The sequence below is a fragment of the Sorex fumeus genome, unplaced genomic scaffold (genome assembly GCF_029834395.1).
Source record: "Sorex fumeus unplaced genomic scaffold, SorFum_2.1 ptg000072l, whole genome shotgun sequence".
Classification (NCBI taxonomy): Eukaryota; Metazoa; Chordata; class Mammalia; order Eulipotyphla; family Soricidae; genus Sorex; species Sorex fumeus.
The window spans coordinates 1,550,128-1,693,815 of NW_026606129.1; the positions used below are offsets into that span (position 1 = coordinate 1,550,128).

The window sequence follows — 143,688 nt, forward strand, 5'->3', positions numbered from 1 at the left end:
GAAGGAGGAAACACCCTTAGGAGTTTGTATGGAGGAGGAAATATTCTCAAGAGTTTGGGGAGAAGAAAACACCTTCATAGTGTGAAGGGATGAGGAAACACCCTCAGGATTGCTTGTGGAGGAGTAAACACCCTTAGGAGTGTGGGGAGAAGGAAACACCCTCTGGAGTGTTAGAGGAGTGAACATCCTCAGGAGTGTGAGGATCAGACACCCTCAGGAGTGTGTGTGGAGGAGAAAACACCCTTAGGAGTGTGAGTGGAGGAAACAGCCTCAGGAGTGTGGGAAGAAGGAAACAATCTCAAGAGTGTGAAAAAAAGTGTGTGAGGGGAGGTGGAAACACCCTCAGGAGTGTAACGGGGAAGGGAACACCCTCAGGATTTTGGGAAGGAGATAAAACCTCAGTAATTTGCAGGGAGTAGGAATCAATTTCAAGAGTTTGGGAAGAGGGAAACTCCCTTTGGATTGTCAAGGGAGGGGGAAACACCCTCAGGAGTGTGTGTGGAGGAGAAAACAACCTCAGGAGTGTGGGGATGAAGAAACACCCTCAGGAATGTGAGGAGGAGGAAACACTCTCAGGAGTGAGGGTAGGAGGAAACACCCTGAGGACTGTGGGTAGGAGGAAATACCCACTTGATTGTGAGGGGAAGAGTAACAGCCTCAGGAGTTTGAGGGGAGGAGAAAACACCCTCAGTTGTGTGAGGGGAATAGGATAAGCCCTCAGGAGTGTGTTTTGAGGAGGAAACTCGCTCAGGAGTCTGGGAAGGAGAAAACACCCTCAGCATTGTGTGGAAGAGGAAACACCCTCAGGAGTTTGCGGATGAGATAACACCATCAGGAGTGTGTGTAGTGGAGGAAACACCCTCATGCATGTGAGTGGAGCAGAAAACACGCTCAGAAGTGTAGGAAGAAGGGAATGCTCTCAGGAGTGTGAGGGGAGGAGGAATCAACCTCAGGAGTTTGGGAAGGAGATAAATCCCTCAGTAATGTCAGGGGAGTAGGAACCACCTTCAGGAGTGTGGAAGGAGGAAACAGCCTCAGGAGTGTGATGAAACATTGTCAGGAGTGTGGTAACGAGGAAACACCTTCAGGGATGTGACGGGAGGAGGAAACACCTTCATTCATGGATGAGTCAACATCCTCTGGAGTGTGGGGAGGAGGAAACATGCTCCGGAGTGTGAGGAAAGAGGAAACACCCTCAGGAGTGTGGGAAGGAGGAAACACCTGCTGGAATGTGAGGGGAGTGGAACCAACTTCAGCATTGTGGGAACGATGAAACACGCTCAGGAGAGTGAGGGGAGGAATAAACACACTCAGGACTGTGGGGGGGGGATAAAGAAATACCCTCAGGAGTGTGTCTGGAGGATGAAACAACATCAGGAGTGTTTGTGGAGGAGCAAACACACTCAGGAGTGTGAGGGGTGGAGGAAACACCCTGAGGAGTGTGTGTGGAGGAGGAAGCACCTTCAGGACTGTTTGAAGGAGGAAACACCCACAGCAGTGTGTGGTAAAGGTAAAGGTAAAGGCCCTCCCGTTGATCATCGATTTGCTCGAGCGGGCCCAGTAACGTCTCCATTGGAGACTTTGTTGTTACTGTGTCTGGCATATCGAATACTCTCGGTAGCTTGCCGGGCTCTCCGAGAGGGGCGGAGGAATCGAACTCGGGTCGGCCATGTTGGCTGCGTGCAAGGATAGCACAGCGGTAGGGCGTTTGCCTTGCACGCAGCCAACATGGCCGACCCGAGTTCGATTCCTCCGCCCCTCTCGGAGAGCCCGGCAAGCTACCGAGAGTATTCGATATGCCAGACACAGTAACAACAAAGTCTCCAATGGAGACGTTACTGGGCCCGCTCGAGCAGCAGTGTGTGGGTAGGAGGAAAGACCCTCAGGAGTGTGGAAGGAGGAAACACTCTCAGGAGTGTGAGGGGAGGAGGAAACACCCTAAAGAGTGTGTGGTGGAGGAAACACCCTCAGGAGTGTAGGAAGGAGGAAACACTTTCAGTAGTGTGAGGAGAGTAAAAATCACCCTCAGGAGTGTGGGAAGGAGAGAACACCCTCAGCAATGTGAGGGGAGTAGGAACCACCTTCAGGAATGTGGTAAAGAGAAAACACCCTCAGGAGTTTGAGTGGTGACGGACACTCCCTTAGGTGTTTGAGGGGAGTGAACCACCCTCAGAAGTGTTTGTGGAGGAGCAATCACCCTCATGAGTATGAGGGGAAGAAGAAACACCCTCAGATTGTGTGTGGAGGAGGAAACACCCTCAGGAGTGTGGGAAGGAGTTAACATCCTCACGAGTGTGTGTGTAAGAGGTAACACTCTCAGGAGTGTGGGAAGGAGGAAACACCCTAGGAGTGTGTGTGGAGGAAGAAACACCCTGAGGAGTGTGGGAAGGAGGAAACACCCCCAGGATTGTGAGGGGAGGAGGAAACACCCTCAGGGCTATGTGTGGAGGAGGAAACTTCCTTAAGAGTGTGGGGAGGAGGAAATACGATCAGGATTCTGAGGGGAGGAGGAAACACCCTCAGGAGAGTGTGTGGAAGAGCAAACAACCTCAGGAATGTGGGGAAGAAGAAACACCCTCAGGAATATGAGGAGAGAGAAAAACCCTCAGGAGTGTGGGAAGAAGGAAACTCCCCCAGGAAAGTGAGGAGGAGGAAAAACCCTCAGGAAAGTGGAAAGGAGGAAACATTCTCATGATTTTTGAGAGAGGAAATATCCTCAGGAGTTTGGAAAGGAGGAAACACCCTCAGGAGTGTGTGGTGGAGGAAACCTCTTAAGGAATTTGGGAAATAGAAAACACCCTCAAGATGTGAGGGGAGGACAAAACACGCTCAGGAGAGTGGGAAAGAGGAAATACTCCCAGGAGTGTGAGGATGAGGAAATACCCTCAGGAGTGTGAGGGAAGAAGCTAACACCCTCAGGAGTGTGTGGATGAGGAAACATCCTCAGGAGTGTGTGGTAAGAGGAAACACCCTCAGGAATGTGAGGGGAAGAGGAAACACTTTCAGGAGTATGGGAAGGAGATAATACCCACAGGAATGTGAGGGGAGTATGAACCACCTTCAGGAGTGTGGGAAGAAGGAAACACCCTCAGGAGAGTGAGGGGAGGAGGAAACACCTTCAGGAATGTGAGGTGAGGAAGAAACACCCTCAGGAGTATGTGTGGAGAAGGAAACACCCTCAGAAGTGTGAGGGGAGGAGGAAACACCCTCAGGAGTGTGAGGGTAGGAAGAAACACACTCAGGATTATTTTTGTAGGAGCAAACACTCTCAGGAGTGTGAGAAGAGGAGGAAAAATCTTCAGGAGTGTGTATGGAGGAGGAAGTACCCGCAGAACTGTGGGAAGGATGAAACACGCTCAGGAGTGTGTGTGGAGGAGGGAACACCCTCAGGAGTGTGGAAGGTGGAAACACCCTCAGCATTGTGTGGGGAGGAGGAAACACCCATGGAGTGTGGAAGAAGGAAACACCCTTAGGAGTGTGAGTAGAGGAGGAAACGCCATCAGGAGTGCTTGTGGAGGAGGAAACATCCTCAGGAGTGTGGGAAGAAGGTATCACTCTCAGGAGTGTAAGGGGAGAAGGAAACACTCTCACCAGTGTGGGGATGAGGAAACACAATCAGGAGTGTGAGAGCAGGAGGAAACACCCCAAGAGTGTGATGGGAGTAGGATACACCCTCAGGAATGTGTTTTGAGGTTGAAACTCCCTCAGGAGTCTGGGAAGGAGGAAATACCCCCAGGAGTGTGTGGATAGGAATTATCCTCAGGAGTGTGGGAAGGACAAAACACCCTCAGCAATGTGAGGGGAGTAGGAACCACCTTCAGGAGTTTGGGAAGGAGGAAACACCCTCAGGAAAGTGGGAAGAATGAAACACCCTCAGAAGTGTGAAGGGAGGAGGCAACACCCTCCAGATTGTGTGTGGTGGAGCAAGCACCCTCAGGCATATGGGAAGGAGGAAACACCCTCAGGAGTGCGAGAGGAGGAGGAAACACCCTCAGGAGTGTTTGTGGAGGAAAATCCTCAGGAGTGTGGGAAGGAGGGAACACCCTCAGGAGTTTGAGGGGATGAGGAAACACCTTCATGAGTGTGAAGCCAGCAGGAAACACTCCGAGGAGTGTGAGGGGAGGAGGAAACATCCTCATGAAAGTGTGTGCAAGTGGAAACACCCTTTGTTTTGTGGGCAGGAGGAAACACCCTCAGAAGTGTGAGGGGAGAAGGATCAGCCTCAGGAGTGTGTGGAGGAGGAAACACTCTCAGGAGTGAGGAGGAAACAATCATCAGAGTGAGGGTTGGAGGCAACACTCTCAGGAGTGTGAGGGGAGGGGGAAATACCCTCAGTAGTGTGAGGAAAGTAGGAGACACCCTCAGGAGTGTGTGTGAAGGAAACACCCTCAGCAGTGTGAGGGTAGAAGGAGACACCCTCAGAATGTGAGGGGGAGGAAACACCCTCAGGAGTGTGAGGAGATGGAAACACCTTCAGGATAGTGAGAAGGAGGAATCACCCTTAGGAGAGTGAGGGGAGGAGGAAACACCTTCAGGAGTGTGGGTAGAAGGAAACACCCTCAGGTGTGTGAGGGTGGAGTAAGGACCCTCAGGAGAGTTTGGGGAGAATAAGGAGATGCATGTTCTTTGTAGCATGTGTCCTTTGTCAGAATAGTGTGTTCAATTTTTATAACCTGTTGTTGAACCTGTCTACTTCTGTGATGTTCCTCCAAATTAAAAGCAGCATTGAATAAAATTATGAGGGTCCAAGTTCTTAATGTCATTTTTAAAGTAGTTTTTTTTTCTGAAATGCTGCTCTTATGCCCCACTCTGGACAAAGGTCATTGTCATACTATTTGTTGAGATGGTCTTTGTCTAATTTTCTTATTCCTAACCACACATTCTTTAGGAGAATGTAATTATATGGCAAACCTTTGACTAGTCCATTGTTGCTAACAGAATTGCTTTTCTAATAATAAACCTGAAATTTTCCCTGAAACAAACACAATCATCTGTCAAAGATGTTTATAATTCACAAAGAAGTAGAAAAAGTATTGCTGGGTTTTTCTCAAGAACAAAAGGGACACGGAAATGGCTTTGTTCTTCCTATCAGTCTTTTAATGATATTTTCTGTAATTTCCAACTCTGAGCATAGTTTGTGCTTATGTTCTTCTGGTGCTTTAATTTATAGGTGAATTCTTTGTGTGACAATTAGAAACATAATTAACTGCAATTTCAGAGGGTGACTGTGATTTCCAGACAAGACTCCTCACTCTGTGGTGTGCAGGGTGGGCAGAGAGAGAAGGGTAGGAGGCCCGGGGCATGTTCAGACAGAACCACCTCGGCCAGAGCCCCGCGGCCATCCAGACCCTCCTACTGTGGACGAGCACGTTTGCTGCTAGGTGTCACAGCCCACACGGGAAGTGAGCAGCCTGGGCTGGGAGGGCTTCTGGGGCTGGGTCCGAGGCCCGAAGGAAAGGCACACGTGAGCCGGGCTGCGTAGCCCTCATGCCCCCGCTCAGGGAGGAGCCCCCCTTCCCCCTAAAGAGAACCCCGAAGTGGGAGCTCTTTTCTACCACGAGGGGTGGGTGGCCTGGACTGCAGAAGGCATGCAGAAGGTCCTGCAGACCTGAACCACCAGCAGGACAGAGATGTGAGAGGGAAGAGACTCTGCAGCCCAGAACCCATGTGGGCTGAGCCGTCACCTCTCTGGAAATCTACCCTAAGCTGCTCTTGAAGGTCTCCACGTAGATTTGTAAGTGAGCTATGAGATCACCGGAATATGCCATGCACGGGCTCTGCCTGTTCCTGGCCCAGAGCTCCTGAAACTCTTCTTCTCTTGGACTTTCCTTTCTCTTTCTCCTCCTTTCCCATCTTCCTCCCTCCCTCCCTCCCTCCCTTCCTCCCTCCCTCCCTCCCTCCCTCCCTCCCTCCCTCCCTCCCTCCCTCCCTCCCTCCTTTCCTCCCTTCCTTCTTTCTCTCCTTTGCCTCCTTCCCTCCCTCCTCCCCCACCTCCCATATTGCCCCTTTCCCTGGCACCCTCAGCCTGCTGAAGTCTCCAGAGAAGGGCAGGTTTTCTCAGACCATTCAGAGAACGTGACTGGACACTGTGCTATGGTTCTGCTCTGGAGTGGACGGACCCAGTAGTAGCGTCTGCGGGGTATCCTGAGGTTCCTGGAAGAGCCTGAACCTGAGTCTGAAGCACCATGATTTGCTGCAACAGGCCTGGTGCTGACAGCAGAGTGGGTAAGCCTGAACATTCGAGTCAGTGGAACCTCAGAGGTCCCCAAAGGCAATATTACTCTCCGAGCCAAGGAAAAAACTCTATTTCTAGCATTTTATCCCATTGTTAAGGCCACCTGGTGGAAATGGGGCATTTACAATGTGGTCAGCATCATCGCAAGCCTCCATCAGCGCATGATTGGCTGGCATTCCCCACAACAAAGGGCAGCCCTACCGAGGACGGAAGAGGACCAGGCCAAAGTGGTTGGAGCATTCGAGTGTCCGGACCACGCAGCAGGCTAGGCTGCTTTGGGCTGCCCCGGGCCTGCACCCCCAACCACCATGGGCACCCACTTTTCAGTGGCCCCGGTGTTCCCTGCAGTGCCATAGGGGGTGGTCAGCTTAGGGTGAAGGCTGGGTGCTGGCTCTGTCCTGGGCCCAGATGCCTCTCGTACAGGAGAGGGGTGGGGGCAGGGCTGAGGCTTCCGGGGAGCAGCCTCGTGCTGGTGTCTGTCCGTGATGCAGCACAGGCGGCCCTGTGCCCAGCAGGATGGTCTGGGCCAGACTCCAACTGCCACATGTTCCCTGAAAGTCCCCGGGAAACAAGTTCCTGTGGTTCAGCTCCCATGCAGAGCCCATGACTCGTCTCTGAGCCTGTAGGCATCCGACAGCTGTAGACTGGAGTGGGGCTTCCTTTCCCAACTCCCCAGACAAGCCTGGGGCCCCCCAGTCTGAAGCAGCAGTCAGGGACACTTCGATCTGTCTGTCTCAGACCCTGCAAGGCCTCCAAGCTTGACCCCTTGCAGTGCACCTCACTTTCCTGCCCAACAGCTGCTTGGGGACCAATTGCCCAGAAGATTATCCCCACTTGCTTTCACAATTATTGAATACATAAGCCATTTTAGATGTCTGAGGATCTATTGAAGATAGAATCAAGTAACCTAATGAAAGCATCTTATTTGCCTGGAAATCGTCCTGCGCCGAGGAACCCAGAGGCTCAGAGCAAGGGCAGAGCCAGGACGCAAGGCTCGTGGTTTATCTAAGTGTCCAGATCGGGGAGGGCAGATAGGAGACTAGAGGTCCCCGTCTCAAGGCCGAGAACAGAGCAGCAACTCCAACAGCGTCTCTAGCTCTCTACATGGTTGAGGAGGGGAGACCCCCCTCTAGCTGGAGGACACGGTTAGTGCCAGGCTGGGTCCTGGCCGAGGCAGCTTCCTTGGTCTGTGATGGTTTGGGGTGAGATGCAACAGCCCCATACTACTGCTTGAGTGTTTGTGAGTGACGGTGGGTGCTGAGGGAGGTCCAACAGCAATTCTGACCCTCGTGGCTGAAGGCATTGCATCCCGAGAATCATGGGAGGAAGATGAGCTTGCAGACCTGACCCAGTTTTCCAATTCCTCTGCTAGGGTCAGAGTGTGGCCAGCCGAAAGTTCTTGGTGTTATTTTAAAGTCACTTACGAGCCACGTATCAAAGCCAATGCAGTGAGTTATGGAAGAAACTAAGATTCACCTGGCTCTTCTCTCAGACTACGTCGAAAAACAATCTTGTAAAGGCTGGAGCCATAGGGCAGTGGACACAGAGTTGGCCTTGCCTGGGGTTGACCCAGTTTGGTCCCCAGCACCTCTTAGGGTCCCTGAGACCCACCAGAAGTTATTCCTGAGTGCAGAGCCAGGAGTAAGGCCTGAGTACCACTGGGTGGGCCCCCCAAACATAAAGCAGAACAGAAATGACCTTGGGGTAGCACTGCCTCAGTAACCAGGAACTGACCTCATTGTCTTATCGACAGCAGCGGCTTGCAGCTGGGTGGCCAAGGAGAAGGTCCTAAGTACTGATTATCAATAAGCTCTCTGCATGCAGGTGTCAAAACTTCCATTTTTGCTACAGTGAAATAAAGGTTGCCACCTGCACAGAGCCCCGGGCCCAGCCGACACGGGCTGGACACCAAGAAGCACCACAGCTACAGCAGAACCACAGAACTGCTGGGCCCGGAAATCTGTGGGCGCCAGGCTGAGACTCCACAGCTCAGCAGCTGCCCTGACTCGGGCGCTCTGCTCTCTGTGGAGGGTCCAATGCCATCCCCACTGGGGCTGTCCGTGTGCTCACGCTGGGCTGGGGCGGGGGGGGGGGGCGTCTCCTGGTACTGCGCTATGTCCACTTCCTCTACCCCCACCCTCTGGATCATGGGCAGCACCACCAGCTCCTCTTCGTCCACACCACTGGACCACGGCATCACTGCCTCTTCTACCAGCCGTGGGTGTCATGGCACCACGGCCACTTCCTCTGTCATCACCAGTCAACCACAAGCATGTGACCACTCTCCCCGCTCCCACAGCTGGACCGCAGGTGTGGCAGAGAGTCACTGTCCCCTCAGACCGGGTTTTCTACTCTAGTCCGGGAACTAAGGCTTCTCTGGCCAGGACAGTCTTCCCGTCTCTGGTCACTCGTGCACCCTGTGAGGGGTGAGCAGAGTCCAGCTGGCTGAGGATGGAGCACCGCAGCCTAGACTGACCTGGGTGCTGGGCCCCGCCTGGAGGCCCAGGACTGGGAAGGGGGTCCAGGGAAGAGCCACACCTCGGGGGTCCCTTCCCGCTGCTTCCCAGGACTGCCCCTTCAGTCCCTCACTCCTCCTTACACACTTTTGCTCTCCTGATGTTCCAGCCCGTCAGGAAACGATAGAAATGCTTCCAGAAACGCTCCCCACGCAGCACCCCATGCTGCTTGAAGTGATGGGGGCTCGTGGTGCCTTGTGACAGGTGACCTGGGGTGTGGCCACCTCACCTCTCTCTTGGTCCTGTCTCTCTCGAGTCACAGCAGACACTGGCACTGTCTCCTGTCTCGGGGTAGGGGTGGGGCGGCCCCGTGGCCCAGGGCCCTGAGAGCCTTTTCCCCCCTCTGTGACTTGCTCTCTTCTGCAAACCGAGCTCATTGACTTAGAACCATCCTCTCAAAGCAGAGTAAACGGCACGACCTTTGACCAGCTGCGTTCTCCTCAGGACTGGGAAGATCCTCCCCTCGCCTCAGCCACCCCCGGCCCATCATGGAAGGTCCAGGACGTGGCAGAGGAGCGTGCCCACCCCTGAGCTACGGGACATGTGCGTGGACTGTGTTGGCAAAGAAATAGTTCCTATGGCAGGGCTACATTTTCCTTTGGGTGAACTTAATTCAATTGCCATTTACTGGAAAAAGAAGATGCCACTTTATTTGTCGTGTTGCAGATTAAGACTAAAAGGTCTTCTAAAACACCTACTACTGTCAAAGTTCAGAGCTGGGAGATTCGCCCAGACTAACAAATGACTTACCATTTCTATAAATAGATGAAATTGTTCAGAGGGAAAAGACTCATTTTTTTTTACTGTCTTTGTTCTACCAGGCAGTTGATTGGCTCCCATGAGAAGACAGCTGTTTCTCAACTTTTGTTTCTGTTTCTAGATAAATTTGTGACCAATGCAGTCTTCATTTGATGACCACCACTAAAAGATAAATTATCAATAGGGAATTGTTAATTTCAGCTCAATCAATACCTCTTTAATAAGTGAGGATTGCCCATATAGAACCAATAAATCAGTCTGGTAAACATTAGTAACTTAGATGAAACTCTGACAAACATAAAAACATACTGAGAATTTATTACTCATTCCTGGGAGTAAGTGTCCACTCACCTTAGCTTTGAGTTATATCTGCGAGCTCAAATCGATAGGATAATGAGAGCCATTTCAAGACCTTAGAGGCAGGTTTGATGCCAGAGAGGAGAGTAAATTTAATTGACATGCCCCGTGATTCCAGCTGGCCTCATCTGCACTGTCTTCACGTGAGTTTCCAATTCAATTTCAGCTCGAATGCGAGCTACCCCCAATGCTAACACCTTGTTGAAGCTGCAGAAAATGAATTATGTGGATAACAATATTTCATCAGCCTCGGAACTCAGCTGTGCGCTGTAAAAGCGTGTAAATAAATTGCTAAGTCACAGTGAAATTGATAGCTTGTGTCTTGTGTTTTAAAACCAGGACGACTAGTTACAAGAGCAAGAGAAGAAACGGCTTCTTTCACGGGCACTTGGCATTGCTATTTTCAACTTCATATAAAAATGGCGCAAACACCGAGCCTCGGGGTCTTAATTAACTTCTAATTAATATCCAGTTCTGGGGCTGAGGGTGCACATCTGGGCTTTTTCTTTCGTTAACTAAGATTTTGCTACTCGCTGGTTTTAAGAGCCACATCGCTGGGGCCCCGTCAAAGGACGCTCATCCCGTCCCATGCTCAGGGAGGGAGACAGAAACCAGCGCTGATGTTTCCGCATTCTGATGGTCGTCAGGCTGGGAAATCCTTCCTTTTTAATTCGAGTCATGCCACCACAGGCGAGCATCAGGGAAGTCCACAAAGACACCAGGTCCTGCCGCTTTTTAAATTTTAGCTTGAGCACTCGATGGCTCCTGAATGCTTCTCTGATGAGACGATTTCTGCTGTCTTAGTTCTCAAATCCCGACTCAGAAGGGAGATAAAACATCTCCCCAAGACTAGCATATCCAGACGTGCTTCTCACCTGAGGCTCGTGAGGGGTTTGGCCCTGAGATGCTTCTCCCCCTCTGGCGGGCCATCTCGGAGATCCCCACGCCCTGGTCCCTGGGTTGGCAGAGGCAGTGCTCCACCTCACTTTGAAAGAACACTTTCCTTTGGACTCTGAGACAAAGGAAACCAGCTCTCCTGGGGCCAGTCACCTCCTGAAATGCAGCACGTCCTCAGAGGAGCAGTCAGCCGGCTGGGCACTGGCCGCCTCGGGAATCTGACTCCTAAACCTGAGTCTGCAGCTTAGGGGAGGCGAGGGGCTTCCCCCCACTCTGGGCCTCGGAGAGCCTGTGACTGTGCTGTCACCGCCATGATAAATGCTTGCATAGCCGCAGCAGAAAAGGCTGCACACTCCCAACAAGGACAGAAGGAGACTAAGGCACTGCTGAGTCAGGCTGAAGTCCCCAGCCAGCCTCAGGCCCCGCTGGACATAGGCCAAGCCTGCAGAGCTGCACAGCCTCAGAGCTGCTTCACGTTCCTTAAGTGCCACTGCATAATGGAGGGAATGATGACATCAGAGACTGCATAATGGACGGAATGATGACGCCAGAGACTGCCTAATGGAGGTAATGATGACGTCAGCGACTGCATAATGGAGGTAATGATGACATCAGCGACTGCATAATGGATGGAATGATGACATCAGCATTCGGTCACACCTACTGGGTTCTGCATGTGTGCATGTGTGCACAGAGTGGCCACATTGATGTCCCTAATGGAAGTACGTAGAAGTGACGCTGCATCCCACACCCCTCATCCTGCACCCAGCCCCTGACTCTGCATGCCTCTAGTCTCACCCTGCATCCTCTAGTCTCTCACCATGCGCCCCAAAGCCCTCACTCTGAACCCCTCACCTGCAGACAATCTCCCCCTTGGGCCCCTCCAGCCAGGCCTCTCCCGGGGCCACGGGGGTAGCCTTCCTGGAGAGTGAGATGTGGAAATTGTGTTTGCTGTTGCTTCTCCAGCTGACTCCTCTAGTTCCGAGAACATTTCCTAGAATTCAATTTGCTTTACTATCTTAACCAATTTGGTTCCAGTAACTTGGTAAAGGAGAAGATGGAGAAAGTGAGCACAGTTTAATAAAATGCAAAGCCAATAACCCTTTGAGGCTCCTATTGGTGCTTTCGTCCTGTTAATATCATACTCTGCACCATGACTCTAGGTAGACTTCCAGAATTTAAGTTTGTTCAGGAAATAGCCAGTCACACACACACACACACACACATGCACGCACACACACATATATGCACATGCATACATATTGTTGGGGCTGAATTGAGCCGTCAAGATGAGCCCATGTAGACTGCACTGCACACGGGCAGGAACAAGGGACCCATGAAAACGGGAGAGATTTCTCCTGTGTCCTGACTGGTGTGGATGAAACTGAATAGCTTTTCCTTAAAACTGCCTTCAGTAAATAATTTCATAAGTTTCAGTTTATCAAAAGGGTCAGTTTTCCTTTTCTTACAGAGCCTGACTGGTCTTTGACATGCAGAATTCAGGTGCTAGCTCAGCCTGATCTTTGACAAGTAGATTTTAGATGCTTTCCCAGCTTGACTTTGGGATGCAAACCCAAATGTTTATAGCCCAAGAATTATTTGATATGTCAAAAACAGTATTATTGTAGGGACTGGAGCAATAGCACAGTGGCTAGGGCGTTTGCCTTGCACGCGGCTCACCTGGGTTTGATTCCTCCGCCCCTCTCAGAGAGCCCAGCAAGCTACCGAGAGTATCTCGCCTGCACGGCAAAGCCTGGCAAACTACCCATGATGTATCTGATATGCCAAAAACAGTAGTAACAAGTCTCACAATTTGTTGTGAGATGTCACTGGTGCCCTCTCGAGCATCAATAACAGTAACAAGTCTCACAATGAAGACATTACTGGTGCCCGCTCGAGCAAATCAATGAACAATGACGGGACAGTGCTATCTCTTTCTGGAGGCCCAAATCCACTGACCTGCATACCCAAGCAAATAATACATGCTTTGCTGCCTCAATGTTCTTCCTGTAACTTCTTTTGATGATGTCACTGTATTGCACCCTTTAGAGGTACGATGGTCAATAAAAGGAGACCTTGGGATGCTCTGCCTTTTGTCACAGGATCTGAGTGAGTCCAGTGGCCCTCCACGAAATATAGTAACTTCTCTCACGTTCCTTGTCTCAGCACCTCCTACTGAAAGAATATTCACACAACACATATGCATACAGACTCATGTAAATGCATACATATGCCTACACATATTTAGGCATACACATCATCACATGCACTCATGTGTGTGCACACACAGTCACACATGCTCACACATGTACATACACACTGTAACGGATTGCACCCAACCACGATCTCCCTTAGATTATCTCTATACAGAGACCCCATTAGTAGCCCCCGTGTATGTTCCAAAGATCAAGCTCTGTTCCCAAATGGGCATGAACATAGTAGGATGGGAACTGGCATGTGGGTGCAAGGGTGAGGCCCACGGCAGCCACCATTCAGGGCAGCATCGGATCACAGTCACTTCTTCCCCAAGGGCTTCAGAACGACACACTTAGGGGGACAGGATGACCATCTCCTCACAGTCAGCAAATGAGAGCCGAGCCTGCTAGTCTCAGCCTCTCCACAGCATCATCAGTCATGGTCGAAGGCACGTCTGATCTGAAGCTACTTCCTGCCAATGGCAAGGTGCAAGGCTGGGAGACAGCACAGGGGGGACGTTTGCCCTGCAAGTGGCTAGCCCGGCTCAACCCCTTGAACCGCACATGGTTTCTGAGCTCCTTGGACTCCCCAGGAGAGATCCCTGAGCTCAGAGCCAACAGTGAGCCCTGAGCACTGCTGGGTGTGGCCCCAAACCAAAACCAAACAAAAATTCCTAAACAACAGTGTCCTATTTACATAAAAATGTTAGAAGCATAAGGATATTTCCCTCTCTGTTTGGCCCCCATGAACTTCAGTTTGTTCCGGAAACCATGTTCAGGCTTAGTGTAGGAACTGGCTTTGGTGCATGTTCCTCGGGACCAAAGGGGCAGTGTGAGCCCCAAGTCACAGCTATTCCAGAAAACCGTCACACACCATAGTCTCGGGGCTGGGATGAGTCCCATCACATGACTGAGATCGATGGTCAGAGGTGAGAGGTCAGAGAACTGGGATTCTGGGAGTCAGGAGTCTGGCACAAGGCATGAGGTTGGAGGCCACAAACTGGAGGCCATGGAGTGAGGGTCAGGCCATGGGAAGGCCATGGGCACTGACATCCAGGGCCATGTCCTGCCTCATGGCTTCAAGACTCACTGCCTCCATTTCTTGGATCCAGCTGGGCCATCCAGAGTGCAACGGCTCACTTTGAGCCCCCAACCCAGCACTGGAGGGTCCCTGGTGTCACCAGGAGGGGGGCGCTCCATGTGGTGGTCGGATTCCACCCAAAGGCCACCCCTCTCAACAGCACCAGCCCTGGGTGGCAACACCCATGCAGGGGGCAGGTGAGGGTCCACATCTGCTTGGTGGGCCTCGCGCTGGTCTGTGCATAGGGGTCCTGTCACACAGGGGGGCCAGGGAAGTGGGGCGGCAGCCTCACCTGCCCTACACAGTCAAGGTGGGGATGGCACGTGGCACCCGGCTGGCATCCTCAGGGGAATTTCCTGGATCATGGGGCCATCAGGTGATGCCAGTGTGAGGCCCACAACTGGAGGGTGATGGGCTCCTCATGAGGAAACCAGCACCTCTCTCCTGGGCAGGGCCCCAAGGGCACAGCCGCGAGGAATATGGTGGGAGCAGGGAGATATTCCTTAGGGGGGGGTCACAGGGATACTGGGGCAGGGATGACCAAGCTGATACCTGGAACCTGCAGAGAGACACTCAGGCTTGGCCTACCCACGTGCGCCACACGCCAATGCTGATCTTGAGACAAAGGCCATGTGGTCACCAATAAATTTCTAATTTTTGAGTTTTGAGAGCACAAATGCTTCTTGCAAAATTCTATGGTGTGACCCCAAACCATCACACAATGGTGGTGGAGAAATGTCTGTTGAATGACAATAGCAGCTGGGTTATGGTATAAAATAGAACATTTTGAAGTCAGTCTAACTTTTCAGTATTATGGTTGAACACCTTCTAAATATTTTATTTGATTATTAATTGATTTTTGGGTCACACCCAGCAATGCTCAGGGGTTACTCCTGGCTCTGCACTCAGGAATTACTCCTGGTGAAGCCCATGGGGGACCATATGGGATGCTGGGGATTGAACCCAGGTCAGCTGTGTGCAAGGCAAATGCCCTGCTCGATGTTACTATCACTCCAGCCCTGGACCATTTTATTTTTTAACACAGTAACTTAGAACAACTTTCTCCACTATGATCTTTTGCCCACTGTGTATGAGATTATAGAAAGAATTATAATGCTATCTTATTGTCTTATTATAAAAATCATTTGGGACAGTACTTGCTATAATAATAATATTTCAGGCAAATATGTTCGTAGATTCCACGAGGCGAACTTTAAGCAGAGTACCTAGCTTAACTGTATGTTCAATACATGTTAACGACTCAACATAATTACAAAACACTTGAGTCTGCTATAATAGAGCTTTAGAAATCATTCTGATGAAAGTTGAAAAGATTTGTCAACACTGGTATTCTGTAACACTTGAAAAAGCATCGCCGCATCCATGAAGAGATTTTCTGATTTGTACCAAGAGCTCTGCTGAAAGTAGAGCCATTTCCCACGTTCTCTACAATCTCTCATTTCGATTCATTTTCATCTTGTGATGTGGAAGGAAAACAGTGAAAAATAACATTTCAACCCTCAGTGAATCTGTCTAACTATCTAATCTGAAGCCATCGTTCACCACTCTTAGAAATCAGAAGCATTTTGAGAAAACAATACTTGAAGAGTGATGCTCTCAGGCCTCAAGTAGGAAGGGTTTAAGGAGGCCCAACACTCAGCCTCCCTGCGTGCTCTGGAATTGGGCCCCTCCACTTGGCTCTCTTATGGTGAGACGTTGGTGTGTGGAACTCCATTTGAGCAACAAAGTGCTTCTAATTGTGTCATTTGCTTCCCTTGTGTACTGTAGGAGGCCCGAGTCAGAGCTGCTCTCCACTGAGAATGGAGAGATGTCTCTTATGCCGGGAGGCGTTGCCCTGATCATCCCTTCCTTGCTTACTGGGTGCTGCAAGTTCTCAGAGGCAGGAGGCCCCGGGCAGGTGGGCGGCAGGTCCTGTAAGACGGAGATCTCGGGAAGGTCACGTGTCCATCTACGTGTGCACATGTTTCAGAGGCTCATGGTAGAGGGTCAAGGCTCAGTCTGTGAGTTCAGATTCTGATGTTGAACGAGTCGTGCATTTCTGGCTGAGGCTGCTGTTGGTCCCCCGTTCCTGCTAACCTAGCAAACACCGTGTGTGCATTCAAGGACTGTGAAGAGTGGACGAATGCTCTTATTTTCAGTCTCCCCCTTGAGACAAGATGAAAGGGATGAGTGAAAGTAGCGTCCTGACATTCTGTCCACACGCAGGCACACAGGCGTCTCGCCACCGCCTGAGCCAGTCCCGCTCCGGGAGGGTGCATTTGCACATGCAACTCGGCGCTCCTCCCGCACGCGTTTGGAATGGAGCATAGTGCCAGACGATTTACCTTGTGAAGAGCAATTTTTATCTTTCTGATTAAGCCATCTGCCCATTTTGCCTCACACTTTAAGGGATCATAGGAAGAGTTTCTCCCTGTAAGGCAGGGGTAACCGGAGGGAGTGCTGAAGTGTCCTGTAGACAGGGAGGGGAGGGGACGCTCCAGCCACAGTCCTGGGTGCAAATGGTCACGCTGCCCTGGGTCCATCTGCAGGATGAGAGAGCTCACTGGGCAGGGCAGGGCAGGACGGGTAGGGCAGGGAGGGGCAGGGCAGGTGGAGGCCCCGCACTCCTGACTCCTAGCACTGTAGCCCAGCCAGGTGGTGCGGGCTGGAGACCAGCTCTTGGGCGCAGGGTGGGTCCCCACGCTTCCTGAGGGCACCAGCTGTTTTGACATGAAAGTCGTGATTCAAACCCAGACCCTTTCCTCGTGCTTTTAGGGGACTGTCCAGCAGGGCTTGGGGCTTCCCACTGCCCACTCTACTGACCGGCCGGGTGCATAGTTCCACACTGGCCACTGGGGTCGCCTCCTGGAAAGACATGCGAACACACCTGGCCCTGAGTGTGGGGAGGTGCCCCGGTGAGCAGCACCTGGACACGCTTGGCGCTGACGATGGTGTGTGGTCTTATGCTGAGAGGCTCCAGGCCCTGTCCCAAGACACGCGTGTGGGCCGCACGCTCCGGGCAGCTCGTCGGCACTTGCATTGCGACTGGCGATAGATTTAACTGGAAGGATGAGAACCAACGGATCTTCCAAAAGTTTATTTATTTTACTTTTATAGAAACCAGTCTCACTACAGCCCTTGGTGCTAAGGATCAAACTCAGGGCATCACGTATACCAGTGGGTCCCTCTCACTGACCCTGTCTGCATGCGTTAGTGTTGAGGCCGCCCAGCAGGCTCAGGGGCCACCCCTGTCTCTCTTCTCAGGAATTACTCCTCACAGTGCTCGGGGAACCCGATGGGATTCTGGAGAGGGAAATCAGGTTGGCTGCATGCAGGGCAAACCGCTACCTGCTGGACCGTTGATCCAAAACCCCCATCTGAATCTCAAAATAGATTTTGAAACTTTTTAAATGGCTGATTTTTTAAATAGTTTCTTTTAGTTTTGTTTCCAAGAAGGAAAATGCAGTGGCTTCAAGTTGTAAAGCACAAGTTCCAGCCACATTACGAGAAGTTCTATGTATGTCGTGGTTTCCAATATTTGCAGGAGGGATGCTCCATTCAGCAGCCCCATAGGTAAGAGCTAGAAACGCAGGGAAGGGCCCATCCTGCCAGGAGTGTTCAGACACATTCTGTCACGATTAGGGAAGTGACCACTAGGGACACTTTAAGGCTGAGGTTCTTGGGGGAACCAAGCAGTTATCTGTGGGTAGCTGGGAACGGGGGCTGGAGTGATAGCACAGTGGTAGGGCGTTTGCCTTGCACGCAGCCAAATGGCCGACCTGAGTTCGATTCCTCTGCCCCTCTCGGAGAGCGCGGCAAGCTACCGAGAGTATCTCGCCTGCACGGCAAAGCCTGGCAAGCTCCCTGTGACGTATTCGATATGTCAAACACATTAACAACAAGTCTCACGATGGAGACGTTACTGGGCCCGCTCGAGCAAATCGAGCTGGGAACGGATGGATCAGACACCGGCTTCCCCAGCTCAGGCACAGCCTTGGTCAAAGTGCAGGAAAATGGGGCTCAGCCTCTTCTCTGCAGAACTCACCCCCTCATGACAATGACTTGCTACTTCAGATCACGGGGACTCTGTCAAAGATCAGCTCTCCTAAGCGTCCTCTCCACTCCTGCAGGAGTGTCACAGGCTGGGCCAGAGACCAGCTGGCCACTCTGTGACCTGAATCCATGCTAGCTTGAGCCTAACTAGAGAAAATTAGGAATGGGTTATTTTCAGCGTGTTGGACCAGTGGTCCTGGATCCAATCAATATTTATCAGGGTGTTTTAAAAAATAGTCTGTCAAAACATGTTTCATTCATCCTATAGCTGTTGGCTTTTGAAGACAAAGCAATTTTAGAAAAAGAGAAAGAATGTTGACAGGTGGGTTTCAGCCAGAAGGTAGTCTGTCTAGAAGGTACAGCCACTGATTTTAACAAACTACTACTATAGTCAGTTGGTGCATTAAAAATGAAGTTCCAGGCACCAAGCCAATGTGCTAATCCCACATATTTCCTCATAAATAGGTGAATCAGACCCAGCTAGCCAGAGAAGTGTGACACTGAACACTTCGGCTCATTCATAAGTGACCTTTGAATCCATCACTCACGTGGCAGCTAAGCCTTTTGCTAGAACATTACCCAAGCAGATGCCATGAGCTTCCTGGTAAGAGAAAAGTAAATGGTGCAGATTTTGGCTGGAGTATTTTGTTTACTGACATGAATCCATTGCAACGGGAGATCTAGGAAGGCTGTTCAATTGTCTACTACCTTAAGATCTTCTGGGGGCTCTACTCAGGTAGACCTGTTAACCCTGTTAACCTGTTAAACCTGTTAACAGGTAGCTGCCCATTAACCTGGAGTTAACGACAGTGATCACTGTGGCACCGGACATTCCACTCAGCTCTGCCGACTCAGCCTCCGGGCACCAGATGTGTTAGTGCTGGTCCTGGAGCTCTAACCAGATTTAGCATCTAATTTCAGCACCTCGAGGTGTGGAAGAAGGAAGTGTCATGATTTATGACCACAATGTTTTCTAGCAAAACGGAATTAATGAGTAAGCAAATAAGAGTTTCAGGTGGCATTTTGACGAAATGAAACAAGGTTTAAAATGAGAATTTTAAACAACCTTAACTGATATTATGATCCAATGCTTGACTATGAATTTGCATACAAAGACTTGCCAACATTAAGTAGCAGAATGAATAATGGGCGAAACGTGGATAGAAGGATCTACTCAGAGCAGGCGGGGATAAACAGCATCTTCTGTCTTGTTAATGCTCAGACTTCATGGCTTCTAGAGAACTCTGCACCAACCAGACAAAACGGGCATGCAGGTGAGCCTTGGGGACCTTCACCCACAGGAGGGCAGGCCGAGGAACTGAGCCATCAAGAATTTATCACTGTCGTCACACGCTCCCCAAATTACATGGAACATAGGTCACGTGCGATTCTGAAACATAGTCCAACTGAATAATTCACTCACCTCATAATAAAAAAAAATAGCCAGAATACCCCTAGCTTCTTGGGAAACAAAACTATTTCAAATAAATGCGAGTCAAGAAACAAAGTACACAGAAACTCAGGATATCTTGGGAACCAGATGACAATACAGGCACAATACATCAAATCTGATATGCCAACAGGCACACTTGCTGCTTTAAAATGCACGTATTGCATAACTGAAACCCAAGCACAAAAATTTGTAAGTCTACAACTGTACCTCATGGTGTTTCACTAATAAAAATTTTTAAAAAATAAAATGCACGTATTGCACAGAGATGGAGAAAGAATACAGAGGTGGGTGCTTGCCTTGCATGTGGCCAGCTGGGGTTCAATCCCTGGCATCCCATATGGTCCCTTGAGCCCTCCCAGGAGTAATTCCTGAATACAGAGCCAGGAATAACCCTTAAGCTTCTCTGCATGTGGCCCCCAAACCAAAATAAATAAAATGCATACATTGCAAAGCAAACAGTGTTGTAATGGAATTTGCTTAACTAATCATACCAAAACAATCTTTATTTTATTGTTGCTTTTTGGGTCACACCCAGCGATGCTCAGGGGTTACTCCTGGCTTTTCACTCAGGAATTACTCCTGGCGGTGCTCAGGGGACCACATGGGATGCTGGGAATCGAACCCGGATTGGCCGCGTGCAAGGCAAATGCCCTACCTGCTGTGCTATCACTCCAGCCCTCCAAAACAATTTTTAGACAATAAAGCAAGAGATTTAATTATTTAATGTGAAGACAGACTGTAACTGGGCAATCGCAGGAAACTGCTGTCCTGAGCAGTGGCACGGAGTATTTTCTTTTTATTTGTTTGTTCGGGGGCCACACCCGGCTATGCTCTGGGGTTACTCCTGGCTCTGCACTCAGGAATCACTCCTGGCCGTGCTCGGGGACCATGTGGATGCCGAGGATTGAACCCTGGTGAGCAGTGTTCAAGGCAAGCCCCCTCCCTGCTGTGCTGTCTCTCTGACCCCAAAGGTACAGAGCACGTTAAACAGGAGATTCCTGACAATACAGCACCCTGTGCGGGAAGGGGAGAAGGGCAAAAAAAGCCTGAGCAGGACAGAAAGGGGAAATCTTGGCAAGGCAACACTGGTGAAACGACCAAGAGGCTGTGCTCCCACCTCAGGCTGGTCTGCACATGACGGAGAGTGAGGTCCAGGCACACTTGCCTGCAGGGGCCAGCACTGGGAGGGAGCAAATCTCCACGGAGCAACCACTGCAGGAGACCGAGTGAAGAGCAGACAAGGGCCCACCTAACCCAGGCTGCACCCAGGAGAAGGCCCTGTGGCCATGGGCAGAGACTCTGGGTCACTCGCGTTCTCCCAGCACCGCTGCTCTGCGATGCTACAGACCAGAGATACTCCCTGCGGACCAGACATCAGCTCCCAGCCCAGACCTGCCAGACAGCCCACTGTCACAGACACAGGGATGCACACGTCCTGTGGCTGGGGCAGAGGGCCCACGATGGATATTCATGTGCTGGACACTCACAGGCTGGACACACACATTGGGTACTCACAAGTCTGGTCACTCACATGCTGGACACACACACTGGACACAGGCTGGATGCTCATATGCTGGACGCTAATACACCTGGACATACATTGGACTCCCTCATGCCTGATCACTTACATGCTGGACACACTCACACCACTGGACACTTGTATGCTGGGCACTCGTGCTGGACACACACAGCTGGACACTCATGTGCTAGATGCCCATGTCCTGGTCTCACACATGCTCCAGACACTAGCTTGCCCTGGACATCACAAACCTAGTCCTGTGCAGGTCCTAGTTCCACACACACCTCATACCCTCACAATGCCCTATACACGCCTCACACATGCCCACATACACCCTGTACATGCCTTACACGTGCCCAAACACACCCTTACTGCCTCACAGTGCCCTATACATGTCCCACACATGCCCACACATGCCTCACAGTACCCCAAACATGTCTCACACATGCCTCACAGTACCCTATACATGCCCCACACATGCCCAAACACACCTTGTACATGCCTCACACATGCCTCACGGTGCCCCGTACACGTCCCACACATGCCCACATGTTCTGGGACCTCTCTGTCTGGTTGCTTTTCTCCTCATTAGTTCCCAATCAGCAGCTGTGTCTGGGGCAGCACCAGCCTCCCCCGGAGCCCTGGACAGCGAATTTCTCCCTGGGCAGCGGCTCTGACACGGGTCACCACAGCACACTTGGCAGGGAGCAGGAGGTGGGGGATGACCTCTGGAAATCCCCCTAATTAAATACCGCCAGACTTCCTGACGACACCCACCCTCGGTACGCTGTGTATGGCTTAATAATGCAAGGCGACGTGGATATTAATAACACCACAATCCACTGCTTTGCTGTTTTTTAATGCACATGAAATTTAGTACAAGTTTCCCTGGTTGGAGGCGTGCATGAATCATATAAATTAGCGGCTAACAAAAGAACATATCAGAATCTGTTCGCCTGGATGCACAAATTCTCCACGAACCATTTTAATATGTTCTACAACTTTCCTGCCCTCCAGTTAAAAAGCCTTTCAATTTTTCACCCAGCATCGTAATTGAACTGGTCCTATTTCCACCCACGGGTGACAATTTCCCACTGATGGAATCTTTATTAGAGTCTAAGGATCATAGTGACGGGGCTGGTTTCTGAAGCAAACAACTCCACCCAGAGGGATCATCTCATGAAATCAGATTGATGGTGGAGACTCTTTGAGGGGCTGATGCTCGTATGATTTCCAACAAGAGATGACGCCAACCTTTTACCTCAGGAAACATGCCTGAACGTTGAGGCTTCCCCGGGGTCCCCACCCAGCAGCCCAGACCCTGGCAACTGTCCTGCCAGCTGACATCTGGGTGATTCAGGAATGACCTTTCTTTTCCTTTTGCTTTTGCTTTTTTGGTCATACCCGGCGATGCACAGGGGTTACTCCTGGCTTATGCACTCAGGAATTACTCCTGGCGGTGCTCGGGGGACCCTATGGGATGCTGGGAATTGAACCAGGGTCGGCCGTGTGCAAAGCAAACGCCCTACCTGCTGTGTTATCACTCCAGCCCCACTGAATGACCTTTTAAGTTGGAATTTGGCACAAAATGTTAAAGGCACTGCTTTTCACAGGAGAGTGTTGGCCGTGTTGCGTCACTGCATTTGGGAAAACGAGATTTGAACCAACACAGGTTTTAGGCTGGTTCCACTTGATTCCCGATGTCTGAATGGCAGTTGACAGCAGCCTGAAGGGAAGCCTGCTGCTCCAGGCTGCACACAGGGTTTCTCAGACTGAGGGTTCTCTGCCTGACCTTGACCCCGAGGCCTGGAAGGGAGGGTGGCGGCACCACACCGCAACTGAGAAGAACTTCTTCCATGTGTCATTAGACCTTCCTGTGGGTTTAACTTCAGGAGTGAAAACTCCGAGGATGTAAAGGAAGAACCGAGGAGCAATGAGACTCAGGAGGAAACAGACCAGGTGCCTTCCATGGGAACGAACCACAGAGACGCTAATGAGATACACACATAAACACATATGCACAGGCGCGTGTGCGCACACAGACACAGGAGCATGTGACTTGACTTAGCACTGGCACAGGCATGCACACACACACACAAAGCCTGATAAGCACCTTTCACACACAGCACATAGAGAAGCACAGGCACACCAGGGCCAGGAAGGAGATTCTCACTCCCCGCACGACAGAATGCAGGGTCGCCTCTCGAGGAGTTGAACCCAGTCCTGACCGGGGGATTAGTTCCTCCTGCATGAAGCCTGTTTCCTCCTGGCCAACTCTCCGAGATTCCTCTCAATCTCTCTCATTCCCTCTTCTTGCTGCAGGGGACACATGACTCCACCCAAGCCCAAAGAAGCTCATGCGCTCACCTTGGCAATCCTTTGGGAACCCAGGGAACCAGCGGTCACTTGGCCTTGAGTTTCTCAGCTACCACAGAGGGAAACTCAGAGGGGGTAGCTCAGAGCCCTTCCAGCCTGTTCGCAGGGAAGACAAGCCCACGACTGCCCCACCCCCACCCCTCGCTGTGCAGAGTCTGGCCCGCTGAGTCAGCACCTTGGGGCAGCCTACGGACACCCACACAGGCCTCAGGCTCCGGGGAGTCACCTAACCGCGTGGGCTGGGACCCGCATAGATCTGCTAGGTGATGTCCATAGGGTGGGGGCACTGTTTCCAAACCCTTCGTATCATGGCTTCCCCGTCTGCTCAGACTCCAAGGGAAAACGCCTCTCTTGCTTCTTCATGCATGTTGGGTGTATGGTGAGACTGGTTGGGGTGGTTAACACGGGCGTCCCCAGGGCTGACCGTGTGCTGAGCTCTCCCCACAGGGGGTCAGTGCAGGCTCTGCCCTCAGGGACCGCAGGGGCACAGAGAATGCGTGGAGAGGTCGGGCAGGGAGACGCCCAAATGCACCCAGGGACACGGGGTAGAATCCTGCTGGTGAAAGAAGGGACTAGGCCGGGAGGAGGCAGTGGCCCCACGAGGGAAGGACAAACACTGCAGGGTCTCACCTCGCCACGTGGAACATGGGAGAGCCAAGGTCGGGGCCCAGTGGGCAGTGCAGGACGGGGGCAGGGTGTGGCCAGAGACCATCATGCAGTTAGCAGATGTGCAGGTTTGGGCCCCATGCACAGGGCCAGCGAAGACAGCCTGATACCAGGGGCTGGGAGGGGCTGACATGCTTCTGCCTGGGGGGTGACCGGGGCTGGGGGGTGTAGCCCTCCCGTCAGATCACCAGGAGCAGCGCCATGTTCTGGGCCAGTGAAGGCCCATCGCCCCAGGGAGCAGCGGGAATTCCTATGCTTACGGTCCACAGTCCCCCTTTCAGAAATAAACCAGTGAGCCCCCCCTGGAACCCTTTAAGTGCATAAACAGAGCAGAGCCTGATGCAGTGCTGGGGGCACACAAAGGGGCTAGTGGACACCCAGAGCACCCACACCTGCCAACAGCCACAGCACTCACACCTGCTGCTGCCCGAGGAGTCCACACCTGCTGATGCCTGAGGGGCCTGCGGCCATCAGTGCTGAGGGCCCCGGCTTGGTCAGCCTCTGGGCCGCGGTGGTCAGCTGTGGCCCATGAGGCTCAGTGCAGGGACCCCTAGAGTCCACTCTCGGGGGGAGATGAGACTGGCTCCCCAGAACCCCTTGCCGGCACATCACAACTCATGACTCAGGGTGATGGTCAGTGTCACAGGGGCTCTGTTCCGCCTTTCGGACAAAGATGCCCTCGTGCCTGGAGGCGAGTCCCACCCTGCCTGGGCCCACCCCTGGGTGTCTCTGGGTGCTCTCTGGCCTCTGCCCAGCAACAGGACCCCGGAAGCCACCCCCTGTACGAGTGGGCAGTGCTGACCTCTGCACGGATGAGCGAGGGGCAGAGAGCGTTTCCCAGCCCTGCCTACTCTGCTCCCCTGCTGACCTCTGGCCTTGCCCCCCCCCAGCTGCCCCCCTTGAAATGTCCTGGGGGCCCAGGGGGCCATACCCCAGGCAGAAAGAGTGGTCTGGAGGGAAAGTTTGCTTGCCTCAGCCCACTCGGAGACGCAGGCAGGAACCACCACCCTTAGATCAGAAAACAAAAAAACTTGTTTCTTTCCATCTGCCACTTCCGAGCTGCTGGGGGCCCCCGTCTGAGGATGCGTCTGTGCTTTCCTGGGGGCCTTCTCCTGGAACCTGGCGGGGGCAGGTTGGCCTCAATGATTCTAAGGAGAGGCCACGCCTGGCCAGGCGCGTCAGCGTGTGTCTGTGGCCTCGCGGGGAGCTGGCTAGTGGGACAGTCACCCGCTAGTTGGACAGCTGGACAGTCACCCCGCGCTGGGAGGCCCTCTGGGGCTTGCTGGGAAGGGGTGGGGCAGCAAACACGTGAGCTGCCCCCGATTCTCCTCTGTGCCGAGATCTCTCAGGGCCCAGCGGCTCCCTGCACCCCCGGTCACGTGCTCTTACTCTTCTCCTGCAACACCTACCATGTCTTCCTCTGGTGTGGCCCGATTTAAGTCTCCGTCGTCCCTGTATTTTTTTCAGTATTTTCTTTTTTGTCTATTCTCGTTATTTCAGATTCCAACTTTATGAGGGGGAAAGTTGCATCTTTGCCAATTTGCTCTGGGGGGAATTAAAGCCGACGAAGCAGAAACAGTCGCATTCCAGTGACAGGTGAACCTCTGGCGTGTGGACCCCGGGGCCCCCGGGAGCTGCTCTGGCCTCCTGGTGCAGGTGTCTTGCTGCCCAGAACAGGCGGCCTGTGTCCTGTGCTGCCCGGTGCCCCAGGGCTCTGGAGGGGCAGGGGGACCTGCCATCCCCCAGTGCTGGCCCGAGAGAAGCAGGAGGCGGCGGCAGCCCATCTCTGTCTGAGAGGGGCCTGCTCCCCCCAGGTCCAGGGAGCGTCGCAGGGGTGGTCAGGAGTGGTCTGAGGGGCAGGGCAGCAAACCCCGCCCCGGCGACCATGAGGACCGTGAGGAGGCAGAGGAAGTTAGCAAAGGCTAGAGAGGGAAGAGACAGGAGAATTGGGGGGAGCTTCCTCTTTCCTTCAAGTGGGGTGCAGAGGGGGCGGGGTGGTGCCACCTTACCCTGGGGGTGCTGGGCCTGTTCCCAGCTCCAAGCTCCTCAGTGGGATGTTCGCCCCTCCAGCACCTTGTCCCAAAAGTGACCCGAAGGTTGGTCACCCAGGAGGCCCAGGTCCCTCATGTCCGGGCAAGAGGAGTGGATGTGGGTCAAAGGGAGGACGCCTTGCAAGAACAGACTGGAGGTGTCGGGACAGGGGTGTGTGAGAGCAGGGCCTGGAGGTGGGACCAGCACCGAGACAAGACTGAGCCAGGAAGAAGCAGGACAGAGGCGAGGACCAGGCTGCCCCGACAGCAGGTGGCGGTGACCGAAGGCCTGTGTAGCCCAGGCTGCAGGGACTGAGCTGGTGTGGGCTCTCGTCCAGGCCGCCATCCCTCCTGCACAGATCCAGCTGGATCCTCATCAGCCCTCAAGGTTGCATGCCATCCCTTGACCGGGGTCACTGTGTCTGGTGTGAGTGCTGTCTCAACACCGTGGGTCTCTCTGGGCACACGCTGTGCCCTGCTGCCCAGTGTCCTCTGGGTCTCTGTGCAATTCCGCAGTGGCACCAGCAGTGACAGTAGCCGTGGTGCTGGTGGAAGCACACAGGACATGGCATCCTGCCTCATGGAGGGGCTGCTCTACCCACTCTCTCATGCACTGGGCACAAGGTGGGCTCGGCCACAGCCCGTCCTACTGAGAAACTCCTGCCCTGCTCAGTGGCATCCAGAGCCCGGGCATCACGTCCGACTACTCGCGCCAGCACTCGAACACGGCCCTGCAGGGACGGAACCCTGCCAGCTTTGCCCTGATGTTTGGGCCTGACCCAGGACCCCAACCCCTCTCAGACAGGCTCCCCGCCTTCACGTGGTCCCCACGGCCCTGGAGTTGTGTCAGAAACTGGGCCTTGGGTAGTGCGTCTTGAGCCGTGGGCACACCTGGCCCCATGCCAGTACCTTCCACCCATGGGCAGGACACCTGGCCCCGTGCCAGTACCCTCCCCCCATGGGCAGTGCTGCCCAGCATCTGAGGGCTATACATCTGTGGTCAGCCTGCAAAGAGCAGCTGGACAGTCCAGGCATGGGACCCACTGAGCAGGCGTGTGACCTCAGTTACTCCCAGGTGCCATGGGGTTCCCACACCCATCCTACCTGCCACCCAGCCCCCTCTGTACCAACAACGCCGCCCTTCGGGAAACCCAGTAAAAAGATGCTGCCACAGAGGCGGGACCGACCAGAAAATGTGAGTGAGGGGAGCAGCCATGAGGACATCACCCCCCCCCCCAGAAACCATCATGGCCACACCTCTGGGACCAGGCCCAGAGACAGCAGTGCTCTGCATTTTATTAGTATTGAAAATAATACAGACAGATAGCCATAGGGTACACACAGCAGCTTCAAGATACACTTGGTACTTTTCAATATGAAACATCGGACGGATCTCATGGAGATACATGGCTACAATCAGGAGCCAATGACCCTTGACGATGAGGACAGGAACCTCGGGTGGGAATCACTGAATCAAAGGTACCACTTGGTGCACGAGACGCCAACGGGTGCTGAGGACCCCGTGCGAGCGTGTTGGAGGCTCCAGGGCACGGGTCTCTCCAGGTATGTACAGTATTTACAGAGAAGCTTGCAGAAGAGGCGACTTTCTCTCGCGAGTGGAGTTTGTCTGACATGGAATCTCTAAATGTAAAGTGAAACTTGATGATGGGAGCTGAGTGCTTCTCTCTCTCCTCGTCCCTGCTATCCCCACTGTTTGGGCTTCTGGTGTCTGTGCGAAGCAGGACTTGCCAAGTCGGTGTGTGGGGAGGGGCCAGTCTCTCCGCCAGCTTCCCTGATGTCTTTACATATTGCTATGAGGGCATGCGAGCCACCGCCCTAGGACCAGGGCAGAGACAGGGTCCCTGAGATCAGAGCTGGGCAGGGCAGTGGGGAAAAGGGGCTCTGTGGGGGTGGAGTTTCAGGACGGGCAGGGAGACTCATGTGGGAAGCCGGTTGTGGGCCCTCAGCGGGGCCCGTGTGTCCCACCAGTGTGACCCCAGGCCTGGGAGGGAGGGTCCAGAGAGGCACGACCACAGGAGGGGGGTGTGCAAACTGGGTCCAGTGCGGTTTGAGGTCCAGGAGGCTCCTCCCTCGGTGCGTCACAGCTTGAGCAGCCCGGAAGGCTTTTCATCAGGTGAGGGAAAGCCCTTTCCACATTCAGGAATGTTCCAGAAGATGGACTCTTGCTGCGCTATCCGGGCTACAGCCCTGGGAGTGGCCCTCCATGTGGAGGGGACCCACATCTCACAGGATGGGTCCGAGGCAGGGAGGCAGGAGACCCAGCTGGTCCCGAGGCAGAGGAAACAGCCCCGTATCTGAGTTCACAGAGGAGAGAGCGGGGCGACCGCGACATTGACACCCAGAGGGTCCCAGCACAGGCCCACCGCAGTGCCAGAGCCTCAAGTCCACGGCTGCGCCCGGAACACAGGGCCACTTCCCAAACAGGCCCCGAGTCTGGGGACAGAGAGGCTTTCAGGGCACCTCTCATCCTTGGGCATCTCAAACGAGCGTCTCAAAGTAATGCTGATGGTAGCTTCCAATCAATGCTATTAGAGTGTGAAATAGCATTTGGGTGAACGAGTCCTTCTAAATTAAAAAACAAAACTTCAACAACGCATGTGGTGTATCTGTGTGCGTATGTGCTAGTCTGGGTGTACACGTGTGGCATGTGTTCCTGTATGTGTGCATTGCCTTCGTGCATGTTCATGGTATTCACGCGTGCTCTGTGTGCATATGTGTGTGCACGCATGTGCCTGTCGGGGAGCATGTAAATCTTCATCTCTTGGCAGTGCTTAAAATCATAGCCAAAGAATCTATGAAAAGTCTGAGTTTTGTCGTATGCAAATTCCTTTGGTTTATCAGGTAAATATTAAGGCATTTCAGATTCCCTACGAGGACCCCGTCCTCCCAGTCCTTTCACGTTACCTACACAGACAGTCACAAACACAGCTGGAAGCATGCACGTCGCCAGTCTCGGCCGGCTGCCTCGGCCGCTAGAGCAGGGCCAGCAGGAGGCAGAGCAGCGGCGGGGCGCGGCGGGCGGGTGCGGAGCCCCGCACAACAGGACCTGCGGGAGGACGGGCCATGAGTAGGCAGCACCGGCCCCTCATTCGGAGCCTGGGGATGCGCCCTCCAATCAGATCTCGAGAGGGAACACTCCCTCCAATCAGATCACGAGGGGGAACGCTCCCTCCAATCAGATCTACGATCCGAATGATTTTTAATGATTAAGTTGAAATTGGAAAAACATCTTAATCATTTTTGTAAACAATTACATTCTATTACAGAAAATTTTTGAATAATTCAGTGGTCTAAAGCAAGCTTCTTTGTCGGATGAGCTCGGAGATTGTGTCTTTCTATCTCTACATTTCTAGATAAATTATTATACATAATGTGAAGCCTCAGCTGTAGAAAGCCACCACCAGACTTCAATAACCAAACGTAAAAGATGCCTGTGTTGATGAGGGCGGGGCTGGGGTCGGGAAGCTGACGGGGAGGGCAGGGTTGGAGGGGAAACTGGGGGCACCGGTGGAGGGAAGATGACACTGGTGGTCGCTGATAGAGCACCAAAAATCCAACTATGAATAATTTTGTAATTCACCGTGTTTTAAATAAAATAGAAACGGGAAAAAGAAAAAGCTATCGCCAGGATTTGCTAGGGATGGCTTGTCTGCCGATGCAGCAGGAAGGCGAATGGCAAGGCTTCTGGTTCAGCCGACCAAATTGTGCCCCAGTGTCCGACCCCAAGAGCCCTTATGGGGCATCTGGCATGTTGAGGTCAGGGGGCAGCCAGCACTGATCTCAGGGCTGCAGAGAACCTGTATCAGCACCCCCTCCCCCATGCTAACAGCCTCCCTGAATTGGGGGCTGGTGGGCACCTTCAGCTGTCTGTGGTGTGGAGTGGTTTCTTTCAGCCGGGAGGCGCTTCCTACTGCTTACACAGTTCATGCAGACAAGGCCAGCTGGTCAGGTTCTTTGCAAGGACAAGGCTAGCTGGTCAGATCCTTTGCAAAGAAAAAGTGGTTTATATTTGAGGCCATGGGACCACAGATGTAAGTTATGATTTTAGAGGAAAGATGACATTTCTTCTGCCACTACCACCGATTAAATATGAATGCAAGCCTATTTCCCTGAACTTAGATGTGCTCTCTAGAGAAAGGAGAAATCAGTGTGAAGCTCCCCTGAAATCAGCAACTTCAAATTTGAGGGTGTCTTTTGGTTTGTAAAGTCTGATTTTGCCAATGTCATTTTTGCACTTTCTAAAGAACTGAAAATCTTCATTTATAATCTAGAGGAGGCAATTAAATATCTTTAAAGTTCTCGTAGGTTCAGCATTGCTCAAAAAACCTCTGAGAAAGTTCTCTTTGCCTATGCAAGATGTAGTCACATGCAGGCAACACTCTGGATGAGTGAAAATGCAAACCCAGGCCTAGAGCCTAGTACAGCAGTAGGGCATTTGCCTTGCACGTTTCCAACCCAGATTTAATCCCTGGCTTCCTGTATGTTCCCCGGAATCTGCCAGGAATGATCCCTGAGCACAGAGCATGGCCAGGTGTGGTAAAATGAAAATCCCCCCCAAATAAATGATAAAAACGGAAATCTGGAGTTTTGCTAACGAATGTTGATGGCTTTTCTGTTTCTGCTCTTTCCCCCAATCTCACCATTAGGAGCAAACACTCCAGCTCTCAAGGCCCTTGCCCACCCCTCCCCACATACAGAGAGCTGGGGGTGGGTAGAGAGGGGTTGGGCACCCCCAGAGGCCCTGCCCCAGGTGGGCAGAAAGGAAGCTGCCTCCCTGCCCCTACTTACGGCTGATTCCTGGGACCCTGATCTGCTCGCTGCTGGCACCGTCACCTCCGGCTGTCGTGGCCTTGACCTGGATGATGTAATCCCCCACGGTGGGCAGCTGCAGCTCCACTGAGGTCTGGTTGGTGCTGAGCACCTGTGCTGTGGTCTGGCCGCTCGCCCTGTAGAGCACCTGCAGGGGCCACAGCACAGGTGAGGCCCTGGCCAGCACCCACGAACACAGCTGAGGCCCTGGCCAGCACCCATGAACACAGCTGGGGCCCTGCCCAGCATACAGCACAGCTGGAGCCCTACCCAACACCCACAACTCAGGTGAGACCCTGGCCAGCACCCACGAACACATCTAGGGCCCTCTCTAGCACCCAAAGCAAGAGCGAAGGCCTGCCAGCACCCACAAACACATGTAAGCCCTGCCTGGTACCTACAGCACCTGGCCCCACCCCAGCCCCTGGGATCCTCCAACACCTGCTGCTGATCTCCCTGATCTGATCAACCCCTCTCCTCAATGGACCTGAGGAGCACCTGAGCTCTGCCTGGGACTCGGACTGAGGTCAGCACCTTTGGGGCCCGCGGTTTCCTGGGGTAGAGGGGAGGGAGGCAGGGGCCCATGGGTGAAACCTGACACCACGCCAGGTGACAGTTCCCACGGGCCACCAGGGCAAACCACTCAGGTGACAGCAGCAGACTCTGCCCCATGTCCCTCCATGGAGCCACTCCCCAAGCAGATGTCAGGAGTCGGGCACGTAGGAGAGCTGTGCTGCTCCTTGCCCAGATACCCAGGGGGCTCCCAGGGACTCCTGGGGCCTCCCCTCACCTGCGCCCCATAACTCACCTTGTAGCCTGTCACCTCCGACTCGTTCTCTGCCGCTCGCACACACTCCCAGCTCAGGAGGACGGAGGTGCCGGTGCTGTTCCAGACAACGTTTCCTGGGGGCTGGCTGGGAGCTGGAGGAGAGAGAGGAGAGCTGAGAGCCACTTCCTGCATAGGTGGAAGCACAAACCCTGTCCTGGGAGGGCGGGAAGAGACGTGTGGAAGGTTCCGGAATGGCCACTCAGCTCCCCTGCAAGCCTCAGGGTTCAGGTGGGGGGCGTGGGGCCCCTCTTACAGCTGCAGGAAAAGCTGCTGATGGGGACCCTCCTGCACCCCAGGAGTTCACGAGCTGGGCCCAGAGATGCAGGGCAACAGCAGTTGGCCCAGGGTCGGCAGACCGCCCCCTTGTGAGGAGGCTGGGGCTCAGGGCCTGAGGCCAGAGTCACAGCCAGCACCAGGGTCCAGGCTGTGACCAGGGCACATAGTTCTTGAGAACGATGAGGGAAACCAGCATCTAGGAGAGTCTCCTCAGGGCACGAAGACTTGGGTGCACGATACAGCTCCCCTTTGGGGGTGCTGGGCTGGTGGGGGGCCCAGGGTGGGAGCCCAGAAAGACGCCAAGAATCTGCCTCCTGTCACTCACGGACAACAGAGGGGCTTAGCATCTGGCACTGCTCCAAACATCGCCAAAGCCCAGAGGACCTCTGACGGCCATGCTGCCCACGTGTTTGCTGAGCTGTGACGGAGGGCCAGGAGCGTGTGGGCAGTGGACGAGGGGACGCGGAAGCAGAGGGAAGGATGGGTCGGAAGGGCAGGAGGCAAGTCTGCGGGGGCTAGAAGACAGGAAGACTCGCGGTTGAGAGGGACAGAATGAGAGTCCAGAGGCAAGGCCTCGGATGTGTGGGCAGCTCTTTGACAACAAAGGGACGAGGGTGGGCAGTGAGGCAGGAGGGCCCCCTTTAACAAAGGTGGTGGAGAAAACAGGTGACCACGTGCAAACAAGAGGGACTGAAAGTTCATCTCACTTGTACACAAAAGTTGATTCAAAATGGACGCAAGACTTTGATGTCAAACGTATTTCTAAAAAATACACCAAGGAAAGACAGGATCCCCCACGATCTCATCCTGGAGTCTCCAGTGATTCCCGCTCGTGGGCAAAGGAAACAAAAGCAGAAGAAAATAAATGGGAGTGCCCGAGAAAAAAGCTCTGCACTGTGAAAGAAATTAGGCCCCAAATGAAAAGACCTCTGACGGATGGGGAGAAAATATCCACACAATTATATGGCAAAGAGCTCAGATCCAAAAGACATAAGCTATTCCTGAACCTCAACAACAGAAACACAAGAAAAAAAATCCTCCATCCAAACTGTGACGCTTCCTCCAAGATGACACATGGACAGCCAACAGGCACGCGATGTTCCCCACCACTTATTACCAAGGGAGAGCAAATCCAAGCAATAAAGGTCCCTCCACGCTGCGAGAACATGTCAGAGAGCTGGAGACAGTAAGTGCCATGGGGAAGCGGTGGAGGGAACTCCTGCTCTTCCCCTCCCCTCCACTCCCCTCCCCTCCCACTCCCACGCCCTTCCCCCCTCACTGCTGCTTGCTCTGGTGCCTGTTCAGCCTCTTGGGAAAATGCCTGGAGATTCCTCAAGCCTATGGGTTGAACGTCCGTAGGACCAGGTGATTCCACTCCTGCGCCTCTACCCCCCAAACACAGAAGCCTTCACGGACAGGGCCCATGTACGGCTTATCCATGGGGATAATATTCACAATGGCTGAGACCTGCAAAGCACCCAGTGCCCAATAGCAAGACCAGTGGAAGAAGAACCCACAGTGTGTGTGCACAGCGGGAAGTCACTCAGCTGTGGGAAAAGGAGAGAACTGGCAACTGGCTGCAACCTGGGTGGAACTGGGCCATGTCATACTAAGCAAAGGAAAAAAGACAAACAACCAGTGACCTCACTCATGCAGAATACAAAGAACAAAGCCAGGGATTAGCAGTCCCAGTGGGAACCTTTGAGAAAGGGTGAGGAGTGGGAGCTCAGACCAGGGCGGGGCGGGGGAGGGGTCCCTGGGATCAAGAGGGCTCCGGGGTCTCAACCCTGCCGTTGGGGGGCTGTGGCCTCACTTCCCTGCCGTGTAAACCACCACGCCTCATTTTTAAAGAATCAATTGCAAAGACTTTAAAAGTTAGAAAGATCAAAGAAACGCCCATGGGAAGCATGAAGACCTCGACATCGACATTAAATGTTAAGTGGAAGTGGCAGTTCTCAGCTCAGGAATCTATTTCACGGGAACCACAATGACCCCCATCTGTGTTTCTGGCACAGTGTGGCCTGCAGGGGCCCGAGGAGGGGCTGAGAGACCCCTACTGTTAAGCAGGGGAGAGACTCAGCGCCCAGAGCCCAGCCAGGCCCCACCTGCTATCCTGTCATGTGACTGGCTCCGGGTTCCAGGGCCCAGCTGGGCACCCGTGAGCCCCTGCACTGGCTGCTCTGGAGCGATCCCCCTGCTGCCACCCACGGCCTCCAGCCCACCTGTGCGGCTGACCAGAGAGTAGGGCTGGATGCTGCCCGGAGCCCATCTCCGGGTGGTCCCTGGTAGGAAGGGCCCATGTGGCCAGCAGGGCGGGACCAAGGGCTGTGTGACCAGTGGCCTCATCCTGCCCCTGGGTTCTGTGCCCAGCAGCCACACCCTGACTGACCTCGGGCTGCATGGCCAGTGGCCTTGTCCTGCACCGTGGACCCCCGAAGGCCAACCAGGCTTTTCCCCGACTCAGCAGTCTACCCACCTCTGCTCCATCCATCCCTCCTGACTCTGCGAGGGTGTCTCAGCCCATCCCCACTTCCCAGTCCTTGCGCTGGGCTGGCCCAAACACACACATCCCAGACGGAGCCTTTGGTGGATGCTGCCAGCCACGGAGATGAGAGGAAGCAGTTGAGTCTAGGGATGCAGGGTATGACGAGGTGCAGATGCACCTGGGGAGGCCCAGGCTGGCCCTGGCCGGCCCACATCACCCCTGCCCCCGCCTGGGTCGGGCCCCTGGTAGCCCCAGCCCCCCAGGCTGTCAGTGGGACACTGGCTGTGTTTAGGGTGCCAGCACCCCCCCCCCCCTTAACAGGTCACCAGCTGTGTTCCCACACGTCCTCCTGGAACCACACAGACGCCCTCAAACCACACGACACTGCTGGCCGCTGAACTCACGGGTCTTCCTGGTGGTGGCGTTGGCTGCCGTGCTGAATGGCCCGGGCCCAGCACTGTTGTAGGCGCGGACGGCCACGTGGTGGGGCGCGTGGCTCTTCAGGCCACGCAGGGTGGCCGAGGTCTTGTTCCCAGCCACCAACACATGGCGGGCAGCGGCCTCATCCCCGGGGCTCCAGTACCGCACCTGGCCAGGTCACAGAGAGAGGCAGGTGACCGCATGCCCACGCTGGGCACTCAGAGAGCAGGCCTCCTCGGAGGGACCCAGCTCTGGGTTGTGCAGAGCCGAGGGGACTCACACCTACGTGAGCCCAGGCTGGCAGGACACATGCGGGAGAAGCGTGTCTGCCCTGCGCCCTGTCCTGACATCCACACTCCAGAGGAGGAGGGCAGAGTGCCTCCGAGCACAGTGGCACGAGTGCGACTCTGCGGGCCCCGCGGCCTGTTCAGGTCAGGCCTCCCGCTCCTGTGGGGCCCCGGGGTGGGTGCAGGCCCCACGCAGAGGAAAGCAGCTAACGGGAAAAGCGCCACATGCGGGGTTGGCCAAGTTAAAAGACAATATTCGGACAAAACAAGAAGTGCCTCGCTGCCCAGGGTCAGTCCAGTCCTCTGAGAAAAGCACCGAAGTTGCTATTGTCCTCAAGAAAACAAAGTCTGAGCCGAGCAGCTGAGCCTTAGAAATCCATTCTTTACAGAAATTGGAAGGGTCAGGGCCTAGTCCCGCAGGTATGACCTTCCCTGCACCCGCCGCTGCCCTTCACTCTGCCTCAGGCTCCCTCTCGCGGCTCTTGGAGGAGGAGGTGCAGCCGGAGAGTCCCCCCACCCCCCAAGTAAGCCCCCCGCCCCAGGGTGCCCCAGAGAGAGGAGGAGCAGAGATGAGATCTGCTCACATCACAGTCACTCAAGAAGCCACAACACCGGGGCTCCTGTCCAGAGTTCATGCTGTCCTGACAGAGCCTGCACCTCCCTGCTGAGTCAGGCAGGACACGCACCATGGACAGCAACCCAGTCACACCAGCACAGAGACCCTTGGGACTGGGTTCATGCAAGGAGCACCGGGGAGAGCCCAGAGGCGCATGCACACACACACACACACACACACACACACACACACGGGAGCAATGTGGAGGCATCACACTCAGAATCACACACACACACACACACACACACACTCGGAGAATCACACACTTGGCACTCGGAATAAAACACATATAACACACATACATACTCAGGGAATAAAACACACGTACTCGGGGAATCACACACACACACACACATACACATATACACTCAGGGAATCAAATTCATCTGGGAAATCACACGCTCGGGGAATCACACATATTTAAGGAATCATACCGACCCACACTGGGAATTGCACACACACTGGGGAGTCAAACACACACACACACACACACACACACACAGAATCCCACACAGAAAGTCACCCCTCCTCTAGGGAATCACACACACACACACAAGCACACACACACACACACCTAGGGAACCACACACAGGGACTCGCACACAGTCACTCGAGTCACCTCGTAGCCCAGGAGACGCCCGTTGCTCGCATTCCAGGGGGCTGCGCTCCAGGTCACCTGGATCTCCGAGGAGGACAGGCTGTGGGCGGACACTCGGCCCGGAGGTGCTGAGGGCTCTGCGGACAGGCGGGAGCCATCAGGGGCGAGCGAGGCAGACCAGCCGGTGCTTCTGGGGCCCTGGGGGCCGCGTCCCTGCAGCTCTGTCCTTGAGCGCTGCCTCCTCCCTCCCTGCCATCCCCACCCAATGACAAGAGCCCCTCGTCCCCCACTGCCCATGCTCGGCCCTTTCATGTTTCTGTCTCACCAAGCACAGATGCCCACGCCCAGGAGACCCCCCGACTCAGCCATGGGCCTCCCTTGCAGGACACGAGCAGCCACTCGGGTGGGGGAGGGGTGGGTGTGCACAGGCCCCTCGTGTGTGAGGGACACCCCAGCCACGCCATCACTCGCCCTCCCCTCTCCGGGCCTGGAGCCAAGGTGAGCCCAGGCTTCGGCCTGCAGCCCTGCTCCTGGCTTTCAGCCCCAGACCCATCAGCTGTGTGCGCTGAGGCCACACGGGGCTTGGAGGGAGGACTGGCCGGTGGCTGCGGCTCTGGGCCCTGAGGGTGCCAGGCTGTCGCCATCACTGTTTCCGGAGTCCCGTTCTGTGAGGAGTCCTGGGACTCTCAGTGTACCCTGGGCCTTGGGGACAGACGATGGTGTCTGGCTGGAACGAGAGGCTTTCCAGCTTGTGGGGCCACAGGGAGTACGTGGGGCACCACCAGCCTGTGGCTCATGGACTCCGGGTGGTGGGGTGGGCAGTTGGTAGTTGCCCCCAAGCTGTTGTCATGAACGTCTTGGGCAACCCCTGGATGTGGGGCAGCTTTGACCAGAGAAGCATCCCTGGGCCTCCAAGAAACCTGCTTCTCTTCCCGCAGAGCCTGACGGTGGGACTGTCCCAGCCAGGATGGGCACAGCCATCAGTGGCAGACACGTAGGTGAGCCAACCGCACCCCACGCAGCCTCCTGTCTCCTGCCAATCTCTGTGTGCCAGAGCCCTCCCTGTGCCGGGTGCCCGTGTGCCGGGTCCCCGTGTGCCGAATTCCCACCTGGCCTGGACCTCACACAATACCCGTGGGCCAGATCCCTCCATGTGCAGGATCTGTGTGCTGATCCCCCCGCGTGCTGATCCCTCCGTGTGCTGGGTCAACCAGGCATTTGATCCCTCCGTGTGTCAGATCCCTGTGTGTTGACTCTCTCTGCACAGTGGATCCCTCTTGTGGTGACTCTCCGTGTGCTGGATGACTCTCCATGGACCCCCACGATCCCTGTTTCTGGTCTGAGGATCTCAGAACTGATCCTTGCGTAGCATGTGCACAGACCCACTCAGTGCCCAGACGGGGTCAGCCCTGGCCCATACCTTCTTCTGCAGAGAACACGGTCACCACGGAGCTGAAAGGGCCTTCCCCTCTGTGATTGTAAACACCCACTTTCACCTCGTACAGCGAGAAGGGCAGGATGCTTTCGTTCCTGAAGACATAGCGTGGGGTGTCAGGGTTGGTGACCACAGTCTGGATCCAGGTGGAGACCCCCAGGGGGCGGAAAGCCACGACATAGCCAAAGCCTTCCCCGTTCTGCAACTCCTCGGGGATGGGCTGCAAAGGGAGGTCAGGGTCAGGCCAGGCCAGGCATGACATACGTGCTAGGCCCAGGGGAGTGGTCCACCGGGTGCCGGCCAAGGTGGGCTGCGGCTGTGTAGACCACCAGGGCCAGCCACAAATATGGAGACATCAACACGCCCAAGCTCTGAACCATGAGACTCTTCCTTCTGGGCCACCCTCACTCTCAAGTCAGACAATCTTATAATCCCTAATTACACAGTGTGGAAGGAGATTACACATCCACATGGCAATTTAGTAGAAACGAAGAAAATGACAAACGGGAAATAAAAGGTAAAATGATATGTTTGAGTCACGTAGAAATTTCCTGCCGACATTCCATTATGATGTGGTGACATTCTATTATTTCCATATCTTAGAAAACAACCTAGAAAACTCTACTGCCTTCTGCTTCGAAAGTGTTTGCTCAATTTGGTCCTAACTACAACATGTGACAGGGGCCAAGGGTTGGTCTGAAATCCCGCCTCTCTGCCAGTAAGCGGGCATTATCAGTGGGGCTTATGGTCAGGGGGCTCACGGACAGTCCCCTCCCACAGTCACACGGCAGCTGCACGGGGTGGGATAGCGGGGCCCTGGGGCTTCTGCAGACACTTACGTCCCAGGTTATCACCAGCTCTGACCGGCTCCCACCGCCTCCCTTGACTTCAGAAGGAGGCACTTCTGGAGCTGCGCGGGCCAGAGAGACAGAGAAAACCCCGTTTCCATTTGGCAAGGTTTCATGAAGGAAAGAGGCCTCCAGGTCCCTCTTTGAGCACTTGAGAGTCTGGCCTCTGGCACCTTAAACACACATACAGGTAGGTACAGAGGTATAGATCTACCTGTAGAGGCTATCAGACGTAGTCGCATGAACACATTTGAGAGCTAGATCTCCCAGTGAGAATATAATGTCTCCCACGGATTAATATAATGAGGTCAAGTGACTGGCCAGGGCTACAGGGAAGGGCTCTGACAAGAAACATCCAGCTTGCCTGTGTTGCTGGACAGCTGCCAGCCCCAGGGCAACAGCAAGCTCTCATGAGAAGGGCCCAGACTCGACTCCCAAACACCCCTAGGAAGGGTCCAAGTACCCCAAAAAGGACCAGACATTTTCCTTCACCCTTGCTTAAAGATCAGGAAGCCTCAGGACACAGTGAGAATCTAGGTTGCCAGAAAGTGGATCTGGTTGTCACCACACGTCAAAAAGGTCCAGAAAGTGCCACCCTTCACCCGTCACCACGCGACACAGCAGGTCAGGCACCCAAGCAGAACCCCCCATGCCCAGAGAGACACTCTGGGCTGCTCTGCGCAGTGAATGGGCACTGCCAGCCAGAGAGACCCCAACCCCAGGGCACCCACCCACCAGCCTCTGAGGTTCAACCCAGACACTGTTGCAGTCTCTTTACTCAAAATTACTCAACTCCAGATCCTGGATGGAAGCTTTACCCTCTCCATGCCTCGGGGATGGGACAGGAAGTGCACTTCTGCCTTTTGCCAAGGAAGTTTTGTAATTGTAAAAGAATCCTCTTGTGACTAATACCCACAGTGGCCCTACATGGACAGTCCTGGCAGTGATGCTCGTAACACAGGGCTGAGACTGACTTCTGCCTCCTGCCATTGCAGTTTCTTTCTGGGCCTGGCGGCAGCCTGTCACTTTCTGGCTGCATACTCCCTGTTGCCATCACTGAAGAGTTTGCTAGAGCTTGTGACAAACGGAAGCAGTTGTTCCCTGGGACAGGGGTACTGCCAGGGAGCGATTAAACCTTGAGTGACAGCTCCAGACCCACTCAACGCAGTGAGAAATGGGGACACTGCGCTGACCCCTAGAGGTGTTACAAAGCATGAGAAGCATCCACGGGCCTCGCCCGGGGCTGGTGCCCGCTCCTGCCATCAGCAAGTTGGGAAGTGAGGACATGGGTAGGGGCCAGCCCCAGGCATGGGAATGGACACCCCGGGAAACCTCCGAGCCCATTACTCAGAAAACACAACACTAACCTGCCTCTTCAGTCCTTACTTTTTCTGAGGGTGAACTGGGCTCTCCACCTCCGAGTTTGTTACTGGCTACCACCCGGAACTCGTATTCCACCCACGGGTTTAACTCCACCACAGTGGCTGTGTGTGTGTCCCCGTCGATGAGGCTGGGCACTACAAAGGCATGGAGCAGAGAGTGAGTGTCCAGCCTGAGCCACACCTTGACCCCAGCCCTGCCACCCGCCTTACCCGTGGTGGCGGCTTGCCAGCCCACAGAGAAGGGCGTGCGCGCCTGCACCGCGTACGACAGGACGGGGCTGTGGTTGTCTGCACCTTCCTTCCAAGAGAGCTGTGCCGTGGTGTCAGTGATCTCGTCGACAGTCACACCTTGTGGGGGCCCAGGGGAGCCTAGAAGGATGCAGACAGTGTGGGAAATCCATGAGGGGTGGTCTGTGGGTGCTGCAGTCCCTCCACTAACCCCCAGGATAAAGCCACTTGGAGGGAAGGCCACTTGCCAGGGAATCAAGTGGCCAGTCCCGTTTCCCCCCACATCTCAGTCCCTAGACCGTAAATCAGACGTAATGCAGCACTTCCAGCCTGGATTACTCCAGGACTGCGAGTGGCGCTTGGGGAGTCTCTGCTCATCAGGCTTTCTGCCCTGTCCAGCCCCAGACCCTCCGCCTGTAGGACGCTGCCTTTTCCTGTTGTGTGCTGTGAGCTCGGCAACCCTGCCTTATAGCTCGCCACTTCCTGCAGTCACAGCCTGGCAATTGGTCAGAACCATGGACAGCGCCAGGAGGCTGCCCCACGCCTGCAGCCGGCACTGCATCAGGACCACGGACAGCAGCCGGCCAGCCAGTGTCCTCTGGGCTTGCACACGCATCACTGCTGTGGGAGTGGTCACAGGCACACACTTGCACACGCATGCTCTTGTATGCACACGCCGTAACACATATTCACACACCTCTGTGAATGCACGCGCAAGTCTGCAAACACATGCACAGGCAAGCACACGCGGGTGCACAGCTCCGCACACAGGCAGACACATGCACTCCACGCATACACCGCCACTCATATGCCCACCGTCTCTGCATGACAAGCATAGACACCCCCCGAGTCAGCGATGGGGTGCAGTAAGTGAGGCGGAGGGCAGTGAGAGGGTTTCACTTCTGTTCTTCTTGCCAGACCCTCCTGGCACCCGGGGCACAGAAACCAGCATGACCATCTTCAGCCTGGTCAAGGCCCCCAGCTGGGAAGGAAGCTTCGGGTCCAACACGGGCTGAAGTGGGACCTGGGCTCACCTCTCACTATGAGGTCAGCAGTGGACGAGACACTGTCCACCTCCGTCTGTGCCACACATGTGTACTGGCCGCTGTGTCTCAGCTGAGTGTTCCTGATCAGCAGGTCGCCTGATGAGCTCTGGGGAAGACATGGGAGGGGACGTGAATCCCAGGGATGACCTGCCCGGACCCAGGCGGGGTGGGGGGTGGGGGGAGCCTGGGCCAGGAGGAAGCCCGCCTCGCAGGCTGGGTTCTGCCGCTCACTGAGCCCTGGGCTCCCCCTTGCGATTCTCCAGGGTGGACAGCCCCTGAGTAGAGTCACCTCCACTATGTTTTATTTCACCTCAAAATCTTATTAAAGCACAGTGAATTGCAAAATTATCCACAGTTAGGTTCTTGACATATAATGTCCCATCACCAATCCTGCCACCAGTGTCAATTCTGCCCCAAGTCCCTCTCCTGCCCTCACCCCAGTCCAGCCTGCCCTCTTGAGAGGTGCCTTTTAAATGTGAATATTCACATTTGTTTCTATATCCAGGCACTAGCTCAGTGGTCAGCCCCGGTGAAGTGCTGAGCAGTGGGCAGCCGGACTGGGGTGGGGGCTGAGATCTGAGACACTGCCCTCACCCCCCAATGCCTACAGCTGCTCAACTTCCTTGCTACAGAACTTAGAGACAGCGGTGTGAACCATGGCACGGGTACACATTAAAATATATTAGGTCAAATATAAATACCAGCTTCCTTAAAGACTTTCACTGGCACCTCCAGGGCCAATTAGCAGGGGGAATGTGCTTCTAAAAGCCCCACTTTAAATGCTGCTCATTTTAAAAGCTTGTGAGATTCCAATAAAAAATGACCAAGAACAGGTTAGGTTCATACATTAGGAAAAGTGTGGATTAAAATAAAACAATTCAGAAAGCAAAGTGCTTGGGATGTGATCACTTACTGATCTCAGAACTATACGGGGGGAGGCTCTGGGCTCACTCTGTCAGTGGAGGGTCTGCACCCTCTGTCCAGCTGCTTCTGCTGCTCCCTCAGGAGCTGGGGGAGGACGCCCCGGACAGCCAGCACAGCCAGTGGGGACTGTGGGCTCCAGGAGGGGCCAGATTGGGCACTGGCTTCACTGCTGCTTCTGTGAGCACATTCTGTGTTTGTGGAAGTATGTGTGCATCTGGGCCAGAGCAATTTTGTAGTGGTTTAGGTTTCATCTCCAGTACCACAGGTCACCTTCTGAGCCTGCCAGGAGTGAGCCCTGAGCACAGAGCCAGCAGTGACCCTGAGCACAGAGTCAGGAGTCAGCCCCAAGCACTCCTGGGTGCAGCTCCCAAACAAACAAATAAACAAGCAAACATATACGCGAATCATTCTGTAGGATGAGTCCCTGCGGACTCTCCAAACACAGAAATTATTAGGCACAACTGTAGGACCTTGGACTGAAGCAGTTTAATAATATGACTGATTGTAAACTCTCATTTCTTTTCCTAAATAAAGCATTTGGGGCATTCGAATTCAGAACTGCATCCTAACCTGGAATATGTGACTTCTTCATTTCACTCCCTCATGCCCTCCTCTCCTCTCTTCTTTCCTAAACAATTTACTTAACCAAAAAAAAAACATTCAACATTTATCATTGTAGCACTGTTCTCCCGTTGTTCATTGATTTGTTCAAGCGGGCCCAGTAACATCTCCATCGTGAGACTTGTTGTTACTGTGTTTGGCATATCAAATATGTCACGGGTAGCTTGCCAGGCTTTGCCATGCGGGTGAGAAACTCTCGGTAGCTTGCTGGGCTCTCCAAGAGGGGCGGAGGAATCGAACTCAGGTCGGCCGAGTGGGCCGTGTGCAAGGCAGACGCCCTAGCTGCTTTGCTAATTTAACTAAAAGTGCTGATAGTAAGAGCAGCCTATAATTTCTTTTCAAGATGAAATAGAATCTTCCAGATGTTTTACAAAAAGAGAACAGAAGGGATGGGGAGAAGGGCAGGGGTTATGGTGCTTACCTTGCAAGCAGCCAACCCTGATTCAATCCCCAGCAGCATATGTGGCCCCAAGTACCACAAGAAGAAATCTCTGTGCCAGAGTAAGCCTGAGCATCTCTGGGTGTGACCCAAGATGTGAAAAGAGAGAGAGAAGAAGAAGCAGTAGCAACCCCCCACTTCCTGTAGAGCTGTTCATAGCGCAAATCTATGGAAATAGTCTGAGAGGCCAAGAGCAGAGGAGTGGTCAGGAAGACGTGCTGTGTGTACGTGGGATTCATCCAGAAGGCAAGGTGGGTGAGAGCAAAGGCAGGCAGAAAGCTTGCCTTCTGCTGCAACTCGGGTGGAACTGGAGGGACCATGGGAAGCAACATAGGTCAAAGGGAGGACAAATACTGATGATCTCACCTCTACGTGGAATTAGGAAGCAGGAAAAGGACTCGGCTGGCCATAGTGCGGTGGCTGCCACAGGCAAGAATTAGGGAAGGAAAGTGTCCTGTGGATGCCAAAATTCAGGCACCCTGTGAAGTGTGTGATGGCCCTGTATCCCAGAAACAGAAATGTTTGCTTGTTTGAAAACCAATGCTACCTCAATAAATGAAGTCTTTTAAAGACTGGAAAAGGAAGAAGCTGAAGCAATGGTACATTGGGGAGGGATGTGTCTTGCACACGGACATCCTGGGGTTGATCCCCAGCACCCACGTGGTTCCCTGAGCCTCCAGGAGAAACTCCTGAGTGAAGAGCCAGGAGCGCACCCCCAGAACACCAGGGGATGTGCTCCCATATAAGAGATTGGAGAAGGAAGAGGAAATCCCCAAGGAAAGTGGCACTTTACAAATGACTCTCATCTCCATCAAATTTTTAGTTAGCAGTTAGAATAATTAATTGTGATAAAAGGAAAGGAGTGTGAGGATTATCCAATATAATTAAGTGAAATGTGGTAAAGTGACAGATTATTTCTCAACATATTTATGTAAAATTGCATCTAACATTTTGACATACTTAGAAACAAGTTTGTCATTATTTTTCTCAGTACAAAATAATTCAGATAAATCAGGGGAAGAGCCGTCTCTCCCAATGCCTCGGAAACCCTTATTCTCAGAATAATTTGTTTTTACAAAACAAGACAAAATGACTTTGGGTTCATGATTGTTCCTTGACAACAATACACCTTTTCATTGTTTTGTGTTTGCTATAGTGGCTTGCCCAATAATGTGCTGAAAACACACAAATCTGCCTTTACCCCTGGAGTGTGAGGCTGGCCTCCAAGCCATGGAGTAAACCTTATCTCGGTACTTATCTCGGTACCTCCAAGCCATGGAGTAAACCTTATCTCGGTTATTCTTGGGTGTTGGTCTCCTATTTTTTTACTTTATGTTGCCCAGATGAATGCAATCTTTCTATGTCTGTCCCTCTCTTTCTGACTCATTTTGCTTAGCACGATACTTTCCATGTAGTTCAGATAGAGAAGGGAGTTTCCATGTAGCTCAGATAGAGAAGGGAGCACCAAATAAAGGGTGTCGGGAAGATCCACCCAGGATGGGAGATGCATGCTGAAAGCATGCTGAAAGTAGAGTATAGACCGAACATGACTGCCACTCAATGCCTCTTCTGCAAACCACAGCACCCAAAAGGAGAGAGAGAACAAAAGGGAATGCCCTGCCACAGAGGCAGGGTGGCATGGGGGGTGGTGGGAGGGATACTGGGATCATTGGTGGTGGAGAATGGGCACTGGTGGAGGGATGGGTACTCTATCATTGTATAACTGAAACCCAAGCACAAAAATCTGTAAGTCTACAACTGTACCTCATGGTGTTTCTCTAATTAATAAATAAATAAAAATAAAACAAAATAAAAAAAAACACACAGAGATCCTGTTAGAAGCCCGCTGTTAGAACAGGCTCAGGGACCTACAGAACCCTGAGCCGCTCTCCCCTGAGTCTGCACGGGTGCTGCTTGGGGAACTTCTTGGGGGCGGGCAGGAGCCCTGCACTGCCTCCTCTGGCTGGGGGAGCCCTGCCTGGCTCGTCCTTCCACACTCGCCCTTGCTGGCTGAGAAGAGCCATCCTGGCTTCCCGTCCACCCACACAGTCATTGCAGCCTCAGCACAAGCTCAGCTGTACCTGCAGCCCACCACTACCCTCCCCCGAACAGGGGCCAAACCCAGGCATCCTGGTCTGGACGCATGCAGGGTGGGGCGTGCAAGAGAAGCCTGTCCCTGACAGCCCCAGGGCCCAGCCTGCTGGAGCATCACCTGCTCTCCAGGACCCCGTCGGCAGTGTCCATCCGGAACCTCAAAACTCAGGGAGAGAGAGAGACCACGCTTGAAGCGGTGTAAGCCTTTACTGGAACTTTCATCTGGCAAACAGCATGAGCTACATTTAAAGGTCAGTAAAAGAAAATTGGTTTTGAAAATGTGTTTACTATCATAAAAAAAACAGAATCTCTGAGTTTAGATTCTAATGTTAAATGGATCCAAATGAACCACTTATTTTTCATGTTCTTGCTCAAGTCCAGGCCAATTAAACAGTATAATTAAATATGATGTCTTACAAAGTAGAATGATGTTCTTTCTGAATTGGAACATAAAATCTAAGACAGCATGAACAACCACAATGCAGAAATAAAAAGATCAATCATCCAACAAAGCCTTATTCCACAGGCCTTTAGGACTGGTCAAATATCAGTGGGCTTTCATCCATACAACGGCTAAGAGGACACAGAAATTCAACTGTCAGGAAGTGTGGCAGCCAAGAGAAGCACCCCAAATTTGGAAAGAAAACGAGAAAAACCCAAGACAGCAGAAGCCTGAGCAGGATGGAACCGAAACAGAAAGGACCTCAGGCAGGAAGGACCCAGAATAGGAAGAAACTAGAACAGGAAGGATCCAGAACAGGAAGAGCCCAGAACAGGAAGGGTTCAGAACAGGAAGGATCTAGAACAGGAAGGGTTCAGAACAGGAAGGACCCAGAACAGAAAGGACCCAGTAGACAACTGGAAGGCAAACAACCCAGGTCGCAGAGAAAGTCAAACATAAAGGAGAAATATTGACCCCAGCCCAAGGGAGCCTCCCTCGCACCCCTACCTGCCCAAAACAGAGATGGGCGTCTGCTCCCACAGGGACTAGTGGGAGGGCATGGTGGAGCCTCCCCAACAGAGGGCGAGACCAGCTCCACTCTGTGCCCTGAGAAATGACCCCTCACAAGTGAGGGTCAGGGAACAAGACTCCCGCAATGTGAGGGGAAGTCCTGCTGGAAGACCTCCCGAGGGCACGTTTGGCCAGCCACCCAGAAAAGAAAGACGGAAGGGCGGGACAGAAAAGCTTCCACCACGCAAAGTGGAGGTAAACCAAACCTTATCGTTCTTATTCTTATTTATCCAACAGACAATAATATCAATTATTTTATTTTACACATATGTTATACATGTGCAGGAAGCATATTGAATGACTCAATGAGTGCCAACAAGAAATTAAGAAAATTCAGCTACTGCTTGGAATATGCCCTCTTTCAACAATGTACAGAGAACAAAGAACATGGACAAGAACTAGAAGGCAAAACTATCTTATCAACCACCTTTATCAACATTCACATTACATATCAATGGTCCAATTAAAAGACAAAGACTGTCATAGTGTCTACTTGAAAAAGCACAGGAATCTACTATATGCTATCTACAAGACCCCCTTAAGTATGAACCACAGACTAAAGCTTAATAGATGAGAAAAATATGCCATGGTAAGCCTAATCCAAAGGAAGTGTGATGTACTGGAATCAGACAGAAATAGAGAAGTCACAGGACAGAGGGGACGATGCCTCAGGCGTACACGAGTCTGACACCAAGTGGCAAAGGCATGAAGAAAGCTGAAAAAGATGTCAGGAGCAAGAGATGCATCTACTACCCCAGGCAGAAAACCTGGCGCCCTCTGTCAAAACACACAGCCCCACCAGGAAAGCACACTCAGCACAGCGGAGTAGACACTGCTACCAATTCTAGGCATGATCAGTTAGTCGGTTAGTTAAGACAAAGGTGCTGCCACAGACAGGTGTGAAGCCGGGGCCCTGGTGGAGGGAAGTGAGCACTAGAGAGAGGGTGGGTGTGGGAACATCATATGCCTGAATTCATACCGTGTTTGTAATTACAGTGTTTGTAGTTCACTTTGTAATTTACAGTAACTTGATAAAAACGGAATTAAAAAATCAACACCGTGGGTGCCAGAGTGATAGTGCAGTGGGAGGGATTTGCTTTGCTCACGACCAACACAGGCTTGATCCCCAGGACGTCACACGGTCCCCCAGCCTCCCAGGTTGGTTCTCAAGTGCAGAGTGAGGAGTAAGCCTGAGTACTTCCAGGTATGGCCCCCAGAAAAACAAACAAAGTTAACTCCTTTTTATGATAAGAAAAACTATCAGAGAGATCTTCCTCAACTTGGCAAACAGCATCTACAGAGATTCTACAGGTGACGACACACACAAAGGTCAGAAAATAGAATGTTCGGGGCTGGAGCAACAGCACAGCAGGGAGGGCGTTTGCCTTGCATGCGGCCAACCCGGGTTCAATTCCCAGCATCCCATATGGTCCCCTGAGCACTGCCAGGGATAATTCCTGAGTGCAGAGCCAGGAATAACCCCTGTGCATCATCGGGTGTGACCCAAAAAAGCCAAAATAAATAAATAAATAAAAGAAAATAGAATGTTCCAGGCCAAGGTCAGAACAGCTGGAGGAGGTTCCCTTTCACTCCTGCCTGGTGCATTGCACAGACATCCTGAGGAAGCAACAAACAAGGGAAGAAATACAAAGTGACAGTTAGAGAAGAAATGACTGTCCCTTTCTATTTTCTCCAATGATAGGATAATCTCTGAGAAAATCTACAAAAATCATCTAAAAAATATCCCAGAAACCTAACAAGTGATTTAGAAAGTTTCCAGGATAGAGTGCAATATACAGCAGCAATGACTTTCCTATATAACAGCACTGAATAAGTTTTAAATATGAATTTAGAATAATTACATACTGATATTCATACACAGCCAACATGGCCGACCCGAGTTCGATTCCTCCGCCCCTCTCGGAGAGCCCGGCAAGCTACCGAGAGTACTCGATATGCCAGACACAGTAACAACAAAGTCTCCAATGGAGACGTTACTGGGCCCGCTCGAGCAAATCGAGCAAATCGATATTCATATGGGCATCCCCCAACTACTTAGCTATAAGTCAAAACATATTCAGCTAACAGAGGAAAATGACTGAGCTTTGGTGAATGGTATCAGAGAGGAATGAAAGGGAGTGTCAATGTTATCACATTGTCAAACAAATAAAGATAATCATGTTATCAAACAGGGCAAGATGACCTGGTTGATACATCAGTTCTTTCCAACATAAGCTACAGAATCCATGCAGAAACAGTCTGAATCCCAGAAAGTCATTTTATTGATATTTGAAAGCTGAATCGGAAATTTCAATGGAGAGGTCGAAGAGTGAGCTAACTCACTACTGCAGGAGAAAGTGTTGGAGCCCTGATGCCCAGCTGAAGATGACTGACCAGTGCCTGGCCAGTACGGTATGGTGCTGGTGAGGGGACAGGCACACTGGCCAGTGAAACAACACAGGGCTCAGAAATGGCAAACGGGACAGTGACCTCTATACAGAATACAGGTGATGTGTGGAGCACCGATGGCCTCCCAACAACCTCCCAGAACAACAGGACACCCACGTATGAAAGAAAACTAAAAGGAATCCAGATTCAGACCTCACACCCTTCAGAGAATGAACTTAAATGGATTCTAGCATTTTCTAAACCTAAAAAGAGTGTCTGACCCCCCAGCCCCGCCCCAGTTTAACACTGGAAAAAACCTCCTTGGTGCCCGACCTTGCAGTGGCTTTGCAGATACATCAGAGATGGCATCCACAAGACAACCACCAATGTGTAGCACCTTCAAAATGAAAATCTGCATTGCAAGGAACATGTCAGGAGGCTGAAGAGTTATGACACTAGGCAAAAAATGTTATGCCGGCATTTTTTTGCGCAGAGGATACAACTCTTCTGTTATCCAAAGAACACACGAAATTCTAAAACTCAACATTGGAATTAAAACATTGATTAAAACAGGAGAGAAAGAATGTACCCGCCAAAGGTACCACCAGCGGCTTACCTGGGTGTGGTTTAATTAACACAGATTGTAGCCAGGGGGTTAAAGTGTTAAACAGACACTTCCCCAAAGAATAACTGTAGCAGCAAGAAAGCATATGGAGAAACGCTCCCCACCATATGTCATCAAGAGACTGCTAATGAGAGCAATGACAAACCACCAGACCTCTGAGCTGGGACAAGGGTGTGAAATACAAATGCTTACAAGGACATGGGCAGTGGGGAGGTCCCACCCACTGCTCGAGGGGATGCAGAGTCTCAAAGCTGCACTTGAAGATTTGTGGCAGTTTCTTAGCAAACTAGGAACTCTCACTAAAACCCAGAAATCTTGTCCTTTGCTACTTACTCTAAGGTTTTCATTTTCATTTTATTTTGTTTTATATTCTGGGCCACACCTGGTGGTGCCCAGTCTTACGGCTCTGCTCTAGGGTCAGTCGAGGTCATGCTCAGGGACCCTGAGCTGGGCTGAGGAGAGCCTACGCCTACTATGTCACTCTGGTTTCTCCTCAGACACATACATCATGTTAAACCTTTTAAAAGATCTGTTTACAGGCACAAGCACAGAAGCATTAACAGCATCTTTGCTCATGTTTGACAAGACACACAAGTTCTATAGTAGGTGCTATTCATGTTATTCTCTACTAAGAAGAAGTAAAGTATGATAATCAAGACACTGAAACACAAGGGAACAAGTGCTTACTAAATGAAAGTCACGGGCTGTAAGGGATCCTGGCAGATGCCCTGGCTGGAGAATGTCCTGCACTACGAAACACTCCAAAGGGAGCAGAGGGCCTCAGAGCATGAAGGCTCTGTGTCGGGGATGGGGGTCCCACCCTCACACCCTGTTAAAGCCCCGGTATGTGCAGAGGACACCCTTCAGGCAAACTAGGAGCTGTGTCAGGTGGTGCATCGGCCGTGGCCGGGTCTTGTGGGGGCTGTGGGCGTGTGGGCACACTCAGGGGCACAGCCTTCCCACTAAATTTTGCTGTAGAACTAAAATTCCCTAAATAATAAAGAATACTTATTAATCAAAAGGTCAGTCACAAAAGACTGCATATTCCAGAATCCCATTTACAAGAAATGTCCAACCTAGATATTTCATGGTCAAACACAGAATCAGAAGGATACGGTTTTGCCTGGGAGGGGAGTGGAAGGTGGAGGACCGAGGAGTTAAGGGGTGGGGTGTCCAATACCCATCTGATAAGGGATTAACATCCAGGAAATACAAGACACCGGCAGAATCATACAAGGAAAAAAACTCCAACCCCGTCAAAAAATGGGGAGAAGAAATGAACAGAAGCGTCCTCAAAAAAGAAATACAAAGAAAAAAAAAGCACATGAAAAAATGCTCCACATCGCTAATCATCAGGGAGATGCAAATCAAAACAGCACTGAGATACCAACTCACTCCACAGAGACTGGCACACAGCCAAAAGAGCAAGAACAACTAGTGTTGGCGCAGATGCAAGGAGAAAGGAATTCTCTTTCATTGTTGGTGGGAATGCAGACTGGTCCAACCTTTTAGGAAAACAATATGGGAATTCCTTCAAAAACTAGAAATTGAACTTCCACATGACCTCACAATACCACTTCTGGGAATATATCCTGAGGATGCAAAAAACACAGAAGAAATGACATCTGCACCTGTATGTTCACTGCAGCACTGTTCACATAGCCAGAATCTGGAAGCAACCCAAGTATTTGAGATTAGACGACTGGTTAAAGAAACTTTGGTACATCTATACAGTAGAATACTATGCAGCTGTTAGGAGACATGAAGTCATGAAATTTGCTTATGAGTGGGTAGACATGGAGAGTATCATGCTAAATGAAATAAGTCAGAAAGAGAGGGACAGATATCGAATAACTGCACTCGCTTGTAGAATATAAAATAACAATAATATGAGACTGACACCCAAGGACAGTAGGCACAAGGGCTAGGAATATTGCTCTATGGTTGGTACCCTGTCTCATGAGCTGGGGGAGAAGGCAGCTGGGAAGGAGAAGGGGTCACTAAGTCAATGATGGTTGGAGGGATCACTCGGGAGGGGAGATGTGTCCTGAAAGCAGATAAAGGACCAAACATGATGGCCTCTCAGTCTCTGTATTGCAAACCATAATGCCAGGAAGTGGAGAGAGAGTAAGGGGAAAATTATCTTCCACAGAGGCAGGGGGAGAGCTAGGAAGGGCAGGGATACCGGGGTCAGTTGTGGTGGAAAATGTGCACTGGTGGAGGGATGTGTGTTCGATCATTGTATGACTGAAACTCAAACATGAAAGCTTTGTAACTGTATCTCACAGTGATTCAATAATAATAAAAAAAGAATAATCGGAAAAAAAAGAGGTGGTGTCTCTCTTTTTGAATTAAAATACTCGAAACTTGGTTGTGCTAAGGTTATAAACTGTAGATATACTAAAGTCACTCAATAAAACCACTTTAAACGTCCAATTGTGTGACATGCAAATGATTTGGTCACAAAGCTGCTTATAAATCACTGTTAGGTTGAGGACAGGCTGATATTATGGAGAATGGTTACCACTTTCTTTCTTATTCGGTTATTTGCTCAAGAGTGGGTTCGCTAGACTCGCCCTCTTTTTGATGTACTGACGAACCCCAGCTTCACCCATCTGCCAGTAACTAAACCAGAATTATAAAGTGAAGCTCTTTCTCCAATCAGCATTTTTGGAATGCCTGACAGTTTCATTTAAAAAAAAGAAGAAGTAGTATATATCCATCTACTTATATCTACAAAGGAGGAAGGAACAAGAGGGTTAAGTCAGGAAACATTCATTCCATGACACAGAAAACGGCTGGTCAGGGAAGAGAGCCGCCCTGGGGAGGGGCCGGACATCACCATGTGTTTTGGAAGGGGGTGAGGTTCCATGATTCTTTTTCATCCCAGGGAGCACATATGCCTGTTTTCACACCAGAGGATAATATGGCCAGAACTTTTGATGTTCTCTTTAATCCTATTCTACTTCTGATAATTCTGTAATTAATTGAGATTCAAAAGTTTTTAGTAAGTTCTTTTTTCCTTCTTACTTGTAAACTTCCAAGGAGAGAACATAGTTATTTTTTGACAATACAAGCTATTTTCATTCCGTTCTGAATCTGAGAAATAAAAAAGTAAATTGTCAGCAACTTAAGGAAATTTGAGGCTTTCATTAAGTAAGGGAATAATGAGGAAGGCAGATGGTCACAAGTGTGATTTCCAAATCAATAATTATAAAGGTCTGAAGTGCTTTCAAAACAAATGAAAAAATCCAAAGTGATAAGAAGTTTTAAATCTCAGAATCAAAGATGTAGATGTGTCTGCTAGAAACTGGAGGGTCTGCAGGCATCGAAGATCATAGCAAACGCAGAACTGCTGTCCTAGGGGTGTCAGCTCTGCCGGACCTGACTCGCCCGAGCACCTAGCCTCAGCGAGCACTGTCCTGCAAGCACCACCAAGCCACTGAGACCCTGCCCCAGGGAGAAGCCCCTCCCAAGAGCTGGGCAGTGCAGCTACGAGAAGGTCTGTGGGGAAAGACGAGGAACAACGCAGAATCTCCTGGACCGTCTAGCGACTTGAATCCCTCTGCCTTGACCTGCCGCCGGTCGTCTCTCTGTGGTCCTGAGTCCTCCCCTCCGCCTTTCCCTCCTCCAGCTCCACAGCTGGTATGTTCTAGCCGACAAAGGAGAGGAAAACTCTTAGGAGGAGAATTTAGGATTTTTGACTCTATAAAAATGAAAAAAAAATGATTTAACAACTAATATAAAATTAACTGAAAAGTTGACACCAGGAGGTAATAGCAAATCACTCAGGGCTCTTTGCCAGCACAAGTGTGTGACCCTTGGGCTGGAGGATAGTGCAGTAGGGGGCACGTGCTCCCCAGAGCAGCCAACAAGGGCTCCATCCCCAGCACCCCAGGTGGGCTCTCAAGCCCCACCGGGAGTGAGCCCGGACTACAGTGGGATGTGGCCTCAAAGCCAACGAAAAATAAAACCTGCCACAAATGTATAAAACTGAATCCTGAATTCCAGCAGAAGATACTAACAAGCAAGCATCTCAGGCTGCAAGATGGAAGGGTGGGCGTAGTCCCAGCGCACGTAGCACACGCGGTGACTAGCAGACGGAGGTACACACCCCTACTTTGTCTCCGCATGGCAAAAATAGGCCCGTCGGGCTGATGGGAGACTGGGAGAAACTCGGATTTTGCTTTAGCAACATTTGAAAGTCATTGCTAACGCCAGGTGATAATAATGATTCTGAAGATTTTTCTATTATACAGGCAGCTGGGCTTTTGTGAATTTTTCTAGCGGAAAAAAGGCAATTTTTCTTTCTTTATGCAGAAGTAATCTTGCCTTAAACAGAAGTCAGTATTAAGTTCTCAATTTCATTGATTTGAAGAAACTGAAATGCTAAGTCTTTGTTTAATATCCAAATTAATAATAAGCAAATGAAGGAACTCTCAGCCTAATTATTAATCAGAGAAAGGACAGGTTGGTGATAATGAGGCATCACTTCCTAACCATCTGTTTGGTTTTTTTTTTTTAATCAAGGTAGAAGTGTGAGAAAGAACATGGGAAGCAGATGCTCTCCTAGTCTGCTGAGGGGCACAGAAATCATTAGGGCTTCCCTGGGATACGCGAGGAGCATCCCCGCCCAGAGCTGTCGGGGCTGGTGCTCAGAGCATCACCTCAGCCACTTGCTGCTACCGAAAGAATCTCTGAAGCAGGCATCACTTGCTCCACAGACAGGGAAACTGAAATAAAGACAAAAGTTCAAGAGAAGGAAATATGCCTTAGCATAAAACTGTTAAAAATCACAGGTTTTTAATTCCAATCAGACCCAGAATTCCTTGCCTTGTCAAAGAACCTCTAGAAGGGGGTATGGTGCTGCCAGCAGGTCAATCTGTACCTGTGAGGCAAGTGCTTCAGCAGCCTGATGGCGCCTTCAGGCTTCCAGATACCCCAAGATTGCTGCTGTGCCTTTGGCCAGACTCCAAACACTTGGGGCAAAGTTTACCAAGAAAGTAAACGGCCAAAAGTTGGGTATGTGGGAGACACACCCACAAAACACCTCCAGCTCAGCTATATAATTGGAGGCATGACCTCTCTGGTTCCTATTAGAACTGCTTAAAGGCCATGATCCCAGAGACTCAGAAACAAATCTCAGAACCCAATGGCTTTTGGCAGAAATGCATCTGGTCCCTGCAGTAGGTTACCAGTGCTGGGCCACCCCAGGTGGGAATAGGTTAGGTGCCTTGGCCTGTTCCCCCTCGTGGCCCGGTGGCCGACATCCTCCAGAGGCAACTGGAAAGTCAGGTTTTGGCCCTCAGTGATGAGACACGCGGGGACTCATGGGATGGGGGTGGAGCCGGCCCTTTCCTCCCCACCCCAACAAGATCCTGAGTAGCTGCCCATGAACGGCCTCTCTGGCTCCTGATCAAGCTGCTTAATGGCCATGATGCCAGAGACTCAGAAACAAATCTTGGAACCCAGTGGCTCTTGGCAGAAATCCCTCCAGATTTAATTGTTAAAATTTCAGAATTTCAAAATCGTGCGGCCACAACTGCAGCCACGTGACATCATATGTTATTCATAACCAGCAACAGAAAACAAATTATCTACGGTTGCCTTTTTGCCAGATCTGAGTGTTGGGGTAAAATCCCAAGTAATAAGGGTGGGTCTGGTGTCAAAAAATTGAATGTAATCAAAGTAGAGAGAGAGTAATGTAGAAATCATCTGCCCCACAGGTAGGGGGAGGGTGTGGGATGGGGTATACTGGGGTTTTTGGTGGCGGAGAATGGGCACTGGTGAAGGTACGGGTATGTATGACCAAGACTTAAACCTGAAAGCTTTGTAACTGCTCTCATGGTGATTCAATAAATAAAATTATCACCATAACTATCACTATCTTATTTAATTTATGAATAAAATTATAAAAAATGAAAAAAAGTAAGGTGGAGTTCATGCCCAATTCAATCAGCCTAATCAGTGGCTGCATAAATAGCAGTACTCCTACATTAAAAAAAAGAACCTCTAGAAATGCTCTGTATTCTTGAGAATGTTACTGATTTTTTCATCCTATTCCTCCCCTGCCTTCCAAATATAAACACTCAGAGTTCTCCAACTGGCATCTTATTGATAACATCAAATTTTTTACTACAGATGACATGAAAATATACACATAAGACCCCAAGGATTCCACCAAAAATATTTACAAACAGCAAACCAGCACAGCACAGTAGCAGGCTCTAAACAAAATGCACAGAAATCTGTTGCATCCTGTATGCAAGGAGTGAGCTAGAAGAGAAAGAGATCAAAGAGATTGATCACCCCTTTCAAGATCACGTCCAAAATCATCACATACTAGGAATCAACTTAACAAAAGAGGTGAACTACAGTCACTTAAGAAATATGGGGTCAGGATATGCCATAGCCAGGTCTGCAGACCCCGCGCTAGGTTGTTTCATTCGGGGAAACCAGGAGCATGGTCTGGGAGGTCCCCTCCCTGCCCCAAAGGACCCAGCTCCAGCAGCCAAAAATCTCCAGAACTCAACCACCGCCATGCCCATGGCCTCTCTTCACACGCTTGGGCCGAGTCTCGCCCAGGAGTGAACCTATTCCTGGACTGTGCGGCTGCACACCTCACACCAATCATATTCCATGATACCACACCACATTTGATGGGGTTTAAAATAGCAACCAACCTTTAATAATATGTTAGTAATCTCTTATAGAAGGGCTTAAGAAAACTTTCCTCTAAGAAAACTTTCCTTGGATCACTTTTAGCAGATTATAACAAACAATACAAAATAAATTATTTTGGTTCTGCTTTAGGGGCAGGGGGTGCGGTTCGGAATGGAAACATCCAAAATATGGTGGTGGGAAGGTGTAATGGTGGTGGGATTAGTGTTCAAATATTAAATGTAATCAAATATTGTCAACTACTTTATAAAGATAAAATAAATTAAAAAAAATGGGTCAGAGTGATAGTACAGTGGGTAGAGCCCTTGCTTGACCAAGAGTTAATCCTCAGTAGCCCATTTGTCCCCTGTGCACCACAAGGATAACTTCTGAGTGCAGACCAGGAGTTACCCTATCATCACAAGTATGAGCCCCAGTCACGGTCACGGTACTCCTGCTGTTCATCAATTTGCTCGAGCGGGCCAAGTAACGTCTCCATCATGAGACTTGTTGTTACTGTGTTTGGCATACCGAGTACGTCACGGGTAGTTTGCCAGGCTCTGCCATGTGGGCGAGATACTCTTGGTAGCTTGCCGGGCTCTCCGAGAGGGGCGGAGGAATCGAACTCAGGTTGGCCATGTTGGCTGCATGCAAGGCAAACGCCCAACCGCTGTGCTATCGCTCCAGCCGCACATGAACCTCACCATGAACCCCACCAAAAGAAATAAGAGGACCTCAGAAATGGAAACATATTCCATGTTCGTGAATTGAGAGAAACAGAAAATGACCATCCTAACTAACTAGTTGTGTAGATTCAATGCAATTTCTGTCAAAATTCCTATGACATTTTTCAAGGACTTAGAATGGCCAAGTTTGTATGGAAGCATGAAACACCCCAATAACCCAAAGCCTTTTTTTTAGAAATTAGAAAATAAGAGATATTGTATTTCTTTACTTGAAACTATCTAGTATTAAAAACAGCATGGTACTGAAATAAGGATAGATTGTGAGCCTAATAGTCTAGACATGAGAATTCAGTGATAAACCCTCAGCATTATCAACAACTCATTTACAACAACAAAAAAAAACAGGTTCACAAAGTAGAGTAATGATGGTCTCTTTGACAAACGGTGTTGGAAAAACTGGATAGCTACAGGCAAAAAAAAAAGAATCTGGATTCATGTCTTGCACAGCATTCAAAAGTCAGTTCAAGCGGGCCAAAGGCCCCAATATTAGACTATATTCTATAAAATACACTAAAAATATAGGAAAAATGATTGATAATTTGGACACAAAATTTCATTTTCAAAAATCTAATTCCGGAAAATGGGCACTGGTGGAGGGATGGGTACTTAATCATTGTATAACTGAAACCCAAGCACAAAAATTTGTAAGTCTACAACTGTACCTCATGGTGTTTCACTAATAAAAAATTTTTTAAAAAATCTACTTCCACAGGTGAAGACAACAGAAAAAAATAAGACTATATAAAATTTAAAGTTTCTGGGGACTGGAGCAATAACACAGTGGGTAGGGCATTTGCCTGGCACACAGTTGACCCAGGTTCAACTCCCAGCATCCCGTATGTCCCCCCCAAACACGACCAGGAGTAATTCCTGAATACATGAACCAGGAGTAAGCCCTGTGCATCACCAAGTGTGACCCAAAAAGAAAAAAAAACAAAATTTAAAGTTTCTGTGTAGAAGGACCAGCACCATAGTAAACAGCAGATAGGGTGTTTGGCTGTGCATGCAGCCCCCGGGATCAGTCTCCGGCACCCAACACCCACTGCCAGGAGTGGTCCCTGAGTGCAAAACCAATAGTAAACCTGGCATATTGTTGAGTTAACCCCCAAATAAGCTTAAGTTTCTGTATGACAAAAGAAACATGGGCTAAAATTAAAAGGCACTCTACTTGTTGGGAGAAAACAGCCATCCACAATAAGTCAGACATAGAGTTAATATCTAAAATATAAGAAGTTCTCACCAAGATCAGCATCAATAGATCCAATAACCAGATTAAAAATGGGAATACGGAGTAACAGACACTTTTCTGAAGAAGACAGACAGATGGGCTACAAGCGCTTGAGAAGGTGTTTGTCAACACCTTTTACCAGGGAACCATGAACCAAGACACAAAACGGCACGAAAAGAATTTCTTTCAAAGACAACGGGCACAAAGAACCAATCAAGAGACAGAGCGTACTACAAAGTGATAGTAATTAGAATAGCATGACACTGGAGTAAAGACAGACCCTCAAATCAAAGGAAGAGACTTGTCTCTCCTGTGACAGACCCTCAGCTATGTAATCAGTTCATCTTTGATAAAGGAGCAGAAAATATGAACTGGAGCAAGGAAAGCCTCTTCAACAAGTGTTTTGGGAAAATTGGTCAGCTACATGCAAAAAATAAACTCAGAACTCTTGCTAATGCCATGCACAAAAGTCAAATCAAATATGGATTAATGACCTTAATATCAGACCTGAAGCCATAAGGTACATAGAGGAAAATGTAGGCAGAATCCTTCATGACACTGAAGCTAAAGGCATCTCCAAGGATGAAATATCACTGACCAAGCAAGTGAAAGAAAGATAAACAAATGGGACAATAAATTAAGCAGCTTTTGCAACTAAAGGAAACAATGACTAGGATCCAAAGAGAACCCATGGAATGAGAGAAATAATTTGCCCACCACTCATCTGATAAGGAGTTAATAGCCAAGATATATAATAACTGGTAGAATTTTACAAGAAAAAAAATAATCCAACCCCATAAAAAATGGGGGCAGGTGGTGAACAGAAACTTCCTCAAAGAAGTAAAAATGAACAAAGAACACATGAAAAATGAATCACTGATCGGGGAGACACAAATCAAAACAGTAATGGGATACAATCTTACCACAGAGACTGGCACATATTAAAAAAAAAAAAACGAGAGCAACCATTGCTGGTGTGGATGCGGGGAGAAAGGGGCTCATTCACTAATGGACTGGTTCAGTCTGGTGGGAAACTTACAGACATTCCTTAAAAAAAAAAAGACAAAACAAGGAATTGGGCTTCCATTTGACCCAGAAACTCCACTTCTAGGAATGTATCCCTAAGGAACCAGAAACAAAATGGAGAAAAGACATTTTCACCCTTATGTTCCTTGCAGCACTATCCACAATACCCAAAATCTGGAAACCACCCAAATGTCCAAGAATAGATGATTGGATAAAGAAACTGTGCAAATACAGAATGAAATATTACTTGGCCATAAAAAAGATAAAACCCTGCAGTTAGCTGCTATACACACAGACGCGCAAATGCAGCACAGAATCACCTCTCTCACGTGCAAATATAAAGAAACATAATAATGGGGGTACCGAGTGCCCAAAGACAATGGAACCTACACAAGAATCGGTCTTCCACAGGAAACAGACCACAAGGGGACCTGGCGGGGGTCAGGGAGGGGCGAGGTCCTGGTGGAGAGAGTGGAGAGAGCGTCTGTGGGAGGAGGAGCTGAAAGCTGGCCAGGGTCAGGGTGAACTGAGCCGCAGTGCCGTAAACCACAGCAAAGCTTGGTTTACTTTGGTAAACCAAGAAAAAGGTTTTGGTTTACCAGAGATTGTCTAGCTCCTGGCAAAACCCTTGGCAGGAAAAGGGCCTCTCCCACAGGCTAGCAGGGTTGGGGTCAGTGGTGGAGGGAAGTGGACCCTGGGGCTGGTGGAGAAACACTGTGTGCCCAAAACCCGGTCACGAATAACTCTGTAATTTTATGGTGACTAAATTTAAATAAAGAAAGAAAAAATAGTTAACTTCTATATTCAAGGAATTGTGGCCTGAAAAAAATACTTATGCAATTTTTATTGAAAGAAAAAAAAAAGGAAAAGGCCCAACATGTGTGACAAAGGGACCACTGGTGATGATCCCCAGGAGTTGGACGAGGCCACATGCTGGTGACCCCAGAGTTGGCTGCTGCCCAGCCGAGAGCCTGTCCATCCCGTCCCCCCCACCCACAGAGAGCCCATCCCGCCCTCCCCACCGCCCTCCCAGCACTCACCCCGCCCACTCTCTCCAAGTGCGCCTCGTCCTTCTGGAAGCCTGCAGGCTCCCCGTTGAAGTACCAGGAGAAGACGAGGTGCAACTGGGGGTCATGCCGCACCTGGCAGGGCAGGACCACACTCTCGCCCACTGACACGTCCAGGCTGGCCGGCGCCACCGTCATGCGCGTTGGTTCTGGGGAAGAGAAGGCCGGGGGAACCCTGAGGGAGACCACCCTCCGGGTGGGCTGTCACCACCCCTCAGGACCCGAGGGGATGCCCAGTGCCTGTCTCTGTCTCTTGGGGCTCGTGGGGGTCTCTGAGTGTCTCTGGGCGTGTGGGGGTCTTTGAGTGTCTCTGGGGGCATGTGGGTTTCTGAGTGTCTCTGGGCGTGTGGGGGACACTGTCTCTCAACTGGGGGCAGGGCACACTGAGTCATCTTTGGTCTGCTCAGGGCCACAGCAATGGTCTTCCCTGGGTGGGCTCTGGAAGGGGGTCAGCACTGTCCACTGGGTGGGCAGCAGAGATGAGTGTGGGGTCACCCTGTGTCCTTGTCTGACATGCTGAGTGCAAGAGACACGAGACTTAGCGTCCCGAGAGGGGGTGGAGGCTGTGCCCGTGTGGGTGGGGCGCAGACCCCGGGACAAGTTTGCCATTTGATTCTGGTTCTCGCCCTCCCATGCTGAGCCCCCTGCCCGGCCTGGCTGGCCCCTCCCCAGTCCCAGCCTGGCCTGGCCCCAAGGCTCCCCCTCTGGAACCAACGGGGCTGCTCTCAGCCTTGGTGACAGTCGCGGGGCCAGAGCTGGTACCCGCCCGCCTGGATTCCTCAGGCAATGCCCCACCCGCGTCCCATGGCAGCTCGCTCAGAACTCCCCACCAGAAGGTCCTGCTGAGGCCCCGAGACCCTCAGGCACCCCCACGCCCACAGCCACCCTGTGACCGCGGACAGGGCGAAGTCAGAGCCTGCCACTTGCCGTTCCCGAGCCCCTCAGCTTTTCTCCTGCAGCACCAGCCCCCTGCAGTCTCCCCTTCTCTCTCCGAACCCTGATTTCTTTGGTCTGTCTGAGGTCACTCCCTGTGGGGGAATTCCCATTCCGGAGCGGCTGGCGCAGCAGATGGAAGGACTTGTTGGCATCGAGGGCTTTGCCAGGAGCTAGACAATCTCTGGGACTCTGAGACGCAGGAGAGGGGCTCCTCAGTGCCCGGCACGAAGACGCAGCACCTGTCACCTGTGGCCTGAGCCGCATCAGCGCAGCACCTGCCCCCAGGACGCAGCACAGCCCTGGCACCGGCCTGTGTGCCCGGATGGTCTCAGTGCTGGCGCTGGTTGGCTCAGCCCAGCCCTCCACCCCCTCCCAGTGATGCCCTGGCACCCCCGCTGTGCCCACCACTGGGGGCCTACCCGTGACCACCAGCCGAGTCGTGCCACTTGCTCTTCCAAACTGGTTTTCTGCTGTGCACGTGTAAGCGCCGGCATCCGCCCGGGTCACGTTGGCGATTCTGAGTCCTCCATCCTTCAGGAACCAAACTCTGGGGGAGGCAGAGAGAAACGCAACTGCGGGACTGTCTCTTCAAGCCAACAGCCATCACTTCAGAGTGCTCCGAAGTCGTGCTCAGCTAGTTTCCAAGAGCGAAGATGCGCCCGCCCCTCGCCTTCCCGGGAATCGGGGAACCAGAGGGAAACACACACGTGGAGTCAGCTCGCGGCCGAGGAGCAACCCACCCCCACCCCTCGAGCCTGTCCCTGCACAGTGAGAGGCTCCGAATTGAGTGGAGGTAGCTTGGGGGTTAGCGAGACCACAGAGGAAGAGACAGATCACGCCTAACTTCGCGGCTGATGAGAAATGAGTCTTTGGCATTTCAATGGGGGAGCCTGAGGGGCCCCTCTGAGCTGACATAACCTCAAGACTGTGAGAGAATCAGGCGGGTCCTGGGGCCCCTGCTGGGGACCGGCCCCTCCCAGCTAGGATGGCCAGAGCCCTTCCGGTCAGCGTCTCTGGTGCCCAATGCTGAGTGTCTGACAGGGAACAGGCAGAGCTGGGCTCAAGTTCCCGCCACGGGAATGGCCCTGGAACACACCTGCTGTGGACACATGCACTTTCGAGGGGCCACAGGCCATGAGGCAGGGGTGAGACACGGAGGGGAGGGAGGAGTGCACCAGGCCAGGTCAGCAGCTACCATGGGGGGGGGGGCGTGCAGGCATCATGTGGCCACGGGGAGGGCACAGTTCTCTCACGCCCACGTGCAGTTCTCCCACATCCACATGCATAGTGCTCCCATGCCCATGCACAGTCCTCCCACACCCATGGACAGTCCTCCCATGCCCACGCGCAGTCCTCCCACGCCAATGCATACAGTCTTCCCACATCCACACACAGTGCTCCCATGCCCACGTGCAGTCCTCTCATGCCCACGCAGTCCTCCCATGCCCATGGACAGTCCTCCCATGCCCACGTGCACAGTCCTCCCACGCCCACACGCACAGTCCTCCCACAGTCCTCCCACGTCCCCACACAGTCCTCCCACACCCACGCGCACAGTCTTCCACGTCCACACACAGTCCTCCCATGCCCACGTGCAGTGCCCCCTCACCCACGTTCAGTCCTCTCACGCCCACACACAGTCCTCCCATGCCCATGGACAGTCCTCCCATGCCCACACGCACAGTCCTCCCACACCCATGTGCATAGTCCTACCAGATCCCCACACAATCCTCCCACGCCCATGCACAGTCCTCCCACATCCATGCACAGTCTTCCACGTCCACACACAGTCCTCCCATGCCCACACGTACAGTCCTCCCACACCCATGTGCGTAGTCCTACCAAATCCCCACACAATCCTCCCACGCCCACGAACAGTCCTCCCACACCCACGCGCAGTCCTCCCAGGCCCACACACAGTCCTCCCATGCCTACGTGCAGTGCCCCCTCACCCACGTTCAGTCCTCTCACGCCCACACACAGTCCTCCCATGCCCATGGACAGTCCTCCCATGCCCACACGCACAGTCCTCCCACACCCATGTGCATAGTCCTACCAGATCCCCACACAATCCTCCCACGCCCACGCACAGTCCTCCCACATCCACGCGCAGTCTTCCACGTCCACACACAGTCCTCCCATGTCCACATGCAGTGCTCCCTCACCCACGTTCAGTCCTCTCATGCCCACACACAGTCCTCCCATGCCCATGAACAGTCCTCCCATGCCCACACGTACAGTCCTCCCACACCCATGTGCGTAGTCCTACCAGATCCCCACACAATCCTCCCACGCCCACGCACAGTCCTCCCACACCCACGCGCAGTCCTCCCAGGCCCACGCGCAGTCCTCCCAGGCCCACCACAGTCTTTGCATCATCTGCACACGGGGTCCTCACATAAGTTCTAAGCAAGTGTTCGTATATGGGTCACTTAGGTGGTCACACAGCTCTGGGCAGACCTTGGAAACACACGCTGAGTCTCAGAGGCCCTCCCGGGGGCTGCGTAGGAGGAACAAGTGTGCCAGGAGGTCTGAGGCTCCACCCTAGGCCCACGCCACGAGCCACACCACACAGTCACCGGGAACAACACGTTCAAGGCCCTGCCACAGGCCCCAGCGCCAAGGCTGAATTCCCCTCTAGAGCCCAACAGTGCGACGAATTCTCTCGTTTCCAAAGCAAGACACGAATCTGGTGGTAGAAGCCAAGCAGAGGTGCCGCCCGGCCTGGAGGCCCCAGGTGTCTGGGCAGAGCATGGTGTCGGCAGGAAGGCGGGGCCGCTCAGGGCAAGGGAGCCTGATCTGGCTCTAGGCAAGCTGGAGAAGACCCAAACCTCCCACCCGCCAAGTCGCCCCGGCAGACAGGTGCCAGCGGCAGCCTCTGGCCCAGGCCGAGCCCATCGGCCCTTGGGCCCCACTCACAGGCCCACCGGGGCCCAGCCATGGTGCAGGCAGGGCGGGGGGATTCCAGCTCTGAGCCTGAGCCCCTGGAACTCCAAGTGCCCGTGTCTGAGCTGCACCAGAGGCTCGGGGGCACCCGGGAGGGCAGGCCCATGTGGCCAGCCAAAGAGTGCATCTGCCTCCCGACAGGAGGGGCCACGCATGCACACGCACGGGGACGTCCGGACTGTGGGCACGAGAGCCAGAGCGGGTCCAGGGGTGCGAGCTGAGCCCGGAGCCCCCCGAGCCGACACACCGGCAGGCACAGTCCTGCTGGCGGCCGCTGCAGTCGGGCGTGACGCTAGGTAAAGGGATGGGATTGGGAGAGGCGAGGGGTTGGGGGACACTGGAGAGGACGGAGAGTGTGAGGTGACTGATGACATGGGATAATGGGTAACAGTGGGATGGGGTGACGCGGGCAGGGAACAGGGTGATACTGGGAGGGGACAGGAATGGCACTGGGAGGGTCAGAAAATAACGTGGCAGATGGCACCAGGTGACAGGTTGTCACCCAGGGTGACACTGGGAAGGCACAGGGAGATGGTGTGTCACAGGTGATGCTGGGGGACGGTGACACGGAGGGGCCAGCCCATGCGTCCTACCTGTGGCTCTCCCGCAGTCTCTGAGGCCCCTTCTTCCAGGAGATGCGCGGCTGAGGGGCGGCCCCCGGCTGGCAGGACACAGTGACCTCACTGCCCTCCTGCACCTGCAGCAGCTGCTTCATCGGCATCCTGGCGAAACTGGGCGCAGAGGCTGGGGAGGGGTGCGGGGAGGAGGTGAGCGCCAGCCGCACCCTGAATGCCGCCGGGGAGCATGCCAACTGGTGCCCAGCTGGGTGCTTCTCAGTTTCTCCACAGGGGTGTGGTTGCCCCGCCCAGGGTGCCACCCACACCCCAGACCCAGGGCTTCCACGGGGCCGTCCGTCTGCATTTCCCCACAGGTCCTATGTCCTGAGTGACGGCTTGACGGGAGAGTTTTATGCATCTCCTGTGAGGGTTTGAAATCTCTCCAGGACAGCATCACAGGGTGCCGGTTCCATCCAGCACAGCTCCCAGGGCTCTGCCAGGCGTGGGTCCAAAACCAGAAAGAAACAGGCAAAGGGAGACCAGGGCTCGAGGACAGTACAGCGGGCAAGGAGCTGCCGTGCACAGGTGACCTAGGCTTGGTTCCCGCCACGTCACGTGGACCCCTTGAAACCCTCCAGGACTGATCCCTGATCCTCACTGAGTCTGACCCAAGATTCAAAAGAAACGAGAGAGAGAGAGAGAGAGAGAGAGAGAGAGAGAGAGACAGCCCCATTATGAGTCACTGACACGAAAGGTAAGCATCTGTCGGAGGCCATCCCACGGGCCAGTCCCTCAGCGGCTGGGCTGTGCTGGGCCGGGACCCCTGTGTGCTGGTGTCTGCTGCCCAGAGGTGTTCCGCGGTGCCAAGTCCTGCAGTTTGCATCTGGTGGCAGAGGCTTGTAGGTCTCGGTTCAGATCCCAACTGCTGGAGTGCAGCACGCACTTTTCATGCGCGTTACAGGTCATGTGAAGAGTGAGGACACGAGAGGCCTGAGGCTGCTCTGAGTGCCCAGAGGGGGCATCCAGCAGGCCCTGTCAGGGACCACGCATGGGCTGTGAGCACCTTCCTCTCCCTGCACCGGGCGGAGGTCAGGGAAGACTCATCATCTGCCCATGCGAAGGCTGCGTGTGTGAAGGTGTGCATCTGGGTATGTGTGTATGTGTGTGTGAGCGTTTATGTATGTGTGCACTAGTGTATGTGTGTGAATATGTGTGCCTATGCCTGTGTATATGTGTGTGAGCATTTATATGTATCTGTGCACAAGTGCATGTATATATGTGGGTATGTGTGTATATGTGTGAGCATTTGTGTGTGTGCATGTGTGTAATGCATATGTACGTGTGCAGGTGGGTGCGTATGTAAGTGAGCAGTTATACTGTGCATTAGTGTTTGTGTGTGCATGTGTGTATAAGCATGTGCGTGTGCATGTGTTTATATGTATGTGCACACATGTGCGGGTGTGTACACATGTGTGCATGTGTGTGCGTGTATGTACACTTGCGTGTGTATGTGTACATGTGTGTGCACGTGGCATGTGCTGTGTATGTACATATGTGTATATGTATGTGTGTGTGTGTGCCTGTGGGGCCCCAGGGCTCTGTCTAAGTGAGGACCAGAGACCTGTGTCCCCTGTCAGATGACCTCCTGTCCCTCCCTCCCTTGGTCCTCCTGTCCCTTCACTCCCCATGACCCCAGACCACCAGGGATGGACTCTGCCCTTTGCTGCTGAACGTGTTGCTGGAGCCCCTGGTCCCTCCTTCCTTCCTCTCTTCCTCTGAGAGTTCCCAGAGCCCTGGGCAAGTGTCCACGGCCCTAACCGGAGAGTTTCTATAGGCTCAGTCTGTGACAACTCCTGGCTCCCTCAGGGAGGTCCAGCGCAGGGAGCAGCGTCCTTTTCTCCAGGCAGCAGGCAGGGCTGGCAGGAGCCTGTTCCCACTCCTGCTGCCCCCCCGCCACACACACACACCCGCTTCCTCGAAGAGCCCCCTGGAGCCCACAGAGCACAGCCTGCAGGGAAGTTGCAGACGGCAGATGAGGCTACTCGGATTCCCACAGGAAGGGGCCTGCGGGGGGAGCAGACTTGGGGAGCTCACCCACAACGCGCAGCTGTGCGCTGGCATACACGCGGCCGTGCTTGTTCTCTGCGATACACTGGAACATGCCCGAGTCGGCCACGCTCAGGTTGGAGATGGTCAGGGCGCCGTTTTCTACCTGGATCCTCTCCTGGGTAGGAACAGACATGACCACACAAGCCCTCACTGGCTGAATGGCACGGTTCCCTCTGGACGTGAGGTGTGTGGGGAGCAGGGGGACGCAGCAGTGTCTGCCCCAGACAAGGTCCCCTGCAGCCTGCTGCCAGGAAGGGAACCGCCAGTCTCCAGCCCATGTGGGTGGAACACGTGGCTCGGGGTGCTGGATCCTGGTAAACAGGCCCGCTGGGGCCTTGATGAGATATGAAAGGTCTTGTCTAGAACCTCTGGATTCTGCTGAACATGCTGGCTGAGGCTCTGTTGGAATATCAAAGGTCATCTCTAACAGTTGGTGGCAGATAATTGACCCGCACATAATTTTCAACAGCAAAAATGACAGAGCTTGTAATAAGAGGAAGTTTGACAAGGAGGACTCAGAAGGCAAGGGAGAAGGAGCCATAAGACAAGTGAGTTCTAGGGATCGAGCAGCAAAGAGGAAATGGCATCTGGCTCTGGCTAAAGGGGCCCTTCCCCAAGACCCCCCGGGAGGCAGCACCATGCAGACCTGCTCAGGGACCCCCATCCCCATAATCTTGGGGGACCCTGGCTCTCCCCTACGTCCCATGGCTGGCCCTTCATGGCACAACCTGACTGTGACCCCCCGGCAGGTGAAAGCCGCACGCCTCACCTCCAGCGCCAGGGCCGCGCCGTCCTTCCACCAGCGGTACGAGGGCCGAGGCTTCCCGCTGGCGCGGCACTCCCAGCGCAGGCTGTCCTCCACGGCCGCCTCCACATCCCGGATGGGCTGCACCCAGTGGGGCTGGGCTGCGGGGGGAGGGGGGGGAGGAAGCGTGGTGAGCCCCCATGGGAGCATGCGGCACCCCGCGGCACCCCGCTGTGTCTGAGTCTGGGCAGGAACCCTTCCAGGCCTGGGCCAGAGCTGATACTTGCGGTTCCCCCCGAGCCCTCTCCTGACCACCCCCCAGATTCTGGAAACAGGAGTGAGGCAGACAGGGCGGGCAGGACGCACACGGAGTGTGGAGATGGGAGACACCGCTTCCAGGAAGGTTCGCTGAGCCCCCGGGGTCTGACCCAGGAGCCCCCTGGGGAGGTCTGCTGACAGCCACCCCCCAGGTCCTTCTCCCAGAAGGACCCACACGAGGGGATTTCCTCCGCGATGGCAGCCGGCCCAGTCTGACTTACACACTAGGAATTAAACCCACAGAATAATGTCTCCAGCTCAGGGAAAAACACTTCCCGCAAGTCAGAAATAACTTTAATTAAATACGAACCAGTGAGCATCTTATGAGCCTCTGTGTGAATCAGAATGGAAGTACAGGAAGACGGATAAATTGGTTTAATTTGAATCGTGGGACTTTCTTGGGTGAAAAAGAAGTGACTGGTGCACCCTTAAACAATGCATACAAACGCGCAGCAACCCTGGGTCGTCATTCCCCTGTGTTTTGGAGGAATCTGGGATACTCCTTTGTGAGTGACTGTGACACACGTTCAGTAGAGTAGCGTGTCAGCCGGGCTCGGGGCAGGCAGGCCCCTGGCTCTCTGTGTTCCTCAGGGGGTGGGGGGCGCCTCCTATCTTCTCCTCCTCTCCTCTCCTCTCTGCTCCCCTCCCCTTTCCCTCCTCCTCCCTCCTCCTCTCTTCCCTCTCCCCCTCCCCTCCCCTCCCCTTTCCTCCCCTCCCTCCCCATCTCTCTTTTCCTCTTCCTCCCCTCCCCCTCCCTCCCCTTCCTCTCATCCCAGGGACAGGTGTGCTGCCCTTGCTGGGGTTTAGGCAGGATGAGCAGCCGGCCTGGGAGGGAAGGAGAACGTCCTGCTGGCCGCTGCAGTGAGCATCTCAGGGAAGGACAGGGGGACGGGACTCTCCCAGGACCCAGCCCAGCCTTTGTGTTTCCTGCAGACTAGGTCCTCCCGAGAGTGGCCAGAGCGTCGCGTCTAGCCCTTCCCGGTGGGGTGGGCGGGTGTGCAGGCGGGAGGGGCTCAGCAGGGGAGACAGGGACGATGCCCACCCCTGGCCATGCCCCTGGCCTGGGGGGAACCGTGTCCACCACCACCCTGGAACAGTGGGGGAAGAAGGGGCAGGAGCCTCCGAACTGCCATGGCCCTGGCTGGCCTGGACTGGCCTGGAACAGCCTCACCCACTCAGATGCACTCCGACGTCTTAGCTGCCCTGACCACTCACCGGCCCCGCAGAACCCCCGCCCCGCACCAGCGAGATCACATGGCCAGTGCTGTGTGCAAACAGCCATCTCAGCCTCCAGACAGAACCCAGGCACGCGCCCTGCTGATAGCCCAGTCCCCGCCTTTTTCTCCTCCGTGGTACTCGCTGCAGCGAGACCCACAGAGCTGACATCTTCTTCTTACACTTCAGAGCAGATGCTGCAAGATGCCGTGTTTATCCCTTCTAAATCATACTCTAGATCATAGATATCCCTTCAAAATCATGGAAAACCCCCAAAACTAAGCTTCTAATAAAAGGGATTGGAAGACTAGTTTTGAGCAAAAAGACAATCTACAAACAGGCTTGAAGTAAATGAAATGTTTTCCGCGCCTTCCTGACAGATGCTCATGCCAAGCAAATGTGATCACCAATTAGAATGGCGCCGTTAGCAGGGGTGAGTCTCTGAGCTGCCTGGATGCAGACTCAGACTCCTTCCACTCAGACAACAGCGACGCAAGCCCAGTTCACGGGGTGGGAAAGACACCCCCCCCCCCACAGCCATGTGGGGAAGGTTATTTGGAGAAAAAAGGTGAACGTTTGCACTATCACATGAATCACTGAAAATGCCTCAGAACACGAAAGCCTGCAGCCTGCAAAGTGTTCCTAGCTCCTCCAGTGATGAATCCAGGCAAACAAGTGTGCTGAGTGTGTGCTCTGTGTGTGCTGTGTGCTGAGTGTGTGCTGAGTGTGCTCTGTGTGTCGAGTGTGTTCCGTGTGCTCCGTGTGTGCTCCGTGTGGGTTCCATGTGCTCCGTTGTATGCTGTGTGTGCTCCGTGTGCTCTGTGTGCTCCATGTTCTCAGTGTGCGTTCCATGTGCAAGCAGAACAGTGCGACCTTGAGCTCTTCCGCCTTGCATGGCCCCCTGCTCCTGCCTGGCTTCCTGCCGGCCGGGAGCCCCGAGACCAATCCACTCACCGTGGTAAGTGAGCCGCCCACGCGCCACGTTGCGGCCCCGCTCGTTCTCTGCCAGGCACTCGTAGGAGCCCGCGTCCTCCTGCTGGAAGCTGGGGATCTCCAGGACCCCGTTGAACTTGTGCAGCTGGATCTTGCTAGGGAAGGGCAGCCCGTCACTCCTCCTCCAGCTGATCTGAGGAACAGGGCTGGGGAGAGAGTGTTGTGTCAGCACTCTTGCAGACCAGTCTGGAAGCGTCCTGACTTCACACAGCAAAGCCTTCGTTAGAACTCCGCAGGAAGATGGACTTTCAGATGCAGATCACACCTCAGTTGCCAAGATTTACTCTCAGCGGCTCTTTCAGTCAACTAAACCCTGTTGTTGAGTTAACCCTGGATGTGGACCAAGACATCCCCCGCCTGACCCACGCCCGGGGCACGGGAGAGTGAAAGCACCGTGCTCTCTGTGTCTTAGGCTGGCAGAGTTGGTCTCTGCAAAGAGCCTTTTAAGTCTGTTCCCTCTGGTCCCCACACGTCCTATTCCACATCCCAGAGGGGCTGTCTCCACTCTCCAGCCCCATGGCCCTGAGCCCGATAGAGACAAGCTCTGAACCTACTTTCCGAGGGCGAAGCACTCCAGTCTCACGGTGGTGCCCTTGGCCGCCGGCAGCGTCTCCGGGAACTGCACCTCGATCTTCGGCTCGTACTCCCCCATCACGCCTGGGAGGAAGAAGGCCCGCCGGCTGCTGTGCGCGCGGCCTGGGCAACCGCTCGGGCTGTGGGTGCCCCTGCGTGGCGTCCAGAGAGGGCAGTGGCACCTCCCTCTGGGGACTGCCCCTGTCCCCCCTCAGCAGCACGGGAGCCGTCTTGTTCGGGAGTGGGAGCGGCGGCGCCCCCTTCTGCAGCTGCCATGCAATTCCAGCATGACTGAGGGTCTAGGGGGACGGGCTGTTCCCGAAACACCCCAGAGGGCAAGAGCCACGGGAGCCTCCCCCAGACCCCAGCACAGAAGCCACCACACTTCTCACGGCCCACGGCAGCTCGGGGAGGGGAGCCTGGGTCGGGATGGGGCTCGGGGTCCCACTCAGCCGCCCGAGTTTCCGAGGGGCACCCCACGGCTCATGGCCAAGAGGCTGTGGGGACGTGTCCTCCTCCCCAGCCTGACATGGCTCGATGCGCAGGGATCGAGGGTGTCTCACGTTTACGGGCAAGTCCCTCAGCCTCGGCTCTCAGCAGCCCGGCCTTGCCGCCCAGAACCACAGTGCTGGGGGAGGGGTAGAGAGAGACACTCTCAGCAGACAACACGGGAGCAGAGACAGAGCCCAGGGCCCACGGGCAGCCCTGACAGCCAGGCCTGGGCACACCTTGACTCCTCACCCGTGTCCACGGCCCCCGTGCTCTGCGGTGAGCTCGTTCGTCCCTGCACTGTCCGAGAGGGCAGCGGGCCTGGGCAGGGTCAAACCCTGTCCCAGGCTGCCCCGGGGCTCCCCGGTCCCTGCTCAGCCCTTCCCTGGGGGCCCCCTACCATCAGCACGGAGCACCAGGGGAGTGGGCGGCCCCAGCACCCTGCCACGGGTCACCACGCTGGTCACCACACACGTGTAGCTGCCCACGTCCCACGGCTCCACCTTGGCGATGTACAGGTGGCCGGTCTCCTGGGAGACGAATCTCCGCCTGTCCTCCTGCACGAACACGGGGTACTCATTGAAGATCCAGGCGTAGGACAGCTCTGGGCAGGACAGGAGAGAAGGGGCCATCGTGAGGGGCAGCCTGGGCCGAGGCAAGGTCCAGACGGGCCTCCTACCCGAGATACGCAAAGAATCCACACAACCGAGCTGAGGCCGAACCACCACCCAGGAGAGCAACGAGACGGAGCAGAACCTCCCCAAAGAAGATGCAGATGGGCCAGAGGGGGCAGCGGGCTGTGACCCCCAGCACCCCTTATGCCCCCCACGTCCCGCCAGGAGGATCTCTCAGCACAGAGTCAGTAGTCAGCCCTCAGCACCACACAATGGCAAGAGAGGCGCCTGGTAAAGCTCTCCTCATCACCTGTTGTCAGCAAAATGCAAACCAAAGGTCAGTGAGATGCTGCTTCCCAGGGCGAGTGGGCGTGTAGCATTAGACCGGCAACTGCAGTGCGGCAGAGGGGTGGGATGCGGAGTCGCATTCCAGCCCCAGGTTTCTCCTGAAAACCCGTATGTTACTTTGTATCTATCCTGGCATTGGAAATGGTAACCATGTTACTGCCAAAATGAAGTTATTAAATGTATATTAAAGTTTGCAGAGTAGTATAAGCCAAACACAGACACCATACCACCAAAACACACACACACAAAAAAAAATAAGAGAAGTGTTGTGGCTGCCCAGCCCCCCTAAAAGCAGACCTCCCACTGGAGAATCAACTCCCTGCATGTGCCCGGAGAGCAAAGCTCAGAGAGGGGAGACCCTCAGTCCTCCAGACACAGCGGCAGCTCCCATTGACAGCCTCCTGAGGGCAGGAGAGCTGCACAGGACGGACTCTCTGGCTAGCCGGGCCTCCCTTCCCCTATAGGCTCAGGAGTTCCTGGGAAGAAGACAGGCCGCCCCCTCTGTGGGCATCAGCATGGGGTGGGCCAGGTCTGCGGGGAAGAGAGGGCCCTGGGTCTGCCGAGCTCAGCCCAGGGGAAGGCAGCCCTCGGGTCTGTGAGCAGCACCAGCCAGTGGCAACAACCCCTCTCTGTCACTCACGTGGTGGCCCCGGCCTGTGCCTGCTCGGTGCACCTCTGCTCTGCTCCAGACACCCCCTCGCCTGTCTGAGACCCCAGCTGCCAGGCCCGGGGAGTTTCTGAACCTGCTTGTCCTTGGGAGTGCCACACTGCATTCCACACACATGTCTTCTGGGAAGTCCTGAGCGTGTTCGTTTTCCTCATCCCTTGTTGTGTTAATCAATAGCCTTCAGCTTGTCTGCAGCCAATGGCTGGAACTTCCCGTCTGTGAGGGACGGGAGAGGCACCAGCTGGCTGCCGCGTGAGTGTGTGAGGCCGTGCAGCCATGCCACGTGTGCTGCTGGGATGACCCTGTCCTGGGCTCTGAGGAGACCAAGGCTGGCCGCGCACGGCCTCCCGCTCGACTGCAGGCAACCTGAAACAGACTTTGGGCCTCTCTGCGGGAAGAGGGCGTCTGGGCTGGAGCCGCGGGGTCTGGGGCTCAACACGACTGTTTTCCATTCCAGGAAAGGCCGTGTCTGTGGTGACCCCCTTTTCCTCTCACCTCAGACCACCCTGAGCAGGCCGGTGTGCGAGGGAGTTCCCTGAGGGCCAGAGAATTGCCCCAGGAGTGCAGAATCATGTGCAGGAGAGCCTGGGGTGTGCATGTGTTCATACACATGCTTGTGCACACTCTTACATGTGCATGCACATGTGCACATATGTGCATGAATATACTCATTCAGTACTCACATGCACGCACATGTCCACACATCACACGTGCATAGGTGAACATGGGCACACACTTCATGCACGCACATGTGCACACACACATGCTCACAGCATGTGCACACTCATGTAATGCTCACACGTGCTTATACACATGCTCACACATGTGTGCACAAATGCACATGCTCACACACATTGCACACACAACCACACACACGACTGCTTGCACCACAGTCTACCATTACAATCACAAGCTTGCACACATACACAAAACCATGTGTTCACAATTCTTGCACACTCTCATGAATGCAATCCTATGCACACACATGTTCACACACATGCACATTAGCAAGCACATACAATCATGTATTTGCAACCACATACCCACAGACATGCATGCATTCACACGTGCATACTCACGCAAGCACACATGAAGATACATGGGTATGCACATGGCTGCACCATACACATGCGTGTGCATGCTTATTGACATACATAGTCACAGATGCACACACATGCATGCATACATGTACATGTTCGCTTATTCGCACTTACACACAGGTCTATGTACATGTTCACACTCTCATATACTTACGTGCAGTCATGCATCTCATATGCATACATGTGCCACAGTGCACACTTGCACATATCCACACACACACACTCTCTTACACTTACAGACACTTACATACACATAGTCAACACGCTCGTAGCCCACATGTGCACTCACCATGCTCACACTGCACGTTCACATGCACTCACGCACGCTTACATGCATACACATTGACACACCTATGTACACAGCTCTGCACATGGCTCCTCTGGTCCCTGGGGCCTCCGGCCACCATGACCCCTCACCTGTCTCTCCCCAGAAGTGACCGGAGGCTTTGGGGCTGCAGGGGGTGAGCACAGAGGTGGGAGGGAGAGGAAGGAGCAGCCCCCACCCGTTGGCCAACAGGGAGATGCTGGGCAGAGACTTGGAACTGGCTCTTCAGATGGTTACAAAGAAACGCCTGCAAGATGCTTGGCCTCAAACCCGTCAGTGAATTTCACACACCAGATCTGCCAAAGGAACGTTCAGTTTCTCTCCTTCAAAGACCCCATTGGTTTCGCTTTTAAGTTTCTCTCTGCTGCTCTTCAGACTGGAGGTGTCTGGGCACTCCGCTTCGCAGATGGGACACTGGGGTCCCGGCTCCTGGGAAACTGCTTCCACCCAGAGCTCTGCCTGGGCGGGGGTCCCGCGGGAGGCTTGCGCCTCTCTCTACCTTTTCAATTAAAATCTGCCTCCTCATAATTAGCACATTCTCTCTGCTTCGGAGCTGCCTGCTTCGTAGCCTCCAGCGGGGTAACTGAAGAGAGACGCAGTGGGAGAGCAGAGCAGGGGCCACACCGGCCCTGGGGAGGAGGGCGTGATTCTCTCACTTCCTCCTCCTCCTCATCCTCCTGGACGCCTTCCCGGAGGCTCTAAGAACCACCAAGGCCGGCAGGTGAGTCCTCCCAAGACAATCCGGTAGGGAACGGGGCAGGGCTGCTGCGGTCACCTCAGCTGTCTGAGAGAGAGCGAAAACGAGGACCCTCCGCCCGCCCGGGGTTTCCTTGCCTGGACCCCGCGTGTCTGTGCCCTGTGGGTGGAGGGAGGCGTGGGGAGGGGTCTGGGGAGGAGCGAGGCTGTGAGCAGCCCCGGCTCTAGCAAGACTGAACAAGGCGTCGCCGTTCTGCCCTCACAGTTTGGGAGGGCCAGGGCCGTGCGCCCCAGGGACCCAGACATGCCCACTCTGCACCAAGTCCTCACTGCAGGGACGAAAGGGAGAGTCCGGCCTCTCGGGCACCCACAGGTGTCACAGGCTTGAGCTAAGAAACAGCGAGAACACATGGGACTCCCACCACCCCATGACTGTCCGAGGCAGAGCTCACCTGCGTCTGGAGGGTGTGGGGCAGGAGACCAGGATGGGGGGCACCTTATCCCAGCGGTGGGATTCCCGGGCTGAGGACCCAGAAGCCCGAAGACACTCTCTCCATCACCCCTGCCCCTCTGCTGCCTCAGCATCAGCCGAGCTGCCCTCCTGCCTCCCCCCTCTGGCTATGCAGCGCTATATTTAGCGGCCCTCCCTCCTCCTCCCACTGACCGCCTCAGCGCCAGATTCGGCCACCCCCTGCCTCCCCCCACTGGCTCCCTCAGCTCCCCTCGCTGCTCCCCGGGCCGTCGACCTGGGCTTCTCCTCGCCCACCCGGCAGTGCTCCGACAGTTCAGGAGTCAGAGCCGAGAGGGAGGCTGGGGGCGGCAGTGACGTCACTCGCTTCCTCCTTTGGGAAGTAAGAAACCAAACGGCATCGCTCTGCCCCAGGGCAGCCGCACAGCTGCGTGTCGCCACACACCCACGAAGCAGGGGGTTCCCGGGGGCAGGAGCACCCACAGAGGAGGACAGAGGAGGAAAACTGGCTCACTCTGCTCTTTAAGGAGAATTCTTTCTCACACACACACACACACACACACTCACAAGCACTCACTCTCTCACACTCAGACACACTCTCAGAAACACACACACCTAGACATTCATTCACAGATACACATCCACACATATTCACACACGTGTACACATGCTCAACCCAGATACACACACTCGTCGGCATTCACAAACTCACTCATCCAAACACTTATCTGCATACACACTAGCACACACAGACACACGCACACACTCATTCACATACGCATACACACAGTCATGCACACACGCAGACTCGCACGCTCACACCCTCAATCATACTCACATATGCATGTGTACAGAACTATAACAAGGTGTAACACGTAAACACATGTGCACAGGTAGACACATATGAAGACATACGACATCACATGCACACATAGCATATAAGCATGTGCCTGCAGTGTGTACACCTGTGGTAAATCAAGCAGACACAGAAAGACATGTTGTGTGGACATGTGAAGCATCATGCAGACACCTGCAAGCAGCACATACCCAGCGTCACTCCACAACATGCATGGGCACATGGCAGGTACACACATGCATACAGCATCCACGCATGGTATAGAGAGCATGCGTGCACAAACGTGTGCAGCACTCACACACGTGGTACTGAGCGACGGCAGACTGCTCACTGAGAAGTGCTCAATACTAGATGAACTGATGGGAAGACCCACCTCACCCCCTACCCCCCAGGGGAAGACCCACCTCACCCTTTACCACTGGTGTAAACACCCACCTCACCCTCGCGCACACACATGCACACACGTGCACACACATGCATGCACTCTCCCCCACATTCATGCTCATGCACACACTCTCAGACACACACATGCATGCTCACACGTACACGCACACTCCCGTGCACACACCTTCATGCAATGCATGCATTCACACTCACGCACACGCACATGCTTGCACACTCTCAGGCACACACAGGCACAGGCACACGCGCACTCTCGCGCACGCATTCACACGGAGAGAGCGTGCCTGGCCAACCCAGGGACTCCCGACACGGGCCAGGCCGGCGCCTCCCGCCTCACAGGTGGGCAGCGCCCGAGTCTCCTCAGCTACCAGCAGCGTCTCCAGAGAAGGGGCAGCTCTGGGACATCAACCAAGACGCTGCTGGGGACGAGCCATCACACACGGCCCCGTGGCCCCTGCTGGGGCAGTTCTGTCCTCTGGCCCGAGCTGGGGTCAGCGACTGTGGGTGACTAACAAGCTGATTCTCCCCGAGCCCGCTGGCCTGCTGCTGACACGAGCACAGGCGATTGCGGGCCATGCAGAATTAATTAAATACACAAAATGCCGGAATACACTCACTCGTCAAAAGCCCCGTGATGTTCTCCCCAGGTCTGAAGACCATCTAATGATGAAACCTCCTGAGGAACGAGACGCCACAGCACTGAGGAATGGCAACGACCCAGCAAGGCCCCACTCATAGGGAAGCTTCCTCCCTCCATCCCCTCCACCTCCTCTCCCCCTTCCTTCCTTTCTCCTCGCCTCGCCCTCCCTTTCCTGTTTTCTCCCTGTATCTCCTTTTTGGGAAGGGAGGAAGAAAGGAAGGAAGGAAGGAAGGAAGGAAGGAAGGAAGGGGAGGGAGAGAGGGAGGAAGGGAGGGATGAAGGGAGGGAGGGAGGGAGGGATGGAGGAAAGGGAGGAAGGAAGGGAGGGAAGGGAAGGAAGGAGGGAAGGGAGGAAGGAAGGGAGGGAGGGAGGGAGGGAGGGAGGGAGGGAGGGAGGGAGGGAGAGAGGAAGGGAGGGAGGGAGGGAGGGAGGAAGGAAGGAAGAAAGGAAGAAGGAAGGAAGGAAGGAAGGAAAGAAGGAAGGAAGGAAGGAAAGAAGGAAGGAAGGAAAGAAGGGAGGGAGGGAGGGAAGGAAGGAAGGAAAGAAGGAAGGAAGGGAGGGAGGGAAGAAGAAAGGAAGGAAGGAAGAAAGGAAGGAAAGGAGGGAGGGAGGGAGGAAGGAAAGAAGGGAGGGAGGGAGGAAAGGGAAGGAAGGAGGGACGGAAGGAAAGGGAAGGAAGGAGGGACGGAAGGAAAGGGAGGGAGAAGGGAAGGAAGGGAGGGAAGAAGGGATGGAGAGGAAGGACAAAAGGAGGGAGGGAGGGGTTGGAGCAATAGCACAGCGGGTAGGGCGTTTGCCTTGCACCTGGCTGACCTGGGTTCGATTCCCAGCATCCCATATGGTCCCCTGAGCACCGCCAGGAGTAATTCCCGAGTGCAGAGCCAGGAGTAACCCTTGTGCTTCACTGGGTGTAACCCCCCCCAAAAAAGGGAGGGAGGGAGGGAGGGAAGAAGGGAGGGAGGAAGGAAGGAAGAGAGGGAAGAAGAAGGAAAGAAGGAAGGAAGGAAGGGAGGGAGGGAGGGAGGGAGGGAGGGAGGACTCGCTGCTGAGAGTCACACTAAGAGGTGAGAGGTCATGGGTCTTGATCACCACTGCTTGTGCAGGGAATGTGGGTCTCTAAGTCAGATGTAGCCCCTCCATGGTCCTGGGACAGGGTGACACACAGCGTGAGGGTCCCGGCCAGCCAGGAGACAGTGGGTGGCAGAGGCTGGCAGGGGGAAAGGGAGGTGGGGAACAGCCCCCCCCCCCCCCCAGCACAGCCACACAGGAGATACAGAGGTCCCGAGGCCCAGACATGCCCTCACCCACAGCCCAGCCGCTCCCGCCCCACAGAAGGAACCTGCGCACGGCCACAGCCCCACCCAGACCCCACAGGGCTCGGTGACCTGTGGCAGGAGCCCAGGGCCACTGCGTGCCCAGCTCCAGGGCTGAGGAAGGCGGCACCTGGGGGCAGACAGGCCACACTGCTGACGTGCTGGGTCGGCCCACTGGATGCAGCCCTGAAACCAGAGCTTTTCCTCCCCACGCCTGCCTGGGACAGTGGCATCTGGACGTATCTGAGTGAGGCCTGTGTCCACTGCCAGCTTATCCCTAAGCACCTCCCGGAGGGACCCCCGCAACAGTGAGTCAGGAGAGCCCCTGGGCACCGCCGCTCTGACCCCAAACCAAACAACCAAACAGAAAAAGTTACACAATTCCTTTTTTTTTTTTTTTTAAGAGGGAAGCCCGGGTGAGGTTTCGGAGAACAGGGGTCTCGTGGCAGGGTGTGTGAGAGGCTGGCAGGACGGGTTTGGGGTCTAAGGGCTGGGGCTTAGGCAAGGTTGGGGTGGGGCACGGGCTTGCCTTTGGGGAGTGGGGGAAAGGATCTAGGAAGACGAAGACAAGAACGGGAAGAGAAGACGGAGTCATGGGAGTTTGCCTTGGATCATTATGGAAATCAACGTTCCCCGTCAATACATAACATCTCAACAACAAAGTAAGCCGTGATGACAACGCCACAGGACCGTCCATCTGCAACTGAGTGTTGGGATCGGGGGAGGTTCAGATGGGCGAGGCTGGAGAGACTTCCCAGGGGTCAAGGCTTGTCCCTCGGCACAGCCCTGGGCAACATCACACGAAGCCCAGTGGCCCCAAGTGCTGTGAAGTCTCCTGGCTAACCCGGCACTGCAGACCCAGAGCAGCCTCGCACTCGGGCCCGGTGCTGACTCCACAGCCCCGCGCAGGGTGGGCCTGGCTGCAGCGAGCACGGGCAGCCGGCCCGTCCCTTCCTCAGCCCCCCACTGCTCGGGCAGCCGCTGCCTGAAGCCCCTGCATCTGCCCTCATTCCACCCACAAGCTCACACGTCCAGGGGCGACCACTCGTGCCTCTGCTGTCCAGTGCCCCCACACAGCTGGCGGAGGTTCTGGAAGCCCCCAGCCAACGGGCCACAGTAAGGGCCGCAGAAGGGCTGGAGGTGACCCTGCTTGGCCCGCGGGTCCGAGAGTGAGGCAGCTGCAGAGGCCCTGGGGATGAGGATCTGGGATCCCAGGGCTTGGGGACCTCGAGGCGGTCACAGGGCAGTAGCAGGCACCGGGCTGGGCCGACTCTTACCTCCGGAGTGTGGCGGGGGTCCACACAGCAGCACCACGCCCTGGCCCGCCCGCACGGACACTGCACCCCGCGGCTTGCTGGGGAACGCCTCCAGGTCTGCGGGGAAGCAAAGACAAGGTCGGCCAGGACACGCGTCAGCTCAGAAACACCCCCCTTGGGGGTCTCCTGCCCACTCAGGTCCCGGGAGGCAGGGAAAGAAAACAGCACCTGAGAGCCTCAGTGGGAAGCCCTGAGACACATTCCAGGTGCACCCCCGGCCATCTAGCGAGGGTTTCACGCCGGCCAGGGTGGTCAGCAGGCGCACCTCAGGTCTCCTCAGCCAGGTTGTAGACAGGTCTCTGCAGGCCTGGGAGCAGAGGGTCACTACACCGAACTCACCCCAGAGCCCAGGAAGGCGGGTCTTCTCAGAGGGTCACTAGGCTGACCTCACATAGGCCTACTGAGTTATCAGACCGAGAAGATTTCCAGCCTCGCCACAATGAGGTCAAAACTTAAGGTTTCTTCTGCAAGGTATTTGACCACAAGTAATGCAAATCGCTTTTTATTCCACCTCCACTCTTTACACAGAGGTTTGAAAGGGCTACTGGCAGAAAAATAGTGCAGCAGGTAAGCTGCTACCTTGTATGTGGCTGGCCCTGGTTTTACCCCAGCACCATACATGGTTCTCAAAGCACCACTGAGAGTGATGTTTGACACAGTCACAAGAGTAAGCCGTGAGTACCACGGGTTTAACCCAACACACACAAATAAGTATAGATATAGATTTAGGATTAGATATAGGTATATAGATATAGATTATATAATCTATATATAACTAGATATAGATTATATATTACATATAACTTACATATAATTATATATATAAATCAGAAACAATTCTCAGAGAATTGTTTCTGATTTAGTCCCACCTGTCCCAATACTAAAGAGGCCTGTAAACAATCTCTCTCACTAGAAATGACCCCTCAATACAGTAATAATGAAGGATAGCTATGAATCAATCCTATAGTTCCCCTTTTACAGCTGTGGGAAAATTGCTTGAATAATCATCCAAAGATGTTTCCCCGCCCCCGCCAAGGTTTCAGCAAGTTTCCTCCAGAAAGCAATAGTAGGCAAATCCTATTCTGAGCACCTGTGGTTATATTTAGAAAATATCTTATTTCATCCAATAACTACCCAGAAGAAAACGTTTCCATGCAGATTCTCCAGCTTAAGCTTATAAGGAGGGAGAAAGTTTTACGGGAAGGAAGGAAAAGCCCTGCTCTCTCTGTGGGTGGAAGGCAGCGGTGGGCTTCCATTGGGACCCTGAGCGCTCCCCTGCCCAGTCAGGGCGGGCACTGCCAGGTCTGAGAGTGTCCCCCCAACCCCGGTCCTATGGGCCACTCAAGAGCTTGAACGTGTGTCTTATCAACTTTTCCAGAAAAAAATGTAAGAAGTAAAACACTTACATGCCAATGGGTGTGGTAAACACTCATGGCCAGTCGGTGCCACAGCTGACTGGTCAGAGAGACAGGGGGGCCCAGAGGCTCTCCTGTCCCTGGATCAGGATGAAGCACAGGGCTGGAGCAAGGACTCAGCAAGAGAGGGGACCATGCGGGCACCACGGCAGGAGGACACAGCCCCCTGCACAGGAACACTGTCCACTGCCACCCATGAGGACTCCTCAGCAGGAGGACATGGCATCCAGCCAGACCAATGTCCACTGCCACCACTGAGGGGCCATGGGCAGACAGTGAAGGACAAGCAAAGGTAAAAAGCCAGTGTGCACCTGCTGACCCAGCCTTGAGAGCATGGGCGCCGCCCTGGCCCCTGCAGGAGGGACGCTTACCGCCAGCCTATGCCCCCCACTGGATGCTGGCAGACTGGCCACTGCAGCTGGACACTGGCAGACAGCCCTGTCAGAGACAGGGAGACACCCGGCGTACGTCTGTCCTCATGATTGCTCTCCAATTCTAGGCAGTGCTGAAAACCACCGAACCCAAAGGGAAAAGCCCACCTAAGATCGTCATTTCAGAAAATAAAGTTACTTTCTCATTTTCACAACATGCCCCCAATACTCTAAAACATAACAAAACATAACGGGTGGATGCAAATATTGTGACATTCTGCGTGTTGCTATGGGCACACGCTGTCTCCCCCGCACACGTGTGGGTCTGGCTTCCAGGGGGAAGTCGAGTTGAAACAGACGCCTGCCTGCACCACCAGGAGCACTGGCGTTGGAGCAGCGTGCAGGAGGTGACTCGGAGCTCACACCCCCTAGTTCCTGTCCCCTGCTCCTCAGAAGCCCCTGGGAAAGTTCCCACTCCACACTCCTCGGGGGCTCCAGGAGCTGCTAAGAGTCTGGGGCTCCCAGGGACCCTCAGCCAACTGGCAGTGGCTCCGTGCAGGGCCGAGGACATGGCACTGGTCAGGTGCTACTGTGCCCACAGCCGTGTGTCCCTGGCCACGTGAGGCCTCCAGGACCACGTCTGTGATGCCCAGGGGCCCACGTCAGGCACACGAGTGCAGGCGCCCGTGCTGGGCTGACTCCCAGTCCAATACTCGGCTTGTCCACTTGCTTTGAGGACATGACCAGGTGTGGTCCTGGCGATCAGACCAGTGTTAGCAGCACCAAGGCAAGCATCGCACTCTCAGAACTTGCTCTCCTGCCCCGAGAGATACATTTTTAAAACACAAAAATGACACATGAATTCCAAAGCAACCAGGGCCAACGTGTAGGCATGAAGGTGACATGAAGGAAACGTAGGAGCCGGAACGTTCAGCAGCCCCTGGCCCTGGCCCCCAGAGCAAGGGGCAGGCAGGAGACTCGGAGGGGAAACTGGAGAAACCTCTCTTCAGTCAAGACCCTTGCATGGCCCCAGGGGCAGATGGAGCCTCACAGGCTGTCCCCCGCCCCCCCCGCACGCCGGAGAGGCTGGTCTCATCCTGAGCCAGAACCGACACCGAACAGAACAGATAGAACAGATGCGGGACCAGAGTCGCGGCCTGTGTGCCCCAGGCCTCCTGCTCCACCCCAGCTGCTCTCCAGGGTCCTGCAAACAGCCCGGCCTCCTCCCAGCCTCTGCTGCCTGTCCACACCAGGTGCCCAGGGCCAGGGAGATAACAGGGGCTCGAGGTGCAGCTCTTGCTTCTGGCCAACCCACAGTTTGATACCTGGGCCACATGGTCCCCCAGCACCACTGCACAGTCCAAACTAAACCTCGTTGTTTGAGCACCATTCGATTGAAATTGTCCAGATTTCCGGGACAAATGCTCTCGCTGAGGTGCTCTGGACACTTGAATCCTCTCAATTTCCTGCTTACCAGCTGAATCTGCCTGTTTTAAACTGCTCTGTTTAGGGGCAGCCAACATTCTTTTTTTTTTTAATTTATGTATTTTGTTTTATTAGTGAAACATCATGAGGTACAGTTATAGATTTACAATTTTTTGTGCTTGGGTTTTGATTATACAATGATCAGATACCCATCCCTCCACCAGTGCCCATTTTCCACCACCATGGATAATATCCCCCCACCCCCATCCCCCCATCCCCCCCTGCCTCTGTGGCAGGGCAATCCCCTGTGTTCTCTCTCTCCTTTTGGGTGTTGTGGTCTGCAAAAGAGGCAGGTGAGCTGTGGGCAACCACCTGGAACAAACTCTCCTTGGGTGTCAGCCAAAAGACAGCCAACAATCTTAATAACAGCCTACAGATGGTGAAAGTGTGGCATGCAGGTGATTCTGGGGGTCTTGGTCCATACCTCCTGCCTGCCAGCTCCAGATTGGCAGAAAGGAACCAGGGAAACCTACAGAGAAGGAGGGACATGGGTGGCCGAGACGCTCTTCCGGAAGGTGCCACAACTGCACTGCGGGGACATGTGTCTCCTGTGCCAGCACGGGAACCCCTAGAGGGCGTCTCAGTGGGGCAGCGCGGGGGCCTGTGGGGGCTCTGGTGCCGGGTCTCTCACTGGCTCGTCTCCTGGAGACACCACCATGACGGCCAACGGGGCAGAGTGTCAGTGTGAGCTGTGGCTAGCAGTGGCACGAGCAAGGGGCTCTAGGGCAGTGGGCGTGGAGGATGCTAGGACCCTCCCGGTGCTGGGGCAGGAAGTGGGGAGGGGGCTTCAGGCCTTGGTGTGGCCTGGATGGCTGCAGTGGGGGGTGAGAAGAGCCCACTCAGCGGTGGCAGAGGACCACCAGCTTGGGGACATGGCTGGGCTAGGGGGTATGGGCTGGGCTCTGTGTGTGTGTGTGTGTGTGTGTGTGTGTGTGTGTGTGCTGGGCTGTGTGTTTGTGTGTCTCTGTGTGTGTGTGCTGGGCTGGGGCACACACTGGATCCTGCACAGGTGAGCTGTGGGCAACCACCTGGAACAAACTCTCCTTGGGTGTCAGCTCTCCCTGCCCGTGGCTACCCAGGGGTGCGTGGTGTGTGCCTCAGGCAAAGGTAACGCAATGACGACCCCTCCCCCACTTCCCATCGCTTCCCTCTCCACTCAGCCAGACCCAGGCGGGCACCGGCTGCAGCTTGGCGGCCCCTCCCGCCTGGGCTCCTTCCTCTCGCCCACTGACCCCGCACATGGCGCAGCCCCAGGCCTGGCAGCAGAGCATGACAGGGCCCACAGTGGGCACGGCTGGAGCCTCTGCAAACAGTCTCTGCAGAGAACAGTGTGTGGCTCACTCTGGCTCTGGGACTGTGGAACCCCGGGCGTGTTGCTGCACATTGTGGACTGTGACATGTGGACAGGGGCCACTGTGAGGCCACCAGGAGCCAGTGAGGCCGAGAGGGACATCCAGGGTGACAGACACCCTGGCCAACCCCAACCTCCCCTGTAGGGTAACATTGCTTTGTCCTTCTTCCACAAGAAGCTTAGGTTTATCTGGTTACACCCATCAATCTGGTTACACCCATCACAGTGCTCCTGAAGCACTTCCACTTCCATTGTGCTTATCTGTAAACAGTCTTCCCTATGCTCTCCTCCCCACCCAGTTAATCAGCTTTCCCCTTAATCAGACTTTGTTAATTTGTAAGATCAGTTTCCCAGAAATCTATGATTTTATATGTATGAGTCAAATATTGCTTTTCTCCCCTCCTTATGCCTTATGAACATTTTACCTTAAAGTAATATCCTTTTTGTATAGATACAGGAAGACGGTTAACATTATGCTTTGTAACTTAGGATTTGATTGGCCTTGAATATTATTCACTCCTGGGCATCTGCTTTCTCGACTTAAGCCTCAGTTGCCCTTAGTTCCTAACACCCCAAAAGCAGGGTCCCGACGAGGGACTGAATGGACCCAGGGCAAGCGGTGAGCTACCCTGGCAGTGAAATGGGCCAGGCCAAAGTGCCACGATTCTTAACTATAAGTTAAGAGTCTGATCATAGACAAATGCTGTCATGATCCAAAGGTAACGACAAGACTAGGATCCTGCTGGGGGTGGGAAAGACTATCTGGCCTGAGCACCGTAGTCTGAGATCGAGATGGCCCTAGGAGAGCAATTCTGTAAGCTTAAGATATTTCTTACTGTATCCATACAAAATGATTTATATTATATTCTTGTACGCTTGTCGGTGAAGGAGAGGAGAGGCACGCCCATGGGATTCTGCTCTAGGGTGGGTCCTCCTGCTGAGGAAGGATCTGTCCTAGGAGCGGCCTTCCCTGAGGCTAAGATTTCTACCCCTATTGATTTCTACCCCTATTGATTGTGACCGCACCTATGTGTAATTGTTTCCCCAATTCCTCTTGGAGAGAGATATAATGAGGCTGTAGATTGGGCATAGGGAAGCAGAGACAGAGAGAGACAAGAGCACAGACGGGAGCAGAGACAGGGCAGAGACGAGAGCAGAGACAGAAGCAGAGACAGACAAGAGAGACTGGTAGATGAAGAGAGGATCAGAATAAACTGCTACTAATACCAACCAGCCTGGCCCTCGTTCCTTCCTCCGCCTGACCATCGCCATCGACCTCCCTGGGGCAGGAGAAGGGTGAGACTACCGAACGCAGGCGGCGGGAGAGATCGAGCCACCGCCGCTGGGTGCCGTGCCCCCTTTGTGTGAGTTTACACACTCCCCGGGCCCCCAGGGCCACTGCTCACCACCAGCACCTGTCTCAGAGGAGCCCCACCCGGGGGCCCCGGTTCCTGGGCACAGGGCGGAGACCAGGGAGGAGGCCAGGATGGAGGCCAGGGAGGAGGCCAGCCACCACTGACTTTGTTGTCAGTGAGGAGTTTGTGGAGAAGAGCACACCCTGAAGGAATCCCAAAGTAAGGAATGGTCTAGATTAGAGACCTGGCAGGTGTGCTCCAGGGAGAGGACGTATATTCTTATCCTCTGTCCTGTTCTCGTATTCAGCGACCTTCTCCCTGAGGAGCGATCCTTGGACATTCACTCGGGAGGAGGGATCCCTCAGCCTCCTCTCAGGAGTTACCCACAGATCTTCTCTCTCAGGAGGGGTGTTGCTGAGACCTTCTCCCTGAGGAGTGGTCCACGGACTTTCGCTCGGGAGGAGTGATCCCTCCAGCTTCTCTCTCAGGAGGGCTTTTTCCTGGACCTTCTCTCTGAGGAGTCACATGTGGACCTTCTCTATCAGGAGCAGTTGCCCATTTACTTTCTCTCTCAGGAGTGATCTGTGAACCTTCTCTCTCAGGAGGAGTGACCCACTGACTTCCTCTCTCAGGAGAGACCCAGACCGTCTCTCTCAGGAAGAGTGATCTATGGACCTTCTCTCTGAGGAGTGATCTATAAGCACCCTCTCAAGGTTCTTGTGCTCACCCTCAGAAGACAAGTCAGAAGAAAACATCACCGCTCCAATCACTAACATTGGGAACAAGGATCTTCTGCCTCCCAAGATAAAGTATCTGGAAAACAGGAAGCACTGTATAATGAAGAGATAACACAAGATAATCCTAATCGTCTTTTTAGTGACTGAGGAGAGGTCTCATTCTGGCAGGCCAGCCAGGCTGTGGCCCACTAGTCCTCGATGATTCATGCAGCCCATAGCCGGGTGTTGTGTTATGGATGAGGCAGTCGGCTGGGAACATCTGCCCTAAGACTTCATAGCTACAGCTCTGTATTTGGGGTGGTGCGGTGCAGAACTCTTGGTTTTTAAGCACTTGCTATACACATACTCAACACAATCTGCAATGTGTGGAGAGGGAGCCCGGTTTTCTACCTTCAGGCACCTGAAGGCCCACACTCGCATAGTTCCTTGCTCAGTACAAGGCTGGCTACTCTTCATTTGCTTGTTGTCTATTCCTCCACAATTTGCTGGGGCTGTATTTTTTTTTTTTTTTTTGGCGGGGGATGTACACCGACAAATGTGACACACAGAACTAGGTTTCCTTGGACCAAGAACACAGAATAACCAGAGAACCATTCGATACAAGTTCCAGGCCCTGACAGCGGATAAAGGAATTAAACACCTCAACGTGGAAAGACTATAAATACTATTGGGAGAGTAATATAAAAACTATTATTCCATTCACCTTTGATCCCTGGGATGTAATTAGTTTTAGCTTATGGCAACAGACAGCCAACCCTGTGAAAGTCTGACAGGCGAGTCCCGTGCAGCTGCAGTGCCAGCCTGGGGTTGGCACATCCTGGTCTCACGTGAGGTGAGGAGAGTGTCGGGCTGTCTGGGCTGTGGTGGTGGTGTGTGTGTGTGGGGGGGTGGTTAAAGGAGCTTGAGACCAGGGCAGGGGACATTCAGGGCAGGTGAGCTTTCCCAAGGGCCATCCCGACCGACCGGAAACATCTCTCAGGCGGTCTGGATGTCTGACTCCCAGAGTCTGCCCAGCGGCACTCTTAATGATTCTTCTCTCTCACAAAACATTCCTTGTTTGCTGATGATCCGTCACCAAACACACCACTCACCCCTGCTGAGATGGAGAAAAAGGAGTTTCTCTGACAACCACATAAGCTCTCTGTAGCCACGATGAAAAATGCATAAACCAACATGCTTTGTTTGAGTCTTAGCGATCAGGAAACTACCCATCTGCTAGGATTAGCATCTCCCAGGTGCCTCTCTTCCTGTTTAATGGTCTTCTATTTTTATCAGTGCTTGTCCTCTTTTATATTAATTTCCTTCTATGAGCCAACGCAAGTCTCCTTAGAAGCCACTGAGCATAAATCATGAAGAAATATCTCTGTGCTAAATAATAAAGTGAACGTGCGTTCTCCCTGGCTTCTCACTGGGGCCATCTCGTTGCCAACTCACATCCCGCCACAAGAGACGAGGGAGGGAAAAGAACTGGAAATTAAATTAATCACTCTTCGATGAGGTGCTGTGTCTTAAGTAAATTACACCATTGCAGGAAAGAGTTTAAATCTGAATTATTTATGTCCTCTTTTGGAACACTAATCTCTTTAGTCATCTTTGCTCAATTAAAAAGAAAACCAGCTGTCATTTTTAATAGGGAGAAGAATAAAATGCCTCTTGGTTTGGCATAATCAGCAGGGGGTATACTTAAAGGGAAGATTCCAGGCCCTAGTCTTCAAGATTCTGATTCTGGGGGCGAGGAGGGAACGTGGGGATCACTCACTAGAAAACTCACGTTGCACCGATCTGCCCACGCCCTCTTCCTAACCCTGTCCCGGGGTACTACCGGGGTCCCTGCCCCTGTGGTAAGGGGGATTTATCACAGGATGCAGGGAACTCCTCCAGCTAGAGCCTCCCGTTCTTCAGGGTTAAACACCCAGAATGGAGAGATCTGGTCACAAGGAATTCCTATGTTAGCTGTGGGAGGACTCTCCCGGTGTCTGCACACACGCAGGTGCCCAGCCAGGAGCGAGGGGCCCTTCTCCCCACTCCCTCCGCATCCCTGCAGCCTGTGCCCTGTGGGAAAGAGCTGCCTGCGCAGCTAGGAGTGACGTCCCAGAGGCTGTGATCTGTAGTGACTAGTGAAGGGTCCATCAGGCTTCCTGCCACCTGAGATCCTTCCCCGGAGAAGTGCCTGCTCCCACGAGACTGCCCAGCGGAGACCTCACGAACAGCCCTGGGAGGGAGGGTGAGGGCCAGTGGGCAGTGGGGAGGACACAGGACCACGGGCAAGGTGGTGGCCCCTGAGCTTCTGGCAGCCGACAGTGGGTCTGTGGTGGGGGAGGGCGGTGGGGAGTGCAGAGGGGGGTAAAGGGTCTCCTTCGGGCCATGACAGGTGAGGCGGTGACATCGGAGAGGCACAAAGACACAGAGTGAAAGATCACATAGACCCAAGCACTAAGGACATGTGCCCTGAGGGGCGTTGTCGTGAGGGCCCGCTGGGCTGGAAACCGCCTGACACTCTCCACCTTTCCTAGAACAGGGGCCTGAGTGGACAGCAGCCTCTTCCATCTGGGCTTTCCCGTTAGGCATTAATTATTCCGGCCCACTCAATGCTATAATGGACGCTCTGTGCACCGAGTATCAGCACTGTCCCAGCGTCCAGGCCCTGGGAAGAGAAAGGGTCTGAGAGCTGCAGAGACGCAGGTGCTGCAGAGTCAAGTGGACTTGGTGCTCCTCTAATTACCAAACCATAATCTGTCCCCCGACCCCTTCTCTGAGAAATGATTCCAGTCCCCGGCTGCTGGCTCTAGACAAGCAGACTCCAGACTGGGCAGCTGCCTGCCTCGGTGACTCAATCGGACCAGCTCATCGCACGCTATGCCACCGTGGGAATTGTCCCGGGAGTGTGGGGGACTCTCAATGCACCACACCGAGGGCTCAATGGCGCAGACACACGCCAGGAGCTCAGCACCACGGGCCAGGACACACCTGGACTCGTCAGAACACAGAATTCTGATATGGACACAAGATCCTGCCCCTCCCCCACCCCATCTCCGCCTCCCCTACATGCAGCCTCCCCCCTGTAGCCCTGGGGGGGGGGGGTGACCATTCGCTATCGCTCACCCAGGAAACTGCCAGACAGATGAGAGGCTCCACAGAGTGACCGCCACGGCTTCTCCCAGACCTGTGGCTGGGTGGACAGGGAGTCTTGGCCATGGCAGGCCCATGTGGCCCCCTGAAGACCACAGAGGTGCTGATGGGGATGGGGCATACACCCCCTGTCTGCTCAAACCACGACCAGGCCTGGTGCTTCCAAGGGTTCTGGGCTTCTCTGGCTACTCTGCTGGGTTTCGGGGGGAGTAGGTCCCCACCAGTGCTGACGGCACAGCCATGCTTCTGGGGAGCTGGGTCAGCACCTTCCGGAGGAAGCTCAGAGCCAGTAACCCGGGGAGGATGAGCCACACAGTAGAGTGACCACGTGAGCTGGGTGGTCCAGGGTGGGCTATACCTGGGAGCCCACTGATCCGGCCCCAGGAGAGTCATCTGCCCTCAACATCCAGATATCCGAAGAGTGTTTTTTCAACTAGGAAGCCAACAGCTGGTGGGAAATTTAATGGGGGCTAATTTGCATTTTCAGTAAAAAGCACAAGAGTTCCCCAGTTTTCCGGCTAAGACTTGGGATAAAGGGGTCCGGCAGGTGAACATGGCCTCTTCATTCCTCCAAGTGAGGGACTGAAACACTCCTGTTCCTGCTGAAGTGACAGACTGGCAAGGACACTCTCAGCACAAATAAAATCTACTCACCAGACTTTTTATAGACACTTGGCACTCTATAAAAGTAGAGCACTATAAAATAATTATAATGGCCAGGATACAAAAATTATAAAGCTCCCACCAATATGCTACAATCTCCTAAATGCAGAGCTTATTCAAGCATTATAAAATGTCATATTTTATAAAGTTCTATCATAAAACCAAACCCCCAGGTTGATGACCAATTTCAACACAATTAAAGCTGGTCACCATACATAATCTTATGAAAAATTAGTGCCAAAAGTTCTGATTGTAAATGTTTCCTGGACCCATCGTGGACAGCCACTGAGGAACCGAAGTGCACAGGCCAGCAGCCTTTGACTGACCGATGGCCCAGGCCTGAGTGGCAGACGTGGGTGTCTGAGAATCTCCCCTCTGACACTGACCTAGCACTAGCAACCGGAGTGCTGATGGGAGTGACCAGCTCCTGGCTCACGAAGACACTCCTCCCCAGAGCTGAATCTCCTACCCTCAGACCTCCACTCTTACGGGAAAGTACTAGTCGTGGTATGGAGGGATGTGACGGAACCACCATTTTTGAACTTGATTCAGAAGCCAGAGAGGCAGCACAGGGTTAAGACGTTTGTCTTACACACAACCAATCCCTGGAACCACCGTGTCCCTGAGCACTGCCAAGAGTGACCCCGGAGTGCAGAGTCAGGCACACCCCCCTGAGCACTGCTGGGTGCAGCTCCCAAACCCAGACAGATTAGGTAGGCTTAATGAAATTAGGATAACAGTATCTCCAGGGGTGGGGAGGTGGCCGTAGGGCTGGCTGGGTGCTGGTGCACGCACCACTCTAGGTACATCCCACGTACCACCCAATACCCACACTGTATCCCTGGGCCTGGCACTCAAGTGTTGGTCTGGTGGTCCAGTCTCATACCCAAACCCTGCCTGGGATGCCCCCAAATGCAAAACAACAAATAAAATAAAATAAAATAGAAACTCCTGCATGTCCTGCATTTAGTATTTCATTCTTGGAGATTTTTCGTTGTTGTTTAAAATGCTTTCTTCCTGGAACCTGGCTTACAGCAGGGCAACTGTCCACACTTTGGTGCACAAAGCCACCGTACCTTCCCCACCCAGACAACAAGCCAAGTGCCCCCACCCCACAGATCCAGACCCTGCTGTCCCTGGTCACTCCGAGCCTGCCCCATCCCTCCCCACATGGTCCCCTTCTCCCAAGAACCTCGATCTGTTCACAAAGCCCAGGGACTTTTTTTCCACGGGGCATGTCCACTCCCTTCCTGTGTGTCCATCGCCCACAAGGGGCGAGCTCACCTGGCATCAGTTCTCCCACTGACTCACTCCACTCGCCATGGCACCCTCCGGTTATGCTCACTTTGCAGCAGAAGGCAGCCTCTCTTCCCAGGTTGAGTTCTGCTCCTGACCTTCCTCCACTCCTCTGATGGGACGCTGGTGTCTTCAGGTTGTGGCTGTTGTTGGGACACTGCCATGAGTCGCGCAGTGCTCAGAGCTGCCGGCTCCCGGGACAGATACAGGGAACAGAACCTGGGTCCCGTGGGCTTTCTCGCGGGAGCTCTTGAGAACCTGCATGGATGATGTTCCTGCGGGTCCGAGGGTCTGTTCTCACTGCTGCGAGCTGGTGTCTCGTTGTCATTTAGATCTGCGTTTCCCTGATAATCAGCAATGAGCCTGTTGTGATACGCCTGTTTGCACCTTGCTGTCCCCTCTGGGCAGGGTCTGTCCAGCTCTTCTCCACAGGGCACTGTTTCACTGAGTCCTGTTTCACACGTCCTTCTTCGTAGCCCTTTTGTCAGATGCACCGTGTGTGAATGCTTCGCCCTACTCATTAGGATGTCATTCATTTTAGATAGTTTCTTTCTTTCACAGTACAGACCTGTCTTAATTTGATGTTCTGTTTATCTACTTTTTTTATTCAATGGGGGTGACACATTAAAAACCCCTCTGAAGTCGATATCATGAAGAATTCTGTGTTTTCCTAGGCATATTCTGTGGACAGGTCTCATAGGGCAGCCCTTAATTCATTCTGAATACACTTTTGTGTAGTGTGAGATTCCGGTCTAATTTCATTAATATTTTACATGTAGCCAATGTTTTTTCCCCCAGCACACTCACTGAGAGATTTCCTTTCCTTGACATCCGTCTAGCTCCATCAACATAACTTAGCTGACCATTCATATGAGGGGTTAGTTCTGTTCCAATACTCGAAGAATTTGTTTTCAAGGTAGCATCATACTTCTGGTTATGATTACTTTGGAGTATAGTTTAAGGTCAGGGAAAATAATGCCACCCATCTTTGTCTGTTTCCTCTAAGAATTTCTTTGGCTAGTTGAAAAGTTTTATAGCTGAACGATAGCACAGCGGGTAGGGCGTTTGCCTTGCACGCGGCCCACATAGCCAACCCAAGTTCGATTCCTCCGCCCCTCTCGCAGAGCCCGGCAAGCTACTGAGAGAGAGTATTGCACCCACACAGCAAAACCTGGCAAGCTACCGGTGATGTATTTGACATGCCAAACACAGTAACAACAAGTCTTAGGATGGAGACGTTACTGGGCCCGCTCGAGCAAATTGATGAACAACGGGAGGACAGTGCTGTAGTGTGTGAAAAAAAATCTAGCAGCATTTGTTCTACGTTCGTGAAGAATACCATAGAAATCTTCCTAAGAACTGCATTCGATGTATGTGTACAAATCTACTTTGAGGAGGATAGTTACTGCACTGTTGCTCAGACACTGTTAATTCTTCGAATCAGTGACCATGGACGAGCCGATCATTTCCCATGAACTCTTCTTTTTCAATAGCGACTTGCAGTTTTTGAGGTATAAGTCTTTCACCTTCTCTCTTTAGTTCATCTCCAGATATGTAAATGGGTTTTTTATTTCACTCTCTTCTAGTTCGTTGCTTATTTATATAAATGCGAATGCTTTTCCTGTGTTTTTCAGTCTGTTAATTTACTCTTTCCATTTGTTGTTTCTTAAGGATTTTTGGTGGAGACTTTTGGGATTTTTTTTATGTATATCATACAGTGATAGTTCAAATAGTGACAGTTCAAGTTCTTTTAAAAGTTTAATTCCTTTATGTTGTCTTAATTTCTATAGGCAGGCATTCCAATACTGTTTTGAGCAATACCGAATACTGTTTTGGGTAGAGTGGACATTCTTCCTTCTGCCTAATCTTGAGAAGGTTTTCATAACAGAAAGCAAGGCACCAAAGCGGGGGCCAGTACCTGGATTACCCTGGGCTCTAGAACAGGACTGGGGAGGAAAGAGACCCAGTGGGCGGAGGCATCAGTGCAGGGGTGGGGTCTCCAGACACCTGGTGGGGAAGAACGCTGGGGAACTATACATCTTAGCAATTCTTAGAAGGAAAAAGACAGATGCAAACTACATTAATGAAACCTAAAAGGGTGCCTGTCAGGGAGGCAGGCTGAGGGTCAGAGGGACACTGGACGTGGGTGGAGGGAGTGAACACCAGTGATGAGATAGGTGCTGGAAAATTCCATGCCTGAAACTATAAATAACCTTGTAAATCACAAAGCTTAAGTAGAAAAATAAATCATTTATTTTTTGAAAAGGAGGGTTATTAGTTTCTCACTGTTGAGCCTGATTTAGCTGTGGGTTTGCTGAACATGACCTTTGTAGTAGTTAGGCAGATTCCTATCCTCACCTGGCTGACTTTTTATAGCAGTGAATGAGTGTTAAATCTTATTAAAATCTTTCTGTATTTAACAGCATGATTCTCATCTTTCCTTCTGCTGATATGGTCTATCACACTAATTGGTGTATACTGAGCCGTCCTTGCATCCCTGAAGTGAATCTCTCTTGATATGGTGTATGATCCTTTTGATACATGGCTGGATTCAGCTCACTGATATTTTGTTGGGTATCTCTGCATCTATGTTCATCAGACACTGGCTGGCAGTTTTCAATTCCAGTCTCTGCTACTCTTGATCTGAGGGTAATGTTGGTCTTGTAAAAGCTGTTAGGAAGACTCCTGCCTATTCCTTTGATTTTCTGTAAGAGTGTGAGACGAACAGGTCCTCTTAGCAACTCAGCAGTAGCCACTAGAAAACACAGCTGGTAACTGGTCTGCCCCAGTTTACATTTCTTCCTGCCTCAGTGTTGGGAGGCTGCACGTATCTGAAAATTCAACGGCTCCTTCTGGGTTGTCTGGGTCAGTGGCTAAAACTTCTGATATTTTGTTTCTAAGTTCTCTGTTAGTCTTTTTTCCTTTTCATTTCTGATCTGATTACTTGGTATTTTCTTTTTCCTTATTTACTCCTTTGGGGGTTCTCCTTTGAGAATCCAGATCTTGGTGGGTCTCGTCCCTAACCTGGCAGTTTGACTTAGAGACAGTGTTGGAATTGATTTGCTGTCTACGATTTTTGGCTAACAGCTGCTGCTGCATCATTTCTATAGCTTGAAATGAAGTTTTATTCTGGATGCCTACTTCTGAGTGCCCCTTGCTTGAGGATGTGAAGTTGACCCATAAGCTCAGCTGCCTGCTTCCCAGGATAGACGCAATTACTCTCCAGTAACCTGGAGCTTCTGGTGAAGTGGTAATTTCACATTTCGACCATTTTGCATCTCATTTGCATCATATTGTTGGAGGTTTAATTACCAACCTGTGAGATGCTTTGACTGCCGTGACGTGGGGGTGAGAGAGGAGATTTCAGCGTGGAGGCTGAAGTGAGTGGTTAACTCATGAGTGAATATTTTCTTACTAATTTGCTACTTGATTCAGCTTCATGAGAGCAAGAACCCAGATAATGACGAGTGTTTTAAGAGCATCCTGTGTTACTGCTGTCTTCTGCGCCTTCCCTCATGGCGCATCTTTCAGAGCACCTGGGGTGGACACCAAGGCCCACCTGTCCCGTATGGCGCGGAAGTCCTGCACTGTTCCCCTTAGTGCATATGACAGCTAAAATATTGGCCACGACTGCAGACAACTCAAATAAAACCACCCTGAGCCCCGGTGCCCACAGGCCTCTCAGCACAGCTCAGCCCCCTTTAGATGAACCCAAGCCAAGCCTCGTCCTCAGATGCCCTTATCACACACAGCGCCCCTGTGGACATGTTTACCACAGAAATCAGTGAAGCATCTTCCCTGTCCCTCCCTGACCACCCTCCCCCCACCCCCCCCCCCCCCGGCAGCCCCCTGTTGAGCAGACTGCCGTATCTACAAACCACAGCATGGTCCTGCCGTGTCCAGACTCAGACCCAGCCTGGCCATCTTGTCAGGTCTGTCGCTGAACCCACAGTTCTGCTGCCGCGGACCCCCCACTACCCTCTTCTGGGCACAGTTTCCTTAAAGAACCCTTTCTTCAGACCCAAGCTCCCGTTGCTCTGCTCAACAGCAACTTCCCGAACTCAGAACACACCCAAGTCTGAGACGCATCTGAGTCAGAAAACACCCTAGGAGGGGCGATGCACAGAAGGACTGTAAGCCCTGCCGCGGGGTGGGCCCTCGGCGCGGGGCCCCGTGCCCCATGCTGGGCCGCCCTCCCTCACAGACCCAGACGGCACCAACCTGAGGGTCCCACTTCCTCTGCAGAGTGCAGCATCTGATAATACCTCCCCTCAGCATGCTCACTCCCACAGCCTCGCCTCCCACAGTCTCGCCTCCCCTCTATCCTGCTCACCTCCTCAGCCTGCTACCCTCCCCCCCCAGCCTGCTCCCCTCACTGGGTTTCTGATGAGGCCCAGGATGACCCCTCCACTGGGCACTCACTTCCGGGAGCCCAGGAGCAGTGGGCACCTCTCCTGAGTCCCAAGCCTGGGGCACATCTGCAGACCCTGTCTCCTGCATGTGCCAGCACCAGCACTTGCTTAGTGAAGAACCTGTGAACCTCAGGTGGCAGGGGCCAGCGGCCAGGAGAGATCAGGCTACGGGCCACAGGGAGGCCACGTGGGGCCAGGACACACACACATGGACACACACATATGGACAGACACACACACACACACACACACACACACACACACACACACACACAAGCCCGGGAAGGGTGCTGGGAGTAGCTACGGCCGCAGGAGCCGCACTGCACCAGGACCATGCGAGGTCACCACGTCACCCCCGGGTGCCACGGCTCCTCAGGCTCTGAACTACAGCATCTGTGGGAGGCCAATGGGACCCCGGAACTCTGTGAAAGGTTCATCCGAGACCAGAAACACGACCGTTTCCCAGAAACAAGGAGCCAGACTAGCCCAGGGCCAAGTTTCTCCCTTTGGGGACTTTCTCTCTCGCTTCTCTGAAACAAATGTTTCTGTTTCTAAGCAAGAGTCTGAAGCAGTCGCTTCGCTCTGCCAGGCAGTGTTTTAGCTTTGGTTTTGGATTTGGGCCGCATCCCAGCAGTGCTCTGAGCTCACTCCTGGCCCTGTGCTCAGGGGTCCTCTGGGTGCAGGGGATCGGAACCTGGGTCAGCCCCAAGCAAGTCGAGGCCCCCCTCTGGGACTGCTCTGACCCTGAGCGTTTCATTCTGAAGCTGCTGAGGCGCCCGAGACCCACCCACCAGCAGGGCCCCGACCAGACTCCGCACACAGGGCATTCCTCCCAGACACTGGACATCAAACTGCAAAATGACCCTCAGCCCGTGAAGGACACACCGTCCCGTGCTCCATCCCACGGCCACTCACTCACGCCGGGTCAGCGACCGACTCGCTGACGTGGTTCTCTGCTGCTAGGAGGAACTTACAAGCAAACTGGAGTTTGGCCTCTCTGCTGACCACCGTCCCGAGTGAGTTGGTCGCGAAGCACTGGTAGCTACCTGCATCCCGGTGGCGGTCAGGACCCAGGACCACGAGGTTCCCTCCAAGTAGCTGGTAGCGGTGACGCTGGCTGAGGTCCACGTCGGTGCCGTTCAGCTGCCACCTAGAAGCACGGCAGGAGGGGAGTGTGGAGCACTCCTGCCCTCACCTGGGCACACCTAGATCTCACCTGCACTGCGCTGCAGGGCACACCTGGCCCTCACCTCACCTCTTCTGCAGGGCACACCTGGTCTCACCTCAGCTCTCCTGCAGGGCACACCTGGCCCTCACCTCACCTCTCCTGCAGGGCACACCTGGCCTCACCTCAGCTCTCCTGCAGGGCACACCTGGCCCTCACCTCACCTCTCCTGCAGGGCACACCTGGCCCTCACCTCACCTCTCCTGCAGGGCACACCTGGCCTCACCTCAGCTCTTCTGCAGGGCACACCTGGCCCTCACCTCAGCTCTCCTGCAGGGCACACCTGGCCCTCACCTCACCTCTCCTGCAGGGCACACCTGGCCTCACCTCACCCCTCTTGCAGGGCACACCTGGCCTCACCTGCATCTCACCTCACGTTCCCCCAGTGAGGGCAGTGGCTACCTGTCCCCACCTCAGCAGACCTGGCAAGCCCCAGTGTCCGCTGTACCCTAAGCGGGGATCTTGAGTGGAAGCCACAAGGAGCAGAGAAGGAATCACACATTAGCTTCCAGGGAGGCAGCTGTGGGCAGAATTCCCCAGCGCCTTCAGGCCACCCCTGGACAGGCAGAGCACACTTGGGTATGGACCAGTCTGGCTGGACTTTTCTTTATTGCCACAGATCCCTGGTCTGTCCCCAGATTTGATGCCCAGCACACACTCCCCAACCAGCGGCCATATATTAGGGTTTGGGTGTTAAAGTCTTAGCCCCACCTAGAGAAGCCCGGAGACAGAGACAGGGCTACCTGAGGAAAGCTGACAGGAAGCCCAGAGACAGAGATGGGGTGCCTGAGGAAAGGTGACAGGAAGCCCGGAGACAAAAAGGGGGATGCCCAGGGAAAGCTGACAGGAAGCCCAGAGACAGAGACGGCAGTGCCTGAGGAAAGCGGACAGGAAGCCCAGAGACAGAGACGGGGTGCCTGAGGAAAGTTGACTGGAAGCCCAGAGACAGAGATGGGGATGCCCAGGGAAAGCTGACAGGAAGCCCAGAGACAGAGATGGGGTGCCTGAGGAAAGCTGACAGGAAGCCCGGAGACAGAAACGGGGATGCCCAGGGAAAGCTGACAGGAAGCCCAGAGACAGAGACGGGGTGCCTGAGGAAAGCTTCTGGAAGTCCAGAGACAGAGACGGGGGTGCCTGAGGAAAGCTGACAGGGACCCCAGAGATAGAGATGGGGTGCCTGAGGAAAGTTGACTGGAAGCCCAGAGACAGAGACGGGGGTGCCCAGGGAATGCTGACAGGAAGCCCAGAGACAGAGATGGGGGTGCCCAGGGAAAGCTGACAGGAAGCCCAGAGACAGAGACGGGGGTGCCTGAGGAAAGTTGATTGGATGCCCAGAGACAGAGACGGGGTGCCCAGAGAAAGCTGACAGGAAGCCCAGAGACAGAGACGGGGGTGCCCAGGGAAAGCTGACTGGAAGCCCAGAGACAGAGACGGGGGTGCCCAGGGAAAGCTGACAGGAAGCCCAGAGACAGAGACGGGGGTGCCCAGAGAAAGCTGACAGGAAGCACAACAGTGCGCCTCGACTGTCTGCAACAACCAAAGCTCCTTCCTGGTAGAGACCCAGCATGGGACACTGCATGTTTCGTCCGCAGTGGCCCAGACCCCATGGGACACTGTCTGCAGTTGCCCAGACTCAGTGGCTCTCTCTCTGCAGTGGCTCAGAACCTACGGGGGATGCTCTCCGTCTGTCTGTGGAGGTGACTTGGGGAATACAGAGCTTGCAAGCATTAGTAAGAGCCTGTTTGCTCCAAGGAATAAATATAAAATAAGAAAATAAATTTTTAAATTTTAGAAATCCGATTCGTGGTGGGGCCTGGAGCCCAGGCAGGGCGCCCTGACCTGTGAGAGGCCTGAATCCGCCCTGGCACCACCTGGCCCTGAGCAGAATTGTGCATATGTGCACATACAAGCACACTCAGACATGCATATACTCACATGTGCATGCGTACACACATGCACACATGCACACAGCAACAGGTGCACACAGGTGGTGCATTCATGCATACTCACACATGAACACATATGTGCATACTCACCGATGCTCTCATAATATTCATACGTGGACGCAGGCTCACACGTGCACGTATACACACTCACATGTGTGCTCAGACACTCAGCCCATTGTCTCCCTCACCCAGCTCAGCCCGTCTGTCTCCATGTATCTACGTGTCCCTTGCATGACTCAACCCTCTCACATGTCTCAGTCCATCTGTGTTTTCCCTGCGTGACTCAGCCCACCCACTTTTCTCTTACACAGCTCAGCTCGTCTGTGTGTCCCTTGCATGGCTCTGCCTGTTTCTCCTGTGGCTCATCCTCGTCTCTGCCGCGTGCCTCGCGCTGGAGCTCAGAAACGTCCAGTGGAGCAAGTGCCCAAGGACGCCGGCTCTCACTGTCCTCAGGGCAAGCACCTGTGTGAGGTGCTGAGTGAGGTGTGAGCCTGCGGGGGAGCCTCGCTGCTCAGGCTACAGCCAGCGGCCAGAGAAGACCCTGGGTAGCCAGGGAGGGACCCACCTCAGCCCACAGCCACCCTCCTGGGGCCCCCACGGGCTCCCCCAAAGTGCACACGAGAGAGAGGAGAGAGCAGGAGTCACCTGCGAGGCTCCAGTCTTGAATGGAGAGAACAAAATAACTTCTGGAACATTCAGGGCTGCACTGGGTGGGGCCACCCCACTAACCCATCGTCAGGCCGTGCCCGATTCAGGAGGTGACAGGGAAACTAGGAACTTAATCACTGAAGCAATTTGTGGTTCCAGATGAGGCTTTCGCGTTAAGGAGCAAACGCGTTTGTGTTTTGCTGCAGTATCTGCTAATATGTTGACTGCAGTGATGAGAGTGATCGCGATCCTTCAAGAAAGGACGCCTCCATCTGCATACTCGGTATTTCATCCAAAAATCACTGGCCAGGCTTCAGGAATAATCGCTGAAGACGGAAATGAATCAACTCGCGAGGCTGTTTTTAAAAACGGGACTTTAGTGATCTGTGTTGTGTCAGATTCCATCTCCTCACACCGGGTGTGAGATTGGGCCAGCGGCAGAGGCCACGGCGGGCCGACCCTGTCCTGTGGCCCCAGCCGGGCACTCGCCTCCACTCGGCTCCTTCTCTAGGGCCCTCGCCATGGTTCACGGAAACAGAATCCAATTAAAGGGCAGGATTTTCTCCCACACACAGACGTGAGCCGCCGGGTCCAGGGAAGCCGCTGATGAGTGGACACCGGCTGTCCACGGCCAGGCTGAGCGGGTCCTCTGTGGTGGCGCAGGCAGCCTGTGTGCCTGGCGGGTGGGCGCCGCCACAGCCACTCACGGTGAGTCACTGAAGGGTGATGTCCCTTCAGCCGCTGATGGCCCTGGGAGAAGCAGCAGGAACACTCCTGGCCGGCCTCTCATCCTGCGAAGGGCAGAAACCCTGACCACAGACGTGGCAGGACCTCCTCCTCCAGGAGGGCCTCCAAGCTCCCGCTGTGTGGGCACATCCAGGGACAGGCTGAGGCCGATGTTAATTAAACTCCCAACACAGGCCCGGCCTCAGGCAGGAGGTGCCGTGAGAGAAGAACATTCTCCATTAAACCCAGTGACGAGCGACTCTCTTGAGGATTTCTGAACCTGGGTTTCTCAAGAGCCAGTTCAGAGCTGTTCTTACGCCAAGGGTCAACAGCAGAGGCGAGGCCTGCCTCAGCCTGCAGGGTGGGCTTCCATGGCTTGCCAGACCCTCAGCTCTGTCCTAAGCCTCGGGAGCAGGACTGACTCCCTTTAACGCGAGGTTTCCAACAACCCCTAACTGCCCTTCGCAGCCCACGCATCCTCCTTCCACTCATCCTCACCGGCTGCCACCTGTCAGCCAAACACCTCCCAGCACCCGCCAGACTGCTGACGCTTACCACAGTGACCCAAACCCCTTTTCCTCCCTTGGAAACTGCCACAGTTGTTCTTTCTGGGCTTGGTACTGCCCACAGCCGCCCTACGTATCTGGGTTTGGAGCATCGTGGAATGAAAGGCCGGCACAGTCCTCCTGGGGTTTAAGGGTGACAGGGACACCTGCCTCCCGGCTGTCCGATTCCCCGCGGCAGACACAATCTCAGACACTGTCCCCACCTGCTCTCCCTCCACAGGTGCCATGGGCTGGGCTGCGGTGTGGTGCAGAGGCCGGGGGCTCGCACATAAACGGGGGCCAGTGTTGCTCTAGGTGGCCAGGGAGAGCTATCAGGTGGGTGGGCAGTGGGCAGTTGGGCATCCTGAGAGCTGGTGCCCTCTGCCAGGCTGCCCGGGCTGCACATACGTGGGGGCAGCAAGATCGTCCCTTGTCAGACCAAGTGGACGCCCCCATTTTGGGAGGAAAAGGTGCCCCCAACAGTGCCGTGCGTTAGGGAATCAGGAGAGTGAGTCCGAGGCAGTCTGGCCCTCCACTGCTGCCTGTCCCAGGGGAGATTCTCCACTGCCCTGTGGCCTCCAGCCAGTGTCCTGTGGGCCTGGCTGTGGCCACTTTATTGATTTCCACAGGAAAGGGCACAGCAGTGACCACTCCTGGTGCTGAGCAGGCCCAGGGACAAGGCCAGGGTCTGGCCCCTGGGGCTTCCGGGGAAGGAGGATGCAGCTGCTGCCCAGCAGTAGGATGGGCACGGGCCCACGCGGACAGGACAGGTGTGAGAGGCAGCTGGGTTTCCTCAGGATCCCACAGGCCTCTGTTAGCAGCCGGCGGGGCCGACTTGAGCCCTGAGCAGACCCTGGCAAGGCAGCTCCCGCCTGGGTCTCGGCGGGTGTGAGACCTTCCGGGAGCTGCTCCTAGCTAATGCATTTCCTCCCAGGCGAAGGCTGCTCACCCTGGGCTAAGGCAGTCAATCCCACAGCCACCCAACAACCCATATCACCCAAACAACCCACATCACTCAAACAACCCACATTCACCCAAACAACCCACATCACCCAAACAACCCACATCATCCAAACAATCACATCCACCAAACAACCCACATCCACCCAAACAATCCACGTCACTCCCAAGAAACCCACATCACCCAAATAATCCACATCACCCAACCAATCCACATCACCCAAACAACCCACATCACCCCAAATTACCCAAACAACCCACATCACCTAAACAATCCACGTCACTCCCAAGCAATCCACATCACCCAAACAATCCACGTCACTCCCAAGAAACCCACATCACCCAAATAATCCACATCACCCAACCAATCCACATCACCCAAACAACCTACATCACCCCAAATTATCCAAACAACCCACATCGCCCAAACAACCCACATCACCCAAACAATCCACGTCACTCCCAAGGAATCCACATCACCAAAACAACCCACATCAGTCAAACAACCCACATCACCCAAACAAACCACATCCACGCAAACAACCCACATCCACCCAAACAATCCACATCACTCCCAAGGAATCCACAAAACCCAAACTACCCACATCACCAAAACAACCCATATCCACGCAAACAACCCACATCACCCAAACAATCCACATCACCCAACTAATTCACATCACCCAGACAACCCACATCATCCAAACAACCCACATCACCCAGACAACACACATAACTCAAACAACGCACATCCACCCAAACAACCCACATCCACCCAAATAATCCACATCACTCCCATTGAATCCACATCATCCAAACAATCCACATTACCCAGCCAATCTACATCACCCAAACAACCCACATCACCCCAAATTATCCAAACAACTTACATCACCCAAACAACTCACATAAGCCAAACAACCCACATCACCCAAACAACCCACATCACTCAAACAATCCACGTCACTCCCAAGGAATCTACATCACCCAAACAATCCACATCACCCAACAAATCTACATCAACCCAAACAACCCACATTCACCCAAACAACCCACGTCACCCAAACAACCCACATGCATCCAAACAATCCACATCACCCAAACAACCCACATACACCCAAAGAACACACACCAAAATACTCCCAAGGAATCACAACACCCTAAATGATCCACAATGATCCAAACAATGCATCACATCCACACAATGCACATCACCTCATCCAATCCACATGACCACAAACAATCCACATCACCTCCAGGTTAGTATTTATATTGTGGAAGATGGGACTGCAAAATCCTTCCCTCTTCATGAAGCAAGACAGCTTTTACTGAAACTCACATAGAAAGCCGTCAGGGGATAGAAAGAGAGGAAGTATGTGTTCAAGAGAAAACACGGGCTTCTCCAGAGTGGAAAAAACTAGCAAAGATACAGAGAGACAAGCACGATGTGGGTTTAAAGGAGAACATGGGTTAGAGGGGCAGCATTCCTCTCTATCCCCAGCGTTCCTCCCTACCCCCTTCCCTCCCTGTCCCCCTTCCTCCCTACCCACTTCCCTCCCTGCCCCTTTCCCTCCCTATCCCCTTCCCTCCCTGTCCTTCTCCCCTCTCTAACCCCAGTGTCTGCCTTCCTCTATCCCGAATGTCTGCTACCTTCCAGAGGCTTTTGTAAGGGCCACTGCTTCACTGAATCGATGGCTTTAGGTGGATGTATCTTTTACACGTAAAAACCCTATAAACATAGAACAGTGACATGAAAATGAGCCCAAGTTCCTTGTTCTCAAGCTCTGATTTCAGACTATCTTTACAGAATCATCATTGCATGCCCCCGTGAGTAAGCTCCCAAGGACTAGCTGCAAATCCAAGTTTACAGTAAATCATACCCCAAAACAATGAAAAGACACTGCCTATTGGGGGGAGGCTTCTCTTAGGTCAGAATTCCACCAGAAGGCAGATAAGCAGCTGGATCAACCCCGTTCAGACGCCAACACCCGTGGCTCTCGCCTGCCCCACAGCACAGCCTTGCACATCATTCATTGCCAGTGCCACGGAAGGGAGCAGAGCCCACCCCAGAAGAGGACTTTGGGAGGACATGAGGAAATGGAAAGATATCCCCTGCTCATGGGTCCGGAGACTTAACATTGTCAAAATGGCAATACTACCAAAAGCATTGTATAAATTCAATGAAATCCCTATAAGGATACCTATGACATTCTTCAAAGAAATGGAGCAAACACTCTGAAATTTATATGGAACAATAAGCCCTCACGAATAGCTAAAGCAATTCTTGGGAAAAAGAAAATGGGAGGAATCAACCTCCCGAACTTCAAACTCTACTACAAAGCAGCAATAATTAAAACAGCATGGTACTGGAACAAAGGCAGAACTGCACACCAATGGAACAGGGTTGAATACACTGACATCTCCCCTCAATCATATGATCATATAATTTTTGATAAAGGTGCAAGAGATGTGAAGTGGAGTAAGGAAAGAGCCTCTTTAACAAATGGTGCTGGCATCACTGGATGGCTACATGCAAAAAAATGGGCTCAGAACTCTGCCTAACACCATGTACAAAAGTAAGATCAAAATGGATTAAAGACCTCAACATCAGACCAGAAACCATAAGGTACATTGAAGACAAAGTTGGCAAAACCCTCCATGACATTGAAGCTAATGGTATTTTCAAAGATGCCACGCCACTGGCTGAGCAAGTGAAAACAGAGATAGATAAATGGGACTATATTAAACTAAGAAGCTTCTGCACCTCAAAAGAAACAGTGACCAAAATACAAAGACAGTCTACAGAATGGGAAAGGATATTTGCCAAATACACATCTGACAAGGGGTTGATATCAAGGATATACAAAATACTGGTTGAACTCCACAAGAAGAAAACATCCAACCCCATCAAAAAATGGGGCAATGAAATGAACAGAAACTTTCTCAAAGAAGAAATCCGAATGGCAAACAGGCACATGAGAAAATGCTCTACATCATTAATCATCAGGGAGATGCAGATCAAAACCACAATGAGATACCATCTCACACCTCAGAGACTGGCCCACATTCAAAAGAACAAAAGCAACCAATGCTGGCGCGGATGTGGCGAGAAAGGGACCCTTCTTCACCGTTGGTGGGAATGCCGACTGGTTCAGCCCTTTTGGAAAACAGTATGGAGGTTTCTCAAAAAATTAGAAATTGAGCTCCCATTTGACCCAGCAATACCACTCCTGGGAATATATCCCAGAGAGGCAAAAATGTATAGTCGAAGTGAATCTGCACTTGTTTGTTCATTGCAGCACTCTTTACAATAGCCAGAAACTGGAAGAAACCTGAATGCCCAAGAAGAGATGACTGGTTAAAGAAACTTTGGTACATCTACACAATGGAGTACTATGTAGCTGTTAGAAAAGATGAAGTCACGAAATTTACATACAAGTGGTACAACATGGAAAGTATCATCACTTAATCACTTAATCACTTAACTTCCCGTTAGTCGTCGATTTGCTCGAGCGGGCGCCAGTACCGTCTCCATTTGTCCCTGTCGCGTGCTAGTGTAGCCCAATGGCATCTGTTTGCTCCAGGAACATGAAGGGCCTCAAACCGATCGTTCATGATCTTGACGAAGAAGTCTGACCATCTGGTAGGTGGGCGGCCACGCGGTCTCTTGACATCCCGTGGAATCCAATCAGTAACAGCTCTAGTCCAACGGTCGTCTTTAAATCTCATTACGTGACCAGCCCATCTGATTTTCGACACCTTGGCAAATGAGACAGCGTCCCTGATCCTTGATCATCGACGGATGTCAGAACTCCAGATTCTTTCTCTCATTTGAGTGAAACGTGATATTCCAAGCATAGCTCTTTCTATTCTTCTTTGGGAGACCTGAATAGCGTTCTCATCTTGTTTGCGTAGGGCCCAGGTCTCTGAGGCATATGTTAATGCAGGAAGAACAGTGGAATCAAAGAGATGTGCCCGGAGCCGGAGGTTCTTCGTCCTCTTAGCTATTTCTTCGATGATCTTGAAGGCGTTCCAAGCCGCTCTCTTCCTCCTGTGCAGCTCGGGTGCCAGGTCATTTGTCATGTTGACCTCTCGACCTAGGTAGACATTGCTGTTGCATTCGGAGATGGTCGTTCCATTGAGAGCGAATGGGGCGTCAGGAACAAGGCTGTTTCTCATAAACATTGTCTTCGTAAGATTCAGCTGTAGTCCTACCTTTCCACACTCACGGTCAAAGTCGGCCAGCATTTGTGCCGCTTGGCTGATGTTTGGTGTTATTAAAACAATGTCATCAGCAAAGCGGAGGTGGTGTAGTTGCCGACCATCTATCTTCACTCCCATTCCTTCCCATTCCAGTCGTCGCATGATGTTCTCGAGTGTGGCACTGAAGAGTTTCGGTGAAATGGTATCACCCTGCCGCACCCCTCTCTTGACATCAATGATCACTTCTTTGTAGAATGGTGAGATCCTGGTAGTGAATCCGCAATACAGCTCACGGAGGATCCTGATGTATTGGGCTTGAATGCCCTGATTGGCTAGGGCTTCAATGACCGCTTCCGTCTCAACAGAATCAAAGGCCTTCTTTAAATCAATGAACGTTAAGCAGAGCGGCATCTTGAACTCCCGAGAAACCTCAATGAGCTTGGTTATCGCGTGGATATGGTCGATGGTGCTGAATCCTTTGCAGAACCCTGCTTGCTTGCATGGTTGTCCTTCATCTAGTGTTCTGCCAATCCTATTTAGGATGACTTGAGTGAACAACTTGTAGATGACAGACAATAGGCAGATCAGGCGATAGTTGCCAATGTCATGGATGTCTCCCTTCTTGAACAGTAGTACGGTCCTGCTGGTTTTCCATTGGGACGGAACCTTGCATTCAGACAGGTAGCGAGTGAAGAGCCGAGCCAGTGTATTGATGAGTACTGACGGCAGGTTCTTCAGGTGTTCAGGTCTGACCTTGTCTGGGCCGGGTGCTGTTTGTTTCTTTACCGACGAAATGCCCTGTCAGATTTCGGAAGGGAGAACGTTGGGAACGACATACCCATCCTGTGGAATTTGGTATGTCAGCAAGTGGACATGGCTATCGAAGAGATTTGAGTAGAAGTCATGGATAATCTTCTCCATTGCCGTTCTGGAGGATGTGATGGAACCATCAGGACGTCGGAGGGCAGTCATCTTGGTCTTATAGTTGGCAAAGAACAGGCGGGCGTTACGAATACTTTTCCCGGCTTCTGCCGCATCTACCAGTACTTCTGCTCTTCTCTCTTTGAGGTCTTCCTTGATCGCATCTCTGCACTGCTTTGCAAGCTCGGACGTTAGCTTGCGGTTGCCTGAGGCATGCGCCAAACCACGCTGGCGAATTAGCTCAAGAGTTTTCGAAGATAGGAGACTTTTTGTGGCTATCTCTCTCTTGGCGTTCCTCGCACATTCATGGAGGTGCTGAACCAGTCGATCGTATTCCTCGTCAATGTTGTCAACAATGGCATCTTCCCATGTTGCCACAATAGTACCAAAGAGTTCCCAGTTGGTGGTCATTCTGGGAGTTCTCTTTTTGAACTTTGCAGCCCTTTCTCCCCGCTCTGTGAAGTAGAATTTTGCACGAAGGAGACGGTGGTCCAATCCCGTTAGAAATTTTGGGACAACAGCGACATCAGTCAGGCAAAACCGTCGATTGAATATGATGTGGTCTATTTCGTTGTGGAATCATCCACCGGGAGACTCCCATGTCCATCGTTTAGATTCTGCCTTCTGGAACTGTGAGTTACCATGAATGGTCTTGGTCGACATGATGAACTCAGACAGTCTCTCACCCTGTTCGTTCCATTCTAGGCCATGGGTCCCGATGTGAAGTTCTTCAGCTGATCTTCTCGGTCCTATCTTGGCATTAAAATCACCCACAATGATCTTGTAGAAGGTGTGGTCTTCTTTATAGAACTTCTCTAGCTCCATGAAGAACTTCTCGATTTCTCTTTCATCATAATGAGATGTTGGTGCGTAGACAACGAAGATAGAAACTGCAGGCAGTGAGCCACATCTATTCAAATGTAAACATCTGATTCGGGTTGTTAGGCATTCGAATGAATCAATGCTCTTGGCCAAGTTTGTGTTGACAAGGACACTGACGCCTCCAAGACCTCTTTTATCGCATGTTCCGAGGAACAATTCTTCTCCAGTGTCAAAAACGGCATGGTGAGATTCGTGCCTTCTTGTCTCGGTCAGACCAATGATGTCGTACTTGATCATTCGCGCTTGTACCATTAGGTCCTCGATGGATGCATCTGATGCTAGCGTACGTGCATTGAAAGTACAGACGATCATTTTTGTCTTCCTTCGTTGTGGCAGCCTAGGTCGGCCTTGAGATTTTGTCGGCCTCTCCTTTCTCATCCTTCTCAGTGCTGCCATGTCCGTGAAGCCTTCAGGGTCAGATGAATGAGACCAGTTGTAGTTACTGGTTTTGACATATCGAATACACAGTGGATAGCTTGCCAGGCTCTTCCGTGCGGGCGGAATACTCTCGGTAGCTTGCCAGTCTTTCCGAGAGGTATAGAGGCTTTTGGGGCGACCTCTAATCACCCTTGTAGGTGTTACCATATTTGAACCCTATCAAATATGGTACGACAATTCCAGAAGATGGGTATTTAGTGTCTTATGATGTGTCATGTATCATGCTAAACAAAATGAGTCAGAAAGAGAGGGATAGACATAGAAAGATTGCATTCATCTGGGGGATATAAAGTAACAAAGTATGAGATTAATACCCAAGAATAGCTGAGATCAGCACCAGGAGGATTACTCTATAGCTTAGAAGTCAGCCGGGTATTCTAGGGGAAAGGGCAGCTCAGATAGAGAAGGGAGCACCAAATAAAAGATGTTTGGAGGATCCTCCCAGGAGGGGAGATGCATGTCGAAAGTAGACTATGGACTGAACATGTTTGCCACTCAAAGGCTCTTTTGCAGACCACAACACTCAAAAGGAGAGAGAGAACAAAAGGGAATGCCCTGCTACAGAGGCAGGGTGGGATGTGGGGGGGAATGGAGGAGGGGAAGGGATATTATCCATGGTGGTGGAAAATGGGCACTGGTGGAGGGATGGGTACTTGATCATTGTATAATCGAAACCCAAGCACAAAAATTTGTAATCTACAACTGTATCTCATGGTGTTTCACTAATAAAAATTAAAAAAACATATATTTACATGAACTGTGAAATAAAGAGCTGTTAAATAAAAAAAAGAAGAGGACTTTGGGAAAGGTTTAGTTTTTGGGGACGCAAGCCCAGGAGGAGGGACTCAGGGCCAGCCTCCCCATGGAGGACACTGGGGGGCCTTCGTAGAGGTGCAGACCCAAACCCGCCTCTCCCGAGGCTTCGTCTGCCTGGAGCCCCTGAGCCCCGTCCCAGCCTCAGCCTCGTGCTCTGCCACCGGCATCAAGACAGGAGCTGCTCTGTGCCGCGGGCACCCACGGGTGCAGGGCAGGGTGGGTGCGGCCGCTCCTCCCTATTCCTCGTGGCTCCTCCTGGCAACTCTCAGCTCAGCTTGCACCCCCGAGCCCCGGTACAGGGCTGAGCTGCGGGGGTCCCACTTACCTGTAATGCGGGGAGGGGCTGCCTCTGGCTTCACAGCTCAAGGTGACCGTCCTGTCCTCTGCGCCCACAGGGAAGACACTGTCGCCAGGCTCCTGGGTGAACACGGGGCCTTGGAAGCGCGGGTCGCCTGCAGGGAGACAAGCACAGGTGAGCACAGCCCAGGGGGCAGAGGTGGCGTAGCCCTGCCTGCGGAGGGAGGCGGCCCCTTGGACGACCCCTTCCCGGCAGGGAGCCGCAGCCCCCACCACCAGGGCACATGGTCCTGAGCAGCAGCCCCACGCTGGCCTGGCCAGGACGGGCCCATCACTGCTGTTCTCAGACCTCAGTGACGAACCACAGCAGAGCAGATCCTGGGAAACTGCGACAGGTCTGTCTCAGCCCGGAGAGGCAGCGCGGGGGCTGCTGTCCATTCCGAGGAACAGCCGGACCACCCCAGGCTGCAGGGTAACCCACGCCACGTGCAGGGCCAAGCAGGGAGAGGGGCTCAGGGCTGCCCACACGATGGCTGGGCCAGGCCAGGCCTAGGACTCCCAGCACACCATGGACAGATCTCCTTCCTGTGCCTGCAGTTTCACCCAGGACATGAGTGGCATAATCTCCCTGCTGGTACATACTCTGAGACACACTGAGTGCCCAGGACACACACACACACACACACACACACACACACACACACACACACTGGGGCACTCCCTTGTCCCCTCTGAGCTTGTTCTACGACGTGGCCTGGGCTAAGGGAGGAAACACACACATATACACATATTCACACATATACGTACACATATACACGCACTCACACACACTCACACACACACTCACACGCTCACACTCCCGCTCACACTCATATGCATCCACACACTCACACACCCAAACATATCTACTCACACACACTCCCACCCACACTCACATGTATCCACACACTCACACACACTCAAAGGCAGTTGTGTTCACAGACACACTCGCTCATAACACTCACACCCGTTCCACACACTCATGTTCAGACTCATTCACTGCATTTGTACACACTCACGCTCACAGTTACACATGTTCACAACCCCCCAAACTCATGCACTCAAAGTCACACACACACTGACTCGCAGATGCTTACACACACACAATGCTCACATACACACTCTCATGCTTACAGTCTGACACACACGCTGCAGAACACACACAGTCACACACACAGCAGCTCTGTGCTGTGGTGGCCTCTGGCCTGGCTCTAAGAACAGGGAGGTAACATGAGGGTGACCCTGGGTGAGAGCAGCTCTGTCCCCACACCATACCCGTGGCCCATGACTGGGGGTTGGGGAGACTCTGGTGAGGAAGGAGGCGTCAGAGCTGCCCAGCCCCGTGGCCTCCTGCAGGTGCTCTGCCACCTCACGCCCAGAGATGCCAATGCAGCCCACGTGCCGCAGAAGCGGGGCAGCTGGTCCCACGCCATCCTCCCCCAGCTCGCAGAGAGCCTGCCTGCTCCCAGACTGACCTCTGAGGCTTGGCAGGGACCCTGCGACCAGAGACTGAGGGCCTACGTCTGCAGGGAGCCACGCAGGCCAGAGCAAGCGGTCGTCAACGCTCCCCTCCCGCCTTCTGGAACTGACTACAGCAACCACGGTGCCCCCAGACTCACTCAGCCCGGCGCTTGCCAGGGGCCAGGTCCAGTGGCAGCGCTGCCACAGACGGGACTCAGCCGCTGGGGCAGTGCTGGGGCCGAGCCCGGAGCCAAGCTCTGGCCTGGCTCTAAGAACTGGGAGGTAACATGAGGGTGCCCCTGGGTGAGAGCTCACGCTGGTCAGGCAGACTCTTGCACGTGGCTCTTGTAACAGGCAGCGACCCCCTGATCAGCATCTGACTACGGGTTTCCCTGATTCTGCTCGAAAGTAAGACAAACCCTAGTCCATTAACGAATTCTCTCAGAAAGTCGCAAACACTTTCAAGCCTTTTTGGATCACACGTGGACAACTTGGTCTTTGATCATTTCCCAGAGTCGCAGCTTGTTCCCTGCAGTGCCCTGGGCTTTGTTCTGCCCCGGGAAGGGGGTGGCAACACCTGACACCCACGGCGGGAGCAGCCGACAGCAGGGTGAGTCAGGGAACTGTGGCCATGGGAGGGAGGAGCCCACTGGGCAAGGCTCGCTGCCAACCCTGAGTGGGGACACCTGGGGCGGAGAAGAAAGGGCGACTTCCCTGGCAAAGACAAAGGCCGTCCCACAGTGACAGGGAAACTGCTGAGTCTGTCACAAAGACCCAGTCCCCACGGGCCAACTCTCCTCTGCACACTTCCCCTCCCACACGGCGGGGCTCAGGCAGTGGGTCTCTGTTGAAAACACGTTTGCATGTTCCTGCCTGTGCCATGGTTACAGGTGCCACACTGGCCTTCATGGGTGACATGCAGACTCCATGCCTTGACCCCTGTGCGGGTGCTCCCCCGTGGAGCACAGCTGGAGCAAGACCTGAGAGGCTGAGACTGCCCACAGAGCAGTGGTCTCTGAGACCACGGAGCCACAGGACCCTGGAAACCATCAACGCCCGAAAGCAGTGGGCAGTGCCCATGAAGGTCAGTGTCCTTTAACCACAGAGGGTTACACTGGGGGCACAGACCACACTCTCAAGGTAGAATCATACTCCACAGGCCATGCACATGGGCACTGACCCCACCCACAAACACAGATCACGCCTTCGAGCACAGACTACATGCGTGGGCATCAGCTATGCCCGCGGGCACAGACCAGGCCAATAGGCAAGACCCTGCCAACTTCCACACCCACATGCACTGACCATGCCCAGGGTACTGGCCGTGCCCACTAGTCTCACTCCTACTGAGTCCTAGACTCATGCCACCAGTGAGGGCACCGGCCACCCACACAGGCCTCCAGACTCCATGCCGTGGTCTCAGCCTTGGAACTACCCACACAGTCCAGGCCTTAGTCACAGTCCCGGACACACTCGGCAGCAGACTCCCAGGTATGGTGGTCCAGCCTGCTGCAAAGTGACCCCCAAAGCATGAGACTTTGAGCCTCTGTAGGTCTACAAAAATGAGCCCAACACATGGCTCACACATGACACAAGGCTCACACATGACACATGGCTCACACACGGCTCACACATGACACACGGCTCACATACAGCTCACACATGACACATGGCTCACACACAGCTCACACATGACACACGGCTCACATACAGCTCACACATGACACATGGCTCACACACAGCTCACACATGACACATGGCTCACACACAGCTCACACATGACACAAGGCTCACACATGACACAAGGCTCACACACGGCTCACACACGACACACGGCTCACACATGACACACATGACACGACTCACACAGAGCTCACACATGACACATGGCTCACACAGCTCACACATGACACACGGCTTAAACATGATGCATGTCTCATACATGATACATGTCTCACACATGACACATGGCTCACACCTGGCTCACACATGACACACAGCTCACACATGACACATGGCTCACACATGACATGCAGCTCACACATGATACATGGCTCACACATGGCTCACACACGGCACACAACTTACACATGATACATGTCTCACACATGGCTCACACATGACACAGCTCACACATGACACATGGCTCTCACACAGCTCACACATGACACAAGGCTCACACATGACACAAGGCTCACACATGACACATGGCTCACACACGGCTCACACATGACACACGGCTCACATACAGCTCACACATGACACATGGCTCACACACAGCTCACACATGACACACGGCTCACATACAGCTCACACATGACACATGGCTCACACACAGCTCACACATGACACATGGCTCACACACAGCTCACACATGACACAAGGCTCACACATGACACAAGGCTCACACACAGCTCACACATGACACACGACTCACACATGACACACATGACACGACTCACACAGAGCTCACACATGACACATGGCTCACACAGCTCACACATGACACATGGCTTAAACATGATGCATGTCTCATACATGATACATGTCTCACACATGACACATGGCTCACACCTGGCTCACACATGACACACAGCTCACACATGACACATGGCTCACACATGACATACAGCTCACACATGATACATGGCTCACACATGGCTCACACACGACACACGACTTACACATGATACATGTCTCACACATGGTTCACACATGACACACAGCTCACACATGACACATGGCTCACACATGGTTCACACATGACACATGGCTCACACATGACACACACATGACACACGGCTCACACATGACACATGGTTCACACATGACACATGGCTCACCCAAGGCACACCGCTCACACTACCAGACTGAGCACACCCCTGATGTGCTTCTCACACACGGCTCACACATGTCTCATGCACGGCTCACACATGTCTCATGCACGGCTCATACACAGCTCACACACAGCTCACACACGACACACATGGCTCTCACATAGCTTATACATGGCTCACACACGTCACAATGGCTCACACACGGCTCTCACATGGCTCACACGCGGTGCTGCCCTGTTCCCAGAGGCCCCAGGCCTTCTCAGGAGGCATCGTATACCCAGCCCCCAGAATTCTGTTTTCCTCCCCAGCTCCAATTTCCTGGACCCGAGGAACATGCTTCCCCCACGCGGTGGCTGGTCCTCAGCATGGAGCTTCTGAGGAGAACCCGACCCCACCTGGAGTCGAATCTTGCTGTCCCCACACCCCTCCCTGCCCCTCTTCACCCCTCACCCATTCCACCCACAAGTCCTGACTCCCCCTTCAAACTCTCTCCAACTGTGCAAGAAGCCCCGTGTCCCCACCTACCCTGTCCCTCCAGGCCCCTCACCATGAGGACCCCCAGCAACCCGTCTACACCCCCTGCTATGCAGACCCCTGGTCTCTAGCCCCCGCCACACACTCGCCTGGGTCCTCCCCCAGAGTTGCCCTGGTCCAGCCCCTTCTAGGACACACTGGTCCCTGACAGAGCGGCAGAGCTGGGGGCCCCCGTCTGGGCCCCTGTCCTATCCCTGGACGCACACACAGCAGCTCCTGGGAGCCCCAGCCAGCCCACTCGGTGTGGAAAGGCTGACCCAGGCCCGCTGCAACTCATACTGGCCCTCTCCTCCCACGCCCAGCATCCTCGTATGTTCCCTGGGTGGACCAGCACAATCCTCCAAACCCCTGCTGAGGTGCCATGTGATTACGGGTCCATGAGTAATGTCCATGAGTAACGTCCAGGGTTCCAGAGAAATGTCCCTCAGCTCTGCCAGGGCAGGAGACATGATCAGAGACGATGGAATCTCCTGGCTATAAAGGCAGGCACGCTGTCTGAGCACCAAGGACAGGAACAAACTCTGCTGGACCGTCTGGGCTGGCCCTAGGACCACATGGGACACACTCGCAGAGGGTGGGCGCAGAGACCCTCCAAGCACCCCGAGTGCTGTCATGCCTGTAACACAGAGCCCACGGCCCTCGCAGCCAGAGACAGTCGGAATCCAGAGCAGCTGCTCCTGCCAAGAGCATCAGGAGGATGCAGGGCCGGGAGCCAGGCTTCGTACCAGCCACGCCACGAAGAGCAAGTGAAGGTCGCAGCAGGGGAGGAAGGGAGCAGTGGGAGGGATGTGTGGAGGACAGAAGGGCAGGACAGAAGGGGGATGGACAGGTGAGGAAGCCCAGGGCCACAGGAGCTCCGTGAAGCGGACACTCCCCTGCCCCGGGAGCACCCACGGGCCGGGCCAGGCAGCATCTGACTGGATCAGACGCCCCACGTGCGAGAGAAACTCTCCGTGACGAGGAGAGCAACAACACACACCAGCTGAGACACCATTCGCTCTGAAAGGGCCGTCTGTCTGTCTGTCTGCCGGCCGCCCTCCACCGGGACAGCAGCAGGAGGAACGGGAGCTGCCGCGATGCCCAGGCTGCTCTGTGGGGCAGGGGGCCACGCGGCTCTCCTGTTCTCACCGCAGTGTGCATCATCTGAACGGGGAGTAGCTCGTCCCCATCTTCATCAGTCCCTTAAATACGAATTTGCTTTAAGAATATGTTCGAGAGTAGACGTGGAAACACCAGAGTTGAAACTTCCCACCCTTCCTGTGTGCGGCAGATGACGACGTCCAGCCCCCTTTGGAGAAATGCTCAGGGATCAACATTCTCACTGTGTGATGAATCCTTCACTTCACGACCCTCGCACGGATGCACGCGAGGTGTGAATCCGAGGGCCAGCAAAGCCCAGGAGTGAATGAGGACCCAATTCTGAGGACAGAATTAGCATTTCCCTCCAGGATGAAGAGGATCCATCCCTGCGACAGGCGGGGCATCCTTCCCACACTCACAATCAGTGAACACGCGACTCGGGGGAGGGGGGAGACGGCGGTTACCTCCCAGGCAGCAGAGGAGGGGGAACAGCAGCCACGGTCGCCACGGCAACAGCATCTTTAATTGCCAGGAGCAACAGGAAGCCTTGTCCAGTCTCGGCGGACACCGTGCTTCGTCTCCAGGTAAAGCCGTTAATCTGCAAAAGACAAGTACAAGCAAGTCAAACTTGGGAAAAGGGGCTCTCAAACACGGGCTTCTCTGCTTCTCATAAACCCGCATCATTCACTCAACAGCCTCCGTGGAAAGAATCAGGTACGAGGAAAGTGCACACATTGAAGAAACTTATAAATAATTTATGTAACTCAGGCACGGGGGGGTAACAGCTTCACGAGTTAAACAAGTCAGTGAGACGGATTCCAATGAGTGTGCCACTTTAATTCTTGGTAGAAAATAATTAGAATAAATAATCACTGTGAAATTTTAAACTCCCTCATCTTCGCTAATGAGAACCTTTTGGTCCAACAGGAGCTGAAAAGGCAGGTATCTGGAAGCCCTGCTTTTGGGGGTCCAGAATCCCTCATAAGATAGAAAACCACAGTCTTATGAACCACACAGGTTCATCTTCAGACTGATTTCTCAGACAGACCCGAGGAAATTCCCAATGACACATGTTACATAATCACATAAAAAATGTGGAAATTGCTCCATCTGAGTCTCCTGAACTGAAGTCACCTTGCACTTTCTGATTCTGATCAAACTGCAGCACAGGAGGGAGGAGTGGTGGGCCAGGAGCCCCCTCCTGAGGACAGTGCACGAGGGCCCCCTATGGGCAGCATACCCCTGCCCCCATGTCTGGAGCCTCCGGGGGCCTTTCGGAAGGGGGCCAGACTCAGCCACATCACTGTGCTGGCCGCTGGCCCTCCGAGAGGCCAGCTGCCCTGGTCCTGGCAGGCCTGGGCAGGTCTGGGGGTGAGGCTGGAACGTCCAGACCAAGGATCCCGACACCCACCCAGGATGGGGCCACCAAGGTGTGACGACTCCACCCGCCTGGGCACTGCTCTTCACCCATCCAAGTGTGTGGGGGGACGCAGGGGCTGGCCCTGATTCGGGTACCATGACGCGGACTGGGCACGACTCTGACCCGGTGACAAAGCTAAGGGTCAGTGAGAGCTTGGGAAGTCCTGCCTCCAAAGCCGCAGGCCGGAGCTTACAACCGGGCGGGGCCTCGGGGTCCCAGAACCACGGGCGGGGGCGACCCTCTTGGCTTCCGTCAGAGAGCACTTGGCTCAGTCTTCTCGGTCGTGAGGGACATATGGACGTGGGCAGGGGAAAGGGAGGACACGCCACAGGGGTTCCACAGTGCCCGTGGGTGCCGGGCTCCCTCCCTCGGCAGACAGGCCGGCATGGTGCCAACGAAGAGCCGGCAGCCAGCGACGGTGCCTCACCCACGGGATCCTGTGGCTGCAGGCCGGAGACTGACCATGCCGTCCACTCCACCAGTGCTACACGGATCAGCACAGGATACAGAGCAAGGGCGCCGGGTTCCCGCTTCAGCCTGCCGCATGCATGTCCCAGCCAGACAGTGGAAGCCTGGAGTGACCAGGCCTCGACTCCCAACCCCCGCGGCCCCCAGAGCTCCTCCTGGTGGGGCACCAAGGAAGAGGACCCACGGGGTGGTCAGAGATGCACCCTGGACACCAAGCTGGGCAGAAGGGGCATCCCAGAGGGAGAGCCCTACCCGCAAGGCGCCTGAGGCCAGGTGGCCCAGTGGGTTCAGTGCATGGGCTGGTGACGAGGCCCATGATCGCCCGAGCACTGCCTGCTGACCCACGAGCACTGAGTTAGGGGGACCACGGGGGCCACCAGGACTTCCCTGTGCACTGGGCCAGGAGTACCTAAGAACCACCAGGTGTGGCCCAGAGCTGTGTGTCTAGGCCATGCTGGACAGTCCGGGCAGGAACGTTCTGGACCCTTCAGGGGCACAGGCAGTCCTAGGGGGCCTCCTTAGGGTGACCCTTACAGACCCTCACGCAGGACAGACCCGAGCTGAGTTCTCTCCACGGTGCTGCAGTTGGGCTGAGAAGCTGCATCTCTGCTGAGACAGAGACTCAGATCAGACACATACGTGCACACGCCTGCCCAAGGCACTGTCTGTACACGCATATGCCTGCCCACAGGGACTGTCTGTACTTGAGTGCACACGCCTATCTGCACGCACTGTCTCTACACGTGTGCACATGCCTCGCCACAAGGGCTATCTCTGTACACACGAGCACATCTGCCATATGTGCTGTCACTGTACGTGGGTCCCTATCCATGTGCGTGTCATTTTACATGTATGCCGACATACCATATGTACAAACAAGTCTACCAACACATGTGTCATTGGTCACGTATGTGTGTGTGTGTGTGCAGATTTCCGGATTCTCTTTTAATGCTAACTTGAGCAGAAATTCTAGAAATGATATTCCCTGTCGACAGCACTGGTGGAGGAGCAGAGACGAACGAGCTGGTGGCAGTCGGGGTCCCAGGAGAGCCACAGCAGCCGGTCTGGGGGCGGGGAGGCTCAGCGTGTCACCCGTGTCCCAGGCCAGCTGCAGGAGGTCCCGCTACCAGGAGCTGAGTGGGGGTGTCTCTGCCCACCCTGAGCAGCTCCGAGTCCTGCCACAGCCCTGCACCCCTGACCTCGGCACACACCCCTTCCCTCAGGACGTTTCCTCAGCTCCTCCAGGTTCAAGTCAAACCACCCCAGAACTCTTAAGTCACGCACATACGTGCAGCTGGGAGACAGCAGAGCCATGTGTGTTGGTGGCCGGCTGCCCTAGTGAGTGGAGGCTGTGTGCGTGCACTCGTGCCCCTGAACTCTGGGCCGGGGCTGTGTGTGTGGGCGTGTGGATGCCTCAGAGCCGGGGGTGAGCAGCCGTCCAGGGCGGACTGAGCAAGGAGCTTCACCTCCCGCCACTCCACGGTCTGCACGTGTGCCCGCTGCCTGGCGAGCAGGAGAGCGAAGCAAAGACACCGGAGAGGAAAGGGGGACCCTGCCCCGAGCTGCCCGGGGGTGGCCGGGCACAAGGCAGGTCTGACTCCTGGGTGGGGCATTCCCGGGGCCTGTCCTGGGGGTGTTTGTCCAAGTAGAAGGAGGGCATTCCACATAGGGCGAGGTGGGAGCATGGATGGACAGCCGTGTCTCTCGGGCAGGCTGACCCAGAGTGGACACAGCATGGAAATGACTGCGCCCAAAGCTCCATGAGACCAGGGAACTGAAGGAAGCGCCACAGCCTCCGTCAGTCTCACACGGCCTCTGTCCACTGCACACAACCTCCGTCAGACTCACACGGCCTCTGTCCACTGCACAGTCTGTCAGACTCACACAGCCTCTGTTCCCACAAGACTCGTCTGGGCGGCTGCAGACGCAGACTGTGGTGTGGGGCCTGTAACAAGGGGAGCATCTGCTCCATTGCTGCTGGGAGGGGGAGGAGGGAGGGGAGGAGGAGGAGGAGGAGAGGAGATGAGGAGGAGGGAGGAGCGGGAGGCACAAGGACATGGAGCCTGACCCTCTGGAGGAACCGTCTGTTCTGTCCAGGAACTGGACTTCCACCACCGTGCTGGGTCAGACCCACATCTAAGAGCGCCCAAGCCCCTTCCCACTGCCCCGTGTGTCCTGCACAGCAGAGCGGCAGCCCCCGTGTGTGAGGGGGGGGCACTGAGGGCTCCTCCTGAGGAAGGGGGACCCGGCAGGGGCACCGGAGGAGGAGCCGGGCCAGGAGGGGCCGCAGGGGCGGGGAAGCGGCTCCTGCTCCCTTTAGGAGGGGCCGCTGGGGAGGAGCAGGGCCCCCACCCGCCCCTCAAGGCCCCCGCCCCTGCCCGCCCGGAAACTTGCTGGGTGCCACTGGGGCAGACTCCAGAGGAGGGTGGGGGGCTTCTCCCCTCCAGCCCAGGTGCAGGCTCCTCCCACCGTACTTCAGAGCTCCCCACCTCCTGCCTGTGAGCAGATTAATTAGCAAGTGTTTATGAACGGCTTTGAAGGCCCAGTAAGAACGCGCCTATCTGGGGCTGCCTAAGCTGCTTGTTTCACAGTTTGGGAGCAGAGTGATTAAGGCTTTGTCACAAGCGGACAACGCTGAGTGCTGCACTTCAGCTGAGATCCTCTCCCCTGCGTCCCTCCTGAGCTCGAGTCTCTCCCCTGTCTCTCCTCCAGCTGAGCACTAAATTCCTCTGTGTCCCTCCTGAGCTCGAGTCTCTCCCCTGGGTCCCTCCTCAGCCCGGTTTTGTGCAGAGCCAGACAGGCATCATTTCACTGGGCAAATGTACAGTCAAGGAAGAATTTAAGGGGGGAAGGGGCTGCTGGTTATTAGTAATAAAGACTTCCCCTTTTCACTCTGGGGCTGTTAACAGACCATCAGAGTCGACTGCAGTTACCCGAACAGGTGATTTTTTTTTTTTATATCAATGGACATCCCGAGGCCTTCAGCACTTGATGATATAAAGGGTGTGCTGACACTCAGGAATCGGTGTTATTGCTGGTTTTTTTTTGGGGGGGGGGGGTTGTTTGTGTGTAAATTCCCTTTCCAGGGCAGACATGAAGGAAGAAAGCTGGGAGCAAAGCTGAGGCTCAGGGGGTCCCCACCCAACCGACGGGGCCCTGAGGACGAACCTTCTTGGCGCACCTGGGCTGGTGCTTCAGGCCCACAGGCTTCTGAGAAGCCCAGCGCTGCCCAGGCTCTTCTGAAGGTGGCTCTGCACACAGCCCCAGGTCTCTTTTCTGTTTCAACAGAGATGTGCCCCTCTCATGTGTTTATAAATGTGGTGGCCACGAGCTGCGTCCCCACCCTGGCTGACTGCCGCCGACAGAGACTCGCAGGAGGGGACAAGGCCGCCAGGCTGGTGATGGCCTGTCGCCGTTTATCCCAATCTCCGTCCCCACTCCAGACTCGTTCTCCTCCCAGCCACGCTCACTCTCTGCCCCAGTTTCACTCTGCCCCCAGCCTTAGTTAAGAGCAGAACTCCAAGGCGGGGGTAGCAATTACACAGAGGTGAACTGGCACAATCAACACATGAAAGCCCTTCCTTCCTTCCTTTCCTTCCTTCCGGAAGCTCTTCCAGGATAACACAGCATCCTGCCGGAGCTGCACTCAGGGCGGATTCCGTCCGAGGTGGGTCACTTTCCCCTGTCCTTAGCCAGTAAGCATTAAACAGCCACCTGAAACCTACTTAATAATCTGTCTAGTCATTTTAGAGAGACATGGTAAGAGACACACTAAGCTTAAAGAGTGGCTCCCCTGCGGACACCTCACCAGAGACCCCAGACTACAGTGCTCAGGCCGGCTAGTCCTTAGTCCCTTCTCTCTGGGTCATGGCGGAGTCTGTCCATGCTTTTAACTTATTATAAAATTTATGGTGCTTGGCCTGGCCCGTTTCGAAGTCAGGGTAGCTCACAGCTTGCTGTGGGTTCATCCGATCCCTTTGTAGGGACCCTGCTTTTGGGGTGCTAGGCGCTAAGGGCAACTGAGGCTCAAGTTGAGTAAATATGACAGGCACTCCGGAGTAAATATTATCGGAGTCAATGAACTCCTAAGTAACAAGAGCACAGCACCGACAGTCCTCCTGTGTCTCTACAGAAAGAGCATTGCTCTAAAGTAAACTGCAAAGGACATAAAGGAAAGAGAAAAGCAGTATTTCACTTACAAACACAAAATCCAGAGATCTCTGAAGAAGTCTTCCCCTAATCGAACCGGGTCTGAGTAGGGGAAATGAATGACTAACAGGGGAAGCAGAGTCCAGAGGACAAATTAAAGATGAGCGGAGGTGCTCGGGAGCACTGTGGTGGGTGAGTAACACACCCACCTCACTGTGGAGGAGAGAGGGCCCGGACCAACGTTATCCAACACCTCTTGATCTAGTGTTCAGGGTCCTTTGCTGGCCTGTATGCACAGCAGTAAGACCCTCGGGCTCCTGTCCAGCACAGCCAGGGGTGGACTAGGGTGATCGTACAGTGGGCAGGGGGCTTGGCATGGATGTGGCTGTCCCAGGTCCTGGCATCCCATATGGTCTCCAACAAGACCAACCTGAGGGCCACTTGGAGGAGAACTGGGGCTTCAGGATTTGATTGATTGCAAGAATGGAGGGGCTGGAGCGATTGCACAGCAGGTAAGGCATTTGCCTTGCACACAGCCGACCCGGGTTCGATTCCCAGCATCCCATCTGGTCCCCCGAGCACTGCCAGGAGTGAGTCCTGAGTGCAGAGCCAGGAATAATCCCTGTGCATCGCCGGGTGTGACCCCAAAAGAAAAGAAAAAAGAATGGGATGTTACTGATGAGAAACGTTTCTCTGATATCCCACGTGAGGGTTGTTCTGTAACTGTCCCTCTCCTGACCTCACTCAGTGTGATTCCCCCCAGATCCATCCACGGAGCAACAAACTACATGACGTCATCTTAGAGTCCCCAGTTCTCCACGGCTCGTAAGGACTGTTCCTTTACCCATTCACCTGTTCTTGGGCACTTGGGTTGTTTCCAGGCTTGGCTGTAGTGAATAGTGCTACAGCGAACTAGGGATGTAACTGTCTTTTATGCATAGAATTTTGGGGCCAATGGGGGTAGTTGTCCAGGAATGGACTTGTTGAACCATATGGAAGTTCAATTCTTAGTTCCTTGAGGCTCAGCCTCTAGGCTGGTGACACGACGCTGCCAGCACCCTTCCCTGAGTCTGATTCTCCCTCAGACACGCTCTGACGTGTGTCCGGACCCGCCCCATTCCCAGACCCAGCAACACACTATGCTCAGCGAAGCTCAACCCAGGCACTCACCGGGGAACAGGAAGGTCTCAGAGACTTACTCCAGGGGAAAACTGTTCTGACGGAAAAGAGCTTTTAGACATAATGTTCAACGTGGCGCACAGAGCATCAGGCTGGACACGGCTGCAGCTGGACGGCTCCGCCTCCCGGACCAGGATCTCGGCCTCACGTGCCCTTGCAAAGGCCCTCGACCCCCTTCTCGTCCCCTTCTCCACCTGCCCACTCTCCTGCTCCTGCTCACACCCAGAGCTCACGGGTTTCTGAGGGAAAGACCAAGGAGGCCAGCAGGACCTCACGCGAGTCTGTGTAAGGCTCTGCCCTCACATGCGTCTCTAAGGTTTTGCCTCACACATGTCAGTCTAAGGCTCTGCCCTCACACGTGTCTCTGTCCACAGACTCTGCCCTTCCAGGCTCTCTCTCCAGCTTCACAACCTGTGTCTGGGGGACACCGGGCATAGAGGCCACCTCCACGACCAGCAAGCATGGTTTACAGCTTAGCACACGTCTCCGTGACACCACACACCCACAGGAAACAAGAGACCTATGAAACATGTCCAGCTAAAGTGCCAGAGAGAAATTCAGTCTCCAAACCCATCTGAACCCTCCACGGCTTCTTGAGCAGAGCCGAGAACGGCTCTTAACCTGGCCACAAGCAAGGAAGGAACAATTCCACAAATCAATACATGTGAAATCACATTAATCATTTATATGTAAACCAGAAAAGCAGTTCTTTTTATGACCAAGATTCTTTAAGGTGATCATATATTATTCTATGGCCAATATCCTTACATCATATTTATCGTTGAGATAGTTTCTGCTTCTCATGTTAAAAATATGTATTTATACCAAGAAAAGGGGGGAAACTATGTATGTCAATGTTTAATGACTTCCTATTCAGGGAAGAACAGGTCTCTATGCAACTTTTGTTTTAACTGTAGCTCTGCATTGTCCTCCTTTGTTCATCGATTTGTTCAAGCGAGCACCAGTAACGTCTCCATTGTGAGACTTGTTGTTACTGTTTTTGGCATATAGAATACACCACAGGGAGCTTGCCAGGCTCTGTCGTGCGGGCGGGATATTCTCGGTAGCTTGCCAGGCTCTCCGAGAGGGGCGGAGGAATGGTACCTTAGTATGTGGACCCCAGAGAGCATCTGTGCAAGGAATGCAGTTTCATGAGACCTGCAATCACCACAGCCAGGCCTGTGAGCAACCCCTGGTCATCTCGATATCATCAATAACGAAGGGAGAGAAAATAACAAAATCTGAAAACCTAACTTTTAACACCATACTAGTAGCAATAGGGTTGACCAAAGTGTAATGAAGTGATAAATGAATCCTGATAAAATTTGGAATACAGAATTGTAAGCGAAGCCTATATGAATTTCAGAAACCGTGAGTTCATCCTGGGCATTTCCTCATCTAGGGCGCTCCAATCCCACATCCTGGTTTTTATTCTAATCACCATCCCAACCCTCACCTCACCCCATTTCTTGGCAATCACCCAAAACCAAATTTTGGGCTGGAGAAAGTAATAAACTCTTTTTTTTTTTGGCTTTTGGGTCACACCCGGTGATGCTCAGGGGTTACTCCTGGCTCATGCACTCAGGAATTACTCCTTGCGGTGCTCAGGGGACCATATGGGATGCTGGGAATCAAACCCAGGTCAGCCGCATGCAAGGCAAATGCCCTACCTGCTGTGCCATCACTCCAGCCCCTAAACTAACTCTTCACACACCGCAGCATCTCATATGGTTTTATGCCCTGCCAGGAGTGATCCTGGGGTACAGAGGCAGGAAAAGTAAGCCCTGAACACTGGCAGATATGGACCCCAAAACAAAATCATCTCTCATCACTGTCCTCCCCAGCACTTTGGCAAAACCTCTTTGTAAAAGTTAGCGGTAATCTTCATGTTTCCAAGTACAATGGACATTTTGCGGTCCTTATCTCACTTTTGTTTGTCTGAGGGTCCCATACTCAAGTCTTCTGTTTGAGAGACAGGATCCACATTTTGTCTGGGCATTTGTCCCTCCTCTCACTGGGTATATTCTGCAGTTTAGATATTCTTTCTGCACCAGACAATGTTGTAGGAAACTGCCCCTACATCATCCTCTGCACTCCTGCGTTTTAAACAAAAGTTCCCCCTCGAGGCCTAGCCCCTGTGTTCCCAGAAACAGTGAGGGTTTCTGTTCTCCACCCCTCTGAGCTGGGTGGAGAACAAAACGAGATGTTCAGGGATCCTGTGGGTCTTGGTGTGGCTGTGCCCAGGACACACGCTTCCTCGCATTGTCTCTACAAGCAGATAAACAGCCCCTGGGCTCCCCCTGAGTCCCCTGGGACCCTCCCCCCACCAGAGTTCAGCCAGCCAGGCCCTCAGAAGCATGGCTGGGCTTGCAGATGGACAGACAGGTGGCTTGGGATAAGAAGCTTCCACACAACCTGAAGGGAAAAGATGCCTCACTAAACACCCTGAACTCCGGCGAGCCCAGCGGCTTCTCCTCAGAGGCTCCATCTCCAGAGGCCACACGCAACCACTGCTGTCCACAAGTGTCAGCACGGCTCTGCCTGGGGCCACGGCCCCTCACTCCCTCCATCGCCTGCCCACAGAGAGGCAGAGAGGGGCCGGCCTGTGCACGTCCCGGGACCAGCCTCAGGCCCAAGAGCAGAGTCTCTGTCATGCGGCCCTCACCTCTCCCTTCCACACGCACACACGCCAACGTCTAGATCATGCAGCCACGCACCCTCCCCCTTTTCCTTGCCCGCTTCTGCGCCCAGATCATGAAGCGATGCCTCGTCCCCCCTCACTCGCACGCACTCCCACGTCTAAATTATGTAAAACTCCCTGCTTCCCGACCACACAGCCATATGCTCTCAGTCGCCCAAGAGAGAAAAGCCATTTCCATCCCTGATTAGGGGCACTTGCGACCATCGCCTCCGGTCAAACGAAGCAGGGCCGAGGATATCAAGAGCGGATCATTAATACCATAAAGACCCAGTGGCACGCCAACCCCGATTCACAAAGGATGGGCAGGCTGAGGCACACACGTGACCAGAGAGTCTGAGCCAGTTCTGCCTAACAGGTGTGTGTGAGTGTGTGAGTGTGTGTGTGTGTGTGTGTGTGTGTGACCCTTGAAAGGTGCCTGCATGACAGCCACCAGGCATCCCAGCAAGACCACTGAGCAACAGACAATATCTGATGGATGGAAGCCACACTCGATACTTAAGAATCTACTGTTAATGCTTTGCATCTTCAGTACAGCCTTCCTGGCCCAGCCTGGCCAACTTGCAAAGAAACGGTGGAAATGCCAGCTCCCCTGTGAGGCTTTTGTTTCTCAGCTTCCTGCCGAAGAAGCTCTAAGTGACTCGTGTACCTCTCACACTTAATATACATTTGCGTTCTGCGATTATCACAGAGGTGGGCAGGCAAAGAGGCTTTAACCGCACTGGGGTTCCGCAAAGGAAAAGCGGAAATGCTGAAACTACCATGGGAAGGCGCCCATGAATAAAACACACCTGGCAGCCTGGGCCATCGCTGTGGAAAGGACTCCCTCACGCACTCGGGGATTCCCTCGGGGCTCCCGGGGCTTGGGGGCACAAGCCTCTGTCCAGGGGGGAGGGACACAGGGGACACGCGGGTGTGAGCATGGGGGCGCACAGGGGAGCAGAAATGAACGAGCACAGCTGAGGGAGCACGGCTGAGCTAACACGGAGGATGGCCCACGCTGGGGCTGGGACCTGCCCCTGCACACGAGCCCACAGGCTCACCCACAGCTCTGGCCTCAGACTGCACAAAAGGCTCGGCAGTCACTGCGGAATACGAGTCAGCTTGGGCAGAACGTTCCAGAAAAGCTCAGTGACGCTGAACTCAGGGTTCTCTGCACGTTCCTGGAGCTCTGCGGGAAGCTTGGGGCAACCCAGAATCCTGGTTCTGATCACTGGAAGCAAGAAACTTAGAAGTCTGAACTCATTTCAGGTTTCAAAGCCTGGAGCAGCGCCCCTGGGCAGGTCGGAGTGACGGCCCTGGGACATTTCTCCCCTGGCCAGCCGGGGGGGGGGGGGGGGCACATGTGCCTGGTCCCACTTGTGACCTCACGCCCACAGCAGACGGCTGTCCGGAGCAGTGGGCAGAGGAGGGGCGGCAGCGAGGGCGGTCACCCAGCCCAGCCAGGAGGGTTGTGCATGTGAAGCCTGAGACATGAAGGTTCCACATGGGGCGGGAGGGTCAAAGTGACCTGTCAGGGACTGGCCAGGCAGCAAGGTCACAGCCCTGAGGTCAGCCGACAGTCACTAGTTCAGACTGCCCAAAGGACGCCCCGCAGAGAGGGGCGGAGGCCACAGCAGAGCAGCTCTGGAAGGTTCTCAGCTCTGAGCAGAAAGTGGGGCCCACCTCACCCTAACCCCCAAATCAGTAGACGCAGAAAACCCGAGGGGCCAGCGGACTCCAGGCAGGGGACGCGGGCTGGAGCAGCAGAGACAGGTCAGAGACACTCAATAAAGACGCCTGACAATAAATGTGTTGACTGGGGTCGGTAGCAAAGTGATCAATCCACAAATAGAAAATCACAAACCCGGCAAGTCACTCACAATTCAATAAAGCAAATGGGAAAGACTTGGGGACGGTGCTGGTGACGCCTCAGAAGCAAGTCGGCAGGCGAGGTGCCCCGAGAAGTTTCCAGCTGGAGAAAGAGAAAGGCTGGTCTGGGAATGGTCTTAATTCAGCAAAGTTAGGAGCAAGTGAAGCTCAACGCACTTGACAAATGGGGCCACGGCAACAGAGCAGCGGGGAGGGCATTTGCCTTGCACACAGCCAACCCGGGTTCAATCCCTGGCATCCCATATGCTTCCCCAAGCATGCCAGGAGTGATCCAAAGAACAGAAACAAAAAAAAAAAAACAAGACAAAATAAAAAGAAATGCGTGACAATATCACTAAAGAAAGACAACGTGTGAGTCAGGAATCATAAAGTGAAACAACAGCAGAACCCGCCAGGTGAAACAGCATGTGAGCGCATTAATCAAGCAGGACGGTGACCGTGTTACCCCAGAAGCCAGCGGGAGCAGAAACAAAGGATCCAGCTGCAGACCTGAGGAGGGTCATGTCCCACCGGGTCCTACAGCTTCGAGTGGTTACATAAGAAGTTGGGTTTCTGTCGCTGGATTCTGAAAACTTGACAAGAAGGCCAAATTTCTCCAAAAGCACAGATCGCATGACTGACGGAAGGAGAAGCAGAAAGGGAAAACCACCACGTTATGGGAAACAACCCACCATCAGCCCTCCTGAGAGGTGGCCGCGGTGAGCAGCTCTGCAGGTGACCCCTGGGGATGGCCACTGACCACCAGCCCACACACGCTGCCGAGGACCCAGGGGAGGCCAGTACCAGCTTGAGGCATAAGGCCTGAGAGCACAACAGGGACACCCAAGGTCAACACTTCCCCATGGAACAGGAACACGTAAGCCAGGAGATGGACGACACAGCCCGTCTCAAGCCAGCATGAATGGAGTCCCTTCACCTGGCCATAGAGCCTCCCGGACCCACCGCTGGGGCGGCAGGGGAGTGAGCAGGGCTGTGCACTCAGCTTGGGAAGGCCTGGCCTCCCTCCCCAGCCCGGGGGCTGAGCCACACAGACCCCAGGAGGCCGGGGAGCCACCAAGGCCACCACTCACTCAGCAGGGGCAGCAGACACGCAGACCCTGGATGGGACCATGACTTGCCAGGTTACAGAGAACAAGACTGACACGGGAAAACCAGCCGTCCTGCCACAGGGAACAACAAAATCAGACGGGGAAGCTTGATGGGCCCTAGCAGCACATGAGCACATAACACACACAGGAGACGTGTTGGCAAAGTACAGCGCGTGTGGTTCAAGACGCGAGAATCCCGGGCACTGCTTCTGCAGGCGGTTCCCACGGCCAAGTTCTCCATGGGAAGGCGGGAACGACGGGCCCAGTCCTGCAGGGCCCTGGAGGGGGCTAAGGGCTGCACAGAGCCCAGGGGGAGGACCAAGGCCCGAGCCCACCAGCAGCAGCGGGGTGGCCCAGAGAACAGTTTAGAGACAGGACCCCCAGACCAGTCTCATGGTGTATTTCCTAAACCCAGGAACCAAGACAGCGGGGGACAAAGTATTAATAATTTCGTTTCTTCCCCCACCCTGACCCCACGCCTGCCCTGGGATAACTGTTTTCATGGGGGCTGGAGCGATAGTACAGCAGGTGGAGCATCTGCCTTGCACACACCTGGGTTCGAACCCCAGCATTCCTATAGGGTCCCCCAAGCCCCGCCAGGAGTGAGCCCTGATCACTGCCACGTGTGGCCAAAACCAAAAGAGATAAACGTTTTCACAAAACCTGTATGTAAAAGCCACCTCCACGCTTCCTCACCTCACCCACAAATATTTAACGTGACACTGACCAAAGCTCAAACAGCACGTCAGGAAGTGCCTAGACATACATTAAGGCTAGTGATTCTCCACGAATCAAAAAACTGAAATTCTCAAATTAAATACGTTCCTGGTTTTGAATAGTCTTACTGAGAAACTAGGTGAGTGAAAGCAGGAAAATGTTGCTCTGTGTCCTGGGTTGGTCGGCAGACAAGAACAGCCGAACAGAAAGGGACAAGGGTGTGACGCCCCTCGCAGAGGAGCCAGAGGCGGGTGAGGATGCGGACGAGGGCGGGACGTGGTCCTGCAGGTGACGGTCCTTGCCGGACGGGGCGGCCACGACGAGGGGTGCCCGGAGAGCCAGCCCACTGTTGGACCCCTGGACCACCACACACGGCGACAGAGCGGGCCAAAGTGAGTATGTGTTCATGTGGATCTGGGCTGATCCTGGGCGGGGGACCCAGGGAGCAGACCACCCCTCTGGCCAGTGACCACCTAACACGGTCCCACAGTGACACGAGGAGACAGACCAGGAGGGCGGGTGTGGAGATGGGAGCCAACGCCATGACCGGGGGCCAAGGCGCCAGGAGTGCCCACGGCAGACGCCAGACGCCTCCCCGCCCCGCAGCCCCGCAGAGAATCCAGAGCCTGCAGGGGAAGCTAAGACAGGGAGACCCCCGTTGTGCCCGGAGGAACCCGGGCGGGTGGCCGGGGGGGCTGCAGGGACACCCCTGGGAGGGATGCTCTTTTGTTGCAGGTGTCCTCTCTGGGGTCTGGGGCATGCGGGCACCAGGGCACGTGGGAACACGTGGGGTGAGGGCAGCCCTGCAGTGGACGCCCCTCAGTGCAGGCCCCTGGGCAGGAGGAAGGGGACACTGCACACGCTATCCAGAGAGGCTGGAGCTGAGCCGGAAAAGGGCGGCCACCGCCGAGCCCCCCCAAGGGCCTGAGTTGACCGGCTGCGGGCCTGAGAGAGGGAGGCCAGGCCCCGCTGACCACCTGAGGGTGACAGAAGCGGGCAGATTTAGGGGAGAGAACAGCAGTGCAGCCGCCCACGCTGGGCTGGGCAGAGGAGCTGTGGGCAGCTGCGGGCACGGGCACTGCCGAGAGTCACAGAATGGCCAGGAACAGAGTGACTGGCCAGTGGTCTGCTGACCCCGCTGACCCTGGGACCTGCCTCTGGAGCTGCCCCTCCCTCTGTAGAGACAAAGGCTGCATGTCCAGGCCAGCGGTCAGTTTAAGCAGCATCTGCTGCTGGAGAAAACCTTTGGGAGGGGCCAGTACTGGGTACAGATGTACAGGGAGCACCAGGGCCCCCCAGGACAAGGATGCGGCCACAGGCCCGGCCGGGACCAGGAGCGCTGGACACAGACCTTGAGAAGCCGACACCGGACACTGGACAGCCCGTCTATGGTCCAGGACATGGGCAGCACCGAGCCGAGGGCCCTCGCCCCCAGGCGGACCCTGGGTGCAGCCCAGGCCTGGCCAGCAGGAGGGTCAGGGCGGCCAGTCGGCTCTGGACTCCCGGACGCCGGGCACAGATACTGCTTCAAATTCCACTTGTGGAAACCAAAACTCATCTCTATTAGATACATGTTGCTTCAGTTTTCATTCTATAAAAATAGTGACATTTAGTTAAGTCCAGCGAGACTGTGTGACACTGCTGCGCGCGTTAGTCTTTCCCAGGGACTGGGTGCTCTCCACAACACTGGAGTGGCACAAGCCACATCCAGCCCTCGGACTGCAGTTCAGGGACCATCGGGGGTGGCTAGGGGCTGCCCTGGGCCGCGGCTCCCAGCAGGAGCCCCTCCCAAGCCCCGAGAACATCCACCTCGCCCTCCTCAATGCGCCTGTTTTCCAAAGGAGCTTGAGCAAAACTTTCGCTAAAAAGTCTTGGCGATCACGTTTCTCTCTGGGAAACTGCTTTTCTGTAAGGATTACAGACTAGATACACGTGCAATTTACTAACTCAGCAGTCGTAACTTCAAATTACTTCATAAAAATAGCAGCTATTGAGTGTCTAGTTTATTTCCGGCACAGATATGACTTGAGAAGCAAACTCTGCCTCTCCTAAAGTACAGGTGAGTGTGCAGAGTGACTCGCTGTTCTGGTCTGTTGGGTGAGACGTTGAGAAGTTGAGCTTTGGGGGCTTTTGAATCTTTTTTTCTTTTTCTGAAAATGTCACACTAATTGTGAGGAGCATATTAAGAGAGTTTTCCAGCTGGGAAAATCTGTTTTCGCTTTATAACAATTGGTGGCAAGAAGTCAGGAATGCACCCTGGCTGTCTGGAGCTTGTCCGGCTTGATGGACGTGACCCGTTACCCTGAGGTGGGTTCTGCAACCCTCCAGTACTGCCTTGCTCCTGCATTTCACTGTGTATGCGTCGGCGGAGAACGAAAACCCCTTTTCTGTTGCTGCAATGGACGCTCTGTCACCGAGGAGTGACGGGCAAGTCCCACAGGGGGACGCTCTGTCCCCAAGGAGTGACGGGTGAGCCCTGCAGTGGATGTCCCACCCGAGAAATGATGGGTGAGTCCCAGGCTGAATGCTCTGTCCCAGTGAATGACAGGTGAGACCCAGGGCAGGACACTCCATACCCAAGGAGTGACAGCTGAGCCCCACAGTGGATGCCCTGTCCCCGAGGAGTGACGGGCAAGTTCCCTGGCCGCCTGCAGAGGAAGGCATCAGGCTGGCAGCTGCCCCCTCCCGTCTCACAGGAAGCCAAAGTCCCCTGTCCTGCCTCAGGTGTCTGGAGCGGGGGCACCTGGACACCCCCCTCAGAGGGACCCGGAAGCCCGGCGTGAGACTGGGCAAGAGACGACCCTGACGTGCAGTACATTGCTCTTGTGTCCTGAGACAGCCAGTCAGCACCGTGCTAGGAAAATGACCTAAAGTGACCTGGCCTCTGGGCCCCAGACCCCAGCCTGAAGCTAGGACCCCACCCCGGGCCCACCTGTAGCAGTCGCCTCCTCGCCTGGGAAGCTGCAGAGAAGCCAGGAACAACCTAACTCGGGGCCACAGATACTGCTCACTGGGCCCACAGGCCCATAGTCCCCGTCCCGCACAGACCAGGAACACCCCTGCCTGGACCACAGATGCTGCCCACAGGGACCAGGACAAGTCCCTTGGGGCCACACTGTCCCACAGGGACCAGGACCCTCGCTTGGGGGCTGCCCTCCAGCCCCCCTGCAGCCTCAGCCCCTCACTCCCACAGTGCCACAGGCCTCGCCAGAGACCACCCGGCTCTCCCCAGAGAGGCATTGGGGAGCACAGCCCCTGGCGGCAGCCACCCCCGACTCCTCCCAGGTCCCACTGCTGAGCTACCTGTGGGGGGGGGCACAGGGGACCCCGGCGGGAGGAAACTCCCCCATGATGCTGGACACGGCCCTACCCTCGCCTGTCCACCCTGCTCCCCTCCCACTGAAGCCCGCCCACATGGGCACAGCCCTCCCACCCGCCCTGCAGTCTCGCCCTTCACAGTGCCTGGGGCTCGGAACCCACAGCCCAGCCCCCTGCTCCCCACGGGGACCCCCACACCTGCACCCACCAGGCGAGGCTCGAGAGGACCCCAAGTCCTCCAGGAGTGGGAGAGCGACCCCCAGGTCTCGGGGACCCTGTGGGCAGTGCCTCCATCTGCTGTGAGCCTGTGCCCGTCCTAGCTGAGCTGCAAGGGGAAGCGGGGCGGCCACTGGCCCTACCCAGAGGTCCCTCCTCAGGTCTGGGCGGGGGGGGGGGTGGGCACCGCAGGGGTGGTGGGGTCTCTGTCACAAGCCGGAACAAGCAGCAGCCTCGTGAGGACACAGGTGCTGGTGAGGCCTCTGCACCTGCCCTCGGCACTGTAGAGATGTCTGCAGGACCCGGCCCCACTGCCCCGGCCAGCAAGCCACCCTCCCTCCCACCCACTAGGCAGAGGCGCCCGGAAGGGGCTGGGTGCTGACTGGGCAGAGCTTTGTCTCCTGCAGCTCTGGGGCCCAGCGGGCTCCGAGGGTTCTGCAAGGGTCTGCGCGTGGCTGGGGCCCCGGCGGGGGCAGGCAGATAGGAGTCAGAGGTGGCGGCAGCCTGCTTAAGGCTGGCATTGCAGCTGATGACCCAGCCAAGACCTCCTCTCACAGGGACACGGGCTGTGTCCTGGAGGCGCTCTGGGGGACCCTGTACAGGAGATCCAGGCTACAGCTCCCCAGAGCACTGTGCCAGGGAGGCCCAGACTGAGGATATGCAGGTTTCTCTACTCAACAGGGGTGCTGTGGCCTCCTGCCCACCAGCCGGAATGCTCCATCCACGGAGAGCACAGCCCTGGAAGGCAGGTGGGCAGAGCCAGGTAGGGCCGGACACGGTGGCAGGGCAGGGTAGGCCAGGCAGGAGGGCTGACAGAGAATCTGGGTCAGAGCCAGAGGGGCCGCGAGAATAGGCTGGGGAGCCTGGGGGCCCTGAGGAACACTGAGGAGCACTGGGGAGCACTGAAGAGCCCTGAGGAGCCCTGAGGAGCCCCAAGGAGCCCTGAGGAGCCCCGAGGAGCCCCGAGGAGCCCCAAGGAGCCCGGAGAGCCCTGAGGAGACCCGAGGAGCCCTGAGAGTCCTGAGGAGACCTGAAGAGCCTTGAGGAGCCCTGAGAAGCCCTGAGAGCTCCAAGGAGCCCTGGGATCCCTGAGGAGCTCTGAGGAGCCCTGAGAAGCCCTGAGAGCCCTGAGGAGCCCTGAGAAGCCCTGAGAGCCCTGAGGAGCCCTGAGGAGCCCTAGTAGGGGTCCCAGCAATGTGGGGCCAAGGAACACGTCACTCCATGCAGCTGTCAGAGCCGTGGTCACCCCCGACAGAAGCACCGTTCTGGGTGCCCAGGAGCAGAGGAACCACTGGGGCCAAGAGAGGCCAGCGGAGCAGGGACAGGCCGAGCCTAGCTTGTGCCCACGAGCAAGTGGTGCCATGGAAGCGTGTAGATATACGGACGGTTCCACAGCACCTAGGAGTTACTAGATGGATTGTGCAGCAGGTCCCAGGTGAGGGGCCAAGAAAGCTGCTCTGCCCAGGGACACGCCGGCTCTTGCCCTCAGCTCCGGACACCAGAGCCCGCGTCCAGGGGTGTGGCCCTCGGGGGCAGTTTCTCTAGAACCTGAGGACCCTGATCTGGGTGTGAGGCCCCTCAAGGCACAAATCCTGGCGCATGGGCCTCTCCTGCACTGCTTTGGCTGGTGAACACGGTGCGTCCCCTTGGACTGGCGGTGCAACCTCTTACTTGGCAAAATTCGACAAACATCTGCCTTCCATGTCACAGGGCTGTCTAGGAGCAATGAACTCGGGCCAGCACCTGAGTCCCTGAGTTCTGTTTCTGTTTGCTCATGGCGCAGGCTCCGGAGGGGCCGGTGTTCCAACCCCGTGCAGGTTCCCTGTGGGGTCGAACCTTCAGCTGCAGTTTCCCGAGGACACGGCGAAGAGAGGGAGGAGCCGGACAAGCATCGAGCCCATGTTCTGAATCCAGGCACACGGCCCCTCTCACAGAGGTTCCCAGAAGCCATTCGGAGCTCCTCCCAGGCGGGGCTACTGCCTAGTTAATGAGGACACAGCCCACAGAGCCCCAGGAGGCGCAGAGGAGGGCGGCCAACACAGCCGAAGCCCATGTCCCCACTCGGTACCCAGAAACCAGCAAACGTGCATCCCTGCACCCCCCACTGGGGGCTCTTCTGCTGCCAGAAACTTGCCAGATGCAAGAGCCGGGAGCCGGGGTGGGGGTGGCGGCGCCCGCACCCCAGGAGAGAGACAAGGGAGCCCCAGCTCCAGCACCGAGACCCCGAGGCTCCACAGGGAGGGGCAGGATGGAGAGGAGTGGGGAAGGAACAAGGGAGGACGCGGGCCTCGGGAGGCATGGACGAGGCTCTCTGCCACGGCTCAGCTGAGAGAAGCACCTGACAGGCTGCAGCCAGCACGCTGCCCGCTCAGGCTCTGCTGGCCGGGCCTGGGCAGTGTTGGCCTTCCAGGGAGAGTCTGATGGCACTGAAGGGAAACGACCCCCTGCTCTCAGGCCGACCTTTGACAACCAGGATGGCAGGCCAGGGGCTGACAGCCGGACACTGCCTGCCAGGGTCCCTAGCCCAGCATAAGTTCCAGATGCTCTACTGTCCTGCCAGGCACCTGCCCAACCCCCCGGCGGCCACCAGCTGTGCCCACCCCACCTTCCCACGCTGGCTCTGAGAGGCCCAGAGGTGAGCAGGGGGAACGCGCCCTCACTGCACACAGACCCTTCTTCTGCTCTCCACCCCAAGGTCTGATCCCGGGGACAGGACGCTGAGCGGGGACCCGCATGCGTGCAGTCTGGGGACAGGGTCCTGGCGAGGCCCTGGGTGTGGGGGTGCTCAGGGCTCAGCATCCTGGGCTGTTGGCAAACAAGGGCCGCCAGGCACTGGAGCGGTTGACTCGGCTATTGAGACATAATCACCCTTTCAAAGGCAATTACTCCCCCTTTCACTCTCAGAAGGGGCTCTGAGTCATTGTTCGGATTAATTTCTGGTTTCCATCTATTTACAGATCAGGAATCTTCAGCTGAGGGGAGTCCTGGGGGCGGGAGGGAGCAGGGCACCGGCCTGCCTGCCCGCTCCATCATTCTAAATCAGGTGCGCCCTCGCCTCCTCCCGCTCTGCGCTCCCACCTGCCCCCAGGGGACATTCCAGCACATCACTGGGGGCGCAAACGCGCCCACCGCGCCCGCAGAACCAGACTCGCGCCGGCGATTCCATCCTGTCTGAGCGCATCTCGGCGCGGATCAATAAGCAAATGGACCCGGGCAGGACGGCCGGGCTGGGGCCTGGCCGCGCGGGCGCGGACTCCGGGGGACGCGCGCCCAGAGGCCGCCGGCGCGGGGGACGCCCGGGCGGACGGGGGCGCGACCACCCGCGGCCCGGAGCCGAGCAGGGCCGGTTCGGTTCGGCCCGAAGCTGCAGCCCCCGCGCCGCTCCCAGAGCGCGCAACTTCGTCCCCCACTTTCAGCTCCGTGTCCTGCGCACCTGCCCGCGCCGGCCGCAGGGACCCGCGCCGCGCGCACGAGAGGGGCCGCAACAAACTTTGGGGCCCGCGGCCTAGCGGGGGGCGAGGCCGGGCGGGGGGACGAGCCGGGCGGGGGGGGGGGTCGAGCCGGCGGGGGGACGTTGCCGGACGGGGGGGGACGAGGCCGGACGGGGGGACGAGGTCGGACAGGAGGCCGAGGCCGCGCCCGGAGCCCGGACCCGCGCACCCACCTGGTCCCGCCGCTCCGCGCCGCCTGCGCCCCCGACCGCGCGCCGGGCTCCAGGGCGACCTGGCCGGTGCGCGCGTCCCCGCGGCGGGGCTGGGGCTGCGCGATGCTCCCAGACGCTTCCAGACGCTCCCAGACGCTCCGGCCCCGCTGGGCTCCGAGATGCTCCGGCCCCGAGATGCTCCGAAATGCGCCCGGCTCGGCTCCGAGCTGCTCTGAGCTGCTCTGAGCCGCTCCGAGACGCTTCGAGACGCCCCGAGCTGCTCCGAGCTGCTCCCAGCTCGGCCCCGGGTGCTCCGCGGTGCTCCGGCCCGAGATGCTCCGAGATGCGCCGCGCTGCGGCCCCGCCCGGCCCGGCCCGGCCCGGCTCCCGGCTCGGCTGCGCGGCGCGGGCGGGGGCGGCGAGACGAGCGGCGGGAGGGGCAGCGGCGCAGCCAACCCGGCCCCGCGCCCCTCGCGGTCCCGCGCCACGTGCGTCCCGGGCCGGGCGGGGCGCCCGCGCGTCGGCCAGAGGCGGCTCCTGCCCGCCAGGGGTCCGCGGCCCTGCGGGTGCGGGTCCAGAGCGCGCGGGCTGCCCGCGCACAGGGACGGCGCACGCTGGCCGCGGCCCCCAGACCGCGTGGGAAGGAGCCCGATGAGCCCCTCAGTCGGCCTCACTTTCTGGACCGGCATGGTGCCGGGGGTCCTCAGGCAGGAAATCGCCAGAGAACCTTGCACATGGCCCCCTGCACACGGTCATCTGCATTCACTCCCCGACACAGTCCCTGCACACCGCCCTGCACAGACCCTGCACACAGCCCCTCCCCCCTGCTCACAGCCCCCTCCACAATCAGCTGCACGCGGTCCCCTACGCAGTCTTCCCCACTGCACACAGCCCCCACGCAGTCCCCTACACGCAGTCCCTTCCACACACCCCTGCACACAGTCCCCTGCACACACCCCTACACACCGCCCTTCTGGTGACTGACCTGCAAACCCCGCCCCAGACGGTCCCACCTGTTGCTTGTTCACCTACAGATGCTCCGCAGGATACAGCCTCCCACCTGCCCTTAGGAGGTTCCCACGGAAATAGTTTTAGCTCCTTAGCGGAGGGGGTCTGGAATGGGGGCACAGGGTGCCGTGTGGGCCCCAGGAGGCGGGGATACTTGGTTGCGGTGGTGCAGGGTCTGCGGGCGCGGGCACGTTGACGAGGGTGGGCGCAGCAGGCACGGAGGCAGCTGGGACAGGGTCACCCTCATCCTGGGGGAGGCAGCCTGGGTCCCCTCGCAGTTCCAGACAAAAGCTTCTGTGGGGGCCAGAGCTGGGGCTATTCTCTGGCATTGCTAGAGGTTACCAGGAGGTGTGTCTCCAGTGGAAAGTGCAGCCGTGGCTGTTTCATTAGACTCGGGGGCGTCCCTCCTCTGACTGCCGTGCTCCTGGCAGGGATGCGCAGTGGAGGGATCTGGCCTCACCCACAGAGAGCGGCAGGTGCGACCCCAGAGCCAGAACCCAGGCGGAAAGAGATGCTCCAAGGCCGAGCGGGCAGCCCCTTCGCGCCACATCCTCCCTCCATGAGCTCGGCACAGCCCGGAGCCTCCCAGCTGTCTCTGACGCTGGCACGTCTGCTCCTCAGGAAGGGGCCTGTCCCATGAGACAGAGGGCAGGCCGGACACTGAGGTTCTCAAAGGGGAGGCAAGGACAGACGGGTACAGCTGTAAAGAGAGCTGGCACATTTTCCTCTTCAGAATTCAGTTGCACTAAGTTTGGACTCAAAGATGAGGAAAGCAGTTCTGCAATTCCATCATCCCTGGCTGCCGCAACAGCCCTATGGCTGGCGGTTCCATAGGTGTGCACTGGTCTGGGCCGTGCTGACCACAGCTGGTGTGTCCAAGGGAGTACGCAGAAAACTCGACGTGCAAAGACCTTCCTGCCTTGCCTGTGGCTAGTGTGGTCCAGCCCCCGTGCTCTGCTCAGCTGGTTCCCTGGACAGCATGTGGGACCATCCCCCACACACCCAGTGGGGTGGGCAGGGCTTTTCCACCAGGCAGTGGGATGCCGGGGGAGACAAGAGAGAAACCTCAGTGTGACCCTCACTGCCTTCTCCGAGTAACTCGGCTCCAGATCTCCGCAGCGCTCACTGGTAAAGCCGTCCGGGTCTGGAGAGGGACTTAAAGGCATGTCACATCGAGAGCTGAGGCAGGTGGGTGGGGACACCTTAGCAGGAGAACGGAGGCAGGGCACAGGGTCTCTTGCAGGCAGAGGCCCGGGGAGCTGCCTCAGTATGTGGGGGGAAGAGTCACATCATTTTATTTCCTCTCGTTGCCCAAAATGTAAAGCAGAAGTGAGTCAGCTGAAAACCTGATATTTACCAAAAGTTGATACACAAGAGCAGGTTTAAATAAAATTTCCATCCAATTTCTGGGCCGGAAGCCCAGGAAATTAAAAAAAAAAATTAAAGGCACATGTGGGCCTCCTCGGTGTGAAAGCCGAATGGAGTTGTTATTGAATTTGGCCTCAACTGATTGTAGCATTATATGCGATTCTGCAGTTAAGTTCCAGCCACCATTTAGAAGGCAAATCCTTTTCCCCGGGTATTATAAGTAAGAATAATGACTTCCTTTTTGAACAGCACCTTTCCCATCAAAAATGAGCTCACGGAATGCTCCGGCTCATTTCCCGTGATGGAGATCTGTTGTCGGCTGAGGGGCTGGAGTTGCTTCCCGCCAGTGACACTACAGAGCTCGGCCTGTTAATGGGGCAGCAAAAGGAAATCAGGGAAAACACCTGCTAAGCCCCCAGACGGACAATTTCCGATGAAAGTCCCGACTGGAACGGAGCCAGGCTGCCAGGTTCCAAGCGGCTCCATTAAAGGCGCGCTCGGTGCTGGTGCTCCCTGGCTGGAAGCTGGAGCTTCGGCTGGGGGACGCGAGGGGGCTGCACCTGTGTGCCGGCAGAGGACCAGGTCACCTCCTCGGGCTGGCGACGGCGTTGAGGTTCCGGTGACCCTCCCGCGTGCAGCTGTCTGTCCGTGCGGGACGAGTGGCCCTTCTGATCCGAGTCCAAGCACCTTGGGCTTAGCTTGGAGCTGCCTTTTCTCCCCCGCAGGGAGCTTATGCTATTTGAGTTACGCCTGCTACAGTGCTCCTGGGGGCACCCCCATCGGCTCTCCCAACCCTCCTGTTTATCTTTAACCTCTCCTTCGTGTTCTTCCCCTACCTGTTAGTTACAAATATCTCCAACTTAGACACAGTAAAGGTAAAGGCCCTCCCGTTGATCGTCGATTTGCTCGAGCGGGCCCAGTAACGTCTCCATTGGAGACTTTGTTGTTACTGTGTCTGGCATATCGAATACTCTCGGTAGCTTGCCGGGCTCTCCGAGAGGGGCGGAGGAATCGAACTCGGGTCGGCCATGTTGGCCGCTTGTAAGGCGAATGCCCTACCGCTGTGCTATCGCTCCAGGCTGGATTTTGTACATGGAAGTGAAGCATTTGTTTTTCGCTTTTCCTTATGCCATTTACATTTTTTTTTTTTGCTTTAGAGCAATTTTAGATTCCTTTTTCATATAGACACATATAGACACTTTTTCATATTTGCCCCCGCGCCTGGGTGTCCCTCGCCGGGACCCCTTGGAGGGGAGCGGGTCGAGCTTTCCTCCCCGCCCCGACCGGGGCTCCGGCAGCTGAAGACCTCCAGGACCAGCCACCACCATGCTGAGACCACTCTCCGCACACATGAAGGTACTGGCAGAGGGACAAAGCCACGCGGGTTCCGGGGCCGAGACCTCCAAGCCTACTCGAATTGGAGTCGAGCATCTTCCACCCAGATCCTCCAAATTCCAGTAGGCGGGGGTCACACCCACCACCTGGCCCCCTGGCGCCGTGTAATCCCATCAGCGGCCAAGACTCAGAGACTATAATATACTGATCCCGGAACCGCGCGGCTGCATTCGCGGCCGTGCGACATCTTATCAGAAGTTTTCTTTATGACATCTTATTATCTCATTCCTACTTTGGACAAACTTGCAGGCTATCGAATGTAGCCTGCCCACAGGCCAGAGTCTGGCAAACTCCCCGTGGCGTACCAAATATGCCAAATACCAGTAACAATGATGGGTCTCATTCTCCTAAAGAGCCGTGAATATAATCTCAGGGCTAGGATGAAAGAGACGTTACTGGGGCCTGCTCGAGGCAATCGACGATTAACAGGATGATGAAATGAAATGAAATGAAATGAATAGACACAGGAAGACAGTGAATGCTGCACTTTTATAGCATGGGAGTTAATTGATTCTAAAGAACATTTACTTCTGGGCATCCATTATATTTACCTGACTTAAGCCTCAGTTGCCCTTAGGTCGAACTTAGTTTCTTACACCCCCCAAAAAGTGGATCCCACCAAGGGACTCGGACGTAAGCTACGTGTAAGCTACCCTGGCTTCTACATGGGACAGCCTAAGGGCCTAAGAAGTATAATAAGCTAAGAGCACGGTCATGGAACAAACTCTGTCATGACCCAGAAAGAAGAAAGTGAATAAGGACCCGATTGGGGTTAGGAAAGACTGACCTGGCCTGAGGACTGCGGTCTGGGTATATAACGAGATGCCCCCAGGAGACATTTAAGCTTAGTATGTCTCTTTAAACGTAATAGATCTCTTACTGTGTCCATAACAAAATGACTAGGAAGATTGATAAGAAACAAATTAAATATGATTGTTTAAATGGATTACCGGTAAAGGAAAGGAGAAAGCAGCATGTCCCTAGATGTTATGCTGTCCTTGGGTGGATGTCACAGAAGAATTTCCGCTGGAAGAGGGCCCCACACCTGTTCACTGTTTATGTTAATATTCAACCACGCTGTGTGTGGTTGCTCCCCCACCAACCCTTCACGATTTCTCTATAGTAATCCTGATTGATTTGAATAAAGCACCACTGGTTACACCTGTGGATCTGTCCCTTCGTCCATCAGCCGGGGGGATGGTCATTGGCCCCAATTCACCAGGGAACTCGGTCACCGTCCACGGTGACTCTGACAATGCTTGCACCACAAGTTCACCAGATTTGGCCATGCCTCCTGGCAGGCAGACGGGGTGGGGTGGGGGACCGCGCCTATGGATCTGGGGTCTCTCGGTCTCAGTGTGTGACGATGACTGGCCCTATCTGCTGAGGTCAGCACCACAGTAGATAGGCAGGAGAGCAGAAAACCGTGTAGCCACTGCTCAAGAACCTGATGGGGCAACAAGCAACATGGCTGGTGGGTCTGTGGCATGTGGGTCTGTGGCACGTGGACCGTGTCCCGTGGTCTGTGGCACACGAACCATGTCCTGTGGTCTGTGGCACGTGGGCCATCTCTCGTGGTCTGTGACATGTGGGCCAAATCCTCTGGTCTGTGGTATGTGGATCTGTGGCATGTGGACCATATCCCGTGGTCTGTTGCATGTGAGTCTGTGGCATGTGAACCATGTCCCGTGGTCTTTGGCACATGGGACATCTCTTGTGGTCTGTAGCATGTGGGCCATGTCCCGTGATCTGTGGTATGTGGGTCTGTGGCATGCATACCGTGTCGTGTCCGGTGATCTGTAGCACGTGGGTCATCTCTCGTGGTCTGTGGCACATGGACAATGTCCCGTGGTCTGTGGCACGTGGGCCATCTCTCATGGTCTGTGGCATGTGGGTCTGTGACACATGGACCATGTCATGTGCTCTGCATCAGGTGATTCTGTGACACACAGACATGTCATGTGGCCTGTGCTGCATGGCCTGTCTGTCCCATGTGGCCCGTGACACGTGGGTCTGCTATTTGAGCTCTGCACTGGGTCAGGTCATATTGCACGGTCTCTGACATTACCCTTTTCCTGCTGGCCTGTCTCCAAGCTCCTGAAGGAAACTGAACATGTCTCCCTGGCAGCCAGCGTGCCAACGTGGACTCTCAGCACCACGGAATCAGGAACGGGAACTGCCCCATGCTCACTGCCTCACGGGTTGCCAGTCCCCAGGAACTGTGCCACAGAGGCAGGTTGCAGCACCTGGGCCCGTGACCACAGTTGAAAATAAAATATTTGGGCTCCAACGATTAAGTGGTTGCAGGCATATGGGCTGAGATGAGCCGCCAAGTTCTGGGCATCAAGAGGATGAGGAGGACGAGGAGAGAGGTTGGCACGGAGCCCTCCTCGCCGCCTCCCCTCCGGCCCACAGAACCCCAGCTGGGTGTGGCCCTGGTGGGACCATCCCCTTGTGGCCCTCCCAGTGCACCTTTAGGGGACCAGCTTTGGGGCAGGGCCCCACGGAGCTGCCAGTCCCACGGCCGCTGCCTCTGAGGTTGACCCGCTGCCAGGGTGCCTCTGTCGGTGCCTGCCCAAGGGCAGACTCACCTCACCAGGCCTTCCTGCCCCTCCCTGGGAGTCTAGGTCACAGTGACAGGGATGACAGCAAGTCAGGCCACCAGGGAACCTCTCACCCTCACCCCAGTGCAAGGGTCCGCCAGTGGAGTCAGAGTCTGTGTCCACGGGGCAGGCTGCTTGACGTGACGGTGGCTCACAGCCAGTCCAGGGCAAAGGCCCCTGTGGGCTGAGCCCCCTCTGTCACTCGGTCACAGAAGGATCCTGAGCCTGTGGCCCTGCAGAAGCCTCCGGCCACATACTCTCGGTGGCCTTGCTGGCTCCCGGCATTTCCTGAGCTGTGGACACAACGCTGGGGACAGCTTAGAGCCACAGGCCCACACAGGGAAAGAAGAGGCACGGCCAGCAGGGACACAGCAGGCAGAGCAGCTTCTGGCCTGGGCCCTGCCCGAACGTCTCTGTCTCTGGGTCAACTGCCTGCTGCCCGCTGCCCCCAGGAGGAGTGACTCCACGCTGCCCCTGCCCCTGCTCCAGGACACAGAAGCCCCCGTAGCTGCCCCCAGGACAGAGAAGCCTCTGCAGCTGCCTCCAGGATGTACCAGCATGCCCCACAGTTGCCCGCTGCCCCAGGGTATACGAGGGTCCCGGTCTGTTGGGAATTTGGGCGTCCGGGGCCAAGGCAGAGGTCAGTGCTGAGACAGGAGCTTCCTTCCTGCTGCAACAGACCCGCAGAGCTCATTCCTGTCCCCCGAGAGCTGGAACTAGGGCAGCACGGGCTCTTCTCCATGAAAGGGAGGCTGCGCCTGGGTCAGTCCCGCACCCAGAGTCGGCAGAGATGGGACAGACGCCCCCACGGGCACCTCCTCTGCTCGGACACAAGTGCTCCTTGGTGTCAGCTTGTCTTAGATTGGGTTCCTCGTTCCTCGGAGCCTTCGCGGTGGCGC

General features: G+C 54.4%; 1 protein-coding gene across 1 annotated transcript; it reads right to left on the bottom strand.

Moving 5' to 3' along the window:
• Nucleotides 1–29,130: 29,130 nt before the first annotated feature.
• On the bottom strand, nt 29,131–116,235 carry LOC130037422 (contactin-3-like). The gene is made up of 22 exons (XM_056129264.1): nt 116,112–116,235; nt 109,725–109,851; nt 97,064–97,239; nt 79,837–79,932; nt 71,529–71,732; nt 70,621–70,723; nt 70,028–70,212; nt 67,565–67,701; nt 66,781–66,910; nt 64,723–64,873; nt 61,603–61,730; nt 60,221–60,396; nt 41,406–41,523; nt 40,354–40,512; nt 40,129–40,278; nt 38,753–38,823; nt 37,899–38,133; nt 36,500–36,615; nt 34,962–35,145; nt 31,776–31,888; nt 30,947–31,115; nt 29,131–29,204 (listed from the first exon to the last, which is right to left on the bottom strand). Exons 1-22 carry the CDS (start codon nt 116,164–116,166, stop codon nt 29,131–29,133), a joined length of 3,057 nt encoding a protein of 1,018 aa, XP_055985239.1. The 5' UTR covers nt 116,167–116,235.
• Nucleotides 116,236–143,688: the final 27,453 nt, after the last annotated feature.

What these genes read in the sequence shown, in the direction of transcription:
- LOC130037422 (XM_056129264.1), bottom strand. Translation starts at nt 116,166, where the DNA reads ATGCTGTTGCCGTGGCGACCGTGGCTGCTGTTCCCCCTCCTCTGCTGC. An exon ending in GAGTGCTTCGCCCTCGGAAA is followed by an intron (nt 70,213 to 70,620) that starts GTAGGTTCAGAG and finishes CTCTCTCCCCAG; the next exon opens with CCCTGTTCCTCAGATCAGCT. An exon ending in GGCGTCTCCTGGGCTACGAG is followed by an intron (nt 35,146 to 36,499) that starts GTGACTCGAGTG and finishes TGACCTGGCCAG; the next exon opens with GTGCGGTACTGGAGCCCCGG.